The following is a 144,179-nucleotide window of genomic DNA, read 5'->3' as shown; positions in this document are numbered from 1 at the left end:
ATCAAAGTGACAGCCTTTCATGTTGCACTATATGCTGATTTTAATATTCTGTGTTGCTTGAAGTTGTGTAAGTAAACTGGCAACTCAACCTCTGTGATTGCTTTCAGAGTATAAGAAGTTAGACTCTCACCAAGCTAAAACAGCTGGTTACAAAACAAAATATAGTGTATTTTGTATTTGTGTAGGTGCAGCATTTCTGTACCATGTACCTTTTTATTTTATTTTTTCCTTAGGCATATTTTAAAATGTTCAACTGAAAAAACCAATTATTGTGCTTCAGAAATTCTACTTACTTGTGTTTTCTAATTAGTTGATAACACTGTATGTTGGTGGAAAGCCTGGTGCTATCTGTAGCATATATTAATGACTTTTAACATCTTCATTCTTTATAGTTAAGCTTTTATCTTGATTCTCACCAGTTTCTCTTTACTATTTTATGGTGTTCCTATTCCATGCTGCTCCATCATTAAGCTTACTTCCCTCATAGCTACTCTTTCTGTGTGCCATGTTGGTCTCCCTCCTCCTTTCTGTGAACTAAGTTCTTACGTTGCTTAAAGTGCTGGATTAATTTAAACTAGGATGTCAAATTTTCTCTCACCCTAATTTTCCAAATTTGTAAAGTTGGGATAAGTGATCCCACACCTGTTGTCATTGTGTATTAATACCAGTAGCAAACTCACATGCTGTTTAGCCAAAGCAGAACAACGGGGCGCGGGGGGCTCTTGATATACTCCAAGGTTTACAGCATAAAAACAAAATATGGGGGGGGGCTAAGGGGAGCAATTCCCACCAAACTGCCTAGTGAAAGCGAACTACGTTCAGTGTCACAGAATGAATGCAAAGTGCTGACAGGTGGGGAAGGTAGAGAAATGGAGAACTGGGGCAGCGGAAGAATTAAATGGATTATCCACATAGAAGGCATGTCCGGCTTGCTAGAACAGTGAACAGGAGTAGACTGCAAGTGCCACACTTCAATTCCTAAAGGAGTACTGAAGGTAGCAAGCAAGAGAGTAGAAAGATGAACTGCTATTGGTTTCTACATTGAGAAGAAAATACTGTTCTATTCTGAGACAGTACTTTGCTGATACTGCCATTTTGGGTTCACACTGCTTTTTCCTTTTTGAAGTTGTGTGTGTGTGTGTGTGTGTGTGTGTGTGTGTGTGTGTGTGTTTATTTCATAAAATTTAGATACCTCTTGACTGTAACCCCCCCCCCACTTCAAAACGTTTTACAAAAGAAACAACAGCAAGATCAAGGAAAAATCACAACCCTACTTTAAAACATCCCCAAAATACTAAAACAGATTAAAATGACACCAACTTTCTAAGCCTCTGGGTAGGCTTAAATTTTCTAGAAGTTGCCGCAGTGTGACAGGTTGAATTGTTACTAGCCAGAGCTTGTTGAATGCTTGAAGCTGGAAACAGCTTAGTGTGGGTAGAGGTCCTGGGTGTCTGAGGATCCTTGACTAGAGGTTCCAGGCCAGAAGTATATAGAAATGCTGTATTTTGATTACAGTGGTACCTCTTGGCTGCAAACGGGATCTGTTCTGGAGCCCGTTTGCATCCTGAAGACAACGCAATCCGCGTCTGCACGTGCGCTGGTCTTGATTCGCTGCTTCTGTGCATGCGCGTGACGTCATTTTGAGCGTCTGTGCATGCGCGAGCAGTGAAACCCAGAAGTAACACGTTCCGTTACTTCCGGGTCGCCGCAGAGCGCAACCCGAAAACGCTCAACCCAAAGCAACTTTAACCCGAGGTATGACTGTACTTGGTTTCTTTGTTTACATATGAAGTAACTGATTGATTAATATAGCAGTAGAATACCTCCCACTGTAATTGTATTTTATATCATGGTAGGTTGATGATACTGGCAGATTACTGTTACTGAACAGCAAGTGATTCTGGACCAGATTCTTATATTAAACTTTGTAAGCTAGTGTAAATGCACTCTAAAGGAAGCAAGCTGTGTTCCACCCAAGTAATTATTCCATATTTTTAGTAAAAGGTGGTTAGATTGTTACAAGGAATTAAGCATACAGCTTTGCCATAGTGTAAAGGCTAAGATTTTGATGCAAACTTGCTCTTGACCCTTCTTCCCCAATATTTGAAAACCTGGAATGTGTACAGATCCATAATTCTGAGAAATTCACTTCTATATGATCCCATGGATTTAGTGATACTCAAAAGGGGAGAAAAATAAGATTAATCTAGCCTGCAGTTGCTTCTCTGCGTAGCACATTCCCTGAGCCATGCTAAGTGTCATTAGCAGCAATGCAGAGGAGAGAGGTGGCGTTGAGAGCTGCAGCACAGGCTGACCTTCCTGAAATAATTACTTAGACAACGTGACAGTTAGGAAATCCTACATTCTTAAGGCTCAGAGTTGGTAAAATGGATACTGAAATTATGTGAGACATGACAGTCTTCCAGAATCCCCAAATCAGCCCCCTTTAATATATTCAATAATGGCATCACACTAGCATCCAGCCATAAATAAAGTCGGAGATGACGCTTTTTTGGATACTGCCTTTGCCAAAAACGCAGTGTGTTAGCATATAATATCTCTTTCCATTTAGATCAAAGAGAATTCTGCATATTCTGCTCTGTTTGTTCATAAATATCTTGTACCAGTCCCTACAAGAGACTAATGGCCTAATAGTGCCACAAGTAGTTTATATTTTTTTCCTGGCTAAGAGCACACACCTTAGTGTAACTTACTGCCTTGTCGCCATCTTTAAACCTGTCCAGAGTCATACCCTTTTTCGAATTTGTTCTTTACACATTTATGTGTCTGTGATTGTACTAGATTACATCTGTTCCTATCAAAGATGTTTTCATTCATCTATCAAAGCTTCCTTGAAGTACTTTTATCTGGCATACATTTTATGCTTGCTTAAAATCACAGATAGGTGTTCACATAATTGCTTCACATGACAATATTGATCAGATGGAGCAAATCCTTTTCTACATACTTAAATAATAGCCCACTTAAACAATAGCCCAAAGTGGTGTGCTTTGAGCTGTTGATGCAAGCCTTTTTTTCAAAAGAAGTAGTTTTTTCTTGAAATTGGCTTGAACCGGATATATACTACTCTACACATCATCCTTGGCTAAATTTGATGGTTAATGGTTATTTTATATAGGTTTATAAACCTTATAAGAAAACAGCAAAAATAGTTTTGGTGTAGCTCTATACAGCTTCAAAAGCAATTGTACCAATGTTTGCTTCTCACGTAATGATTCTGAAACTACCATATCTGCAAAGGCAATTCTTATAAACATTGCCTTTGCAGATGTGGTAGTTTCAGAATAAACTCTTATAAGCCACTCTTATAGTGGCTGAATTGATACATTAAGAGCAAAATGTAAAAGTTTTGTGTAGAATCTAAATGTTCATCTAGTAACATCTAGGAAGATATGCAAAATATTTCATTGATTGCTTTTTGTAATTGGCTAATACTGGAAATAAGTGAGCCAACATTTTTCCCAGGTGAATTCTGTAATGACACTGCTCATCTGACAGAAGAGCATGGTGTGGAAAGTTATTGAAAGGAAGCTCTTCTAAGAGGAAGAAAATGTAAGACGGGGAAGAAAATTGATTTGGTCAACCATATGACCTTATAGCAAACTAATAATCCACAGGCACTATTAATGACATTCCACTGCATTTTGGTTTAAAATTGGAAAAATAAAACTGCTAATTTTAGGCACAAATGTTTAGGTTTATCTTGGTATATGTATTGTATTTTTTTTTTTCCACAGAAACCTGCTAATATTTTAGTTATGGGTGAAGGTCCTGAGCGAGGAAGAGTAAAAATTGGTATGTTTATATCTTTGATAAGTCCCAGTGTAGCATTTAAGATAGAATGTTCTAAAGGTACAGCTAACCAGGTTAATACTTTCTGGATCACACATAAAACCCCATAAAATGAAAAGAGGTAAAATTTGTTAATGTTGGATGGAGAAAAGTGAAGGACTCCTTTGCCTCTAAAAATGTTACTTTACAATAGTACTGAATTATATAAATATCAATAATAAAACGAACATTAGTAACAGTTGTATAAAGTGCTATTGAGAGGGTAGATAGATTATTCAGGGATGGGAGACAAATTTTAAAAGCGTATAAGCATTGCTTGAAGGAAATTAAAACAGCATTTTTAATGGATAAGAAGAAGAAGAAGAGTTTGGATTTGATATCCCGCCTTTCACTCCCTTTAAGGAGTCTCAAAGCGGCTAACATTCTCCTTTCCCTTCCTCCCCCACAACAAACACTCTGTGAGGTGAGTGGGGCTGAGAGACTTCAAAGAAGTGTGACTGGCCCAAGGTCACCCAGCAGCTGCATGTGGAGGAGCGGAGACGCGAACCCGGTTCCCCAGATTATGAGACTACCGCTCTTAACCACTACACCACACTGGCTCTCACTGGATAAGATAACATTGGACAAATTTTTGTAGGGGGAGCTTCTTGTGACACAGATTCCATATTCTATAAAAATGCTCTTTAAAAAATAATTAAATGAAACTCTTAACGTAGCAGTAAAATTTGCATAATGGTATGATCCAGCATGTTGCGGAAGTATGTTGGTATCCTAAGGACGTAAGTGTTTGTACCAGCAGATGTTAAAGGTGTATATTTTCCTGTCCTCTGACTAATTATCTGAGACGGGGTGCCAACTTGAACAAAATAATGGGGAGGGGCAGGGAAGCCCAGCCCCACATAATCACATGACATGGCGCGCACACACCATTTGAATGACAATGCCCATCAACTTTGAGGGGCAGCTCCCTCAAATATTTTAGGGGAGGCAAAGGGACCTCAGCCCCTAGAATTTGGCTGCTGTGATCTGAGATGAATTGTTTTGTAATTGACACAGAATTCCATACATTCTTTTGATTGTTCGAGACTATTGATCAACTGCCAAAAGCAGGGGTTTTTTCTCATTGGTGGTCCTATATATGAAGTTCAAAAGGAATAGAATTAGACCAGTGTTGAGCACATGACTCTTTAAAAGGTTTGTGAACATACAAGAGTACTAACACTGGCAGACTGAGGTCCTTTTGTAAGCAAACCATGGCTATAATGTAGGTCAGCCTCCCAACATATTTGGCGTTAATTGAAGTGGTGCTTCTTGTGATGCGGACAGCTTTTCCCTTATTGGAAATGGACTACCTGCTACTTTTGCATGCAACAGCTGTGTACAACATTTCAAACTAATTGATTGCTCCCCAAAATGGTTACACTGCATGGATGGATGTGAAAGAGACCTCTCCAGTTCACTTAACCTATCCAGTGCCAAGAATGGCAAGATTGACTCGTAAAAGTATAATAAAGCTGAAGACACACTGCCTTATTTTGACAACAGAAGCAACAACAAAATTATGTTTGGACTTCCACTGTTTAAGCATTAAAACACACACACAACACACGTATTTGAATATAAACACTGTACTTCCCACTCACCCCTCTCTTCTGGAGCTATTGCGTTTTTTCCTCCAGCAGCTAAATGTTTCTTGCCTTCTAAGATAGAAAAAAGTTAAATTGTTTTCAATATCTAAAATGAAGCATAATACAGTTTTAAATAGGGCTGTGAATAGGCACACACGCTTGTTAGTAGGACAAAGGGAGATGAATTTATCTCTGGTGAAAATGAGATTTGGAACCTTGCTCCTTAAAAACACACAGGCTTCACAGTCTTAAAGCTGGCTCAGTTCTTTGTATGGTCTACAACTGCAACCTTGGATCATCAGGTCTGTTGGAATTTGTAAAATAATGAGCTGTATGTTCGCGCCTACACTCAAACTGTATGAAATAGTTTTTCTTACAGAAGTTAAATACTTCTCTGCTATTTGAGTATGGGTGCAAACAATCCAGGTTTCATTTGTAAATTCTTCCTGATAGGTGAAAAGTATTGAGGCACTAGAATATAGCAGGAATTGGGAATTCTTCCCATCTAAGCTTAAATGCAATTCAGCTACAATCGGTAACAGCCTCAAATATCAGTTTTCTGTGATAATAGAGATGGAAATGTACCAGCTGCCTTAGTTCCTAAGAGCTGAACTGTTTTTGTCAGGTTAATAAAGGACTGGCTTCTAAAAATGGGAAATCTTTCCAGCCTAGTATACACCTGCCTTGTTTTCCCATATATAAATCCTTGTGTGTTTTTCCGTTGGGCTGGACACCAGATTTCCCAAGTTTCTGAGGAATGATCAGCTTGATTCAGAACCTGCATGATCAAAAGTGTGTTAGCTATGATTTAATAATGCTTCATTTTCTGTACCATGCTTTAGAAACAAGCTTAAAGGGAACTTTTTAAAGTTAGACTGAGGATGTTTGCAGTGTGTGTCACATTTGAGCTCACTCATTTCTGAGTAAGCAGTCTGTGCGCTAAAATTTAAAGCATCTTCCCCCTCTTTTTACAGCTGACATGGGCTTTGCCCGACTATTTAATTCACCTTTGAAGCCTTTAGCTGATTTGGATCCAGTAGTTGTAACATTCTGGTATCGAGCTCCAGAATTACTGCTTGGAGCAAGGCATTATACCAAAGCTATTGGTAAGTAATGCACTGTATACCTGATTTTCCATATTTTAAATTCTAATTTTCCCTGGTGTGGTTTCCTTCCTTCTTGTTTACAAAGATGTCTACTCTTGAAATCTTAGAATTGGACAGAATCACAAGGGTCGCCTAGCCCAACCACCTGCAATGCATTTTGGCATTTGGAAAATATAGGAAAGCATTGTGATTCTAGTGTGGAAGAAAAGTGATTCACTGAACCTTACTTTTTAAGGCTGAGTCTTCTATCATGTTTGGTTGCCCAAACATGTGCATCACTCTTAAGTCTTAAGTACTTCAGGGCACTTAACTGGCAAAGACCACATTGAATTTACAGATGGTTTCACTAATTAGATAAGAAATGCCAGCAACGTTTAATTCTGAAGACTGATTTGCATTATTGAATAGTGTCAGGAATGTTTTGGCTTTGATCCAGACATGCACAAGCAGCATGATGCTCTCACAAGGTGCCTCCACAATTTTTTCTCAAGATTTCCCCCCACATAGCAGCACCCCTCCATATCCTTTACAATTCTGGAGGGATCATTCAGCTCTCACAAGTCTGCCTGCAAGCCTTTGATTTTAGTAGACTTGTACCCAGAGCTTGAAACAACCTGTTTGGTTTGGTTGAAATACTATTGAAAATACCTATTTTTTCAATGTGCTTTTGAGCACTTGCTTTTATCCAAGTCCTCGATACTAGAAGTAACTGTGCAAAAGCCCTCATTGACTGAATTAAAAATGTTGGTGAAGCACTTTATTTTGTCCTTTAACTTCAGCAAATGTTCAATTTTTAAATGCACGGGGTCAAAATCTCAAGGAATAAAGGGGAAATGGAATTGTCTGTAGAAAATGTACAAATAACTTAAACAGAGTTGCTTGCTTTGAGAGGCCATATGTAACCTCTACTGCTGGTCTTCAGACTATGCTTTCTCCTTTCAGAAAAGTCTATTTGATTTTTCCTTCCTCCTTTTTTGTAAAGATATTTGGGCTATAGGGTGTATATTTGCAGAGCTGCTAACATCTGAGCCAATATTCCACTGCCGACAAGAGGACATAAAAACTAGTAATCCATATCATCATGACCAGCTGGACAGAATATTCAATGTAATGGGATTTCCTGCAGGTACATATTCTATACATTCATTACTGATGTACTCCAGGCCATACATATCTCCAGTACCATTTTAATAGAACTGACATACTCTTTGTGCCATAATATTTACTGAAAAGCTAGTAGGCTTGAAAGAAGCTACAGTAGCCATTGAAAAATGTCAATATGCCTGATCTTTAGTGGGTGTGCATAGGTTTATGCATGGCCTGCAAAGAACACTGTGAAATTGACCCCCCCTTTTTATTTCTTGAAAATTCTTATTGTCTTGATAAAAAGAAACAAAATCTTGGGGGCTGATAGTGGTATTTACTGCAGGAGTCCTCAGACATTTTGGACTAGGCATATTTTAAAATATTTTGTGGGCTCACAAAATACGTTTTTCACAGAAGACAAACTGTGAAAGTCCCCACTCCCACCCCAAACTGACAAAAACGCAAAGCAGGCAGCTGCCCCTCCCCAAAAAACAAATAGGTGAAAGTTCACTTTTTAAAAATTAAACAATTGGGAGGGGAGGGGCAAAAGGGCCTTGGCAGGTAGGCTCTGGGATGCCCTTGTGAATCATGTTGGGGATTCAGACCTACTGTGCTAATTTCATTGTGCACTGCTTTGCCTACTTCCATAGCAAAATTTGGTCTATATTAAAAATAGTTGTCTCTTTGGTGACTCTGATCTAGTGTTGCTGAGGCGACTGAGAGAGGATATTTTGTCCACTCAAATTCATCTTCATCAATGGTGATCAGAAGGCAAAGTTTGGCATATAAAGAAGAGAGTGAATTATGGTTTTGAATGTGCAAGTGATGATGTCCTATTCCCTATGTAGAGAAAGATGAAAGAGTGCTATTAATATTCAATTCATAGATAAAGATTGGGAAGATATTAAAAAGATGCCTGAACATTCAACGTTAATGAAAGATTTCCGAAGAAACACGTAAGTTTTGCAAAGATCTAAGTAATTGTGATGATTTCTACTGCATCAGGGGTTCATACATTCAGGAACCAGGCTTCCTTGGCAATTGCCTCTTTCCTCTCTCTGGTGACCACCCCTTCCCCACAAAGATAGTTGCACCTCTGAGTTTTCTGAGAACAGCAGGGAACTTGGCTGAGAACGTGTATGTCATGTCACACTACAGGTTTGTATTGATAACCATGTTGTTTGTGAAAAAGCCCAGTGGAGGCCAGTAAGTTTGAAGGGATCTGTACTGGCCCTTCTTGGTTTAGTGGATTCTTATGTGTTCTGCATGGTTTTCTGAAGCTGTTTGAAACAAGCAATAACTGTTAATTTTCTCATTGTATAGATACATTTGAAGCTACATAGCACATATAAAATTAGCGTCTTGACTAAAGAGACAGTTTGTGGCATTAAAATCTATTGTTCTTTAAAGGATTGGCTTTTTATGTTTCGTAATATTATGTTTCAAGCATTATCAAACGCATAGCTACTAGAAGTATGTGCATCTAATATTGTACAAGAGGAATACTGGTTGCTAACCAAATCTGTAATAATGGGAAGTCATTTCCATGTGGCTGGTATTAAAAACAGTTTGTGGCCTCAGGCTACGTTTACAGTGCTGGCACCCTTTTGAATCACAGATGGACCAGACAATTCAGCACAACCAAGTTCATTAGCAAGCCCTATTGGTTTTATCCTGTCCTGCAGATTTGTACTTTCTAATCAATTTGATGCATTGTTGTGACTTACTGTTTTCTTTCAGGTATACCAACTGCAGCCTTATCAAATATATGGAAAAACATAAAGTTAAGCCAGATAGCAAAGCATTCCACTTGGTAAGACTTGGATAGTATCTAATTGTTCGCTTGTGAATTTTTGCACAGTGTCTGGAAGCATTAATTTGAATTGTTTAAATTGCTTTTCATTGCATCTCTTCACAAAAGCATTGGTTGTAAAGTTGAATTTCTGTGCCATTTCATATTTCATAGTAATTCATGTCCAGAGTAAAACCCTATGATCTAATTAATGGTTTACTACTCCCATGTGCTAGGCATTAAGTCAGTTTTTAACATTTCTGCAGCACATATGGTCGCAGTAGATTTCCTTCCTTTTTTAACATGTCCTGACAACCTGGTAATTTGCCTAGCTACTAGTTGTATCAACAGACTGCTGTGGTCAAGTGATAGCTAATGGTAGAATTCAACGTGGTGCTAAGGAGATTGCTTTGTTTTCCCAGTGAAACAATCTCCCCTCTCTCCCGTGCACACTGTTCTGGGGGTTCTCCTAACCCTCCAGCGCAGACTAGGGGGAGGCATGGGTGGCGCAGCGTGTGGAGATGGTTCCTGCTAGTGGAATGGTTTAGTTGACTCTGGTCCAATATTCCTTCCATTATCTTCCTTATTTACTGCATACCTCCCTACTATGGAAGAGAAATATGGGACTGGGGCTGCCACTGAGAAGGTTGTTCTTCTTGTTTGTATACTCAGTCTGTTCCTTATGTTGAGTTGTTTGAAGACTGGTATGCAAGGGTTTGCATTGATAGGTATGTGTAAGTAGCAAATTTATCATGTAATATGGGTAGCTTAAGGATATGGCCTTTCCTCACCCCAGAAGGCCATTTATCCTTGTATATGCTTCAGAATCCTGTTACATCCAACATGCTATCTTAACACCTATTGTAAAACAGCTGCAAGCCTTATTTTAGAGAGTACTCAAGTAGCCTAAAAAATAAGGACTTCTCAAAGTAGGCATGAAAGAACAAATCTAATGACTGAAATGATCTAAAGGGAGCACAAGGAGCTCCATTTTTACTGTTATTATTTTTGAAAAACCAACCCCTCTTCTTTTAGATGTATAAATCAACTGGAGTATTAGATGACCAGATTCAGTTAATATTTTGATGAAGAAAATTATTTTTCGCCTTTTAGCTGCTGGCCCTAAAGCCAGTGTTTTTCTTTAATCTGCCCAGATTTTTTAAATAAAAAACTAAGAACAAATCTCTAACACAGCCTGATCACTTGCAAGGTATTATTTTTTTATGACTATGCATAAATTTGGAAGAGGTAAATTTGCTAAAATACAAAGCAAGGATATCCTCTACCCCCCACAGCCTTAAACCCAGCAAGCCAAAACCATTTCACGATGTGCTTTTATCACATGGGCTAGGTTCACTACCAGAATACTTGGGAAGAATGTTAAGTATATTGGAAAGCGCAGTGAGAGCTTGTACTTATATAGTGTGATGGGCCTCTAACATTAACAACCTTGAATTGTTTGTACAGTACAGTAGAAATTAAACCTACTGCATTATAGATGTGATATGCTCTGTGGCCCATTTATGTGAGCAAGTAACTCTTGTAACTGCAGCTTTTCCATGGGTAGCATTTTATAGATCATATAAACCTAATTCTCAGATTATGGAAGCCTAGATTATTAGGAACCAGGTTATACTGAATCATATCATTGGTCCATCTAGATCAATATTCTTTCAGCAGCTTTTCAAGTTTTCAGATGGGGGTCTCTCCCAGCCGTGCCTGGAGATTCTGGAGATTGAACCTGGTACCTTCTGTACTCAAGAGTATAAGCTCTGCCACTGAGCTAATTAGACTTTATAAGCATATAAGGAAGCTTTGTATATTCACATTGTGGTGAAATATTTTCTTGATTGATTTGACAGCACTGAATGTCTTGTGTTTTTAACTATGCATAGCTACAGAAATTGCTTACTATGGACCCAATAAAGAGAATTACCTCAGAACAGGCTATGCAGGATCCTTATTTCTTAGAAGATCCACTTCCTACATCTGAGTAAGTGGTCAGTTTAATAGATACTATCTGTGCAGCTCTTTAAATGCTTTATTGCTTTCAGTGTCACGGCGTGACTTGGTGGGTGTAGAATGGAGGAATGTTCTGAAAATAACAAGTGAGATGCTCCTTCTTGATAAGTTATAAGAAATGGCTTTACTGTGCCATTTGCCATTTTGAAGTAATATTCCTATTAATCTTGTCCTGAGCCTTTGATCCCATTAGTCATAGCAATAATCCTGTTATTCACTGACAGGTTGATTATGCATGCTATAGATCTTCATAGTCAACTGCTAACTGCCTGCAGGTCCACTTGAAATTACAGATGGCATTCTATAATTAGTTTATATTTATTTGTAAACTTGGTGGGTGGACTATGGTGAAGATGGGGACCGCCTTCCAACTTCACAACCAAAGTCTGGATGTAGAGCATATTCACTTTCTTTGTTTTTAAATATAACGGCTTGCTTTTTAAACATCCGTATTCTCAATATGTAGACAAGACTTTAAAGTTCGTATTTGAAAGACATGACTATTTCTTTTGTGTCAAAGAATATTTCACTGGCAAATCGGTAAAAACTATTTCAACCTTAATTTGATGATTTATGCACCGAATTTGCTTTCTGATGTTTTACACATATGTATGTGCAATGAGTGCAGCGTTTCTGAAAATGAAATTCACAGGCACATACTGACTTTGGAACAAATTTAGTTTTCTTCCATCATATGATTTGTTTGGTGTAGCCTAAACTGCCCTTGGGAAATATCCCTTTCTTCTTTAAATCATAAATTGGTATCTCAACTTATTAGAAAAATCTTTAGATACTAATAGCTGCAGAGATCTGTATGCAAAACAATAGGTATAATTGCCCATCAGTTAAACTGTGCAAACACTGCCAAAAACATAACATTTTGCATTTTGCAAAAATTATTCTGTCCCTACTAATTATGGACAGGAAAGGAGGTAGAGTATGGAAGACACATCCATGACCCCTGATCTCACATTTTTAAAACAACAGGATGAATATGCACAGCATTCAGTCTTTGGTTGTGAAGACTAAAGGTAGCCTTTTTTTGTGTGTAGAAGCAGAATAAAATATGCAAAAACTGCAAATAACTGCAATTTCAATATCTTCTGTGATCTACTTGGTGGACCTCTACATCACTAATGACCTGATTTTTTAAAAAAATGCACAGATTTTTATAAAATCTTTCATGACTAATTCCTCTATTTGTTCCAGTTCAAAATGTGTACTGATTACATATTTTGGTCTCATTGCCCCAACTTGTTAGGCAAGGCAAAACACAGCCAGAGGGGTTATACATTCCAGTCCCATAGCAGAATATGAATACTTAACTGAAGAGCTTTAAAGAGGCTATCAGAAGTACTTGACCTACTTGAAAGGTATAAATAGGCTGCAGAACTTATTGTGTGTAAGTCAGTATACCCAATAAACTCTGTATACAATACCAAGTAAACAAGCACAGTGGTCTGAAGCTGTATGATGTATTCTGCATCAGAAGCTAAGGAGCTTATTGCTGGCCTTGTAAACTTCATAGGAGATCGCCTAGGACCATTTCTAAGCTGTTTTGAGCTCCTCAGAGGAAGAGTGGAGTATTAGTGTAATAACATAAATGTGCAACATAATAGCATGGTGTCCCTGGGCCTTTCTGAGGAATGTTTTATCTCTCTTTACCTCAACACTCCATGGGAGAGATTACTAGTAAACTGGATTTGAATGGGTGTTTAGTGAATTCAGTTTCACTGCTGGGAGTAAATCCACCCTAACACATACTGGTCTAAACTATTGCTTCTTCTATCACCCACAGTAGAACTCTGCAATATCAATTACTTCTGATACATATCTTATTCTTATTCTGATACATATCTTATTCTGCCATCTTTCTATCTCTTATCATCACCATACAAGTCCCACCCAAATTAATGGGGACCCTAGTAGCTATTCGAAATATTTGTTTAAAGTGTTTTTTGGTGGGTTGTTTTTTTAGCAAACCTGAACCCCTTTATACTCCGTTGTCATGTGGTATTCCATCTTTCCCCTACATTTTCTGGGTTGTTTTTTTAAATAAACCTTTAACTTGCATTTAACTTTCTAAGCTATCAGGAGTCTGATTTGCCCTGTTGAAATCAATAAGAAAGTGAAACTATCAAATGCCTGAGTTAACATTGATAGGGCAAACATACAACCCTGACTCTCTTATTTATAATACTCATTTTTTTTAATGGCTATTAGACTTTTGGGGTACATCCCTCTCCCCCCCCGGCACCAGTATTCACTTAGACAGTCACTAGGAGCCCAGTATTTCACTTAGACATTTTTTGGATTTTGTTTTTCTCTTCTGTTAATGAGCCCACTTTTTCACTTATGCATTTCTTCTGTTTCTCCTATAGGGCTTCCTTGATAGCCCACTGAGGAATTTAAGTTAATATGTGCTCCAATAGCTTTTCGGTTGGAATATGTTTTTGGAATGTGATACCAATAAGATTTCTACCACCCTTCATCAACAGATCTCAGGGGCAGTTCACAAGACGAAATTAATCATTATTTCCAGCTAGGACTTTTAAAGTGGTCCATTGGTCACAACAGCAGGCTGATACAGTAAAAAAAGAAAAGCATGAGAATTAAAACTTGAACATTCAAAGAAGATTGGCACAGCCCCTCTACAAAGATTATATGCAGATGTATGGGGGGTGAAATGGGCTACTGGTTTCTGATTGGCTTTTATTTGCTGTTCTTTTTTAATGTTGCACATGTTGCTACTGTTAATTTTAAACAGACCTGCAGATAGAGTATAAATCAAATGATAATGGCTTACATGGTCACAGGTAGGTGATCCATAACAGTTGTCCTTACGTTAGATATGCAGTCTCTTCACTGATTCCTTAGCAAAAAGTTCAACATGGAATTGGGAAACATGGAACTGAAGACAGCTTGCAATAACTTTAGCTTTATTTTCATGGGAAATATTACTTGAAAATAAAACTATGGTACAAAATAGGTTAGGGGGCAAGACATATGAGCAAGAAGAGATGAATCATCATAGAATTTAGTATTTCCAGTCTTGTATAGAAATGGGGCATAGCATTTTTCAGCTTGTCTTAGCCAGAAAAACGTGTTTGGGATGACTTGCTGATATATGGTAAAAACAGCTAGGAAACTGTGTCACTTGGCTTCTTAGTAAAATGGAGGCTTACAAGTCTATGCACAGGCAAACTTGTGCTTGGCCTGTAATATAGTACATTACAGTGGTACTCGGGTTAAGTACTTAATTCGTTCCGGAGGTCCATTCTTAACCTGAAGCACCACTTTAGCTAATGGGGTCTCCTGCTGCTGCCGCGCCGCCGGAGCACACTTTCTGTTCTCATCCTGAAGCAAAGTTCTTAATCTAGGGTACTATTTCTGGGTTAGCGGAGTCTGTAACCTGAAGCGTATGTAACCTGAAGTGAATGTAACCTGAGGTACCACTGTACTAAACTCTTCATTATAAGCAGTGTATTTAGTTGATAGCTGGAGATATTCTCTCTTACTGAAGAAACTGATAGCCTTTCAGAACAAACTGTCATACTTGGAACACTTCAAAGACTAAAGTCACTTCCTAAAAGACTAAAATCACAAATGGCAAGTGACACCTAAAACAGCTTGAACCAGGATGAAAACCATTTTATTACCATTATTAATTATGGGGCACACTTTTTTCTAGTAGGGATTTATGCTCTTTGCTTACACACACAAAATGATTGCTTCCTTTTGCTTTTGTGTTTGCAGTGTGTTTGCAGGTTGTCAAATCCCATACCCAAAACGAGAATTTTTAACTGAAGAAGAGCCTGATGATAAAGGAGACAAAGTAGGTATTTATTTGAAGGTTAAGATGAGAGAAATACATTTAGGAGGTGTATTTTGTTAATCAGGTTGGACAATTTTATAATTACCAAGTTGTTAAGGCAATCATATTTATGATAGGGTTAATGGATCTGATTTCAGGCATTTAAGTTACTGAGAGTACATGATTTATTATTCCATACTTTTACATATATGTCTCTGATTGTTGCTACTACTTTTATTGAACCATTTCCTGCCAAGGTAAGAATGGTAGCATAAAATAAATTAATAATATGAGATGAAGATTAATTAATTTGGATAGAAGTTAACATTAATTATGGGTCATTCCAACTCTATACATCAGACATGGCAAGAAGTTGAGAACTTCTGCAACATTTCAGTTTACATAAATAATATAGAAAAATAATAATATCAGTAATCAGATCTGATCCATGGCCTGTAGAATAATAAGGTTTAGAGCATTTTCATGGTACCTAATTTGAAGTCTTTTTATTATCTGCAACTCTAGAAAGTGATGATTCCAAGTTCCTTTCATGTTAACTTATTTTGAATAAGGCTATAATCCTAAAATGCATAGTTGAAAATATGGCAAATAATTTGGGATTACCTCTGAATAAATAGTTATGATAGGGCTGTATGGTATGTTTATATTTGATTTTAATTTGTTTGCATACTTAAGTGGAAATAGTAAAGTAATTATTATTAAGTAATTAGTGGCTTTGTGCCTGACTTAGCCTTACACAAGACTGGATGCTTCCTACCCATGAACTCCCTCTGAGCTGTATCTTACTTTTTTTTTTTAACAAATTGAGAAGAACCAGCAGCAGGGCAATAACCACACAAATGGAACTGGTCATCCAGGGAACCAAGACAACAGTCATACGCAAGGGCCTCCCTTGAAAAAAGTGAGAGTTGTTCCTCCTACCACTACCTCAGGTGGACTTATCATGACCTCAGATTATCAGGTATTTCTGTTTTCAGCTTTTAGTTTTGTTATGGTACTGCGAATCATTTATATTAGCTGTTATGTCCGTGGCTACTAAAAGTTGTATTTTTAAAATCTATTTGAATATATGTTTTAATTGTTAAACACAACTTATTCAAGTCAAAAGGCACCAGTGGAGACCTGCACAGTGTGTCATTGCTAACTAGTTCAGTTCATACATCATGCCACACTGTGGCATGAAGAACTTGAACTGTGGTTTGAGTTTCAAAACAGATAATGGACAACCCATGGTTTAGAGCTGTTGGTCTGGTTTCATTTCCCACCCTCTTAACAATTAGCTACATAAGTTGAATCCATGGTGCAACAACCTCTAGAGCTGTAGAAATAGCTGTCATAGTTGTCATTTCCATCATGTTAAACATGGCAGCATTTGACCAGCCACATATGTAAGATTCATTCTCTCTCTCTCTCTCTCTCTCTCTCTCTCTCTCTCTCCTCCAATGCGTTGCTCAGCGTTCCAATCCCCATGCTGCCTATCCAAACCCTGGACCAAGCACATCACAGCCACAGAGCAGCATGGGATATTCAACTACCTCCCAGCAGCCTCCACAGTACTCTCACCAGACGCACCGGTACTGAGCTGCACCTAAATAAAGTCAATGCACTGTTGCTAAGGCTGCAGGACTGGCCGTGCTGCTGTCTGCCTGGAACCTGGCGTTGGGCTACAAGAATGTACTGTAAACTATCACATTTTCAAAATGTCTGATAGCCAAGTTCCACTACTTTTCACAGGCTGGGAGTAGTGGCTCCCTCAGATTGTACCCATTATGGAATTAGACTTGAAAAGAAAGTACTAGCACAGTTTGTGTTGTGGATATGCTACTTCCATAGTTTACTTGACATGGTTCAGACTGACCAATGCATTGTTTTCAGTGACAGTCTGTAGCAGTTGAAGCTGTGAAATGTGCTAGGGGCAAGCATTTTTGTTGTTGTGAATTCTATTGATGTTAACAACGTTATCTGACCAATAGTACGCAAAATCTCTTTAACTGGTATTTGAAGCATACAGTATGTGTTAATGAGATGAAAGCAAACTAACCGTGGCTCCAATTGAGAATTTTTTTTATATACATTGACTTTTAGTGACTTTTTTGTGGGTTGATTCATTTTCCACATTGATCAATGTTTTATGACCAACAAATTTGCTAGAGAAAGATTTTTTTAAAGACACAAAAAATGAGCATTTTTCCAGCAGATTTACAAGCCTCCCAAAGATTAATTTTCAGCATATGTTTATTTTGTTCTCAAATCTATGACTTGACTGGTATTAAAGCTGCTATTTGATAGTAAATGAGTGTGTTACTGAGATAAACCTGTTTGGTTCAGCAACCAACTAAAATGATTGTCATAGACAGTGTTTTATTTTTCCTGTTGGTGTTAACTGATTTGTGAGCATGCTTGGAATTTTAAAAAAAGCATGAGTGACGTTCCCTGCAAACAAACAAGCAGTGCAGCATTCATTCAGATATTTTTGTCATGATTTTTTGAGAGCTGGCTTGATGTAGTGGATTTTAAATTTTAATTATTTTTAAATATGTTCGCACGTTGCTTTAGGGTCTCCCTTATTAAAGCAAAGGATTAAGGTGTTAGGAGAACCTTAGAATTTGAGGAAAAACTATACCATACAATGTACTGTATCAAACTATTTTACATGAATGACGCAGGTATTCTGAATTTTAAAAGAAATCAACATTGTTAAAAACAAGGTGTTACATAATAAAATTATTTTTCATAAATCTGCATATGATTTTGCTTGTGCTTTTGTCAGTTGATGCTAAGAAAATATACACTTGGCCTATACAGTGGTACCTCAGGTTAAGAACTTAATTCGTTCTGGAGGTCTGTTCTTAACCTGAAACTGTTCTTAACCTGAGGTACCACTTTAGCTAATGGGGCCTACCGCTGCCGCCGTGCCGCCACCGCACAATTTCTGTTCTCATCCTGAACTAAAGTTCTTAACCCGAGGTACTATTTCTGGGTTAGCGGAGTCTGTAACCTGAAGCATCTGTAGCCTAAAGTGTCTGTAACCCAAGGTAAAGGGTAAAGGGACCCCTGACCATTAGGTCCAGTCGTGGACGACTCTGGGGTTGAAGCACTCATCTCACTTTATTGGCCAAGGGAGCCGGTGTACAGCTTCCGGGTCATGTGGCCAGCATGACTAAGCCACTTCTGGTGAACCAGAGCAGCACACGGAAACGCTGTTTACCTTCCCGCTGGAGCAGTACCTATTTATCTACTTGCACTTTGACGTGCTTTCAAACTGCTAGGTTGGCACGAGCAGGGACCGAGCAATGGGAGGTCACCCCATAGTGGGGATTCGAACCGCCGACCTTCTGATCGGCAAGCCCTAGGCTCTGTGGTTTAGACCACAGCGCCACCCACGTCCCGAGGTACCACTGTATAATAAAAGCAGTTGAGGGCAAGAGCACCTCATTTAACATAACACAAGAAGCTGTCTTGTACAGGTTCAGACCAGTGGCCATTTAGTCCAGTGTTGTCTACCCTGAAAAGCAGGAGCTCTCCAAGGTCTCCAGCAAAGCTCTTCCACTGCAGTGCTATCTGTAACCCCTCACCTGTAAAAATGCTGCAGAACCCATTGTCTCTAGGGGAAATAATTCCTATTGATAATCTAAAGAGTTTCAACCTTTCCTTCAACTGTTTTTTTCCCCACTGGTTCCTTGGTTGCATATTTAAGGTAAGTATGGTTTAATATAGTATATATGCAGTAGTGCATGCCAGAACAGCCCAATCTCATGTTTGTGACCACTGCTTTCCTACCTCACCACTTCTTACAGGGATTATCTTCCTGCTCCAGTCAAAATACATTCCTCATCCTTTCTGAACTAGTCATGGGTTATCGATTGCCAACAGAAGTGATGGCCATGAAATAGAATTGTGTGGGCCTCCTTTACCTGTGTTACCAACACTTATCCATGCTCTGTGTGGGAAGAGGAATGAGTTGGCTACTGTTTCCTACCTACTTGTCTACATTACTGAAAGCCCCACCCAGGAACTGTGTAAAGAACAACATGCATTGGGCACTGTTTCTACCAGTCAACATTTCAACTGTGGAAGGCATTAACTGGGCTGTGGGTAGCAGGCCTTTTGTAAAAAAATAATGTGCAAGTGAAAGCTTTGGGGGTGGGGAATGTGCAGTTCCCAAAACATTTGTGCAGTTCAAATTTCAAATAATAAAAAATTTAGCTGATGTGGAAAGTGACAGCATGAGAAGTAAAGTGAGTAGCCAAGCCATCTTCAAGGTTATCCATTTCTCTTCCCCCTCCCAAAGACACTCTGCAGACACCACTGCTACACTCCATGGAACGTTCATCAGTGTTTCTGAGATCATGGGGGCTCCTTTCCTGACAAATCAGGAAGCAACGATGTCAGTGTTATGGCAAGGGTGGTAATGTCAGGAAATACCTAATATGGCATTCTTAACAGGGATTGCTGAACTGTGTTTGAGCATCTGGGCTTCCCCTCCCCTTTGTTCTTTATAAGGGATGGCTCCGTGGTAGAGCATCTGTCTTTCACATACAAGGTCTCAGGTTCAATCCCTGATATCTCAAGATAAGATTGGGAATGCCCCTGCCTGAGACCCTGGAGGACTGCTGCTGGTCAGAGTAGACAGCATTGAGCTTGATCGACCTAATGGTCAGGACTGTATATGGCAGCTTCCTATGTTGTTCATTTTTTAAATATTTATCCAAATAACATTTCATTGGAGTTCATGATATCTCTTGTTTGAAGCTTGAATATAACACCCACCTGCATTAGTGCTGTCAGATTCACAGTTGTGAAGATTTCCTGCAACTCTTAAGCTTGTAAGTGTGATGGAATGTGTGCAGATTATATATAGATACACAAAGATTCTCACACAGCTAGATCAACATACACAAAGATTGGTAAGACAGACACACAGTTACACAGCAGGAGAGAAAATGTAGAAGCATCCTGGATACATTACAAGTGAGTCTAATTTTTCCCTTTGGATTTGAAGAGACAAAAATCGGAACGTAATGCTTCTGATGTAAAAAAAGATATTTTAAAAACGATGCTTTTGAAAATATATGTGCATATTTAGGTATTTTCTCTCCACCAGCTGTAGGAAGAAATGCAATGAGAAAGAAGGGGACTCTGCCCTTGGGCTTCTCAGTCTTTAAAAGGCCGTGCATTTACTCTAATACTCTTTTTACTTGCATATGAAGGGATGCTATAAAACTCAGCTTGGGCTTTTAACTCTGAAATATCATGTCGAATATTTCTGCCGCTAATAAATATTTGACATAACTGCACTCCAGAGATGGTTGCTGCTGAGGGTGGGCCACTGTGTTCCCCTCTAACAGAAATGGGTAAATTGCTGCTTTAGAAATCCAGGCTCCTGATGTATGGTTTCTGTCATAAGCAAAATGCCTTTGGGTGATGTGCATTTAATAGAGAGAGGTTAATATGTTGGTGATTTATCTCATTGTGGTAAGATCATGCTTGGAAGTCGGTAATCCCAGGAGCTACATTTAAAAGCATTCAATAAAGAAGATTTAATAGAGCTGCTAGCACTAGTGAAGGGTTCAAGGATTTTAGAGGCAGCAATCTTTATATGAAAGGAAACGATAGGCCAATAAAAGAGTCAGGAGTCTTTTCCTATGGAAAGCCTATTGGCCTCTACAGTTTTAGTAGGGCAGCTGTTAAGACAGAATATCAATAGGTTATGAGTTACTTACACTGGCTTTTAAGGCCAATGGCTAAAGCTGACCTAGAAACATCCCTGTTCAGAGGCTGTATTTCTTGGGATGCCAAATGCTAGACACAACTAGGAAAGCCACCACACAACCTGCTTGTGAACTTCCAGGAGGCATGTGGTTGGCTGCTGTTGAAAATGTAATATTGGGTTAAATGGACCCTCATCTGATCCAACAAGAGAATTCTGAGCCTCCTTAGGCTTAGCTTTTGTGGCGCAAAACTTCCCCTGATCACATCAAAATGCATTAAGACACCTGAGCTTTCTGAATAAATCATACAAAATATTCCTACAGGGCTTCATTTAGTATGGGATTTACATCTCTTGCCTCTTCATGTTTAAAGATGAGATGATAAAATACTTGAAAGAAGGATTATATATCACTAGGCAAAGTCCCATTTTTTGGATAAGAGTGATTAGGGCTTAACTTCTTTTAAAAGGGTAAATCAAAAGTGGAGGGGGTGGTAAGGTAAATAGAAATAAAAGTACCCACTTCACTTTGAGAAGTAATGAAGAATCTGTAATCTGCATCTTCCAATATTAAGAAAGCTTTTGGAATTGTTTATTTAACTTACATAGATGTCTAGTGCATCCCTGATGGTGATTAAAACTCAAGGCAAAACTAACAACAAAAGCTGGAGACAGTTTAAAAAGCTGAAAAATGTGAAGAAGAAGAAGAAGAAGAAGAAGAAGAAGAAGAAGAAGAAGAAGAAGAAGAATGACAAAAAGAAACCAGTGATTTAGATTATGTACAGTAATTTCTCTCACCCTGCTCCTTTGCTTTACATGAAATATTTTGGGTAAAATACTTAAATTGGAACTTTGGGTATGCTGCAAACTAAGAATTTATTTTTAAAATTATAAACCACCTTTTGTTCAAAAATGGCAGAATATCCCTCCCTCCTACAGCAATTATGTTTCCCAAAGCGTTGGGGGGGGGGGCTGACATTGTGCCCTGTGCTGTGCCATGGACTTTTGGGGATGTGCCCTCTCTGCCCTCAGAGATCTCTAAATAGACCTGCTTTGGGAAAACTGGGGCTGGGGTAAAGAGAAATAGCATAATTCCTCATGAAAGATTGGGTAGGATGCCAGTACTTAATAATCACTTTAATTCCAGTCACTGGAAAAGGCATACATCCACATATATTTTAAAATTCCTCTCCCAAATAAATGTGATTGAAGTGCTCATGAAAATAATTCACTGTGATTAAAAGCTAGACCTCTCTGTTGAAACAAAAGATTCCCCACTTCTCCAGCCTCTTTTCTCTCCAGCTCTGGGTGTTTCTCCAGTCTGCTTGGTTTTATTTTGCAGGGTGGGAGAGAAATGGTTGTGCAGTTTTTGGACAAGTGAGACCACAGGACAATTGGGAACTTCAGGAGTCCCAGATTCTACTTGGAAATGTGAAGATCTCTGAATCACCTTGATTCACCTTGTAATCCACACAGCACATCCAGAACTGATGCGTATTCTTAACCATTACATCGGGGAGGGGGGACCTTTTTGGGTCCACAGGAGGAGGGATAACTGGTTTGTTTTTATTCTTATTTTTATTATGTATTTAGTGTTTTTTTCTATTGCAATTTTATGTTGTGAACTGCCCTAAGATCTATGGATGAAGGGCAGTATAAATAATAATAATAATAATAATAATAATAATAATAATAATAATAATAATAATAGATCTTTACCCAGCACTAACTTTGATGTTACATAATTTACAGGTAGATTGCCCCACCAGTCACAATCCCTTGCATGGGGCTCCCAAGCTTGCGAACCACAGTGCAAAGGGCATTGCAAGCCTCCCCACCATCTCCTTTCTCTCCACAATATCAGATGTCAAAAGGGGGGGAGAGGGAATTTATCACACCATTCTGCAAGCCTACTCACGCTTTGCCTTGCCGTTCCCTTCTTGCGCAAGGTGTGCTCCTACTGCCCATTGACATGGGGGGCAGGGTTACAAAGATGCCTTGCTCCAGCAAAGTAGCAAATGGAAGCCCACTTTAGGATCCCGAGGATTCTTTTGAAGACACGTCTTTAACCTGCCTCACACTAACATCATGCATGCCAGCAGGTGTAGGACAGGTGGGTGTGGTTCCCCCAAAATGGCCTAGTGAGCCAAGTTTTGCCCATAGACCAGACGTTCCCCACCCTGCATCACATCAAGCTATAGCAAATGAGGGGAAAGACAGGATGCAGGGCCAGTTCATCTGAGGGTCCACCCCAACTGGCCAGCAGAAGAACTGACAATGAAGAACTTGTTCCTGAGTCTGCTTATTTCCTCAGCTCCCCCAGTCCATTTTCCTTTTGTGTTGTGTCTTTTTATATCGTAAGCCGGAGGGCAGGGACTATCTTGTTTTAGTGAACTACAAGTCACTCTGAGAACTCTCTTTGACTGAAGGGTGAAAATTCTTTAAATAAATAAAAGATTGTAGGTGGGAACAGAGTCATGCTTCTCAAGCCTAAGCACATTGGATTTCATACATATACAGTACGACAAATGCAAACATTACACCCAACAAAGGTATCCGGCAGGGCAGGTGCATCCAGTAGGCGGGGTGCAAAGGCATAATCCTCAGCCATGTGTAGGGAGGAAATTAAAGCAAAAGAATCGCCCAGTCCAGGTCCTCCTCTCACATTTCCAGAGTAGCCCTACCACTCTGAACCAGAAGTGCAAAACATTTGAATACATTGCCTCACATTTCAATTTCAAGTTCACAAGGTGCATTTCTTTCCTAAATCCACTAGAGGGCAAATGTCAACGGTACTGTGCAGTACTTTAAGAACAGCAGGCTTTTAAACTACATTATATACACAGTGTTTTTCTGAAGAAATATCAGTTAAGCCAAATAGTATGTATATGGGATGGTCTCTAATGTCAGTCCTGGTCAGGGTAGTAGACCCATTAAAAATAATGGCTATGATTAAATTAGGTTGATTAAGTTCAATGGGTCTACTCTGATGAAGACATGGGATACTCCTAAGGAAGACAATTGGATTTCAGTTTTTTCTTTATGAAAGCAATAACTATTTTAATCAGCTGCTCTATATTAAATACTACTACTTTTGTGGGGTTATGTTAATAAAGAATTGATTAAAGAGCAAGCTTTTAAATCGTTCCACTCCCCTACAATTTGAAACCCCTTCCCTACCCCTGGAGGCAAACCTGGTGAGGTCTCTCCCTGGATGCTTTGCTCTTTTAAAACACTGTCAGGTTTTTTTTGAGTGGCAGGGCAGAGCCATATGTAGGTTCTGGGAGACCTAAGTCTTCATCAGAAAATGAGTTGCCCAGGGTCAGGTCTGGAGCCAACATGTATAAATCCCTATATTTATACCCTGGATCACCACCTCTGCCTTTCTTCCTTCAGTTTATTGGTTAGTTTTTCTAATAAGGCTGTTTCCCATACTATTTGATACCATTGGTCCATGCTTACTCTTTACAGGTCTCTCCTGGCTATGATGTTTCTGGCTGTTGAGAGTAGGTGGGTTATGATGTGAGTGGGCATTATTATTTTGGAATATGTTTAATAGGGCCAGTTCTGGGGTGACTTCTAATACTTGCTTAGTTATTTTGAATATTTCTTATACGATTGCTGTCCAGAAGAGTTGGATTTGGGGACATTCCCACAACATGTGGAGGTATGTGCCTGTGGAAGTGCATCCTCTCCAGCCAGGCCCCACTTTTTAAAGCAAAGCCCTTCGTTCCCACATCCTCCAGAATACACCCTAAGCCAACACAACTCTTATTTTCCATATGTATATTATTATTATTATTATTACTATTATTATCTCTTCCATTGCAACCTCTTTCTAGAGTGGCCATGCATCCTACTTTACAGAGCACAGTCCTCTACTTGAACAGAAGTTTTATCTAAGCCCAGTTTAAAGACAAAAAACTAAGAAGGGAGACAACAGGAGGGGCCTTAGAGTTGCCCATCAGCAGTGAGCATCTGGAAAGCCGACTGAGCAGCACACACATCACCTTGTCACTGTCTTCTCCACTATGGTGAGACTGCATTTCTGTTGAAACTGTAACAATTGGGATGGATTCAACCAAGTTGTTCTACTAACAGGACCCTATAAAGGGGCTTCTGCTAGTGCAACAAGACTTCCCCACCCTCTCCCCATGTACATGCCCCATATTGGCTCTTTGGGTGTCAGGGAGAACCTCCAGAACAGTACACGGGGGGCGGGGGGAGGTTGCTTCATTGGGCAAGGAGAAATGCTTGCACTGAATGAAAGCCTGTTCTAATGCAACACTGAATTCCTTCATGTTTCTAAACATGCATGCATGCATACAAATAAGCTTATGCAAAGTTTGTGCAAATCTGCACTCTCCTTTGCATTTTTATTGGAGGAAGGTAATGAACTTTCCTATCTCTCCGGGATCAGGTTTAAGGTGCTGGTTTTAACCTTTAAAGTCCTATAAAGGTAAAGGTAAAGGTACCCCTGCCCATACGGGCCAGTCTTGCCAGACTCTAGGGTTGTGCGCTCATCTCACTCTATAGGCCGGGAGCCAGCGCTGTCCGCAGACACTTCCGGGTCACGTGGCCAGCGTGACAAGCTGCATCTGGCGAGCCAGCGCAACACACGGAACGCCATTTACCTTCCCGCTAGTAAGCAGTCCCTATTTATCTACTTGCACCCGGGGGTGCTTTCGAACTGCTAGGTTGGCAGGCGCTGGGACTGAGCGACGGGAGCACACCCTGCCGCGGGGATTCAAAAGTCCTATACGGCCAATAATAATAATAATAATAATAATAATAATAATTTATTATTTGTACCCCGCCCATCTGGGCGGCTTCCATAGAAACCAAAAATACACTAAAATATCACACATTAAAAACTTCCCTGAACAGGGCTGCCTTAAGATGTCTTCTGAATGTCAGGTAGTTGTTTATCGCTTTGACATCTGATGGGAGGGCGTTCCACAGGGCGGGCGCCACTACCGAGAAGGCCCTCTGCCTGGTTCCCTGTAGCTTTGCTTCTCACAATGAGGGAACCGCCAGAAGCCCCTCGGCGCTGGACCTCAGCGTCCGGGCAGAACGATGGGGGTGGAGACGCTCCTTCAGGTATACTGGGCCGAGGCCGTTTAAGGCTTTAAAGGTCAACACCAGCACTTTGAATTGTGCTCGGAAACGTACTGGGAGCCAATGTAGATCTTTCAAGACCAGTGTTATGTGGTCTTGGCGGCCTCCCCCAGTCACCAGTCTAGCTGCCGCATTCTGGATTAGTTGTAGTTTCCGAGTCACCTTCAAAGGTATCCCCATGTGGAACGCATTGCAGTAGTCCAAGCGGGAGATAACTAGAGCATGCACCACTCTGGTGAGACAGTCCGCGGGCAGGTAGGGTCTCAGCCTGCGTACCAGGTGGAGTTGGTAGACAGCTGCACTGGATACAGAATTGACCTGCGCCTCCATGGACAGCTGTGAGTCCAAAATGACTCCCAGGCTGCACACCTGGTCCTTCAGGGGCACAGTTACCCTATTCAGGACCAGGGAGTCCTCCACACCTTGTACCTACGGGACCGCCCCGCCTCTCCTGATATGTCCCATGGAGGACCTTGCGGTCTTCAAATAAAAACATTTTGGCGATCCCTGGCCACAGGGAGGTTAGGCTGGCCTCAACCAGAGCCAGGGCTTTTTCGGCCGTGGCCCTGATCTGGTGGAACGCTCTGTCACAAGAGACTAGGGCCCTGCGGGACTTGACATCTTTATGCAGGGCCTGCAAGACAGCTGTTCCACCAGGCCTTTGGCCAAGCCACAGTCTGACCCCCTCCTTCTGTAATCCTCATAGAACTCTAGCCCAATGGTTGCCATTAATTTGATTCTGAATTGATTTTAGAATGAATTGATTTTAGAATGTATTTCAATTAATTGACTGTGATTTTATGTAAACTGTGCTATTTTTACTGTTGTTTGCCTCTCTGAGCCCGGCTTTGGCTAGGGAGGGCGGGATATAAATAAAATTATTATTATTATTATTATTATTACCCTTTTCCCCATTATTTTTTGTCTCTCCTGCTGCTGAAGAAGGAGGGCCAAACTAGACAGGAGTGCATCTTCGTACTTAACCTTTAGGGCTTTAAAAATGGAAATAGCAGTCACTGGGGAAGGGGGATAATAGGAGATTTCCTCCCAAATGCGAATAATAGCTTCAAAGGAACATTTTTTTGCTGCCCTGCAGCAGGGCAGGGAAGGCATTAAATCCCCCCTCAAGGCCTGCTGCGATCCTGATTATGATTACAAACACCCAACAGCTGCTACTCCTGTCTAGATTGGCCCTTAGGTTGTAAGCTCCTTAGGTTAGGGGCCTAATATAATCAACTGTTTTATATTAAGAACTGCTGTTTCTATTACTACTTTAAAGTGAACATTCTATACCATTTTATGACCACCGCTTAGAGGTTTGTTTGTTTGTTTGTTTGTTTGTTTGTTTGTTTGTTTGTTTAATTGACTGAGTGGTATATAAATGTTGCTAAATAAATAATCATTTGAAACAAACCTTGTTAAGCAAACAGATTTTGGGGGCTGCTTCTTTAAAGCACTGTGTACCTTGATTACAGAAATATGCTCTGTACAGGATGTTTGAAGATGCATTGAAACTGCAACTCAGTCACTGGCCAAGTCTAGTACATAGATCAGTTGGTTAGAGCATGGTGCTTAGAATGCCTAGTTTGCAGGTTCAATTCCCATATGGGACAGCTGCATATTCCTGAATTGCAAGGGGTTAGACTAGATGATCCTCAGGGTCCCTTCTCAACTCTACAATTCTATGTTGCCTTAGAGCAGGCTGAGTGGCCACTTGGCAAAGGAGTGAGTACCTGAAAGTCAAAGGCATCAAGAAGCTTACAAGTAAATGGCTCCTTGGGTGTACGGGATCCTTCAATAGCAGCACTGAGTGCTTACTGCTGGTCCTGGGTGGAGTCTGAGACACCAGACCATAACAACCCCTTGTTGAGGTCTGGTAGGTGCTGGAACAACACTGGGCTTTCACCTCCCAGACCATGGCAACCTGACTTAGTGGCTTTGCTGTATCCATCTATCTCTTGACTGGCCTGTGCTGCTGACCGCTAGATCTCTACTCCACAACTTTCCCTTTGGACTATGCTCAATTTTGACCATAGTGTCACCTAGATTCTGCCTTTTGGATTCCCCTTGCTCCTGATTTGTGTTATTGCTTTTTGGAGTTGACCTGCAGTTGACCTTGTTGCGTGGACTAGCCCCAACCAATGCTCAAGAACCAAAACATAACCTGGAGCAGGAAAGCCATCAGTTTTGCTTTATACCTACCAATTGATGACTTTCCACGTTATTTTCCCTATGTTCTGCCTACATAAAACACAACTGCATTACCAATTTTCTTGCAACATTCATGGAGAAGAATGGAAGGAAAATCAATGGATTTAAGAACCAAAGTAGACCAAAATGTCAATGGCTCCTTTGAGGGAAGAAAATAAGCCAGGCAGGAAGCTGTAGTGTGCAGTTGTTATTAAGATAGATTTTTAAACTGAAATTTTGGTCTTATCCTACTTGATGTTTCAGTGAACTTTCTGTTCCCTTCTTGCTTCATTTTGAGCACTACATAAACACTGACAGATGGAGGCTGTCGAAAGAGTAGAGAGATCTGAGGAGTGAGGAAACTGCTAAGAAGCTGAAGAGATGGAAACAAAAGCGGTCTGTGTGTGTCCTGATTTGGCTTCAGGGAATTAACAGCTGATCCTTCACTGAATCCAAGAGCTCTGGCTGTACATACACATACACACACTCTCTTTCTCTCTTTGTGAGAAAGTGGGAGAAATTTAGACTTTAGGACCCAATCATTGCTTGCTTAGTGCCAGGAAATACTTCACACAGAAAGCAGTTAATCTGAGGCCATATTGTGCCTGTACATAAATTAATAACTAACAAGCAGTTCATAGTATATATGGATCACTGGAGAAAGGGTTCGACTATCCTCCATTGCTGCACCCCCAGCCCAAACTGGCAGCCCTTTCTTTAAAGGGGCAGCTGCCTCCAAAAGAAGAAAACAAAATATCCATCTTGTTAAGCCAAGAGTCTCTGATTACTGTTGCATCTAGGGTTGCAATATAAGATAATGCAAAACAAGAAGAAAAAAGAACAACTAAGGCTACTTCATTCTCAACAATTTCCCCACACAAGTATCTCTTCCATGAAAGGAAAAGCACACACATGAGATGACCACAGAGGCACAGGTGTATCATATGGTGTGCAGAACCTTTGGCCCTCAATTTCAGCAGTAATAAATCCCCCCTCCAATTTATTAAGTGTTATGCATTCATTTGTATACTGTCCCGTCAACAAAAGCCTACTTCTTACGCATAAATCCCCTAGGTGTAGGATGGAAGTTTATCAAGCATTCTGCATCCTTAGGAGTTATGTCTTTCTGTGTGCACCCAAAAGTGGCTCAGGTAGCACCTTATTAAAGCCAATTGGAGCATATCCAGGTAAGGCTGGGAGAGAGTGCAGTCTGAAATCCTGCAGAGCCTATGACAGTTAGTGTAGCCAGTACTGAGCTAGATTGACCAAGTGTCCGACTCAGTATAAAGCAGCTTTCCTCTAATGTTCCTATATCTGGCTGCTTGAGGCAGAGCAGCAAAGGTCCCCCTGGCTCTCCTCCAAATCAAGGTGCAGAGAACACAGTAGAGCCAATTGGGTTATTTAGCACCTGAGACAGACAATCCCATAAGCACTTCTCCCCTTCCCCAGCAATAAATTAAATAATTGACAATTTCCTGCCATTTCATGACACCCAAAGTCAGGTGCCTCAGGCAGCTGCTTCACTCTGCCTAATGGTATGGCTGGCCTGTTCTCCAGTTTCACTCACTGCTCTGTAGATTAGACACTATTAGCTGAGCCAGAGATTAATGTCTCTAAAGAACACTCAATTAATCCGAGTGACAAGCAGGCACTTGTAGGGCTAGAACCTGAAGAATAATACCGTAATAAATATTATGCATGTTTACATATTGGTAGTTCGCACTTTGATTGAAACCAATGCTAAATGTTATTTTTAAATGGTGGCAAAAAAAGAATGAAAAATATGTAAGTTGAAATTCCCCCAAATGCCCACAATCTTCATGTTTAATGCCTAGGAATTTGAAACGTTACAACCCTTTGCACAGCTGCTTTTTAGGATCTCTCTCTCTCTCTCTCTCTCTCTCTCTCTCTCTCAATAACTGCCCTAGAGATCCCTGGCATGTTACTGTAGGTTTCCACTTCTCGTGGAATGCTGCGAGATTTTGTATGACAAAGTGGAGATGCATAGTTTCTTTGTAATATTTTTATTTTATTTACAGATGCAGGACTTGTGGCAAACAAGCAGGCTCCTAAAAAATAGGCAGGAGATCTGCTAGGTGGACATCAGATTTCCAGAGTGTAATCTTCAATCAACTCACAGCTTTCTATTCCCCACTTCTTTCCCTCCAAGTTGAAATGGCAAAACAAGCATTAAGCTATTTACCTGCCCATCCCTTTAGCTCTGAAGGGTGTCAGCTTCCCAAACTCTGATGGATATTGCATCCCAAAAGAGAGAGGTGTCCCAGGTCATTAATGACTATGTAGAGGTGAACAACATCTAGGCACACCTTTGGACTGATGTCTTTTTCTTGGGTCTTTGGCTTTGCCATATCTGGTCTAGAACCCACTCACCACCCTTAGGTCCAGCATGCAATTGCTCTTACTGGCTTTTGTGTACAGCCACACAGTTCAATGAATGGTCAAATCAAAGGTTGCATGTAGCCAGTTGTAGTTCTGCAGCACTCTACTGGATGAGCATCACTCCGACTTGCTTCAAATTTTGTAGCAGGTGATGACCTCAAACGCACAAAGTTTATTTTACTTGACACCACTTATTTGACCATTCTGAGGCAACTGTGGCTTGCAATTTAAGACAAAGTGGCTGACAGAACAATTAATAAAATTCCTCCCTTAACCTTCTTGTCTAAAGCATTAATACTTTTAATCTTGGAAAGCTCTCTAAAGGATGAGCTGCCAGGAAACAAGTGGAGCTACAATGCCATTTGCACAAATTGCAGAGTTCTAAAAGACTATGCTTGACAGTAAAATTGCAGATTGTCTACCACTTCCCTTCTGCAGCTGTGAGCCATTCACTATTTAAATGTACACGGCCAGAGAAAGGATGAGAAATACAAGCAGGTAATTGCAAGAAGGTACAAAGGTGGGGCTGTGCATATGCTGTACCGCTTGTCTTTCTTCATATAATACAAATTGTACCTATGCAATTGCAGATGGTGAACAAGATCCAGCAAGTGGCTATAAGTGTGGTGGGATTTTTGACATTTCCTCTTTGAATGATAGATCCATAAACACATCAAAAAATGCTTAGGGAACTTCGCATGAGAGGCTCACATTTGAGAAATATCACTGACATGTACAGAACTACTTGTGTGGCTCTTCAGCTAGAGAGATACTTCATAATTAATAGACTATATATTACAAAGTAATAATGGCACTTAGAATTATAATAGGTCTTAGGATAATCAAAGGAAGAAGGTACTTAAAAGATAATCAAGTCCAACTCCCATAATAGGAATACTCCTCAGACATAAGTGATTCCTGATTATGCTCCTTTCAGTGATGCTTTAAACATTATTATTATTATCTTAAGGCATAGCAATCATTTCCATGGAGAAAATCTGAATTGAGGGTAATATGCAAAGTGTGGTATTTTGTGGGTTTTGTGTGTATGTTCCTAGACTGATTGTCTTGATAATGTATTAGTTATCAAGCTACGGATCAATCCAATTGTAGTGAGGAGGGGCATATCCATAGTGAAAGAATTGTCATATCCAAGCTCTGCTTGGCTTGTACTGGCCAGCCAGAAGCTGGAGGAAGACAGAATCTACTTTGATAATTCTAGTGTCCTCATGTTTCTTTCTTTTTCCATTTCCATTCTAGGAGCATGCTGGGGGAAGAAGGAGCTTTGGATCCTGTGGATTCATCCAAGTCTTCCGTTGAACTTTCCCTGGCATGCTCCCTTTTCCTCCTATGTGTTGTCAGAGCACCAACTGCAGGGTGGGGTGGTTGCAATCCTGTACCCACTTATCTGCAAGCAAGCAAGCCCCACTGAGCTCAGAGGGACTTACTTTTGAATAGAAAAGCACAGGCCTGCACAGTCCAGTCTTTACAGGATGAAAAATGCTTGTTCACATACTTCAAGTTACATCAAAGCCTCAATCCATGACAGGAAGATTTTGCTTTCGAAAAGGCTGAGCTCTGTGCAAAATATTTAGTTTCATTCATTCAGTGCTCATATATCACTCTCAAGGTCCCCCCCCCCCACAAGCTGCAAGATAAGCTCCTTTTAACTACATCTTTTCACAATAGCCTTTTCAAAGGGCATGACAACTATGTACAATATAATGAGCTTTGGCTGCTAAACCTCCGCCGTAAATAATGATGCATGCTATAAAATCTGACCCTCGTGTCATGCAAGAGGGCATGTGTTTCCAAGGGCTGGGTTAGGAAAATATGTGGCTGATAAAGCAATATTTATTACAAATGCAGATGGTCAGCTGAATGTGGAATGGTTTGAAAAATAATTCAGTTAGTTTATTTTTCAGAACTTTTTCTTGCCTTCACTGTACCTTCAATTGGAACTGATAAATACCAGCCAGTATTTGAACCAGCCAGACTTCTTCCAGTATAGAGTCCATCCACAACCGCCATTCTCTGTCCCTGCCCAACAGACACTCAACATTCTGGGGCCACAGAGCATGCTCAGTCACCAGTGGGTTGGTTGGGGTGGGGTCCTTTAATATTTTCCCAAAATATACATCTACTTCTGCAAACTTTAGTGTCCCCCACAAGCATGCTGATGTTTTTCAGTGGTTCTGTTTGGGCTCCAATTCTATCAGCACCCACCAGCTGAGTTTACTATTAGAGGAAATAATTATTAGTCAAGTATTGTCATTTACATCGTGTTTTATAGCAGGTTCCTGCCTGGCTTAAGGAGCTTATTGAATAATGACTAAACCAATCCTTATGTTAAGTAGCAAGCAGCACCTAAGAAACTCAGAAGAGTGGCAAAATGTGAGGAATCTACCATTTCACCTTAACTCCCTCTGCTATAATAGCGTGATTTATTTATTTACAAGAATCTTTATAAACCATCAATTCACAAAAAACTATCAGGGTAAAATAATTACAGCATCATCAAACTTTAAAATCTTAAAAATAGAATCGAGAACAAATGGCCAAAACTGAATCAAAGTAATTCTTTTAAAATTTGCTTGATGATAAAATATAAGGATTTGAGGTGCCTGTCTGCATTCAATAAACACAATGATGGGGATGCATTTATATTTACAGTTTTTGTTACAGAATTTGTGGAAGAATGATATACATTCAATAGCTATTTTTCTGGAGAGTTGTTCATTTATAATAGATCCAAGTGGTGTTGAAAAAACATTTCTTTTAACCCGGGGATAGAAAATGAACATGCCTGATTTTAAGGCTTATGCTTAAGCAGGAAAGCTTGTGATTAGTTTGCTGCATTTGCATTAGGTGAGCCACTCACAAGAGAACAATTGTTCCTCCAAATTTTAGAAGATGGCAAAGAAACAATGCCACTATTTCTGCTGTCTGTTCTATGCTACCTAGGTAATAAAGTGGTACTCTCCATGGTGCTGAATAGATGCTTGTACTACTATTGAATGATCACTTGCTTGATAAATGAATGGAATGCACTTTAATCAAACACACAATTACATAGTAAAGCCTTGGTCTGTTTTCAAGCCCCACAAGTAATTAGCCTTACTGCCATTGAAGTATTGATTTCTCAAAGGTCACCACAAATTAAAGGGATACATATAATATTGTTGTTCTCTCTTGGTTATATGTAAATAAGGATATCTGCTAATGGGTTAATCACACAGAATTTGCAACAAAGCTTAGACAAAAGGATATATTCTATTGACCATAGGTGTTCACCACAGTAACAAAACACAATTTGGGGGTGATCACCATTAAAACCATTAATTACCAATGGTAATTCTGCTGCTGACTTCAATGGGGATATTTCATACTAATGGCTAGCCTCTGAAGCCTTGTTGAAATAAATTGACTGGAGGGCAGTAATTTCAAGTAATTTATCTGATCCAGAAAAGATGGTACAAGAAATGCCTTGATTTAGTAATGTTCCACAGTGACCATTATCAGTATTCCTGATGCTACTCCAATAATCTTTTATCACACACCCGTAAAAATGCTGAAGCAATTTGCATATTTCTACTAAACAGGGGGGGGGGGGGGAATCTGAGATTTACATGGTGGATGAAGTCATATCACACAATACTTTAAGCTTGTTTGTATTTTAATTATCATTTACTGCAAAGCTTTCCAAACTTTTAATGTGGGTGACATTTTTTAGACATGCAGATTTGACGACACCGTAATTCAGTTTTACTAGCAAACTGGAGGTTAAACTAACCCCTTTCCAGCCCTGGGAGGAACACAGGGAGCATTCATGCAACACACCTACAGCAGTCGACACACTAATACGTCACAACATACAGAGTTTGGAAAGCTCTGATTTACTGCATATTTTCTCAATCTCTTGAGTGTAGGAAAACTGGATGTGAATGACAAGGAACTGGATGTTGCTATTGCTTTAGTGCTCTTTCAGCAACTCAGTCAGCCAGGCCTTTTGTATAATAAAGTACCAGTCTGGATGGAGAGTGGGTTTGACCTAATAAATTGGTTTTTGTTCCTTAATCTGTTAAATGTGTGTACATTAGTCACTAAGAGAATGTAGATAGTAACACCATGTATCCACGGTGGCAAAACGTGTTAAATGTTCTCTTGCAAACACCTGCTATGTTGTGTACTTGCAATGCCAACAGTTTTAATTTGGTCTGAATTCAAACCGTATTCCAACAGCACGGCTGCCTCTGACAAGGCAAAGTGCACGTGCATGCTCTGAATTGTTAGCTACTTATATGGTTTGGGTCATTTCTAACTGAACACAAGAAATTCCTGGAAAATTGAATGGGTCTCTGGTGTGAACTAGAAGGGTACCCCTGCATATCATGCAGAGCTGTACCAACACAGTTTGCCTTCAGTTAACATTGGCCATTGATTCATATTTATTTAATAAGATTCCAAGAGTGCCTAGGGAATATCTCTTCACACAATACTGTGTAAACTCATCAATGCACAACAACAAATTCCACCAAAGTCTTGAATACTTATAGCTACAACATTATGCAAAGTGCTATGTGTGTAAGTATTCAGCAAATTGTGTGATTCCATCCTAACATGCTGCCTGTTGGTGTCCTGTACATGATTGGTCCCTAGTTTTGCTTCTACCACATCCCTGTACTATGAAATGCCTTTGTGCCATGCCACATCCAATAATGTTGATTGTTATCAGCCTAATAGTACCAACCAATGACGGTGCAACCAGATATCCAGTTCTTGATACAACAATTATTGTTTTGCCCTATTCTACTATTTTCTAGATGTGTGTTGTCAGGACATTAGGCTATGAACCTAAACACCCAAGAGGAATTCACCTAATGAGTCCTGTCAGCACAAGTCCTGCATGAGAGCTTTCACTTGTACAATGGGTTTTTCTCACCCCACCCCTGGGGCCCCCTAAAATTTGCTTTGGATGCGTTGGGGGAACCCCCCAGAACACTGTACTGGGGGGATCATTCTGTCTGACGAGCTTCAATGCTTGTGCTGACAGGACTTTCACTGTAGTGTGACACTGAATTCCACCCCTGCATTTCTATTTACATAAGTAGGGCATGATGCCCATTAAATTTGTTTCAGAGTGAGACATTAGGTATATAAAAATTCAGTACACTATGGGGAAAAACCCACATTGATAGTTACACACACAAACACGCACACACAAACACACTGTATACTGTATTTTATTATTGTTAGCAGCTTTGGGAGCCTAGTGCAGAGGATATAAATAAATAATGATGAAATGCTTTTATTCATCCCACTAAGAACTATACAACATGCAAGAGTGTAAGTTCCCATCACAATAGACAATGTAAACATTGCAAGGTAAGAATAAATGAGTAGCATGTAGACACATTTGATGGCTAAAGATAATTTTCTGAAATTACTGAAAGGGAAGAAAATGTTTTTAGTAAGCCAGGTATTTTTCTGTTACTTGTCTCCTCCAAGTTCTAAGCAGACCCAGCCCTTCTAGAATGTTTTTATTCCCCTCATGGGACATCAAATCTATGCTCCAAAACTATATATCATAAAGTAAATTGAAACAGAATTATTTTGTTTTCTAGGATATTGCCTGACGTACAGATGATGTTGTTGATGACGATAATGATAATCTGGTTTAAAAGTTAAAATTAAACAATGTGCCTTTACCCCTTCAAAGCGTTGTTCTCTGCCTGCTATTTGTGTTGCAGTTACTTTCCTTTTCAGTTTTAACAGCTACATTGTCTTATTTTTTTCTCAAATAAGGGGCTTTCTTTGCCAAAAATGTCTACCTCTACCAGTTTAGCACAATTGCAATTATTTTATCAACTAAAGAAAAGATCTGCTACCTAAGACTTGACTTACATTTCTATAGCTTATTTTTCACAGTTATTCCGTTTTCTATTCTGCAAACAAGGAAGCCGTGTAGAGAGGTTTGTCTATATGTGCCAGCCGGTCACAACTTTCTTTGACTGTGTTGTGTTTCTGGAGCGCTCTAGAAAAAACAAACATGACATGTTGTTACGTAGACCATCAGCACAAATTATGTTCACATTTTCATTAGAATTCTTGCAAGCTCTGGATTCATGTCTGGCTGCATATGTGACATAACTTGAATAGATATAGACATATTTGGGTAATTGGTTTGAATTGCATTGTATATTGATTTGCTTCATCTTAGATATTGCCTTTCAAATTGCTGAACAGAAAAAATGAATAATATGCAGGCCTGTGTAGAAGGGAGCAGCTGGGTACACTTGCTGCGGGCCTCAGAGAGTTAAGCTGGCCAGGGACCTACTGGACTTACACTGTCATGCCAAGAACAAGACTCCATGCCTTGGACAAGCTCTGCTCAGGCCAGAGAATATGCATCACTGGAACTATTACAGCATTTCCCTTAGGTGATTCAAGAGTTTGCCCTTAAATAAATGTATGTTTTTTGTATACTGAAATGTTACAAAAATAATTATTCATCTTCATGCAGACCTGATTGCCCCTGAGTATTGAATATATGAGCCTAAGGATATGTATTTTAATAAAGGGAACATATCCTAATATTTGTATCAACACATGGCCGGTTCATATAGGTATCTGGCAGAATGGCCTTTACTGGAATATCCTACTGCCGGTGCCATTTTGAATGATTCTGCTTTCCCAAACTGCCTGCATGTAAAACCAAAACAAGTCAAATTAATCCTGAATAAGATACTGGGACCGTGCTCCTGTTCCAGCTGTCTTTCACCCCACCCCCAGCCATCTACCACCAGCTGATCTGTGGAAAGTATTATGACTTGCTCTCTCTCTCTCTCTCTCTCTGAATGTACATTGATGCTACTTATAAGCTACTTTGGGGAAATTTTGTATTCTGAAAGGCAGAATATAAATAATTGTAACACATAAATAACTTTTGTCTTCTGTCTGATGTGTGCAAAGGCCTGTGATCTTTATCTGCAGCCTAAAGCGGTGCAGTCTGGGGAATGCCTGTCTTGATTCTAAGGAATGCATTGGCTCTTAATGACCATGCAATGTGACTGCAATGTAGTGTTGTGTGACATTGTGCTCACAAGTGTTCGAAATAATAGAGCAGCATATTTTTTGATTTACCCCTGCTTTAAGGAGATCATACAAATACCAAGGTCATACCAAATCAGTTAGCTCTTTGGGTAAATTAACTTCACATTTTCTATTAGTACGTATTCACAGGGCTCATACCCCCCACCCCCAAATTCTGATTATAAATTAGTTGGTTATAACCTATGGGTAGCTCAGTTGAAGAGCATGAGACTCTTAATCTTAGGGTCATGAGTTCAAGCCCCACGTTGGGTGAAAAAATTCCAGCACTGAATTGCAGGGAGTTGGACTAGATGACACTATTGGTCCCTTCCGACTATACATTTCTATGATACTGTCAGCACCACCTTCTGAAACCTACCCTTGAACTATCAAAAAGTGATGCTTTCAACCCTAGCCCGTGAAAGGTATATCATAGCTCAGTAGTCTTCAACTGTTTCAGAACCCACCATTATGCCAAGCATGCACTGGGACACCCATTGCTTAATTTTTGCCATCTATTTGTATGATGGTAGTGCAGCTGTTGCAACCTACCTCAGATCAGGCCATGACCTTGTATTGGGTCCCAACCCACCAATGCCATAGCTGATGGTATTGAAAGTTGCTGAAACATTATCACACTTCCCTTCCCTTTCTCCCAATCTAGGTGAGCCACCAGGATGACCAAGACAATAGGTGTCACATCCTCTTGCCAGAAGCCAGACTGAACTGGCTCCAGATACTCAGCTTCACTCAGCAGTCTGAAACATTATTTCTGCTCTTTCCAGAAACCACTTTCTTACTAGCCACATTGCATGGCATATTATTGACCAGAATATAAATTATTCTTTAGGGGTTGTTGTTTTTTAAGAAAAATTAAAAAGGTAGATGAAAATGGTCTATGATGCTATGGAATAGCATAATTGGAAAACATTTATTTCATTAAGCTAGGTTAGGCAAGATACTGCCAACTACATAGTGATCTTTTACTATCTAAAAAGATCAAATAAAAAGTATATTTCAATTGTGATTATAAAATTATTTTGACCAGTTACTTTCTGCATACTGGGGAAAAATAGAATTGCCACAATGTCAAGTAAGTACATGCCATATTTAAAATATATTTTATTTCTCTGCTTTCTTCCTGCAAAAGACATGGCTGACAACTATATGCTTGGGCAGCTGCCTTACTCTGTCAAGGGACAAATTATCAATAACTGAGCATTGTGCTAAACAAAGTGAACATTTTAAGCATTGTGATGTTTCGTGTGTTCACCCTGTCATTGTTGACAGATTCTATTGATTTTTTCTTGGGACCTTTGTATTGATTCTTCTTTTTAAAAAATTAACACACCTAGGAAAAAATATTGAACTGGAATGTCTCACATACAACTCATCCAATATGAAAATGAAATGCACACAGCAAACTAGAATAATACCACCGTGTCTACCTTAGTAATGATACTGGAAGTAACACATCAGTTACATATCATTTGATATTATGTATTTTATATTATCCCCTCCATTCAATCATCTCATTCAAGGCATGTAGACATTTTTGAAGAGTCTAGAAGGAAAAGTATTTTTTTCACAAGCTGATTCAGCACTAATCTCACCTTATCCACATCAGTGTTCCCTTAATAATCATTGTGATACACTGATTCTGATGGGAGCTGTAAATAACATATTTACTCAAATGTAACGTGCACCTTTTTTGGCCAAATTACCGTACATCACAAAAATTAGGGTGAGCGTTACATTTGATGGTGCATTAGATTTGTGTAAATATGGTAATTTATTCTATTTTAACACCAGGTAACTCTGTAACTGTTCTGATGATCCAGAAAAAATATATTTTTATATATTTTTATATATTTTTGAATGCAAGATAAAGTAACCAAGCTCTGCTTAAGTCAGAGGCGTATGCATTAGTAAGCATATAAAGAACTGGGGCACAAATAAGTATAGAGTTCTGGCTTTGATAGCCAACAAATCTGCCAAGCTGCTTACTTTTAATCAGGCATGACAGAGGCCTTAATACCTTTTATTGTAGTCATTCTGCTACCTGTCCATCTCCATCTCTATACCCTTCCCACCTGCCTTCTCTCTCACAAATCCCCAGTCCTTTGCCCTTTTACTAAGGTTTACAGTGATTAACTGATGGGCCGTGCATACTGCCATCCACAACATTTATCCATTTGTGGCTGTTTGTGGGTTATTTGATTTTAAGAGAACTTAAATCACCATTACTATTAATATTATTATTTGATATATTTATTTAAACATTCTAAACTGTTAAAATTCAACTAGCTGCTGATTTCCACACCTGCCCAAACCTCACTCACAAGATGTCTGACTTCCTTTCTTTGTAAAGGAGCCTGAAAAGTACTAAACAAAAGCCTTTGTTAACAGGCCTGGCTGTAAAGGACAAAAAAAGAAGAAAGCAACCAAGGAAAGAGAGCTTTGACCACATTATTCAGGCACTGTTAGCTTTCACAATGCATGCATGATAGGGGCCTCCCTCGACTATTCTCTCCTTCTCTAACCAACATATCACTGCCTCAGATACTCAAAGCCTGGCGTCCTGCTAGCTGCAACAATGCAAACACCCATGACAGCAGTGCAAAATTAAAACCCTCGCTAAACCCTTTGGTGCTCCAGTATGGTGCTTTTACATTTTATAGATGTGGAGAAAAAAGGAACATTCTGATCCTGAACATGGTTTACTGGGAAACAAATACAAATGATTTGAAGGGGAATCACTTCAGGTCGCCTTACCCCAATGAGGATAGTATGGAGTTGGAAAAGGTTCAAAAAAGGGCAACCAGAATGATCATAGGGATGGAGCAACTCTCCTATGAGGAGTTGGGGCATTTAGCTTAGGAATGATGGGTAAGAGGGGACATGGTAGAAATGTATGCAATTATGCATGACATGGAGAAAGTGGATAGAGAAAAGATTTTCTCCCTCTCTCATAACACTAGAACTCATGAACATATAATGAAACGGAATGTTGAAGGATTCAGGACAGATGAAAGAAAATGCTTATTCACACAGTGCTTAGTTAAACTGTGGAATTTGCTCCCACAGGAAGTAGTGCTGGTTACTACCTTGGATGGCTTTAAAAGAGGATTAGACAAATTATGAGGTAAAGTCTATCAGCGGTTACTAGCCATGATGGCTATCAGAGGCTGTATGCTTCTGAACACCAGTTGTCGGAAACTGTAGAAGGGGAGGGTGCTTTTTTGCCACTCTAAGAACAGGATGTTGAACTAGAGGGTTGGATTCTCTGTTGACTGCAATGAATGTAATGGTAGATGAGCAGAGAAGATGCCTTAAACTTTGAGGAGGCAGTCTAAGGCATTCATAAGGCTGAGGCAGATATTTCAACTGGTGCCCCTCATAGCAATAAAAACAAACCGATTCTATATTTGCCTTGCCTATTCACTGTATCCAGGGGAAAAAAATGTGTTTCCTGGAGTGAGGTGCTTCATTCTGTTTAAGGTTCTATAAATGGTATTGCATATTCTTTGGATTTTTAAAATTGGATTTGCCAGCTATGTGCATGGTAAGCTGTTGTTTTATAGTCCTTAGGTTGTGTTTTTGTTTTGATAACATACTGGGGATTTTTAGTCTGTTCATTGCAGCAATGAAGTGAAGCTACAGGGAACCAGGCAGAGGACCTTCTCGGTAGTGGCGCCCGCCTTTGGAACGCCCTCTCTTCAGATGACAAGGAAATAAACAACTATCTGACTTTTAGAAGACGTCTGAAGGCAGCCCTGTTCAGGAAAGTTTTTAATGTTTGATGTTTTAGTTATTAATATTCTGTTGGGAGCTGCCCAGAGTGGGTGGGGAATATTATTATTATTATTATTTATTATTATTATTATTATTACTACAATTCTACGGTTACTGAAGTGATTTTTGAAATATTACGTGACATATAGACGCTTTAAAATTAAACAAATAAACCACACCCCAGCAGGGAGGCTACTACTGTTGTCCCCCCCCCAAGCAGGAGAATCTCTCCTGCAAACATCCCCCAGCCCTGTTTGAGATGCTGGCCTTCATGGTCTAATCCCCTGACCCCGTTTAGACACAGGTACTGTATTTGACTTCACCTAATTCTAAAGGGCTGCTGCGTTTGAGGCCTTCGTGGCTTGTTCGACTGACTTCTCTCCCCCGGGGTCCTGCCCTGAGGGCGCTCCTGACGGTCCTGAGTGAATAACGGAGGCTGGTGGGATTCGTGAGGAGAAGAGTCCTACAGGTTGTGTGTGTGTGAGGAAGACAAAACTTTAGCGGTCGGGGCGAAGCGATAATGTGCGGAAGGAAAGGAAGCGAAGCTTGTGAGAAGTCGGGATGGGTGAGGGCCCTGGGGAAGCCAATTCGGATCAGCTGCCAGAACCGTAAAGCGAAGAGGAAATCGGATAACGCAAACGCCGTTCGTGTGTGTGTGTTTAAAGTAATCCCTGAGGCAGAAAGCAGCCCTTCTCTTTTCTGCCCCGCTCACTGGCTACTGAGAATGCCGATCACTTCTGTTGCTCGGATACAAATCCTCCCTCCCTCCCGCCCTCGCTTTCTGCCCGCCTCCATCCTTAGCCTAGATAGGACCGGGTGGGCGGGGACTAGTCCTCGACACGCTCGAGGGCGCCGAGGGGGAGGGGATTGAATGGCTCCCGAGCTGAGCCCGCTGCCTGGCCGCCGTTGCCGCCTGTGGGGAGTAGACTGGGAGCCCCGCGCCCGCTTGCTGTAGTCGAGCCAGATGGAATGTGGCGCGCGCGCGAGGTATGCCGCGGGGGCGAGGATTAGAACGCGAGAGAGGAAGCGCGCGCCCACCCAAAAGCCCTTATTTTGAGAAGAAGCGCCCGTTGGCGATGCGGTTGAGGGGAAATCGTAGGGAAGAGAGGAAAGGCGGCTGGGTGGGGGTGGGGGGCGGGAGAAGTGGTTTTAATTCGAAGCGTGTTGCTCCATGGCTTGGGAGCGGAGGCGGCCCGGCGTCTTCCCCCGCCCACCTTCCTTATCCATCTCATAATCCCGAAGAGTTTTGCGACTGGGGAGGTTTAAAGCGAAATGGTCACTTAAATGGTGCGGGCTTCGCGCCCGGAGAGTGAGCGAGAGAGCGCCTTCATAATCCCCCGAGGCCCCCTTCACACGCCCCGCCTCGCGTGGGTTTAGCGCCACTCGGAGCCCCTTCATGCGGTGTGAGGGGGACGAGGCTCGCCGACCCGGGTCAGACTGACATGAGCGGTATCTGTTTCTTGCGGCCAGCGAGTTGTGTCGCCTTGTCTTTCGGGACGGCTGCCCGCTTGATATATACGGCGTAACTCTCGGAAAGAGTTGAGACTCTCGTTCTCCCGCTCCCCTCCTTCCCAGACAAAGTGCGGGGAGGGGAGAGAGGGAGAGGCTGCGCCCCACCCCCCTCCCCTCACCCCATATACCCATACATTAAGTCGCCCACGGGGAATTCGTGACCCGCTTTGCTGGCTGCTTTCTCCATTGTGGAACAGGCGGTTGTTTAAAGGGAGAGATTTGCATCATTCTTCAGGCTGTCTTCCTCCCACTCCAGATCGAAGTTCCTTTATTTTGCTTTAAACCGGGCAAAGGGCTCGACCGCTCCATCTGGCTTAAGTGTGCAAATCTCTAGCCCTGAAAGCAGGTAAACCCACAATCGTTAAGATATTTAGTGTTGCTTTCTGTGGGTTTGTCTTTTCTTCTTTTAATACAACCAACCTCTAAAGAAATTTACTTAGGGTTTTGGTTTGTGTGAGATTAGGATCCTAGATAACGTTTTTAATTTTGTAAGAAATAGTTTGTCTGTGTGTGTTTATTGACTCGGGGTGTGTGTGTGTGTGTGAGAGAGAGAGAGAGATCCCCTAAGCTTTGAAATCTAGGTCCCCCTTTAGCTCCCTAAGAAGACTACAAATAATTATGTTTTTAAAACTACCCTGTTCTTCCTTTTGTTGAGTGAGTGAGGGGTTGGTGTTTTTAGTTGCCTATTTTGCCTTTGTGCTGAGAAAATGGAGCAAGTGAAAGTTAGCTAGTGGTGAAGCAAAAAGTGAAGAAAAGTGTTCTCTAAAACTGTCAAAGTATGCAGAATGTTAAGATAACTTGCTATATCAGGATAAGATCCTGATTCACTAGAGAACAAATTTGTTTATGATATTGGATGTACTATTAAAAACAGACCTATTTAGCAGGCACAAAGCATTCTGGGTCAATTCAGACATGATGCCAAACTATGGTTAGGTAAACTTAATTGGTTAAGCATGTCTGAATACAATCATGGTTTGTCAGCTGTTTGCCAGCCACCTTCAGAAACCATGGTTTGGAGTGGTTCACCAAGATCTGTGCTAATGGATGTTTGATGCAATGTCTGAATTCAAAAACCATTATGACGATTGCTCTATTTCCTAAGGCTGCTGAACCATAGAGATGGTAGTGAGTTTATGAAGCTATGATGGTGAGTGCTGGGTAGATGGACAGTGAAAGTAAGACAGTAGCTTTCAGCCATGGTTTGCTTTCTAACCTGGGTAGTGCAAAACATGTTTGGTCATCATGTTTGAACCGAGCCAGTGGATTATTTTTTTGGCAGTGTTGGATCACTGGGACTTTAACACTCAATATCTGTATTGCCTTCTCTACAATCATTTCAAACACCCAAAGCCAAGGCAATGGTTTACTATGGGGTACGTGCAAATCTACCAAAAGTAGATGCACCCTTCTACGATTAAAAAATGGCAAACAACTTTTAACACCTTTAATAGTTAACATATTAATACCTTGTATGCTCTCTCCTGTGCTCATCTGTTGCAGTTAGACTCCCGATGGGATGTGTACATTTGATGCTGAAGTACTCAGAAACATAAGAAAAATAAATGCTAAGTGTATGTGCTTGCCCATTAGTATAAAAAACAGTATGTTGTAGCTGTTGGTGACATCAATAGTAGACAGCACAGATTGATGGTAGAGCTAATGCATGAGCACTGTAGATGGATGAGTGCATCTCCCAAGGCACTGTAACAGATATGCCAACATGATCTGTGGCTGCTTTGACATACTGAGACATTTCCTTTCAGCAGATTTTACTGTCCTCCTCATGTGTGCTCAAAGAAAAGTAGTTTGAAGTTGGTTAGTCAGCATTTTAGGAAGCTTGAGGAAAACCATACACAAAGCTATGGAGTAAGGAAGGTATTGATACTTCTGATTTTTCCCCAAGTCAGGAAAATGTCATAGAGATGCTGCCTTCCATTTGATTAATAGATCCGTGTGAATAGATGCCTTGGCTATTAGGTGGAGCCTTCTTTTGGGGAACATTGTGACCTACTCTCAGATAGAACCTAGAGCATTAATTCTAAATACAGTAGTAAAATTGGGGAGCAAATAGTAAAAGTTATTTTTTACTTGCTATGATTAGGAATAATCCTTTGTTAATCATTATGCATTCTTGGCTGTCTCCTGCCTCAGAAAAAATACTTTGGCAATTCCACCTGCCACTGAATGCAATGTGTTTTGGCTAGGCACAATTTTGGCTTTACGCTGTATCCTGGAACGTAACCACGGCCTAAGTTGAGAGTCGCCTGTACTACATTTTTCAAATTATTTGAACAAAGGTAGGGAATCATAAAGGCTGTTATCAGTGTTATATGTTCTTGGTTTGTTTAACAAACCCTGATTCAAGAGATCTTAATTCTTTGGCTGTGGTAGTAAGAAGGTAAAATATGCAGAATATCATAGAAACTAGTTTCTATACTGTGATGTCAGCTTTGTTAGACTGTTGCCTTATGCTAAGTAAACCAGCTTTTGTTTAAGGCTGCAGTTCTAAACCCATTTACCAGGGAGTAATTCCCATTGAACTGAATGGGTTTTACTTCTGTGGAGATATATATAGGCATGCAGTATAATAAATGTGCACCACTTGTCTTAAGGTCAGTGACACAAGCTATCTGGAAAGTTTTAAATTGGAATACAGTCATACCTCGGGTTACAGACGCTTCAGGTTGCGGTATTTTTAGTTATGGACCACCAAAACCCGGAAGTACCGGAACGGGTTACGGTACTTCCGGGTTTTGGCGGTCGCACATGTGCAGAAGCACTAAATCGCACTTTGCGCGTGTGCAGAAGCGCCGAATCGCAACCTGCGTGTGCACAGACACGCCGCTGCAGGTTGCGAACGTGCATCCCACGTGGATCACATTCGCAACCCGAGCGTCCACTGTATGTAGTCAACAAAACTAAAAAAGTATGTTTTATTAATCTTGTGTTTATCTGAAAAGTTTTTGTTACTGTAAAAAACAACAACTGAAATATCCCATTAGGGGGAAAGTTAGGGGAAAGAGTGTGGATGAAATATAATATTCAAAGTGTTATTAGAATACTAGTAAATATATTTATATGCCAACTGAATAGAATGTACTTTTTACATTGGGGTCACTGATGTTGTGCCCTCAAGGTGTTCTGAGCTACAACTCCCTTCAGCCCCAGCCAGCTATACCAATTGTCAGGGATGCTGGAAGTTGGAGTCCAAAACATTTGGAAGTCTCTATGTTGGCTCCCTCTGCTTTACATTACAGTGGTGCCTCGGGTTAAGTACTTAATTCGTTCCAGAGGTCCGTACTTAACCTGAAACTGTTCTTAACCTGAGGCACCACTTTAGCTAATGGGGCCTCCTGCTGCTGCCGCGCTGCTGGAGCACAATTTCTGTTCTCATCCTGAAGCAAAGTTCTTAACTTGAAGCACTATTTCTGGGTTAGCAGAGTCTGTAACCTGAAGCGTATGTAACCTGAAGCGTATGTAACCTGAGGTACCACTGTATATGTATATATATACATATATATATATATATATATATATATATATATATATATGTATGTATATGTATATCTATATGCGTGCGTGTATATATATATGTGTGTGTGTGTGTGTGTTTGTGTGTGTGTGTATTAACAGTATGATCCTGCATCACTCCTCCAAGCTCAGTGGAATTTGGTCCCTAGTAAGTGTGCTTAATTCTTCAGCCTCAGAAAGTGGTCAACACTGTCAGCATACTAATTTTAGCATGCCTAAAGAGCTTTATGCATAAATATATGTGCTTCCTAGGAATAGTCACCTGAACAAAAAGAGTTTGGCTTTAGATCTGTCTGGCATTTTATCTATTCCTGTTGTTCAGTTCAACTTGTATTGTGTTCCTGCTTTAACTACATTAATGGTTTATTGTTATGTGAATGAGTCTCTGGCTTGTGCCCTCCCCCTTCCTTAGATGCAGCTGTGCGAAGGAGATCAGAAGCTTTTCCTTCTGTTCTCAGTTAACAGCATTTTAGTATTAGTTATAAACTTGGAGAAACTGTGATTAATTTTAACTATGGAAGCAAGTTCAGGAACTATGATTTGAACTTGGTTTGTTTTAGTAAGCCACAGTAGTAGCATCAGCTTGTTCAAGTTCAGATAATCATCTCTCCCCCATGCCTGATGTTATTGTTTTTTTAAAACCCATTAATGTGTAGTTAAGCTGTTAGAAGAATCACAAAGCTTTTCCTATGGCCACCTAATACGACATCTTTGAAAGAATGCGAGCAGTCATCAGTGGCAAGGGTAATTGTTTTAACTTTTGTCTGCTTAGATACCCAACCCTGCTTGAGAACAGATTTGGATGGCAGGTTCAGCAGCACTGATAGTGTGAACACAAAGTGGAATATGAAATAGCAAAAGGAATATGTTTCAGGGCATGGTCAGAGTGCATGCAAAGCAATAACAGTACTAAAGCAAAACAGTTTTGGTCCTTATCAGTGCTTTAAGTGCACATTCCAGCCAGGCAAAAATACTTAAGGAGTGTATGAAGCAGGGGTGGGGCCTAGGAAGAGGATGTGGCTGAGGAGAGGGTGGGGCCTGAGGAGAATCCAGCAGGCCAGATAATGAGGACTGTATCACCTAAGGTTGCTTTTTTTTAAGGAAACCATCAAAATTGTTGAGATTTTTTTGAGCTGTCTCAGTTGCTTTTCCCATCACATTTTCATACATTTTTACATCCGAAAACCAGGACATGTCAGGAATTTTCCTGACGTATGGTGAGCCTAGTATCACCACATTTGGCCCCCAGGCCTGAGGTTCCCACCACTTCTGTACATGCTTGCCTGGGATTAAGTCCCACTGAATTTAGTGAAATTACTTCTGAATAGATTACACTGTTTCTCTGCATTATAGTCCACAAAATGTTGTGCCATAAGAATTTTTTTTAAGTCTTATGGTTCTTTGTTGCAACAAAAGCAAGCATACATAGGTACTCCACTGAAAATTGATTTGCCTTACCTGCCTTGGCTTATGTTTTTAGGATTTTGGCAACATCTGTTTCAGTGAGTGGTAATTAAACAGGTGTTGGAATACTTTTTTATGATGCTGAATTTTTAAAAATTTATTTATTTATTTATATTTTTATACCTCTTTCCCACCTTTTTCTGCAATGAGCTCATCTAATCTCCCCTTTCTCATCTAATCCCCCACAACAACCCTGTGAGGTAATTTGGGCTGGGAGGCAGTGGCTGGCCTGAGGTCACCCAGTGTGCTTCATGGCTGAGGGGGGATTTAAACCATGATCTCTCAGGTCCTAGTATAATAATACCTTTATTGTCAATGTACGACCTGTGTACAATGAAATTCAACAGATTGAATTCCCTTCTCTTGTATACATGGACATCTCTTTCAACTTTCCAGAGGTGTTGGAATACTTTTTGAAGCCTTTATAGATTTCATATCTCAGTGGATATGAATTAAAATAATGGAGCTAGTCATAATAATAAATTATTTGTTATGTTAAATTGATTGGTCCCCATTTATTTCGGTGGAAAGAGAGCCACAGTTCTCAATCATTCTCTTCTCACCCTTTAAAATATATCCAGTATAACCTCATATTGTTTCTATATTCATGAAGTATGATAGGAATGTGAGGCAGAGTATTCTTTGTGTCTTTTTTTTTCTTTTTCAGTATTGTGACCCTAAAGTTCTGTGTGCATTGTTGGTAGTAGATAAATAATCATAATAATTAAACATACAGCTTCTATTCATTTGTGGGACAGTCTCTATTCAAAGTCCTTATGGTTCTCGTGCTTGGTTCTTTTCCATAATTAACTGAAAGAACTTGGACAAAATGCCCATACTGCTGAATAGCCTTTGTGCATATTTGGCTACATGCTAGCTTCACAATTTGTCTTAAGCATGGCCTGCATACAAATAGATCCTTTTGAATACTGCCTTCTGTATTTATTGGGAAGTTCTGCTTTGTGGAAGTGTGAAGTGACACTACACTTTTGAAATACTCTACCAATAACAGTAGAAAATATCACTGACTTTAGGAACCCACAGACTTAACAAATGTACTCTGATATAAAAAAATAGTGCTACAGTACAGTTACCAGATTTTTTCAATGAATCCGGGGACACTTTTCAACTTCAATAGATTTTGCATGGGGACTGATCTGTAAATCCAGGGACTGTCCCCGGGAAACCTTATACTACAGTGCTCATAGTTTTGCTTCCCTTAAACTGGCAGTTTTTCTTTACAACTGATGCATAAAACCTGTAAATATCTACACAGTGGTCTGATACCTCATTAATAATGGCTTATGATATGTGCATGGTTGTTGCTTCTTAATCAGTCTAGAACTGACAATCATTTAGTTCTATATTGTTGATTAACATCAAACATTAAATACTGTGCTATAGCAGCGAAAGTGAAAAATGTGTATGTAAAAGTACTTTATTACACTTTAGTCACTTTTGTAACTCTCTCCCCACAGATTTGTGTCTTGAGCTGTGGTGGCAATCATGGCTAACATTTCTCCGTAACAGTGGCGTAGCGTGGGTTGTCAGCACCCGGGGCAAGGCAAGTAATTTGCGCCCCCTAACCCGTGGATTTGCGCCCCCTAACCCTAACCCCCAGATGTTGCGCCTGGTGCGGCCGGCCCCCCCTGCACCCCCCACGCTACGCCACTGCTCCGTAACCTTGATAATATTGATTAATCTTGCATCCTTATATTGCTCTTAACTGAGTTAACACTTATGGACCTTCATCCATAATGGAAATCTTTGAAAAGATTGAGTTGCAAAACATTTTGCCCTGAAAAATGCTTATGCATTAGCTTTGAAACCTGGTCTTTGGAGTTAGGCTAAAACGAATACTAGCGGTGAAGACCAAACAAATGAATGAATAATATCTAATATTTAGTAAATAAGAGATTGTGACTTCTATTAATAAGCTAGCAAATCATTCTTTTTTTAAAAAAAAACCTCTTAAAAAGTTTTAAGGTGTAAAGTAGATTTTATATTTGATGCTTAAAATATTTAAAAAATGATATATCCAGTTTCTTTGCAGGCAGTTGAGCAAGGAGGACACAGAATACAAATAATATGTTCAACAATGTTCAATTTCTTTGTTGAGTCATGTGCATAGTTTCTACTCTTCAGTTTTACAGTAGTTTATGGTAGCATGTAAGTAACAAAGAGAGGCACCTCTGTTAAAAAAGAGAGATTTGTTTCCAATTGTTCCTTAGTAGTGGGGGAGAGGGAAATCTGAGCATGTTTACTATGCAGTCCTGCTACTTTCTTTCAGGAACCAAAATGTACCTTCTCTCTCCTCTGAGAGTAGATTGTATTGATTCTGCATCAGGATGTGTAGTTTCAATGCATTAGTGGCTGAGTTGTCTGTTGTCTGCTCTCTTTTTGATTGTGGTTTCCCCCCCCCACCCCATTTATTTTGCCCTTTCAAGCCACCTTCTCCCATACAAAAAGCAGTTATGCACCAACAGGACCTCCCTTTCGTTATGGACTGTTTGAAAGATCTTTAGTTTCTTAAGTTGCATTTTTTTAAAAAAAGAATTGTTTCTTCTTTGTATGAATTTATGTGGTCTTGAACTGAAAAGAATTCAAAACATTACTGTTACATGTATACATTCCATTTGACATCAGCCAGCAATATACATACTTCATGCAACAGCAAATTATTGTTCTTGGAGCAAAGTTCAGTGTGCATTTTCTTTTAAAAACAGTGGTTTTTGGGAGCATCTATATTGTCTGCCAAAACCATTGCATTTTTGTCATGTGGAAAATTTTCTCTTCAAAACATGTTGCAGCCAAGTGTTAAGTGTTTTGCAAGCACAACTTGAATTTAGAAACAGAATATAGCCCTTGTCTATCTTCTAGAGAGAATAAATCAAACCATGAAGCATTTTGTTGCTGTGTCAGGGGATCCAGGAACAGTGACCTTTGTATTTGGAGCTGTAGATGCTCAGAATTCCCATTGTCAGCATCTTTGACTGGAAAGCGATAAAAGGCTTATGATATCCAAATAGAATACAAATACCAGAAGACTAAACTTCTGTCCATACTTTGCCAATGGACCAGTAACACTGTTCTTTGGGGTTCTTTGCAGTTGCACGTATGGATTTGAGCCTTTGTTGACCAAAGGCTAGCCTTTCTGGAATTGTTCTAGAACTTAGCTGATTTCCTCTCCTTGTTGGTGAACTTTGTTGCTAATTTCGTGAATTAAGCCAGCACCTTCTTGCTCAGACCATGTCATAAGGATTGCAGTTAAGAACTCCCTACTCTGACATTTCTCTGCCACTGGCCGTGATGGATGCAGGGACTGGGATGTGTTATCTGTCTTCCTTCCATATATAGAAGGATGGAATGTATTGTGCCCTCCGTTCTTTATAGTTGTAAGCAAATGCTGCCAGACAGTTATTGCCTGTTGTTAATAATCAGTTATAATATTGATTATTTTAAGGCATTTTTTGTTAATAACAAAAACCTCCAGAGGACATGCTATGCTTATGTAATGACCTCTCCACACCAACTTTTTGTAGCCTCTCACCACAATTACTACCAAGCTGTCCTTTCAGTCCAGTTTTTGTTGCTCTGTGGTTTTTTCCCTTGTCTCTGCACCTGCTACAATATTTATTGTTTCATGCCAGCTGAGAACCACATTCCTTTATGATTAAGCAACTACATTTTTGCTTTTGTTGCTTTCTTCTTAATCTCTGGCATTTTTATCTACTTGGCCTCTAAGTTGATGATCTTTCTGAACTTTTCATATATATATGAAGAACAGTTCTGGATCAGACTGAACATCCATCTTGTGAAACATCCTGTTTCCCACATTGTCCAAACGGATGCCTATGGGAAGCTGGGATGTTTAAGGTGTAAGTTAAGTATCAACAAAATCACTATCAAAATAGTTTTATGCTATTGAAATGCCCAATAAAATAAGAATAAAAATAAATATGAACATTTAATGTGATGAAACACACTGCGGACCACCTGAATGAAACTTGCAGGGTGGTCTATGGTTAAAGTTGAGAACCCCTGAAATAGGCTATTGTCACTAGAGCATTAGTGGATAATTTAGTTAAAATTGTGCATATTTTCCTTAATTATTTCATGCTTGTGAAACTAGGATAGATGAATATGTCAGTTTCAGAGTCTTTCAGTTTGTGTTTCATTTTTCCAATCTTAAGTTTGGTTATCCACTTTTTCACATCAGTTTTTGAATTTTGGGAGGGAAAGTTTTCATGAAAATTCATTAGCATTTTAGGGCAAAATATGCCTAATATACTCAATTTTGTATGTATTTTTGCAGAGTAAACACATTTTTGTGGAGCAGTTTGCCATGATATGCATTTTTGTGTTCTTTTCACCAATATATGCATTTCTATGCATGCGTTACCCTAGTATATGCATTTTTGCATACATTACTTGGTTGGAGACCAGCATTGCAAAATTTAAAGGATGGCTGTAGTTTGCCTTTAAACATGAACTGAATAGAATTTCTTCTCCCATCCCTGTGTGCAGCCACTGGAGATAGAGCATTACTCCATCGTGTTAGGAATATAGGAACCAGCCTAAGATCTCAATGCTGTATGCTCCCACTTGTGTCTTAACTTGTGATCAAGGGAAACGTTTGTGCTGACTTTAACTGCAGTTATCTTTGCTTATCTTTGCTGGAAGAAATATCAACAACCTCAGATATGCAGATGACACAACCTTGATGGCAGAAAGTGAGGAGGAATTAAAGAACCTTTTATTGAGGGTGAAAGAGGAGAGCGCAAAATATGGTCTGAAGCTCAACATCAAAAAAACGAAGATCATGGCCACTGGTCCCATCACCTCCTGGCAAATAGAAGGGGAAGAAATGGAGGCAGTGAGAGATTTTACTTTCTTGGGCTCCATGATCACTGCAGGTGGTGACAGCAGCCACGAAATTAAGAGACGTCTGCTTCTTGGGAGGAAAGCAATAACAAACATAGACAGCATCTTAAAAAGTAGAGACATCACCTTGCCAACAAAGGTCCGTATAGTAAAAGCTATGGTTTTCCCAGTAGTGATGTATGGAAGTGAGAGCTGGACCATAAAGAAGGCTGATCGCCAAAGAATTGATGCTTTTGAATTATGGTGCTGGAGGAGACTCTTGAGAGTCCCATGAACTGCAAGAAGATCAAACCTATCCATTCTTAAGGAAATCAGCCCTGAGTGCTCACTGGAAGGACAGATTGTGAAGCTGAGGCTCCAATACTTTGGCCACCTCATGAGAAGAGAAGACTCCCTGGAAAAGACCCTGATGTTGGGAAAGATGGAGGGCACAAGGAGAAGGGGACGACAGAGGACGAGATGGTTGGATAGTGTCTTCGAAGCTACAAACATGAGTCTGACCAAACTGCGGGAGGCAGTGGAAGACAGGAGTGCCTGGCGTGCTCTGGTCCATGGGGTCACGAAGAGTCGGACACGACTAAACGACTAAACAACAACAACAACAATCTTTTGATTCTCCTTAACCCAAGGTTTAAAATATATTAGAAGGTTATTGTTTATTATTTTTGGTTGTTGTTTTTTTAAAAAAGGCTTCACTCCCATTCAGAGGCAGCACCTGCACTGTCAAAATGTGTCAGGGCCAGGATTGAGTTGAATGGTAACTTAGTGGGTGACAGAATTCCACTGGTGATGAGTTGTTCTTCATATGGGACGGCATATGTCTGCTTACTTGCATTGTCAGCAGCAGTATCCTACTGTTAATAGAACTTTGTCTTCAAAGGTTATTAGGTTTAACATGACTGTTTGTATTTGAACAGCATTTTCAAACTCCCTTCAGGCACCAAATGTAGTAAGTGCACTGCAGGAGTCATAACTATCTGTTTTGTTTTTCAGGGCTTTTAATAGTGGCATAAAGTTTGAATGTTCAGGGAAAACCTGTTTAACATTATAAATATGATTTGCAGTACTTTGCAGTTTCCATAAGTGACTCAGAAGGTAAAATATGGGTATTCTATGTTACTTTGATGATTTAATGCAAGTCGAGGTATGTTTTAATTCAACAGCTTATAATATTCAGGAGTTCTGGTTGGTAGTCCATTCTGTCTTTGGACAGAGTTCATGGATGGTATAGTATCTTAGTTTCATACCTATAGGCAACTCTTCATGATACAGAATGTGTGAGGAAAGTTCTAGATTTATGTACTCAGTCTGAAGTACTTTAATAATGGCTCAGTTCACATGACTTTCTAAGCCAAACCTTGGCTTGATGACAGTACATGAATGTGTGGGTTCCTGGAGGTCCTCCTGGACGATTTTGTGGAGATAAGAATGGAGGTCACAGTCCCTTTGCTCCTTTCTGGTCGCTTTACTTCTATAGTTTTCTTATCAGGTACAGTGGTACCTCAGGTTACATACGCTTCAGTTACATATGCTTCAGGTTACAGACTCTGCTAACCCAGAAATAGTGCTTCAGGTTAAGAACTTTGCTTCAGGATGAGAACAGAAATCGTGCTCCGGCAGCAGCAGCAGGAGGCCCCATTAGCTAAAGTGGTGCTTCAGGTTAAGAACAGTTTCAGGTTAAGTACGGACCTCCGGAATGAATTAAGTACTTAACCCGAGGTACCACTGTATTGTTTTAGTTATCTTTAGTTTTATTATTTCTGTTCAGTGTTGCTAGAAAAGCTGTTGTATTCAAGTTCTAAGGAATGGGGTGGGTGCAGGGGGATAGTGCATATGTTTCATTTGCTTGGTTGCTGATGTGGACACACACAAATTCTCATTTCTATTAAGCAACATGAGTACCATAATGAAACACTGATTACAGTTGTACAGCTCTTGTTTACAGTTTGTCATTATTTTCGTCGGGGAAAAAGAGAAATGATTGTTTTGTTCCCCATTCCTCCTCCATGTTTTTAAGGGTCTGTTACTTATTTACTCTGTTGCCTGTCAAGCTTGGGCAAGAGCAGTGATTATTTGCTATTCCAAGTGATTTTTCTGGGAAGATGGGGTACTCATTCTTTTTCAATTAGGCCAATTACAGGTTTCGTATCTTATTATTTAGATTTGTTGCACATAATGAAAAATTGGTGTAGTAGTCTTTCAGAACTGAAGAGAAAATAGCATTGAGAGGTCTGTTATTTTCTAGAACAGTAAGTGAATGTTAACAAATGCTGAATATCAACAAGATTTATGGTTTTGTCAGGATGACAAACTATTCTGAGCATGTTTGACTTGAAAAGTGCAACTTCTCTGTCAACCCAGTATCTCTTTTCCATCCCACTCCTGCAAAAGTAGCCGACTGAACTACAGTTTGATTTGAAAGTTTGACTTTGGTACCATCATTTGCGAAAAAGAGGTCTGTACAACATTTTGTTGCAGTCTGAAGATCTATATACTTGGTCCCCACTCATGGTCCAAAAGCATGTGACACACTAAGCTTTGTGCTGGCTGGGAGCCTGTTTAGAAGCCCCACATACACCACCATAGATTCTGTGAAAGAAACGAAACACACACACACTCCATTATAAAGGAACCTAAGCAAACCAGGGATGAGAGCAACGAAACTGACTACACATAGACTGTTTGGAACAAGACCCTAGTAATTTCCATCGACAGCCACTTGTGCCACATCTCATAATATTTCCAAGGCTCCCTCATTCCACAGATGAATTTTGGGTTGGTAGGGTTGTAGTGGGATGGGGATAGGAAAGCCCTAATCCATGAATAGAACAAATTATTATTTTGGCTACATCCCAGTATTTCATACTGATGACCTTGAAATGAGTAAGATTGGTACACTTAGTTTGGCATCTCTATCAGAAATGCACTGCTTTGGGGTTTTCATCAGCTGTACGTCATAATCATCACAATTATAACAAATAAAGGCTTGACATATCTCGCTTTGCATGTCATGAGTATCTCATATATTAGTTTCACCTTTTAAGTTGAATTACTGAAATAAATGAACTTTTCCACGATATTCTAATTTTTCGAGTTTCACCTGTAAGTGTTTCTTGTTGAAACCAATGGTACATAAGTGACTGACAGGATTGTCCCAATTTATTTTATATAGAATTCACAACAACTTGTGAAGGAGTTATTTATGCAATCTGGGTAACTAACATTTATTCCAAAGATCATTTAAGAGTTTCAAGTGGCATAGGATATATTCTGCCTGTCTGCCGTTTCCATCATATGCATTGAGAGCCATCTGGAAGATAAATACATGCAGATGAGCAGCCCTTACAGTTAAGAACTGGATTAACTTGTTAGCACCTTTTGTTAATTCTGTAATCTGATCACGTAAGAGAACAACAATACAAAACTATGTTTGTATATTGAGGCTGGGCAGTTGAATAGTTAGCTACCTGCATATTCAAGATTCCATATAGGAGGGGAGGGAAATTGTAAAATGATAAAATACTGTTTTATTTTCTCTACTAACTTTCCTTTGCAGTCAGGCTATGTCCAAATGATTCAATAGAGGGGATTTCCCCCCTCAATTTGTAGCTAGTTTAAAGCTACTTTGGTATTATTTTATTTCATCCAGGTGGCCATGCCAGTTGGGGCTAATGGGAGTTGTAGTTCAAAACATATGGAGGGCATTAGGTTGGGGAAAAGTAGGATAGTTAAGACTACTGGTTCTCTGTGAAAATAAATACACATGCCCTCGTTATTCAGTGTTTAGCTCTACAGCTGAAAGCTGAGATGAACTATATATGTGAATTATTTGTACATTCTTCCTTCGAAGGAGAGAGGATAGCACAGAAAGGTTGTGTGCACATTTGTTGCACATTATGTTGCAGGCATGCTGGGGGCATAGTAACCTTTTCTACTGTACACAGGCTGTAGAGAGGACCTGCCCCAGTGACTGTGAACTAGCTTTATATGCAAAGCTGACTGGTAAAATTGTTTCATTATATAGGGAGTAGGTATTTAAGAACCGTTGTTCAAATCCTGGCTGAATCTGACACTAGCAGATGCTCATCTTGATCCTATGCTTGTTACAAAGATAAATTCCACTTGAAATCAAAGGAACTTTGTAATGTGTTTACATTATATCTGGTTGGCATCTGTCAGTTTCAGGAGATAATGGAAGAGTGTGCCTTCAGGGGTAAATTCAAACCATTGGAGAGTTACAGTACCTGCTGTGACTGTAGAGACATGATTTGTTGCAGCTGGAGCAGATGAAGGTGTCTGGTTGTGCTGATGCAAGTGTACCATAGTGTTTCTTCTTTCTGCACTCCTTCCAGCGGTCATTCCTTCTCTGGTCACTGTTGTGGATACTTGACCTGACTGATTGTCTCCAGATGTTGTGGTGGTCTTGCAAGGGATTTCTACATGGCAGGGTTAATGTTGTCAGCCTTCATGTCATGTTTGCAGATGCCATTATAATGCAGATTTGGTCTGCCAACTGGCCTAGTACCTGCAGCGAGCTCCCTGTAGAGTATATCCTTGGTGATTCTGCCATCTTCCATTCTGTGGACATGACCAAGCCAGCATAGACATTGCTGGGACAGGAGGGCGAACATGCTGGGACTGTGGGTACATTATATCTGGATAATGTGTACATTATAGTCTACCTAAGGAATTCATTTAAGAACAGCACTACTGGATCCGACCAAAGGTATTCATATCCCAACTTTCCTACATAAGGAGATAAAACAATTAAAACATCTTAAACAATTCCAATATAGATGCAGACTTAAAAGATCTTTCCTTAAAAGTCTTGTTGGAAAAGGGAAGTCTTCTATAGGCACCAAAAAGACAATAGACAAAGGCTGTCTAATACCAAACAGAAGAGAATTTCAAAAGCATTCAATCTAGTCCCACTTCTGTTTTCCACAGTGACCAGCCAGATGCTTCTGGGAAGCCCGCTAGCAGGGCTTATAAAAGCAGTAGTTCTGCCTTGTTACTAACTCCCAGCAACTGACTCTAAACCTGGAGGTCCTGTTTAGGTATGACAAAATCCATTGGCTTTTGTTCTAACACTTTCTGCTGTTGCTTTCTTAATAAATGAAAGGTAAATAATACATTGAGAAAGAAGTAGGACAACTCCTGAACATGTCCTATCCAATACTTAATTTACAAAACATATTTAAAAATATTTAGGGACTTATTTGCTATGAGAATCTTTGTTTCTAGTCTAATATTTATCTTCAGAGGGATGATAGTGGTTTATATTTGTCTTGGGATTTCTCCTGAGAATTTTAGTGATATGCAGCAATCCCAAACACCTAGGTGGTGGTTATGTTATATTGAGCAGAGGCATCCATTCCGCCTGTCAAATGGGCTGGACACCAGCAGAACTCAGTGAAAGACCTTGAAACAAGGCCTTGTGGGGCAGGACTGAGCCAGCCCTTTTTCTTCCCTGCCTAGTAATAGTATTCAAACACCATGAGTATTCAAGCCATGCTGTATTATTCTCAGACTGCAGTGACAGCTGCTGCCTTTTATAAAAAAAGTTTTGGGGAGTATTGTGGTGGGGTGAGACTAATGTTTTATTCTTTTATTTTGGCAGACATTGAATCATGCCGTTAGTCAAAAGGAACATTGAACCTCGACACCTCTGCAGAGGAGCTCTGCCCGAGGGAATTACTAGTGAATTAGAATGTGTAACCAATAGTACTCTTGCTGCTATCATACGCCAGCTAAGCAGCCTAAGTAAGTAATTGGATGGCTTTTAAAATATATTTTTTCTTTTTAAGGGACACTTGAAGAGTATACACAGTTTCGAAGCTGGCTTAAATGGCATGATGGCTTTGGGTTTAGCAGTCTCAGCACCTTTGCATGTGAATAATCAAAATAAGTAAAATCAATGCCTTGCCACCTTGACTTCATATCCTGTATGGCCTTGTGTCCAGTGTTTCCCTCTTTCTTTTACCTTCCTTTGTGCCAGTGTGGTGTAGTGGTTAAGAGCGGTAGACTCGTAATCTGATGAACTAGGGAGTGTAGAGCAGTCTTTTATGGATTTTTAAAGCTTTGGCCGTGTGGATCCACCCCCTCTTCCCAAATGCTTGTTTCCCTTTGGGTATCTAAAGATTTGGAACCAGCACTGGCCCAACCACTAGGCAAAGAGAAGCCTTTAATTCATCACAAATGCCATATGTAGCATATGGAATTACATTTATAATATTCATTTACTGAGGGTAGCAGCCGCCTGTTCCTCCTGGGCCATTCCTCTCTGTGGGGTATCACAGACCTGTAATATACCCCCTAAACTATTCTGCTGCTTTCAGGTGCACTGCAAGGGGAGGACACTAGCTTGTTGCCAGTGCTGAAGTAAGATTCAATGGGGAAATGCTAACTTGTCCTTTATCACAGGCAGCAAAAGTTGTTGGGCTGGCCCTGCTTATACCTGCTCTGACAGTGTGTAGCATTCCTGTGTGTAGGATTGTGTCTGAAAAGAGCAGTTTTCAGTCACATTGGATAAATGTGGGAATTCTGTGCTTGTCAACTTGCATAAAGCACCAGAAGCATAGTGAAAACTCTCTGAAGAAACTTTGTACTGTTTCTGTGTGCAAATACATGTGCATAGTGTGTGTCATGGTGATTACAACACCTGGGGAGATGTTGTCTTCTTTCTCTATAGGCAAACATGCTGAAGACATATTTGGTGAGTTGTTTAATGAGGCCAACAACTTCTACATCAGGGCAAATTCCCTTCAAGACAGAATTGACCGCCTTGCTGTCAAAGTCACCCAGCTGGATTCAACTGTGGAAGAAGGTAGGTAATTGTATTTGAGCATTGAGCCAGAAGTGATATTGACAAGAGCACAGTAATTAATTGCACAGCAATCACTACTTTTTCCTTTGGAGTTGGTACTGAGTGATATTTCATCTTGGTTGTTGTTTTTTTAAGGTAGCAGCTTTGGGAGGGGGGAATCTGTGGCAGTTTGCAGGAAAAAAGGGGAGGAAGAGGAAAATATTTTAGAACTACTTAATATTTGCCACTAGAAGCCCATACCCTTATCTCTCTCTGCAGGAGTCCTACTTTTAATTGGATCTATTGCTTGGGTATATTTCATGTATTATTAATTTGCAGTAGATAGATGAACATGAGCAATGCCCATCTCAAACCTCTTATTCCAGAAGAGTAATAGATACATATCACCACTGTAGGATAAACTGTTGTCCAAGAAAACTGATCTTTTGGTATTTTATAACCAGATTGTTAGAACACAGGATGCAGTCTACAGTGCTGTGTGCTGATACAGCCCATTGATTTTATTGGGCCTAGGTTACATCTCAAGATTCAGTGGCTGCGTCATGGAGATAAATTGTGTATCAGTATCAATTGCTAGCGTCTCCATGGTCAGAGGCAGCATGCCTCTGAATGCCAGTTGCTGGAAACCGCAGAAGGGGAGAGTACTCTCGTGCTCAGGTCCTGCTTGTGGGTTTCATACAAGCATTTGGTTGGCTGCTGTGAGAACAGGATGCTGGACAAGATGGGCCATTGGCCTGATCCAGCAGACTCTTCTTAAGCTTGTCATGTAGAGCCACTTTCATAACTTATTTCTGTGTGTTGGCTCTTTGTATGTCGGAGGGAATGGGATTCCACCACTGACTTCCACACAAAGAGCTCAAGGAGTGCTTACACATGGAGGTTGGAGCCAAGGCCAATAGGGCATGGTAGTGATTGATGAGTGTGGGGCCACCAGCATAATACTACTCCCTCCTCGCATAAAAAGAATGTGCTGAGGATGAGATATGAAAGGGGTTATAGTAGCAGCACTACTAGCTATGTAACAAAGCACAAATTTATGACCATAATTGTAGCTAGTTTATGACTACATTATATTTTGAGAAGGACTGTAGCTCAGTGGTAGAGCATCAGCTTTGCATGCAGGTCTCAAGTTCAATCCTCAGCATGTCTAGGTAGGTCTGAAAGTGACACCTGGCTAAATTCCCGGAGAACCGCTGTCAGTCAGTATAGAAAATACTAAGCTTGAGGACCAATGGTCCGACTTGGTATAAGGCAACTTCCTATGTTCCTGTTTGCATCACTGTCTTCAGTCTTAATGGAACATCTGAAGTTCTAATACTTCACTGAATACAGAATGACTGCTTATATCTTTGCTTGCTTGTGTATACTTACAAAAGGAATGCTTAGTTGTGTTCATTGAGGATGCCATTCTAGACAACTGAAGACATTTACAGGAGCAGAAGTTTTGTCATTTTTCTAGGACGGCAGTTACAGAAGCTACATATTCCCTTTGGCTTGTTGGCAGAAGCTGCATAGAAATGAAATTTAGTAGCCTCACTTTCACATTCTGCTTCTGAAAATTGATTCATAGTCAATATAACCCTTTAAAAAGCTTAAATAATAGATTGCATAATTTGTAAATCTAGTGTTGAATACACATTCTAATCAAATATGCAGAAGTATAATGCATTTATTTAAAGCTGGTTTCATTGATATATTTTGTAATTAAAAGCAGATGTGTGTTGCCTTTTAAGCCAGGTAGCATATCATGTTACAATATAGGTCCCCAAATGTGGTGTCCATGGGGTCCCTAAGTGACACCTTCCAGGGTTTCTGCCCCTCCCAAATTTGTAAAAGAATTGAGGGGTTTTTTTGGGAGAGGTTGCCTATTTTGTGGACAGTGTTGCATTGCTTTTTTGTCTCCTTTTTGGAGTGGCATAGGTATGTTGCCTGCTTTATTTTCAGCTGGGTTAGGAGCTGTTCTGAACAAGACCAGTTTTTCTGTGAAAAGGGTATTTTGTGGCCCAAAACAGTTTTTATATTTCCAAATCTGCTCCAAAAGTTTGATGTCAGGTTGGTGTTATAACAACAACTTACAGTTGAGGTCAACGGTACTTATGTCCTATGGATACACAATTTGAATTGGTTTCTATGATAAATAAAATACAACTGTTTGCAACCAAATAATCCAAAACACTAGTTGTGCAGCTCAAATGCATTTTGCAATATGTATTTATATCCGTTAGGGAAGCAACTGTGAAATTAAGGGTTTCTGCTTGGCTTTCTCCTCACTTGTATGGATGCTAGGCAAAGGTCACTTACTTGAAGACTAATTTTTCAGAACTTAGTTCGAAAACAAGAGCAGGTTGTCACTGGGCAGATCAGTTTTTCTTCATGATATGCAATGCACCTGTTTATGCTGTTTAACATAGCACTTAATGTGCATACTAAGTTACTCTATATATAACCTGTTATGTCATACATAATCTTGTGGATTTGGGGGACAAATATTTTTACTTACACAATCTTGTTGGGGAAATATTACCATGTCTGACTTGTTAAGAATCTTGCACCCACAAATTGTGTGAAGGGCATGTTTTGTATTCTATATAGGAACGAGAATTTAATCAGTTTTGCTCCTCACTTCTTCCTCTTATCAAATGTGTTCAATATTTTGATTTGCTTTACTCCTGGATATTGTGGTTAGCATTTTCTCAATTTAGTTCTGTCTACTAATTTTGTTGTTTTTATCAACAGTGTCATTACAGGATATCAACATGAAAAAAGCATTCAAAAGTTCTACAGTACAAGACCAGCAAGTGGTTTCAAAGAACAGCATCCCCAATCCTGTAGCTGATATTTATAATCGGAGTGACAAACCACCTCCGTTGAATATCCTTACTTCATATAGGTACAGTAACTAGAAATGAATAAATAGGCCTGCACAAGTAATGATGTAATCAATACTAGATTCAAGCTACTGAATATTGCCCAGTTAGCTTTTCTTTGGAGTCTGATATAGACAACAGCCCTGAGGCATAGCTCAGTTGGTAGAGCATGAGATGCTTAATCGCAGGGTTCTGGGTTCAGCCCCACATTGGGCGATAGATTCCTGCATTGCAGAGGGTTGGACTAGATGATCCTTGTGGTCCCTTTCAACTCTTCTATGAGTCTAAGGCTCCATATCAGTAACCCAAAGATAGTTCAGTTGACTTCTATAAGGCTGCCTAAGAAAGTCAGAAAGAGTCAATTTAGCCCACAGTATGCTGACAGGCAGCATATCTTCAAGTTAAAGTATCTCTCTAGTGTTTGAGAGTTTTTTTAAAAAACAAAAAATATTTTTACGTGCAAAGATGCTGAGCTAAGGCACCTCTCAGAGTAAATATGCTAGAATCTCAAAATCTGTCTACGTGGGGCATGGTTTAGCTTGCTGATTTGAACACAATATACTTCTGAGTTTTAAATAATTGTTTGAACATTGCTTCTTGTCATTTTCAACTTACCTCAAACACCCATTCATACTGGGTTTTCCCGATTGATACCTTGGCACAAACAGATGCAGTTTGCACCAGGCCCTGAGTGAAGTGGCCACTTAGGGGTTTGTTGCAGGAAAGCCAGCTTCTCATTAAAGTGTAGGTCTACTTCCTATGTTTTATCCTATGTAGGTTTACTTCCTAAACAGTTTTATCCAAACAAATGTAATAAGTATTGGGCCTATTCTTAAGTAGGCACCTCATTGTATCATTTGAGTCAGCAGAACCTGGGTGCTTATTCATGACAGTTCAGTTGGCAAAGTAGCTGGCTTGCTACTTGAAACAAGCAGAACTGTTCCATTTCTTTGGGAGGTAGGTCTTCTGTCTGGAAATGGCATCCTATGCAGTACATTGGCACCATTGGAGCCTTTCCCACTAGGTTATCTGCAGAGTCATGAGTACGCTAGAATACTTGCTTGGGTCTCTAAGTATGCTTTAAACAATAATCCTCCTGTTTTCTCAACATCTGTTCATTTTGTTCACAGAGATGATAAAAAGGATGGGCTGAAGTTCTATACTGATCCCTCTTATTTCTTTGACCTATGGAAAGAAAAAATGTTACAAGATACAGAAGACAAACGAAAAGAGAAGAGACGCCAAAAGGTAAACAGGGACATTTTAAAATGTATGCACGTGGTTTACCAGCCATATTTTGGAATAAAAATGGTTCATTGTTTAAATGTTTTTCTTGACATACATATGACTGGAAAACTCGCAAGATTATTTCATACTTTTATATTTCAATCTTAAATGTGTGTCTTAATTTCTTCTCTTAAAAAATTCTAGCAAAAATAGCCTACTAGTTTCAGAAAACATATTTTTGAAAAATAGATTATATGATTATAAACTTATTTCATAAAGTTCTTTGAGCTTTTGATGGTTTTCTTTAGTTTGTTTCCACTCTAAAATGCAAATTGACTTTATTCTTCTTATTCTGAGAATATGTCCATCTGCTTTTTATGGGTGAGTCTGAATAAAGAATCACCTAAGGTATGTCATGGAAGAGTATATAATGGAGCAGTTTTAGGAATGATGTTCATTGCTGTCAGTGTGAGTACATACAAATTAAATCCCTGAAGAATGTCACTAAGCAATAAATTAGCTATTTTTAAATAGAAAATGTACTGGCATTTCTGTGTGTCTATGGTCATACTGGAACTCCCAGACCACCTGTCTGACCTAGGCAATGTACAAAAGTAAATAAGAACATCACTAAGAGAAGAAGGCTTTTTTGTTTACTACTCCTTCTGAAATAAAGCAAAGCACCACATTCTGTGACCAGGAGACTTGGATGATTATTTGCTTGGTGAGGGAAAGCTTGCTGATTTGGTGAGGATATGTGAAGTGGGGATGGGAGGGCAATATAACATGTGTGCTAACAAGGTTGAGTTTTTCTGTATGTAAAATGCCCATTTTTAGTTTGACTTTGCCTAAGAATGTTGAGGTTTTAATTCCAATGAAATGGTTACTGTAGCATACTTTATCCTCCTTCTGTGAACAGATGGTCTTAAATGGGCTTGCCTGTTGCTGTTATCACTAACCTCGGCTGTCTTCCCATCTGCATAAAATATGATGACTGTAATTTAAGAGTTTGCAACAGAATAAATGTTTGAGTTATAAGCAAAAGCACTGCAAAAAGCTCCCTCCAAACACTAAAAAAAACAGGCAGAATGTATTGGTCACTGGTATCAAAGATTGCTAGGAGACCCAGGACAATTAAATCATCCTTCCCCAGTCTTCATCTAGCTTAGGTCATTGACAAGGTGACCAAGGCAGTTTTGTATCTGAAATCAGCCTAGAAAACGGGTATATCAGGAATAGATAGCCTTTGCTGTCCTAGGTGCCTACAACTATACAGGAAGAGAAAAGGTGAAGAGACATGCTTTATGCTTCTTAGTAACTGTGTGATTAAAGAATATATTTTTATGATTTCATTTCAATTTTTCTTTCATAATTGAAAATCAATTAATCTAACCGTTCTCCCCAAATGCATTTACAGTCGCACTTTGGAAGTCAAACAGAATCCGTTCCGGAAGTCCAGTCGACTTCCAAAACATTTGGAAACCAAAGCGCGGCTTCTGATTAGCTGCAGGAAGCTCCTGCAGCCAATCAGAAGCCGTGGAAGCCCCGTCAGACGTTCGGCTTCCAAAAGAACGTTCGAAAACCGGAACACTCACTTCTGGGTTTCGATCATTCGGGAGCTGATTTGTTTGGGAGCCAAGGCATTTGAAACCCAAGGTACGACTGTATTTTTATCATTGATTTTAATATACTCTAATGAGTCGTTTGTGTTGTGATCCATTATCCTTCCATGTGCATGAAACCTATTTGGTATTTGTTTGGCAGGACAGTATAAGTACTGAGCTTTTTCCATTTGCAAGGATGAATACCATGCAGCTCTCTGCTGTAAGGTAACTGCTTAAAAGAGGAAATCAGTTGATTTCAGAAAAGGTACATGTGGTGTTGAAGGGAAGCCAAGTTTATTCCAGTGCCAGAAAAAACACACCAACTCTTGTTTGTAGGTGTATCTTCACATACCCCTGGACTCTGATAGGAAAATATTTCCATGCCACTTGCTGTGATGCACTGTGAACCTTTTTATTTGCTTGTCTGAACACAAAGATTACAGTAGTTCTGTAGAACTACAATTTAGCATGGTATTGTTTAAAGCAAGCTTTGCAAACCATACAATTTTACAATTGTGAAGAAACACTAATATGTAAATTTAATGTTTGTGTTTGCTATGTATATATTACTGCACAGCTGATACCTTGTCAGATGGATAATCTATGAGCTCTTTAGAATATGGCTTCACTATAATTTGCTTGGCTCACCTATATATCTACTTATTTTCATTCTCTTAACAGCATTTAACTTGCTCTTTCCTTCCTTGTCTCTTCCTTTCGCATGCCTTGCTTTCTTGTTCTGTAACATTAGGAGCAAAAGCGTATAGATGGCACAACTCGTGAGGTGAAAAAGGTTAGAAAAGCAAGGAACAGGCGCCAGGAATGGAATATGATGGCATATGATAAAGAGCTTAGACCAGACAACAGGTTGTCTCAAAGTATATACCATGGAGCATCATCCGAGGGATCTCTGTCCCCTGATACTAGGTCTGTTTACAACAAACCTTTTTGTTGTATTATACATTCAGATATGCATAGTATCCTTATATTCTTAATAAGCTTAACTGTAGAATTGCAATGAAACATTCAATTAATGTTACAACAGGCATTTTCAAAATTATTTGAAAGGCCAGTGTGACAACCACATTGCACGTATGTTTGTGTTTCTGTTCTATATTGCCATATTGTACTGCTATAGGCAACTTAGTTCATGGATTTTTTTTCAATTTAATGATTTTACTGATTTTAAGAAAAACATATTCTAAACTTTAGTGTAGTACTTAGAAAGCAATGGTTCTTTGCATGCAAAGCAATATACTGGCTTCATATTAGTAGATTTTGCTAATTGAATAAAGTTCACTATTCATACAGTTGGTATTCAGAGAGGAGCTGCAGAACCAGAAGCAATATTTTTAAAAATGGTTTAGAACAGAAACATATCCCCAGTGTGTACAACGGTATTTACCACCGGTATTCTCTCTCTGTGTTGTACTTCTTTGTGCTAAGTGGGAGGTCTGTGTTCAAGCAAAGTGGAACATTCAAGTTGATTGGCCAAGTGGTCTCTAGAGACATTTTTGTTTTCATATTTGTTCTCCAAATTAATTTAATTGGAAGGAAGGAACAACCCACAGCAAATAATGCAGACTTCCTAACAACATTTCACAATTCCACTAACATCTATAATGGCTTGTTTATGTCATCTTGTAGTTATTTTTAAAGTCCAGGCTGTTAAAGCAAAAGAGGATTGCAAGAAGAGCCCAGAAGCTGACTTCCATAGAAAGCCATGTTTTAAAGAGAATTACTTCTGTATAATATTTCTATGATGCTATTCAGGATGTTTTGTCTGCACTAGGAAAATATTCTTCTTTCATGCTACATAACTTCTTTCCTGAGCAAAACTGTTCTCCAACTTAATAGAGAGGAAAGCATTTCTGTGATTCCCAGTCACTTGTTGAAATTCTACTCCTCTTGAACCATGGGAATCATATTCTTGTCAACTCTGTTAACTGGATTAATTCACTTACTCCAGTCATTTTGTTTCCTTGACTGACATGTACTTTTTTTTTACTCCTTTTTTTGTAGCATGAAAAATTGCCTTGTGAATGAATTGTAATAGGAGTATTGTAAACGCAAGTGTTACATTCAAAACAAGCCTACACAAATGCGCTTCTTGTTATAATTTTGATGCACTGCTTAAATATGCATAAAAAATGATAAGCAAACATAGCAATTTTATGTAACTATTGGAATTTGAAATTCTGATGTTTCCGAATTGGCAAGTCCTATTTACAATGCATTTATGCTATGCCCATTGTGATTCAGAAAGAGAGACACAAGCTGAATCCAAGCCGGCACCAGCAAATTAATGTGAGGAAAGTAAGGACAAGAAGAGAAGAGTGGGAGAGAAGGAAAATGGGCATTGAGTTCATAAGTGATACAAAGAAACAAGAGCAGACAGGAAGCACAAAAGAGGCCAAGATGCCCAAAGGGTTTGTCTTTTTGTTTTACTCAAACCTCTGGTGCTTTGTTGCTTGCCTAGCTTCCTGTCTGAAAAAGATGATGAGCATCTATTTTACTGATACCTTTTTAAACCAAATTACTATATGACACAATTTGTCTTTACTAATGCAGCTTTTTGCAGCTCAGGCATGCAAATAAATTGTCTGTTGGCCCTAACTGATAAGCTCTACAGAGTTAGTATCTTTATAAGTTCTGTGTTCCACTAATAGTTCTTTTTTCTCTGCCTCTTTAATCCAGTTGTAATTATTTGCAAAAAAAAAAAAAAAAAACAACTTATAAAATATTAAGGTCTTGGAGTTGGTTTGTTTTTGATAAATGAAAATATTCTCTTGGTCTCAGCTTCTAGTTTTGCTTTCATCTTTTGCTTTTCTTGGTAATAGTACTTCTCTATCACTTCTCATAGAACTAATATCACCTTGTATGTGAGAGAATGCATACCCTGCAAGTTTACGGTTTCTGTGTATTAGGAAAATCGATGAATTTGAAAATTCAGATTTTGTAAATATAAGCTGCACTTTGTGGCTGTAGAAAGTTCTTTGCAAAGACAGTGAAACTATTACGGTACATTTCCTCCTAATTTCTGTATTTTCTCCACTTGTATTTTAGATCTCATGCCTCAGATGTTACCAGCTATTCATATCCTGCTACTCCAAATCATTCCCTCCATCAGCAGCCAATGATGCCTTCATATGGAGCAGGAGATGGAGCTCAGTACATGCTTGCAAACCAGGGCCTTGAGCATGAATTTAGGCCACCTTCTACAACAGTGCGGCATGCTACCTTAAACAGACCTCAACAACCACCTCCACCCCCACCCCAAGCCGTAGATGGATCCCTAGGGACTGTGTCATTGGTACCAGCTGATTATGGGTAAAAAATTCCTTTCGTTATTTATTTAAAATGTGTTTACCTTGCTTTTCAGCTGAAAGGCTCCCAAAGCAGCTTACATGAGATCAGTTAACAAGACAGTCCCTGTCCTCCGGCTTACAATCAGCAACGACGTGGGGGGAAGGGATGGGACACATAGACAAAAAGAGTGGAAGTAAGAGGTCTTAAGTATGGTTAATGTTCAGTGGGGGATATACTTGAGCTGTATTGTTGTATGATTAGGTTGCTACAGTACTTGAGGCTCACATGCTTAGAGAAAATACTCCAGCAAACTAGGTAAGGACCCTTTACTGCTTCCCAGTGCTATATTTAAACCAAGGTAAAAATGGATGTGGGAAAACTTGATGTTGATGTTGAAACAGAGAGATGTGTGCTATGTGTGTTGTGTGTTTAGTAAGAGGCAACTGGAAAAGTTTGAGTTGCCAGAAAAAGTGAAGAAAATCAATGCAATGTAACCCAGTATTTATTATGCAATCATATTCATTACCAAATGAAGCATATGCTACTGGGTGCACACTGCAAATCTGCTAGCTCATATGCCAGTTAACAAATATTGTGTTCTATTTTATATATAGGATGCTTGCAGCTCAGATGGTGGATTATTACAATCCTTCAGGACCCCCGCCGCCTCCCCCTCCACCCATCATTCCTTCTGCACAGACCGCTTTTGTTAGTCCTCTCCAAATCCCTGTGCTACCTTCCCATCCTGGACTAGTGACTGGATCTATATATTCTGCTGCTCTTCATCCTCCTTCTACTGGGCTTGTTGTTACAGCTCCCCCTCCTCCAGGCCCGCCTCCTCCCCCTCCAGGCCCTCCTGCTGCAGGATCCTCTCTCTCATCCTCTCCGATGCATGCGCCTGCACTGGCTGAAGCAAAGCGGCATGAGCCCACACAGTCACCCATCAGTGATGCTCGAAGTGATCTTCTGGCTGCTATTCGGATGGGTAAGGGTACATTAAGAATGGTCAGGCTTAAACAGACCAGTGTTTGGGTTTTCCATAACTTTGCATAAGCCGTGCTTTTAATTTATAAGTACAGTCATACCTCGGGTTGAAGCAGCTTCAGGATGAATATTTTCGGGTTGCGCTCTGCGGCAACCTGGAAGTAACAGAACACGTTACTTCCGGGTTTCGCTGCATGTGCAGACGCTCAAAATGACGTCACGCACATGTGCGGAAGCGGCGAAATGCGACCCACAGATGCTCAGTCACGTGTTATGTTCGCTTCAGGATGCGAACAGGGCTCCAGAACGGATCCCGTTCGCATCCCGAGGTACCACTGTAAAGTGTTGCATCTTGAAAGCTAAGTAATGGCATTCAAATTCTTGCTGTTGGGTCCAATGCCTTCTATTCTCCTGATATACAGTAATCTGCCACAATGAAGTATTTGATTTTGTTCTTGGGCAAACAGATGGAGACACACTTACATGCATCTATACAATATATGTCTTGTGTTCATGTGTATATAAATACCTATAGGGGAAAAAATAGTTGGTTCCCTACCAGGGAAGAATGGCAGATTCAGTTGATAGATTATGCCAAATTGGCAAAAATGACCAGAAGAATCAGAAACCAGGAAGACCAAAATTTCAATAAGGAATGGGGAAAATACATAATTTACCTTAAAAACCATTGTAAACAACTAAAATCATTAGTAGGATTGGAATAACACTTGTAATTCAGTGTTGAATTTTGGATATAATAGAGATGGAAAAGATTTGGATTAATGGAAAAGATGCAGGAGGAAAAGGTTAATAAAAAGACCCACAAAGGGGAGGAGGGAAATTCAGGAGCTTCTTTGGAATCCTCTTTTTATGTTGGTGGTTGGATAATTGATTGTAAAATTTTAAAACCTGAAAACTAAATAAAAAAACAGCAGATCAAAGTAAATTAATAGCCTCTGGTAACATGAGAGGTATTTGAATTGCCTCCTTTTCTCTTGGGGAATAATGACTGTTTTACATGATAGATGAAGTTGTCATTTCTATTGAAAAGTACAGAGGCCTGTGGAAAAGCCAAAACAATCACCAAGAGCATATTAACTCTTGGAATTCCTTATTTCTGTGAATTCTCATTGTGTTTTAAACCCTAAGGTATTTTTGTTAATTTTTAAGTCCTGTGTACTGTACTTGTAAGCTTACTCTTGCTTTAAAAAGAAAAAAAACTTTACCTATGAAAATAACAGTGTGATAATTTGTCTCATTGCTTTCTTCAGGAATCCAGTTGAAAAAAGTACAAGAGCAGCGTGAACAAGAAGCTAAGCGTGAACCTGTTGGAAATGATGTGGCCACAATTCTTTCCAGACGCATTGCTGTGGAGTACAGCGATTCAGAAGATGATTCAGAATGTGATGAAAATGACTGGTCAGACTGAAAACTGGAGAACCAAAGCATTCTATTAATTTCTTAAGGAAATTGTTCATGTTGTGTAGGCACTGATATATGTTGAAACAGGTTAATTAAATTGATGGTATTCAGGATGCTGTCAGTAAGTTTGGTGATGATCTAGAACTCTTTTATTTTCAGTATTTACTGCATAATACTGTATACAAGTGCCACTGAATGTAGCAAATCATGTTCTGCCCCAAGAGAAGGCAGTGTTTGTTCTTGGCCAGGAGTACATGTAAGTTATTTAGATTGTTTGAATATTAACACCAATTTCCCCAGGTACTTGGAAATCTTTCAAAGCAGGTGCTTGATCTTGGAGCACAACATGACAGAACAATGTCCTCCACCATAAAATGTCACTAATTTGCATTTTTGGTCTAGCTTCATGGAGAATACGTATAAAACTGGTAGCAGTTAAATGTTTCTTGTTTATTTTTAAGTCTTACTCTGTCCGTCCCATATATTGTGAGTTTATTTTTAGCATCATAGCTACACTTTAAAATAATCAGGGGTTGGAGCCATACTGACATTGTTAGTGAATAATTGGGTGACATTAGCTTAAGTGCTGAATTACCTCCCCTTATTTATCTGTTTGTTTGTTTGTTTGTTTAGTTTTCGTAATCAGTTTTAGAAAATAATATAGTTTGTAACAGGCATATTCAAGCATATGCTTAAATGGATCCTAAAATGGAAATCATACTTCTCTTAGGAGTCGTTGAGCTCAAAAGGTAAGGTTTGTTGAGAACCATGTTCAAGCTGTGTCTGGCTCATGGGTGACCGGACAAATTCTTTATAGTTACAGCACCTAAATAAATTTCACCTCAAGTTGATAAAAATAATTTTGTTACCTCTCATATGGTTTACAGTGCTGCATTTATTACATGTGGATAGACATGTAATGCCTTTGTCAGCTTAAGAGTGCAGTTGTGTCCTATTTATTTTTGTATGTCCCTTTTTCAAAAAAGTGGCAGTTGTAATCTACATTTTCAATCTTATATAATATTTCATTTTTAAAGGCTGTTTTCATGTTTTCTTTCAGTTGCTCTTAGTTATTCACAATTCAGTACTGTATTGAAACTAATTTCCTTTCTTGGCTATGATTCAGGATCTTGTTATGCTTGATTATGTTTCATAGAATTGAAGTTTAGAAGCAGTCAGTGCTGGCTTTGGCTTTTGTTTGTGGGGATTTTTCGAGGGTGGGGGGTGGGGTGAGACCAGGCAAGTTGCCATGAATGGTCCATGTATTTAAAGGTGCCTGCAGTTGCCTAGAGGGGAAAAGCAAGGTGAGCAGAGGTTGTTCCTCTTCCTCTTTGCTCCTGTCACTATATGCTTGCTTAGGAGACAGATGACTAGGTAGCAATAGCAAAGTGTAGGAGTAGTGGAGGTCTGGGGTTGTCAGCCCTCTGTTGGAGTGTGGGCTTCAGCAGTGCTAGTCCCTGATTCCAGCCCTAGAAACAATGCATTGAAAGCTGTTGCTGCACAATTAGATTTGTGTTAAGTTTGGTGGGCGGGGGTTGATAGATCACTTCTAAATAAGTGAGAAAAATGGAGTAATTCACATCCAATAAGCTTAAGTAGTTTTGCTTTGGGACATGAAGCAGTGTCCTTCATCCACAATCTCTTTGAACTCCGGTTTCTTCCATTCCTTAGCCCTATCAAATGAAAGAGAAGACAAATAGTCTCTGAGATGAAGAGAACTGCTGTGTGATGGCTGTTGTTGTTAAATAGGACTCTGGAATAGAGAGTTGTCACCACCAGTCCAAGAAAATGTAAACTTGGCCCAAGCAAGCTTATTTTATTCTCTTCTTTCCCCACCTATTCTACCTTGACTTAAAAAACAGTCTTACAAATTGTAACAACATTATAAAGTAGCTGTTGTTAAAACTTTTATATATGATATAAAATCTCTTTTCTGTACAGCAACCACTCAGTAGGAACACAGAATATAAGTTGTTGGTCCCCCCCCCAAATAAGAACTATGGTAATATTTCACTACAGCACTCCTCCAGATCCACCAGGGCAAGCATTTTGTCTTGCCAGGTGGAATGATCCCCCCTTTCCCTCCCTTTGTGCTGATCCAGGGGTTCTCCTGACCCAAGTCAATTTCAGGGGCATGTGAAGAGAGGAAGGGGGAGAACCCCATTATAAAAGTGGAAGTCCCACCCTATAAAACGGTATCTGTATTTAGTGTCCCTATTGAGAGCACAGCATTCATTGTTAACAATCATGGACCTTATATCAGTACCAAGACTGTTTCCTGAAATTTGTAAGGAATAAAGTGACCCTTAACAGGTATAGAGTGCCTTTCCCTTAATACTAAATAAGTATAGAAAATCACCTCACTCGGGTCTTTGAAGGGTTTCCAGAGAGACTTGAGCACTAGCATGATTCATGAAGGGCCAGGGATCCATAAGCTGATCTGACTCTCTTCAAAACATTCAGTGTGGCATTGAACTTATACCTACAAGAAACATTAAACTACTTGGTTTTTAAAAGAAGAGAACACGTTTTCAGTTAAAATGCACAGAACCTACTCTTTGTGCATTGGTTTTTCATTTCCTTTACTCATGGATATCACAATAACAGTATAGTCGTACCTTGTTTTGCAACTGGGATCGGTTCCGGAGCCCCATCCGCTAGCCGAAAAGGACGCAGGGCAAAACGCTGCATCTGTGCATGTGCAATATAGCGCTTCTGCACATGCGCGAGCGGCAAACCTGGAAGTAACCCGTTCCAGTAATTCCGGGTTTTCCATGGACGTTCTCTGGAACGGATGCTAGACTAGGCGGATGTTTGCGGATGTATTACTGTATTTGGCATTTAATACACATGCAAACGTGTACATTGCCTGCAGAGGGATAACGTAATTGGGAAATATGAAAAATGGAGACTGATGGACTGAAGTCGCACATGACTTCCCATCTCACACATTGAGGGAGGGCCATTCACTCACCATATAGCAATCCATGCGAATTGGACAAAATATGCAAGTAGTATAGGAGGGTGTTTAAAAAGGTAGCTCTGGATTATAAGTAAGCAAGCCACATGGAGGAGGGAAAAGTTGCTTAGGAAGTGTGGCTTATGGCTTGACTTTGAGCGCTGCAACCCCCGAGTCATTTGTGACTGGACTTAACTGTCAGGGGTCCTTTACCTTTACTCTGGAAGAAATTCCTTCCTAATGCAAAATATATTTTTCAACCTTAATTCTGAAGTATAAGGAAATCCTCCTGAAATAACTTTACAGCAAAAGACAGAAATATAAATCCTGAAATCAAATTGTGGTAAAACTAATCTCTGATATGAGAAGATATTATGTGTGCATATATTGAAATATACTCATATAATAAATAATGGCTGGGACAAATTCACTGATACTGTAGAATGTCAGGGTAGTGTGAGCGCTGGTTATGGAGCAGGGAGTCCTGCAATTGTCTATTTGTCCATGAAGCTCATTGGGGGATCTTGAAAATCAATTCCACATGTCCAGTTGCAAGGTTTTTAATGAAACACTCAAGGAAAACCTAAAATACTTTAAAATATAGTTTCTTGATCTAGAAAATTAAAATACACCCCAAAATTATGCATGTGGGGCAGAACCATGGCATACACCTAAGCAAATCTAATGCACAATTTAACTACATGGCTTCCACCAAAGAATCTTGGGAACTGTAGTTTGTTAAGAGTGTTGGGAATTGTAGCTATGTGAGGGGAAATTTTGGATTCTTTGGGGAAGGTGTGTGCTTTAAGTGTATGGTGTGGATCTGCCCATGGTTACGAATTTCTTTTGGGCAAACCAAAACATTAAAATGAGTTATTTGTGTTGGTGATTTTAAAATACATTCACAGGCCAGTACAGTACCATGCCACTCCTTGCCACACTGTTATTTGCAATGCAGAAAGGCACAACAAATGTTCGGTAAAAGACCTCTTTGTACTTCATGCACTCGTGAGATGGAGGTTCTTTTCTGTTAAAGCTTATGCCATCATAAAAGTTTTGAAAAGGTGCCACAGGACTCTTGGGCTCTGTGTGCTTCCTGCAACAGACCAACAAGCTACTGCTCTAGAACAGCTCTCTTAAAAAGCTGATTACACTGGTGTTTACTTGCCAAGCAGGCACTCAGCTGTGGGTAGGAGATGATGACAAAGAGCATGCAAAAGTAACTTTTTTCATCTTAACTGCAGTGCTCAGACGAGTGAAAAAGCACCTTAACCCTGCGTGCTGTGGAAAGCAAAATACCGGAAAGGGAGAGCAGCACCTTATGCTGATCTGTACATAGCTCATTTTTCTTTCTCCTCTTCTTTCAGAGGCACTGCTAAAGAGCTCATGAGCACTAAGCCGCCTTTGCAGTGCCAGTACCTTTGGATTTAGAGTCCAGTGACTGTGCCTCCTCCAGTCCAAAAAACTGCGCAGTCTCTTTGGCTAGCCCTCCTTCTCTTACCACTAAATGGGGTCATTGTTTGTTGCACGTCAGGCAAGCCTTGACGTTACAATAACTGCTCTTGGCTCCAAAGTTCACAAAGCCAAGATCTACCGGTATCTACCTTTCCCCCCAACAAGTTGTTCTTATGTTTGAAACGAGCATTTCTGAAACAAAATGACCAAATAAAAGTCTACCACCTTGTGCATTTTGTACCTTTAATAGTAAGGGACAGCATAATGGCAAACACTACTTTTCCTTAATAGATTCCCATTAAGAGTCTGAAGATATATTGAGTAGCACCTAACAAAGCACAATCTCCAACTCCTTTATGAAGACCCCAAGGTCACTCAACACCTTCTAGACTTTGCCTTAAAATGTGAGGAAAGCTGCATTTGACTTTGCATGTGGAATTGAGACATCATGGACTATACAGAAAAGGATCTGAACCTTCATTACTGTTGAGGGTGATCCCACATCTGCATAGTAATGAATTCTGCTATATTCTCTGAATGCTATAGAACTAACCTCTAGGAAACCAAAGGGGTTCATCTGATCTGTGTTCCTAGTCTGTGTACAGTACTGAGAACAACTTGGCCGTGGCTAATGGTTGCTTCTGCTTCTGGGGATATTAGTGAAGTTGTCACATGATGCATTTATTGCATGATGATGTCGTTCTTCATCATTCATGATGTGAGAATATGGTTCTATATGTTCATTTGGTTGAACAAATGTAGAGTTGCAAGGCAAGTCTTACTGCATGTTTTCTCTACACCCCACCCTGAATAAATGTCAGGATGTTCAAACGGCTTTCTGGAAATGTTTTTTGTTTGTTTTTAAATGTTGGAAGTAAAACATCAGTTTCTTCCATTGTAAGAAATGAATATATTTTAGAAGCACAGAAACTGAATCACAGAATATTTGTATTTTGAATTTATTCTAAGCTACTAAATAAGTTGTAGTCACGAAGATTTCATAGTTAGATGACCACCTTTTTTCTTCTAAACTTGAAGTATTTTCTCATCTGCTTTCAGTATTTTATCAATAAAAATGTAAATTAAGATTACTGAGCTAAATTTATACTTTAGGTAATTTTGTTTGTTTATTTTTTCCTGGGTTATGTAAAAGTAATAGTTATGAATAAAGCTCACATTTCAACTTTTGTCTTCACATTCTAAAAGTTTTTCTTCAATTTCAATAGATTCTAGTTAACAGGAGCACTATTATGTAGTACTGAACTATTATGTAATTATTAAGATATTGTTAATACTGGCTGGTTTCACTGTTTATTCTTCATTTCCCTAGACATTTTTGTGTAGACAACACTTCATAATTACTATGTCTGCCTGACATTGCACTTCGAATTTGTAACCCAAACAGCATGATACAGTTATAATTAACGCCTTATTTCAGTGGGCAATAGTTTAGCCACATTGCCTAATTCTTCTTCTGAAATAAATGTGGCATGCAGGCGCTTCGCTGAATTCTGCCCATTCCTTGTGCAGTCTCGTTACAAATGTCAGAAGAAGGAAAACATTCAGTATGTTGGGGATACCATCAATGGTAGTTAATAACACTGGTAGTAATGGTAGTAAAAAAACACAGGAAGTTAATAGTAAATTAATTACGGTATACTGTGATACATTGCTTGAACAACTTGGCCACTCCAGTCTATAGAAAAGAATTGCACAACATCCATCAGTGTACACTGTACACCAAACATTTTCCTTTTCCTTGGGTAGCCCTTGGTTGTGCATATCACTTGTTGATAAGAGTGCTTTAAACGTGGCAGTAAAAACTTGTTTTACAATGGTGTCTACATAGGGATTACAGTGTTTAATTAGGCTCCGTTGTGTGCAGAAGGCATTAGGAATTCCTGTGGAAAGATATTGACCTCTGGTGGTCACTTGTGGTAATTGAGACTTTGAAAATTATTAAAGTGCTTTCCTTCCTATATCTTGCACCTCCTCCCACAACAAGGAAATGAAAAAAGCAATCACATTATATAATGCCTACAGCTAAGCCCTAATTAATGACAGTTGAAAATGTATTTGACAAAGAGAGAAACACATCTAGATAATTTGTTCCCTATGGGGAAAAGATCGAAATTGCAATTTTCTTGCACAGCCTTCCCAGCTTTGTACTCTCCTAGCCCAGATTCATGTCTTTGTTCTCATTCAAGCCTACAGTTTATTGGCTATTAATGCTGATCTGTGAAGCAAAAGGACAAAATCATCCTGTCTTTGTTCTCAGAGCTGCCTTTCATTTCTGAGTGAAAATAACTTATTTACGCTTGGCGTATTGGAGGAACAAAATTAGTTCATCTATCCTGTTTTCTGGCTGCTGAAACAGAATGCTAGTTTGGGTGCCACTTAGCCTGATAAATTAGGGCTGTTCCTAAATCTTAGGCTCTAAACATGAGTTCAGAATTCTGGATTCAATCTGGTGAGACTGGCATGATAAAAATTTCTTCCCAAATGTCACCCTTTAAAAATCCTGTTTCCCCTGGTTGCTGCTTCTCCCCAAATTAATTTAAAAATAATGATCCATAATACATATAGAACAGAAAGTAAATGTGAAACAAGAATCATTATTCCTGAATTATTCACATGGGTGACCACCCAGTCAGTGATTGTTAACTGAAGGTTGCCCCTACTTCTGATGTAAAGACATCATATGTATGTAAAGACATACAAATTATCATAATCCGAACCAATCCAATTCACCGATAAGACGATGTAACTGAGCACAACTGAGAGTAAAGGTGAATGCTAGCTGCTTAAATGAGTAAATTAACATTACAAGGAGTGCTGGGGGGGCAATTTAAAAAGGAGGTGAGTTTTTGTGCTGTTCACTTAAAAACTGAACAGCCAGGCAAACACAATCAAGGATGGTGAAAAACAGGGCTGGGGAGAATGTCAAGAATCCAATAGAAAGGCTAAATGATGGACACATTTAGACCAGAGGTTCCCCATCCCTGATATTATATGAAGTTCTGCATGCATGGGAGTCAGTTTTTCTCTCTCATCAAAGCATCAAAGGACACTAGGAACGTGCATTATACTGAATTAGACCATTGGCCCATCTTGCTCAGTACTGCCTGTATCAACTGGCAGCAGCTTCTAGGGTTTTTGGCAGCCATACCTGAAGATGCTGGGGGTTGAACCCAGGGACCTTTTGATGTGCAAATTATGTGCTCTTCTACTGAGCCATAAGCTATTGCTGGTGGTCATGACAACTGTTCAACCCCATTGCGCATTCTGCCAACCTCCAGAAATATCCTTTATGGAACTAAATTGGGTTCCTTTGATCTGCAAAACAATTGGGCAGCTGGATGCGGGGATGCTGAGTTTCATCTGGTTTTGGCCCACTGTAGCCTGTTGCACCGCCATGGAGCAAATACACCAAAGTAGACCTGATCCCGTGTGCAAGTTGCTCTTTCTATAAATGGCTTTGTACACTATGGCCCCTTATGTTGGGATATGAGTACTACGCAGCTGCGATCAAGCAGTTGGATGTTTACATCACACGATGGAACTAACCGTGGGACAGGATGTTCCAGGGATTTCTCAGAGGTTTGTTCTCTGTGTAATATGAGACCTTCCTGTTGCTTGTGTGAAGGAAGTTTGACGCAGTTGCTCGGAGGAGACTGAGCGAGCAGACATGTTTTTTGTACAGTTGTACAGTCAGAAATAAAGTAGAGATGAAATAGACTTTCTGACTGTTTTTTCTTTCTCCTGCTGCGATGCAAAGGGGAAGGTGGCGTGCACCTTTCATCAGGGAGGTGTCGCCTATCAAGATCTCCCTGGTCTGCCAGGATGCCAGCCAGGGTAGGTCACCGGAGACAAGCCCCGACAAGCCTGGGAACAGGAGCCAGCCTTTCCCGAGGGGGCCAGTTTCCAACAAGTCATAATGGAGTCATAATGTGCAGAATGATGCTTCTTTTCATGTTCGTTTGCCTCTAGCTGTGCAGCTGCAGTCGTACATTCTATCAGGGACATCTTTCCCTCTGTGAAAACACTTTCAATAGTAGCAAAGCCCCACCTCCACTTTAGCTGTCTTTTTATAGCAGTTTGCTTTGATGCAGGGGCGGAGGTGGTGATTTGCTGCTGAAATAAAACACTTCCATCATAGTAAGTGCCATCCCACAAGGCCCTGTCGCAACATGAAACACAGTTAAAACTGAGTCGGCCACCCACGGTATTCCTTCCCATTTTACACTGATTCACAGCTGGAAGAATGGAACTGATGATGTGCCTTTAGAAGGATGAGCTTGTTATGGAACAGAATTTATCGGATGATACTAAACGTGGAAGGCTTCATACAATGGGATGACGTACAAGGACTTTTGAAAGAACTTTTTAAAAAGCTCATTTGCAATAAAACATCACAGGAAGTGGAAGGGCCATAGCTCAGTAGTAGAGCCTCTGCCTTGCAAGCAGAAGGGCCTGGAGAGCTGCTGCCAGTCAGTGTAGACAATATTGAGATAGGGCTCAGTATCGTGTAGCTTCCTATGTTCCTAAGCAGTGCAATAGTGAGGGTAAGAAAGGTAGAGGTGCTCTTAATCAAAATCTGTGAGCCCCTTTGTATCTCTCCTCCTCCTCCTCCTCCTCCTCCTGTCCTGTGTTGCCGTTTTCAAACAGCAGACACAGCTAGCAGTAAGGCAGGCCAGCCCCCTCTGTAATTCAAGCACTAGTAGGGATTTTGTTTTGTTCCTTTCTGCTGAGACTCCCAGGTCCTAGCCCAGCACTCTAACCACTACACTACATACGCCATCCACCTTATGTCATGGACTGGCTGGATGCAGAGGGATTCACCAGCTGGGGAACCCCCAGGGGAAGAAGGCTCAGAGCCAGGGGATTGGTGGTGGGACGGCAATGAGTGGTCAGAGGGAGAAGAGAGGGAAGACTGGGAGGAGGAGGTGTTGGAAGCTGAAGAGGCAACAGGGTTTAGTGAGCAGGAAGAGGCTCCAGCAGAGAGCAGTGCAGACTCAGAGGCAGGAGAGGAGGAGGGCCAGGAGACAGAGATGTTGAAGAAGCCAGGGGATCTCCCTGCTGTGACCAGCTCCCCTACCCCAGGTTTTCCAGAATTTGCAGAGAAATGAAGAGGGTGGAACAATAAGAGTCAAGACAACAACACCTTAGGTTTTTGGGGAAGAAACCAGGGGAGGAGCCTTAGAGAGTGGTAGGAAGGTCAGGACATTCAGTCCTGGCAATTGCCTCATTGGGGCAAGACCTACTGGGAAGAGCTGCTGTGACCACTAGGATTGAGCTGTTTTGTTTCTTTGAATAAAGAGTTAACTTCACAGACATTTGGTGCTCTACTGTTTTATTGCAGGCCTACGCCTGTCTCCAGCTCTTGACACTTTATAGCCCAGCACCCTCCATAGAAATAAAACAGCTAGGCATTCCCAGTGATGGTTCAGCAATTACAGTTTTGATAATGCTATGCTTGACCATCTGTACCTGGGTAGATGTTGAGAGAGTGAACTTGCAACAGGGAAGAAATGAAGGAAAGATGCCCACGATGCGTCTCAAAGCTGTGGGGCAGAACAGTTGGCTGGGAAACACTGCAATCATTCAAAACATACTCAACTTTTGTGTGTGCTACTCATTCCCATCTTGCAACAGTGCGCAGCATCATGGAATTCCACAAAGGAATGTAGCTGTCATGGTTGCAAACAGAGCATTCCTAACAGAATAATGTGGCTGAAGGATGGTGTGTTGAAAACATCTGTTCTAAGAGGCATGGGGAATTTGTGGCCCTCCAGAAGTTGCTGGACTTCAACTCCTGCCAGACCCAGCCAACATGGCCAATGGTTAGGAAGGGTGGGAGTTGTAGTCTAACACCATCTGGACTCCCCCATCTCTGTAGTAGAAGATGTTGAGATTTCCATTCCACCTTAAGGAGCAGACGTGTGGAACTGTTGCGTGTCACATGTCTGTTTACATTCCAGCACAGCTTGCTGGGAACGTCCATTGTGTATAGCTTTTGCTTTTCCTGTTCTGAGAAGACGAGAGAGACGACATGTTTCTTTGTCCTGATTTATGATTAATAAATCTGTAGTTGTAGTATGCTTCTACAAGCCTCACGCCTATTCTGTGTGTGCAGTTCACTCTGCTGATAGTGTGCCTTGGCTTTGAAGTCCGGTTGCTGATTTACTTCAGGGTAGAGGCCGATGGTCTTCACAGAGGGATGGCTGGAAGGAAACAGCCCAGCTGGGGCTAGCCAGCTGGCCTGCCAGCCCTCTGCATGTCAACAGAAGACTGGTAACATCAAGGGAGTGGCTAGGTGACTTGCACTGGGTGTGTACCATCTTTGACTTGGCCTTTGGGTGCTATTTTACTTCAGAGGACATCAGCGGGTACCCACCTGATTTATGCTACTCTAAATTGTGACTCCTAGGAGAACAGGAAGAAGCTCCTTTTTGTCTGACTGCATTTGCTGGACGAACGTGCGCCTACTATCTCAGTGTCAGCTACAGGTTTTTTTGGGGGGGGGCGTTGAGCAAGGCACTCACAATAAGCTTCCTTCCTAGTGACTCCACCTCCTCACTGCCTTTACTACTGCCATCTGCTGCTGCTCCTCTGCTGCCCAGAAGAATATTGACAGAACATAACTCCCTGCGATATATGGATCAACAAGACATTTAAAAAAAGAAAGGGGTCTTGCTCGTTCCTTGCAGAAGGAACACCGTATGAAGAAACAAGATGCAGTGCTGTGATTCTCAAGACGATTACTGCTTAGCAAAGTATCAACAGTAAGGGATCTATCTAAAGATATATATTTGCAGCTTCTGCTGACACATCGCCTCTGAATCTGACTCGCTGAATGTCAGCTACGGTGACTCACATGGGATACAAACAGCAGAGCTTTGCACACGGAGAATAAGAAAGCAAGAGGGTACAAGTCATCTCTTGTTTGAACATCTACCTTCCCCATCCCATTCCCCCTTCTTTAACACCCAACCAAAGGAAGATTCCAATGAGACAAGTATCAGATAACGTTCATTCTATATTGACAAGGAATCTGTATTTCTGTGTCGCAGCACTACTTATTGGAACTCCCTGCCTATTGATATTAAGCAGGCGTTTTCACTGTAGTGCTTTCATCACCTGCTAAAACCCCTTTTCTTTCAGCAAGCCACCTAATCAGGCAGGCAATTTTAACATGTAATTTTATTATGAGCCTGTGTCTGATGCTCTCAGAGTTATGTTGCGACTTGTAGGAAGGAGTTAGTGCATATGAATACACGTCCATTGATAAGGAAGGGAATTGTGAATTGGATTGGCAGTTACCACCCCTCTCCCTAACTCACGCCCTGGACAAAGTTGCAAGGTCACAACTCTTACTTTGTAGGGGATGGCCGAATGATCTCTCATGTATTTGTGTCCTTTTTATTGCACGTTTATCCCAATTTGTGCTCATTATGCCATTGGGGCAGTTATACACAATTGTGTTTTCACTACCATTTGAACTGCAAACAATGCAGGACAGTTGTGCTACTTTCACTTGCAATGGACGCATGCCATGGAGTTTCCTGCTAAAATCCTGTAACTTTTCATACTACAAACCTGGGGTGTTTCGTTGTTGTCGTCGTCCCACTTTTGTTGTGTTTTACCACAAGAATGCCCCTCCAAATGGTAATCATATGGTAACATGAGGGAAGCATCGAAGAACAATTAAGAACATGGAATGATGTGTGGATTGTCTACCACTAATGCACTCTTTTTGTGTCAATGACAAGTTGCAATATGCACCGCAACCACCACCATGCCAAGTCTAGAGCAGCCCATCACTGTAAAATGAAAAAGTTAATAAAACTAAGGCTGAGATTCAATGTAGCATCAGCAGGGACTCTGCTTGCGCAACAAGGCTCCTCCTTCCTCTGTTTCCCCTGCACTCCCAATTTACTCTGAAGGTTTAGGACTTTTCCTTAGAAGACACTCTGGAGTAGATGTGTGGGCACAGAGGGCTGGAGGGCAAGGAAGCCCCATTATGCAAGCAGACTGTCACAAATGGATCTCACCCTATGCTTTTATAAAGGGGCTAGGTTAGGATAAGTGTACCTTCTGGGTTTTGTAACCATACACTGACTTGCAGAATTTCCTAAACAAAGGGGCTTTTAATGTTTGCCACCCTGAATCCCAACAGGGGAAAAGGTGCAGTATGAATAAATGATGATGATGATGTTATTAGATAATCACGTCCTATTGTTAAGTTACAGCCTTTCAGCCAAGAGAATTACACAAAGACAGCTTCCCACTTCCATCCTATCCTGACCTAATTTTTTAGACTCTCCAATTATTTCTTTTATGAAAAATACAGCCCTTATTATAACTAAAACATAATTAAGAAGCACCTGTTATGAACTACTGAAATCCTTTACAAGAGGTTCACTGTGCAACCCTATGTGCTTGCTCAGAAGTAAATTATACTCTCTAAGGACATAGCTTCCTCAATTTATAAAGTTCTAATAACACTAGAATATGGCAATCTATTGTACACAAAAATGCCATGGGAAATGGACCTCGATGTGCAAATACCAAATGGAAAATAGATGGCTTTGTGGTCTGGGAGATGGTTGAAATCGGTTTCTGCAAAAATAAGGGAAGCCTCATTAAAACTTCTGCATAGGTGGCATTATACACCAGTGAAGCTATCCCAAATACGTACAGAAGTCAATCCCAGTTGTCAGAGGGGATGCACAGTCAAAGGTCCATATGTGGTGGTGCTGTGACATCACCAAACCCTTCTGGAGTACTGTCTTCAAAGACATAAGCTTGATATACAAGAAAACAATTGAAATGTCCCCCTGCACTAGCACTACTTGGGCTTAGGATTCCGTCTGCTCATTATTATCCTAAAGATGACCTCTTAGCCTTCCTATTGACTGCTGTCCATATGGAGATAGCCAGATGTTGGAAAACTGGTGTTGGGCTGAACATTGATCCTTGGCATAACAGAGCATGGTCAATTGCTTTGGCTGAGAAACTAACATGCCAGGTGAGAGTGGCAAAGGGCAAACACAATCCATATTCCTTTTATAACATATGGCAAATGTTTATTGAATGCAGGAAGGAATCCAACCAGTGCTCATGTGGTGTGATCTCTTTAAATGAAACTTTAACACATCACATGTGTTTTATCGGGACAAGTTATTTGCTGCTTACTGTTGTAACAGTTGTTTTCTCAAAATTTATCTTCTGTACCATGCAAATAAATAAAAACAATATTTAAAAATAAAAAAGAAGTAAATTCTACTCAGTAGAATGAATAGTTCCAAAGCACTGAGAAGTTAACTTGTCCTCCCAATTATGTGAAAACCAGTTTTCTGTTGCAAAATGAGGAATGATATAGACTGCTAGGCTGCCAATCCAACCCTAAGCACATTTGCTTAGGTATATTTGGTCTTACTTCCAAATACGTGTACATAAGCTTGCATTTCACCTTGTTTTGCAAAACACCTTAAGACATATTCCTCACTGTGCTTTGTTTATATAATCCAATATGAATTTTATTATGAAAACACAAACATCTTATATAAACCTCCTGTAAGAAGCAGCACAGCGACAGTTCTAAAATGCATGTAGTCATTTTAAGGGGAAGCGTCTAGTTACATATTAATGCTATTCATACCTTTTTCTGTGAAAACCATAAAAATAACTTCCTACCTCAGAAAAACAGAATTTGAGACTAAAATGAAAATTTCACTGCAGCCCTGTGCAATGAAAGAGATGTGTACAGTAAATAAAAAGCATCACAGTGCAATCCTGTTCATGTCTATTCAATGGAACTTGCTCCCAGTTAGCTTTGTAGAGGAATGCAGCTACATAATTGTTTTCCCTGGGGTGCTACAAGCAATCTTGGTAATACCACCCACACTCTCATTTCAACTCAATCCTTCTTGTCCAAATACTAATCTTTGTGCTGCTGATCTATACACATATCTGCACCCCCTCTTCTAAGAATGATGGGCTGCTTACAATTCTGTCTGCTGCTGAACTCAGGCACACACCAGAGATTATGCCGTGTGAAAAGTGAGGTGGCAATCTTGACAGGATTCCATTAAATCAAGATTACGCAGTGTCAGAAACGCTCCCCCCCCAAAAAAACCCCCACCAGTATTAGTAGAAGAGATTAGTAAGGTGTTCATAGTGAACTAACAGACTGATGCCATTTTTTTTAAAATCAGCTGAGTCGCCAACCCCAAAGAGCAGCCAGTTTCCAGACACAGAGGAAGAAACAGCTGAATCAGAAGGGACAGTGGTACCAGCTGAGCAGAAGTTGAACCCAGACCCAGGACACAACACCAAGCCTGGTTAGGACCCTCTCAGCCTTGGTCTTCTGAAGTCCAAGACCCCTGGGATCCCCAGCAACAGCACACCCTGAGAAACTGACCCCATTTACACCAGGGGCCTCACATTATCAAGTGGCTGCTGATCGACACAGACCATGCTCATGGCAGGAGATGGCCAAAAACAACTGAATGCTAAACTCCAGGCTGGAAAGCTACCCTGGTCTGACTCTCCACTCTTCAGGAAGTGGGCAGAACCTGGGAGGTTTGGCCAAGAGGAATTCTTGCCAGCGCAAGATGACATCTAGGAGCTGTCCAAGGTGCTGATTATCTATCGTGCTCCCTAGACTCCTGCTCATGTCAGGACAGAGAGCACAGTACAGTACAGAAGTGAGAATGGTCAGGGAGCACTGCAATATTTTAGACAACACAAGTTAAAGGAAGCAGCATTGATTTAACAAGCACTTTTCTTTGAAGACACCAGGAAGTGGGGTGCAAATCAAGGAAATGGATGCAAGGACCCAGCTCCTGAGGGCAGTGGCAGATTGCATGAAAATGACCTGAAGTACAATAGCCTAAGAATTGTGATGGCCAGGAGTCAAAGACCTGAATATGTGGGGGCTTCCTGCATCTATTATGGGAAAAGAATAATGAGGACAGTGCCTTGTTTATTTGTTTAAAGTATCGTTGCCTTTTCCTTTGTAAAAAAATCATTTAAAAATCTCAACATAGTTTAATAAAAAATGGGAGGGGGGAGAGAAATTGAGATTGAAAAGCAATTCAATACTGCTGAGAAGGCATGTCTGTGGATGTGACCTTGACCGGTTTTCATGTCATCAGCTGCTTTTAATAATCAGAATTCACCTGGGTTGTTTATAGCACATCACACGCTTGGCTGTGTTGACTGCCTCTTGACTGTGTTGCTCTCTTGGTTGCTAGTATTTTATTTATTCATTTGATTTCTTACCTGCCCTGCACTGGAAGTCCCCAGCGCTGGTTGGAGCAATATATTATACAATGATAAAAAAAAGGATCAAACCGTTACAACTGCAAAACAAGTAAAATAGTTCTAGACAGATCAGAACAGAAGAAATTCAACACAAGGGGTGAATCCCACAAAATTAAATGCTTCAACAATCACAGACCAGTTAACGACAAAATTGCTCTTTATTGTAAACTCTTATTGTGAACCCTCTATGAAGGGTGGAATGCAAATAAACAACTTTAAATATGTAATAACACTTAAATGTATACGAGCTGTTTCATTCAGGATTTGTTTTCATGCCCTGAATTCCCCCAACCCCTACAAGTGGGCAGAAACATTGCCTGCTTGGGCTGCCTGAGGTGTCGTTTTGGTCCTCCATTACTGCTCTACTTCTTGTTCATAACATACCTTCATTTTTTTCACACCTTTGTAGGTCAGAGTACTTGGTATACAAGGGCTGATCAGACCCATTTTTCTTTCTTTCAAATGTTTCAGACAATTGGTCCATCCAGCTCAGTATTGTCAACACTGACTACCAGCAGCCATCCCAGGATTCAGATAGAGGACATTCCTTGGAGATACCAAAGATAGAACCTTCTGCACACACAGCAGATGCTCTACCACTGAGCTATGATCTTTCCCCAAGGCTGAGGCCATGACACCTCTTTGTACAATATGAATGCTTCAACATGTATTTTCAATATGCATTTAACGCAAATTCTGAGAGACTGGTCTGTTACTTGCATTCATTCTGCCTTGTGTGTCCCCAGTACATGATGTATGTTGCGTGATGACATAGGACAGGGCCAGGGCCAGATTTACCGTATTTTTCATCCCATAGGACGCTCTGTCCCATAGGACGCACCTAGTTTTTTTGGGGGGGAAATAAAGGAATTTCCCCCCCTTTATTTCCCCCCAAAACCAGGTCGGGGAAACCAAACCAGGTCAGGGAACAGCGGTATGGCGGCGCTCCGCCTCCCCGCTGTCCCCCGAGCTTCTGGGGCTGGCCGATGTCTGCCCGAAGCGCGGGGCGCTCTGCTTTAGCGCGCCGGGCGGCAGGCTGCTATCCACAGCCTAGGGAGCCCTGCGGGAACTCCTACATACACCAACTCCAGAACCTACATACTCCAGAACCTACATACACCAACAGTGTTTTGTTTTGTATAGGCTCCTATGATGTAAGTAATGGGCCCACCTGCTAGCCTGCTCCCTAAAATATCACTGGTTTGCTCTTTTCTATATATATGGTGCCTACATTCTGCATGGACTGGTTGCATGGCAACATGTAGCATGCAGCTGCAGACTGCAATGCAGCACAGTTGAGTGTAGGTCAAGCTGTTGTACCTGTTATCTAATATTAAAAAATGCTTGTAGACTGATGATCAGGCAGCATAGACTAAGGGTATGAGTCTTATGCCTACTGATTGGTTCCATGTAATACATAATTTATTTATTTTGATCCCATTGTGGCTTTAGATACCTATTAGGTCCATAAATTACCATATAGCATATATTCAACACAAAAAAGCAACAATTTGTTGTTGACAAAGGACAGCTGGACATATAAAGGGCCCCATTACCTTCAGTAGCTTAGGGCCTCATCAAACCTAAATCTGGCTCTGAACAGGGCTTTCTCTATGGTGGCCCCAAAGTTCCAGAACTCCCTCCCTAGAGATGCTTGCTTCACTCCTTTCTCATTGGCTTTTAGTCAAGGTGTCTAGATGGTCAAGGTTCCTCTCTTCCAGGAGGCTTTTGGACTGCCCCAATTTCCTCCCACCCCCTCACCCTGTAGTTCTGCTGCATTGACTAGTTTTATTGAGTATTTGAAAGAAGTGGTATGCTTTTAGAAACGATTCCACGTTGCTTTTTGATACGTTTTATTAGCTGCCTCGGAGACTTTTAATCAGAAAGCAAGCTATAAATATTTCAAGAAATCAATCCCTCTTGTAAACCTGACGGCGTTTCTTTCGCTTGCGGAATGCTTTTTAACATTTTCACGGTAAGCCACTTTGCGAGGGCTCTCCTCTCTGCAGGGCAGAGATATGTTCTGTCAACCTTATGTCAACCGGTTGTGCCAATAGTCAAGCACACTGGCAGCTATTTGCTGGCCACTTCTCTAAAACATGAGGGGGGCTAGAAAGCAGCCCAAAGGAAACAGCAACAGAAAAGAGGGTCAAGTGAAAAGAAACTCGCATATATAAATACAGTACTTTAAAAATCAAGATGTGACTCATGCTTTTGAACATCTGGGGATACACAGTGCTGCAAAAGCTCTTAGTCACTCTCAACAGGCTGAAAGACTCAGCTGGTAAGAAAAAGGAGTTTCTCCTTTTTTAACCTGCTGAGACTTTGTATTTAAAACGAGTGCTATACATACAGTGCAGAGTTATGGATGCACAGCTCACATCGTGCTAGCTCATGATCCTTGGGCTCAAATCTCTTCCCCCCCAAAGACTCCCACATGCATCTTTTAATGTGAATTGCGACTGATATGCAAAAATTCAATGTCAGTAAGCCCCTCTCATGGCATTGCTCCATCTCTTTTTCACAGCAAGCACATTTCTGATTTGCATTTAGAGATCTATGTGCAGTCGGCAGTGGTGCTGGATGTACTCATGTGTCTAACTTACATCCAGGAGCTGTTTGCAACCCACACAGGCACTAGAACTGGCCTACAGAAAACAAACCCTAGTGCACAGGTCTACAGAATCTCTTCTCCTTGGATTCAAACAATCTTCTTTGCATATATTACAAAATACACTTGATAATCTTCATGTAACTTGGAGGGATGGATGGATATACACGGACGCGTGAAAACTTCCATGGTTGTCTTAATAGGATAGCATGTTGTACCAATTCATTGACAATCACTTTCTTTCTTTTTTTAAAAAAAGAGTTCTAAGAATTGCTGCTTTTGGCCCCAGAGGAAATGGCACATTTGTCCACTACATTTGTACAAATTGTGTCTAGGTAGCATATGTAAAACAGTACTAATAGTACTACTAATAATAAATTGCTGCAGTTTCCCAGTTTGTGATGTTTGGTGGGACTGAATAAGAGCACGTTACATCCAAACCAGGGTTTAGTGTTACATTCAAACAGAGTCATGTTTTGAAAGAAAGGGATAGTAAAAGGAAAGAACCAATTATTATCTAATTTATAGAAGCTTTCCTCTCTGGTCAGCTGAGAGGGATTCTTACTTGTCCTAGGCAAGGAGGCAGGTACACAAGTTTGCACACTGAACACATCAGACTCCTGGGCATGTTAGAGAAAGACAGAGAGAACAAGAAGTGGTTTTGGCAACATTTGAACAAGATTCTTTCTTTGTTTTACTAGGGCAATACAATCAAAATAAACTGACTTTTTCATTTTAGCAAACAAGCCTAACACGTAGTTGTCATACATTGTATACACTTTGTATAAAAACCAAGAGCATTCATTCTAGAACACATTAGGAGATGCCTCCTTATTAATAGTGGGAACCTGGAGACAATCAGAATTGCCTTAATATACAAATGTAGACAAAGAAACGCATTATAGTATTTCGAGATGTAAATTGTTGCTCAGATCTACCCATCTGATGAGTCTGGAAGAAACAGTGGTGTTCAATACACCAGTCTTGATAAGTCCTTGTAGTTTTACAAATTAAAACTTTAAACAAGATAGTTTACATTTGGCATAAAAACTAAGTTATTGCAATTGAAACCCCTACGGCCTCAGACAAAACGAGACCTATGCACACACATGAAATTCTGTTCTGTGTTTCGCTTACAAATTGTTAAAAACCACAGAAATGTGCCACAAAAGCCACAGTCGTCAAAATAGCCACATGATAAGACAGGGAGCATGGACCGATTCAAACACGTTTCACTGAGGAGGTACAGCTTGGACAAAGTGTTTGTACCATCTCAACTTTCCACTGAGTTGTTCTGTTGACAGTTCTCCCTGCGAAAACAGCGCCACAAGTGAGAAAGTTTAGCACCCCAGACAGGAGGCTAGGCTAGAAAGCTCCCCACCCGAAAAACAAGGCAATAGTTCCTACCACACAAGAAGTTTGTGCTACAACAAACCCATAAGATTGAATCAGCCCTTTGATTAGTAAGATACAGTGTCAGCAATATGGAATATTCTTCCATCAATATATATCATACAGTGCTTTTTTAAAATATAACTTTCAATATTTCTTTTTTCACAACGGATTTATACAGAGAGACGTCACTGAAACAATAAGGTATATCGCTTTGACATTCAGAAGATGTGTAAACTCCTGTCAATGCATAGCAACCACACTCTCGGGGAGACATTCTGGGTCCAAGGTCAGAGGCTTTTGCTCCCCGTTATATTGCACCCCACCCCTGCAAGCAGTTCCATTCCCTTCTTCTCTCCCCAACCATTCCTGGGTTTTGAGGCAGCTCTTCTCCTTGGTCGCTCAGAATGCTTGCCAGCTTTTCCCTGACAGAGGTTCGGTGCTTCGAATTGCTCTGCAACAGGCAGAAATCCATCAGGAGCTGCTTTGTCTGGCAGCGGGATGCAATAATGGGAGAGGTGGATTTTGTCAAATTTCTGCGTGCCGCTGTTAAAGAAGGGGCAGCCAACATGGTGCCCTTCAGATGTTCTGAATTCCAGCTGCCATCAGCCTCCATCAACATGACCAGTGGTCAAGGAGGATGGGAATTGGAGGTCACAACATCCAGAGGGAACCACATTGGCTGCCTCTTTATTAAAGGCACAGAGTCTCAATTAGAATAAAAGAGAAAAGAGGCTCTCATTCGAGTTCCGTAGAGCTGCTCAGATATTCCCCTTCCTAGCCAGAAAACCCAGATTTGCTCCCCTCTGATGGCTTGGGAAATAGGGCAGAGATGTCTATGGCTGGGCCTCTCATGGATTCATACCCTAAGACTCTCCCCTCCTTGGCTCAGAAAGCAATACAAATGCCTACATTTCATTAAAACAGGCCAAGCTGCCAGTAAAGCAGTAGTGGGCAACCTGTGGCCCTCCAGAAGCTATTGGACTACAGCTCCCATCATCGCTAACCATTGGTCATGCTGGTTGGGGTTGACAGATGTTGAAGCCCACCATCTGCAAGACCACAGACTGAAAACCACTGCATTCTTAAGTCCACGTGAAAATACTGCTTAATTATTATTATTTTTACTTTTTATAGATTTTTTTATAATCCAAAATTTACAATACCCTTTCTGGCATGAACATCCCCCTCATAAATGTTTCCAAGTGCAGAAAACAACAACACGTTGTCTTGCATTACAGCCCATCACTTAACTATTCATTACGATAACCTCCATCTTTCACACTAGAACTAATATCCTGAAATGAAATGGAATTATATGTGTACAGATTTGTGCTTCAAAACGGGGGGGGGGGGGAGTCACTAGAAAATGTGTAAATGTTTCATGCGTATTTCATTATTCGGAATGACAATCTGAGCTCATGCACTCAAACATGAAAATGTCGGATTTCAGAACTGGAGGCCAGAACAGAACAAAGTGTGTCTCATGTAAAACACATACAAATGTCAGTGACAAATCTTACCAAGCTGTCCTGGGTTGAGATTAATGCTGAATTTAAAGCATGTTGTTTCATTGTTCTTGCAGCCTTGAAGATGGATTTTTTTTAAAAAAATTACCAGCCCCAATATTTTTTCCACCAGCCTATCCGCCTGCCCTTGTGTATTTTAAGCATCACAGTAGTGGGTTGGGCAATCTATATGATCAGAAGCAATCATTACTCACCACATGTGAGTGGGCAAGTGGCTAACTGCAAGGCTGGCTGAAAAAAAATAATCTGTTGTAAAAACAGAGTATTCTGTGCTTTATTGCTGTATAACAGTCTTAGTTATTGCAAATCAGCTGTCTAGGGTACATAATCATAAACACAAGCACTAATGGAGCTATTGAAGATTCCTGTTGGATTTGCAGCCTGGTTAACATTAATGGAAACTGAGTTAATGATTCTTGCCCATTCTTCAGTTCACACATAAGGTAAGCCAAACCATGGGTTGGCACAACTGCAAAGGTTCTTGAGAGACTCTCTGCACTCTTCCCCTTGTTCTCGTCCTGCTGCACTGCTTTGAGCTAAGCTATACTTTGGCTTAGTGTGCTATCCACATATGGGATCATGGTTTGCTCTCCCAAGACAAACCACAAGCTGTAAACCCCCCAAAAAGAAATATTAGTTAAAACCGGTGCTTTTCCCCCCAGAGGGTACTCAAGGGTACACAGTACCGGCACCTCTGTTGTTGTTAAAAAGTGTGGCGCTTACTGCAACAACTTCATGGTGAGTACCGGCACCTATTTTTCTAGGGGGGGGAAATGCACTGATTAAAACCAATGGTTTGCCTGAAGCAGGACAAACCTCAACTCCAGGGTTCAGATGACATGCTAAGCCAAACCATGGCTTAGCTCTTGGCAGTGCAGCAGGAGGAGGACCTGAAGAGGAGCACAACAGCTACCATCTCTTCTCTGGGAACCTGCACACTTACACTAACCCATGGTTTAGCTTACTCTTATATGTGAACTGGGTTGAAGAACAAAAGGGATGGGGGTTTTTCTTAATACTAAAAAAAGGGGGGAGCAGCATAACTGTTCTCAGTTGTGTAAACAACTGGGGAAAAGACTAATTTTTTGCTCATTTAGAGATTTATGGGAAACGGTGTAACTTCTGAGGTCACATTTTAGGCAAAACTTCTCTGCACGGCTTCCCTTGATAGAACAGGAACCAAACACATGCATCTGATGTGGATATACATTGGCATGTCCTTCCTCCAACACCAAGATCTGGAAGGAAGTCATCCTATGTAGGCATCCACATGAAACTGTGGTGATGAAATCTCAGCACCGCTGCAGGCCACTGTGTACACCCCAGTCTGGTATCTCAAGCCACTAGTTCCTGTAGTAGATGACTATCTCTTGACCACAGTCCACCTCATGTGTAACTCTCATTGAATGTCATTTGCTTGTGTCCTAAAATGCAAGTCTGTAGATCTGTATCTCTAAAATACATCAGAAACAATAAAGAGAGAGAGATGAATTCACAACCTATTTACTCTGGACTAGTCTTATTAAGACGTGGGTGGTGCTGTGAGTTAAACCACTGAGCCTAGGGCTTGCTGATCAGAAGGTCGGCAGTTCAAATCCCCGGTGAGCTCCTGTTTCTTGGTCCCAGCTTTTGCCAACCTAGCAGTTCGAAAGCATGCCAAAGTGCAAGTAGATAAATAGGTACCGCCCTGGCGGGAAGGTAAACGGCGTTTCCATGAGCTGCTCTGGTTCACCAGAAGCAGCTTAGTTATGCTGGCCACATGACCCGGAAGCTGTACACCAGCTCCCTTGGCCAGTAAAGCGAGATGAGCGCCACAACCCCAGAGCTGTCCGTGACTGGACCTAACAGTCAGGGGTCCCTTTACCTTTACCTATTCTTATTAAAGTTAATGAAATTGTTTCCCAAGTAAGTTGGGTTGTGGACTTGCTTGCTCCTGAACAGGAACTCTATGTGTACCTTGTCTTACATTTTGGTGCAAGTGGGTTCTTGCAAGTGGTGCACATGGGCATCTTTCTCTCACAGGGAGAAATCAGATCTACATCTAACATCCCCTTTCAACTGATACGGTGAAGCCTGGGAGAAATAGTTGGATCTAAGGGAATTAGTTCCCCATCCCCAACAAGAGCAGAATATAAGCAACACTCAAAAGTTGGCAAAGAGGTGATTTAGCTTTTAGGCATGATCCTGAAACTGCACAACATGGTTTATTTGGGTCAACAGGGTTTTCCTTTCCTTTTCTCCCTTTCTTTAAAAAAGGTCAATACTCCCTGTGGCTCGAGTGTGAATCTGTTATGTACAATGCAATGAAAGCAGCAAAGCCATGTAACACAACGCTAAATGAACGTCCATACTCTCTCTTAATCAAACATCGCTCGGAGATCTCGCCCGTGCCGAAAGGTTGGAAGGAATGCAGCCGCAGCAAATGAGCCAAAGTGCCTTTTGGATTTCTTGGTTTCGGAAAGCATATATTACAGGGTTGATGATGGAATTGTACGTGGCCGGGAGGAGAGTCGCGTAGGTGTATATTGAAGGATAGGTGTAGTCGGCTATTAAAGAATAGAGTGTGAAAGGCATCCAGCAAGCGGCAAAGGTCCCCAGGATAATGGCTAAGGTGGACACTCCTTTTCGGGTCGTCACATAGTGGGAAGTGGCCAGGAAGTGGTGCTGCAAGGCGATCTGATGGGCATGGCGCATCACGATTTTGCAGATCTGAATGTACAGCTGGAGCATGAGAGCAAACATGAGCAAGAAAGAGACAGAAAGGATGGCCGCGTTATTTTTAGTGAGCGGCCGGATCACACTGCAGGTGGACTCATCTTTCAGGCAGTTCCAGCCCATTACAGGTAGCAGCCCGATACAAATGGAAGCTCCCCAGAGCAGAACCAGCATGATATAGGTGAAAGTGACAGTCCTCTCCGAATTGTAAGTCAAAGCATAATAGAGGGAGAGGTAACGGTCAACCGTGATAGCCAGCAAGCTGCAGACAGAGGCAGAGAAAGAGGCAACGATCAGTCCAACCGTGACCAGCTTGGTAGATTCCGACTGGAGAAGGTAGGCAAAGATAAAATTGAAGATCAATCCAATCCCTGCCAAGAGATCAGCCAAGGCCAGGCTTCCTATCAGGAGGAACATAGGGGCACGGAGACTAGGATTATGGAAGATAATAAGGACCACCACGGCATTTTCACAGGAGATAAGGGTTCCTGAAGTACACAAGACAATATCCCAGGGGTTTACTATGAACTCTGGCTCTGGGTCACTGGCAGGAATCAGGGAGGTGACTGCAGCCGTGACATTCTCTGCCGGACTGGCTTCTAAGTGATCCGGAGGCAGCCACGTTAAATTAACCGTTGGGTCTTCGTTCATATTTAAACCCGTCCTCTTCAACGAAAAGACAATTTTTTCATTTTATTGCTCAGATAAACAGCACTTTTAAAGGAGCATGCAAAAAATAAAAATAAAAAATAGCCCCCTCCCTCCCCCACCTGCCGTAAAACAGCCTAAATCTACCGGGCAGGCACCCATTACATAAACATGACTGTACAAAATGTGGGTGGTGAGAGGAAACACAATGGATTTGAAACAGGATTTCAAAGGAAAATGAAAGGGAGGCAAACGAGATCAGAGCAACACTTGCCCCCACCTGCTCCTTCATATCAAAATAATTAAGGACAATTGCATGTATCGGAGCTATAGGGTCCTGCCCTCGATAATAAAATGCGATACGACAGCTAGAACTGTTGGAGATAAGGATTTTAAAAGCACACGCACGTAGACGACACCCAAGTTTTATTTAAAGACCGAAAAGCAGCATGGTGCTCGAAGCATAAAAAATCCACATCCACCATTTCGGAGCAATTAGTTAATCTGTAACCTTGCAAACAGGCATGAGAGCTTATTACCAGACAGCCCTGAAATATAATCGATTTAACAGAAGAAAAGAAGTCTCGCAAGTCCCAATACAGTGGGGAGGGCAGCCTATCAGCACCCAGGGCTTAAATAGATCTTGGAGGCACTGATGCTGCAAAACCTTGGCAGCGGGGGAAACCGGAGTGAGGAGGGGGGCAGGTAAACATAAAGGGGGGGGGAAAGGAAAATGTCATGCAGGGTGACGGGGGCGGCTATCGGCATAACCTCCCCACCCGGGCAGACGCATGGAGGAGATGGATGGCACACAGACACACAGATAGATATATGATCACAACACAGTCAGGAGAGCGAGACGAGCCCTCTTGCGCGGTGGTCACCTTGGCTTCTCCTCTGGAAGAAGAGGAGGAGGAGGATCCCCGCTTCCTTTCTATGCAGCTAGACTTGCTGCCGCCGCCGCCGCCGCCGCCGCCGCCGCTTCATGCATGCTCATTGTTTGCGCGGCGCAGGCGAGTAGAAGACAGGCTGGCAGGCAGGCAAGGAGGGAGGCAGGCAGCCGTCGCCGCGCCAGCTCCAGGCTCGGGGCTTTGCAGAGAGAAGGAGCGCAGGTGGGAAGCGCCCCCCACTCCGTGCACGCGGCCGCCTGGCGCATCTAGGGGCGGGGAGCGGAGGAGGAGGAGGAGGGGGCGCGAGCACGCGCGGGAAAGGAGAAGGCGCGCCTCTCTCTCTCCCGCCGAGCGGGGCACCACGTGAGCCGCGTGGCGGAAAAGGCCGGCTGGCGGCTCCGCAGAGGCGGCGCGTTGGTAGACACCTGCTGCTCTCTAGTGCGCAAGCGCCGTCTTTGGGCGCTTTGGACCCGGCCGACGTTCCTCCTGCCTCGATTCCCTAGTCCGCTCCGGCCACATTTTATGTTCTGCTTTTATATCCCGCTTTTTCTGCAACGGCTTAGGGCCCCGAGTGGGGATTGGAACCCGCGTCTCCCAGGTCTTCGTCCAGCGTTCTAACCAGTACACCACACTGGCTCTCCCTGCCACCTCCCTTCTCACCGCTGCTTCTAAGAGCACTCCCTGCTGCTCTTGCTTCAGACCCGCATCCCTCTGCCTGGAGAAATTGTTGTCGTTTAGTCGTGTCCGACTCTTCGTGACCCCATGGACCAGAGCACGCCAGGCACTCCTGTCTTCCACTATCATAAATGGGTTCCTGTCAACAGATGTATCAGATATCCCCGGGAAAGGGTAAATCTGGATTAATTTGGGTGGGTGGAGAGAAACGTATGGCATTTTCATGCCAACGGTGTTATGTGGATGCTGCAAAAAACTTTCATGTGTGAGGAGCACTGATCCCACAATAAAAACATGTCTGGTCCTCTGTACCAGTTTTTCTCTCCTTTCAGTTCATCTCCCAGCTGAAGGCTGAATTCTATCAAAGCAGCCAGCAACGCAACAATGCACATGTAGAGTGGTATGCAACTAGGGTGTTCCATCAGCACAAGGATTCACTCTTGTGCAGTGGAGCTTCTTTCCCTCCCCTCTGCCCTGTGCACCTCCTAAATATGTTCTGGGGTTTCCCTCAACCCTCTGAAGCAGATTTGGGGAGGGCATGAGGTGAGCAGGGGGAGAAGAGAAAAGAATTTCCATTATGCAAGGGCAGATATTTGCATTCACAAAATAAGTTCCTTAGGCCTACATTGCATACAACCCATAACTTCCTACACAGAGATAATCTCTGAAAAAGGGGAAGAATAATTTACAGCCTTGTCACTTCTGATGTGCAACATATATGGGCTTTTTTGGCCAGGCATGGGAAAAAAGGGAAGGGGCTTTGAAGCAATGACATAGTATGAATTGACAAGGCAGAGGCCATAGATTTTTGGTTTCAGTTCTCTGATATTTCATGAATCTACCACCACCCAGATTACCCTGCATAGCCTGTGGGCAGACTGTATTTGAGATGAAAACATTTCTGTGGAGGATGGCGTCACAGTAAAAGCTGCCTCAGGTCAGGCTCTGGACGGTAAAACACTTGAAGCTTATAATCTGCAGGTCATTACATTTGCAGGTCGTTACAAAATCCAGTTAATGCCCATATGCTATTTGCTTTCTGGACCTCCGTACCAAATCACTGTAGAGGTTAATTAGTGGACTTAATAAGTGTATTCTCTCAAAATTAGCAAAATGTCATGTGCTGCAGATCTATGGTACTTCCACTCTGTTGGGTGCAATCAAAGGGATGTAGACTGTTGGGTTAAGGTATGGCAGGCTTGGGTTCAAATTCTTGTTCAGCTATGGAACTGTGTGTGTGTGTGCATGTGTGTACACATATATACACACACAGGGCTGCCAACTTGAATAAAATATTGAAGGGACCCGAGTAAGCCCCACCCTGCATAATTGATCACATGATGCAGCACATGCACACCATTTGAATGGCAATACCCATCAACTTTGGGAGGGGACAGCCCCTCCAAATATTATACGGGGGGCAAAGGAGTTGCCCTACGCACACACATATACACAATGTCACCAATGGACTATTCCTGTATTGTAAAATCCATTTGTGCCAGTCATTTCAAATGCATTTATTTAACCAAGCATCCTGGTAACATTTCCACGAAATCTATCCATTGCAATCAAACTTCCCTGTGAAGTTCTTGTGATTTTAACATGGTGAATGTATCGCTTTGGTGGTGGTGGTGGGGAGTCCAAGAATTCATCCGATTACATAGCAATGAACCCTGTGCCTTTTATTCTGGTGGCTACATGCGTCTGTTCTATACGCTGTTGTATATCACTTGTTTAGTTGGCTGAAAATCGCCCGTCGGGGAAATCAAAGCAGCTATAAAAAGCTTGCCTGGAGGATTTTAAATATAGTAAAGAAAAAAGAAGAAGAAAAAGGACTCGTTTCTCTGGCAAGGGCTGAACTACAGAGTCCCACTCTCAGCGGAACAAAAGCAATCGGAAATGGCAGTCATGGGAAATCTTCAGCGAAGCGGCAGTCTGCATTAATTTAAAATGTGCACGCCCGCCCAGGAGTGACATATGGATTTTGTGCCTTGCAGTGCGATGAAGCTTGTGACACCTGTTTCATAAGCACACACCAGCCCGCTTTTTATTTTATTCTCTCTATAAACTGAAGGTAAGAGCGCTGCACCAATCTGACACCAAAAAATTGTGCGGAAAAGTCACCGCTAAATGCTTGCTTTGGTTATTTGCAGACTAATTCTAAGAACTCAGCACTTTTGGTTAGAATTCCTTTTATGGTCTCTTTTTCAACCAACACCTCTAATTTGAAGTTGGAATGCACACTGTATTGAGTTTGCACACCCATATTGGGCGATATTAGCATGTTTAATAGCACAATTTGCCACTAAACCTCTTTGTGTCCCTAATTATCCAACACATGTGAAGATCACACACATGGAGGCATGATTCCCCCCACCAGAACCTTAATCCAGAGCCATTTTGCATTTAAGGATGATATGGAAGAGTACTATAATTGCATACATTCCTTGGGGGGATTAGCAAGAGCCATTGATTCCCAATTTGGATTCAGATTGGAAAATTTAATCTGTGTGCAGAGTGGAAATGGTGGCCAGGGAGCAAAAATAGCTTTGCGGCTTGAAACACCAAATGCAATGTTTGCAGAAGAATAAGATGCTCAAGTACAAATTTATGCAAGCTGCCCTAACCCACATTTCCTGGACCGCCGATTTATGCTTAACTATGAAAGAGACTGAGACAGACAGGTGAATAATATTACTGTCACTGTATAAGGGGCGAGGAGTGGTGCTGAAGATTTGGCAGGCTGAAATGGAGCTGCACAAGCCCTGAGGGGATGCTTAGGTGCAAATGACACAGGTTTGGACATGATGGCAGGAAGATAGGGAGATTTAGAGAATAGGGGAGGTGGAAGGAAAGCATGGAACAATAATCACCTGTTCCAAGGAGAAGATGAGTGTGCTCCTTGACTCTCACTATAACACTACAGTTTGGTGCTCAGTCTACGGGGCTTCATGGAGTGGCTGGCCATGAATTCTTGGGCATTTTGCTATTTGATGACCAGACACCTCATGAGGTCAAGAAATATACAGTGGTGTAGGGGACTCTCCCGCTCTCTTCCCCTCCTTTCCTTCTTTCCTTCTCTTTTTCTTTTCTGTCTTCTTTCCCCCTTTCTTTTTCCTTCCCTTTCCTGCTTCTACACGATCCTCCATATCATACACCCTAGCTTAGTGTTGATGATTATTATTGCTATTCGTTTTATTCCAACGCACTTCTCTTTACTAATTTCCTTTGTGTGTCTTTTGTATACGGTGTGATGGGCACAGTTCTCCAAATGGTGGGAGAATAATTCTGTGAATCCACCCTAATAATTTTTAGCTTCCCTCCTTGGATGTTGCAGTGCAGGTGTCAATTGGCCAAGGGCTATGAGAACAATGTCAGTACTCTTTTTTTTAATAAATATTTTTTTATTAAATTTTCTGTTTTTCAATTTAAAATACTCATTTTTACATCCTTAAGATATCAGTGACTTCCTTTCTTCTCTTTCCATGGTTCATTTTACATATCATAAATCCCTGCATATTTTACAAAAACTATACCATTCAGTATTCCATTATTACATCCATCAAAACTTATTTACACTGTTGAAGTTATCTTAATGCTGCCAGCATCCTCAGCTGTACACAGCTGTACAGTTATATTCAATAAACGTTTTCCAATCTTCTCTAAATGTATGTTCTTCTTCTTCTCTTATTTTATTTGTTGTCTGCAAGCTGCGCATATTCTGTCAATTTAAGTTGCTATTCTTCTTTGGTTGGGACCTCGCTCGTTTTCCATTTAACAATGTCAGGACTCTTTTCTAGACTGCTCTATAACTGGCTTTGGTATAGCCTACACTGAAGACAAGAAACAGTGCTGTGAATAGTCATCATTTGGAGGGAGTGGGGACAAGTATACAGTGCAAACACACTGATGATACCATCTTTAATGGGCTACGTGAGTTTTCCTTGTGAGTTTGTCCTCTTCAGCATTGTATGTCAGAGTGTATGTGTATCTCTGAGCTGTCTACCTTAATTTCCTCAGTTGTCTCTTCCATCTTTGTCTCTCAGAGGAATACAGAAGGTGACAGGAGGGTGTGCTCCTGCTCTTGCAGTATGTAAGTGGGTGGATGCACTGCTCGGAGCATGGCAGAGTGTTCCGTGGCATATCAGTCGCCGTGACTATTTTTGTTTTACTGCTACAAGAAAACGAATGTTTATGACATGTTCTTCATGAAGGAAAGCCCTGAAGGGCATGATCACAGTCAAACCTTTATTATGCAGACCTTGGTTATATAAATCAGCGCTGGAATAATTCTGGAGGAAAGTTCTCAAATATATTCTCTCCTAACAGGAATATACTTGCAAACAATAACATACATATTCTCAGAGATTCTACCCCATTCTAACATTAGGAGAGCATTCTAACATTAGGAGAGCAAGGTGAAGCAAGGTGTAAGAATGTTTAATTCTGCAAGTGCTAACTTAGGGTGTCATCTGAACCTGGGTTCATGGTTTTGCTCTCTCAAAACTAACCATGAGTTTTATTCAAGAATTGTCCTGTGGTTTATGTCTCATGGTTTTGTCCTGCAGAGCTAAACTAGATTCAGATGACACATTAAGCAAGATCATGGCTAAACACAGCTTGGTGCAGCAACAGAATAACCAGGGAGGAGCAAAGCAGCCACAATCTCATCTTGCGGAGCCCACGTTCACTATAAACCATGGTTTGGCTTAACATGATGTGGAAACTAGGTCAGTTATTAACAGGTGAAGCTATGGGGATGCGGAAGAGTGTCAACACCCGCTGGTCTGTTGTCTGTTATGCAGCTTTTCCAGGCAGAGTCTGGACCTGGACAGTTGGCCAACTCCATTGGGGGGTCTTTTCCATCAGAACCCGCTCACCTTTGATGCAGTTCAATAAAAGCTTTTACTTTTACTTTCAGAGGTATTTTGATGGCACACCAGCAGAGAAGGGCTTCTGTCCCCATATCCACCATGTGGGCCTCTCCTAGAAGGCATCTGGTTGGCCATTATGGAGAGTAGGGTGTTTGATTCAATGGCCCTAATTTAGTCTCTCTTATTACATCCTTATGCCCCTTTGGCTGTTCCTAGAGTGTAGCCTAGACATTAGGTCTGCAGGAGCTCCCCCAGCAACGGAAGATGTGGTCACAGTCCCCATGACAACAGCTGTTTGCATCGCTGTGTTCTATTGAATCATGTGGAGACTTGGGACAGGTTGGTATCAGCGGTGGGGGTGGGTAATGAACAGCAGAAAGCATGCAAGAAGGAGTCAAAGGCAGAGAGGGAGAGGTGGAAAAGCACCCCCTGTTGCAGGCTGGGAAGCAGGGCAGAGATGTGCCTCTAAATCCACAAATCTACATTGGCGGGGACGACTTGCCGGAACCTTTCCCTGTCGGTATTCTCCAAATTGACTTTGGAGGATACTCACTTTTAAATTTATGAAAAAAGGAAGGTTTAAAGTTTGGACATTTTCACCTGCCAATATGGTGCTAGCCACCTTTAAAACAAACAAACAAACAAACAAACAAACAAACAAACAAACCGATAGCCTTTCCAAAGTAATCAGATGAGCAGCTCATTGTAAATACAGAAAATATGTTATTATGATTAACAGTTATGTTTGCTATAAGCTTGTAGGTCTTTCCCATTCTTGGTATGAATATATTGAAGATGGTCATGGAAGGGCAGCCAAAATGATCATGGGACTGGAACAACTCTCTTATGAGGAAAGGTTGTAACTTTTTAGTTTTGAAAAAAATGGAGTAAAGGGAGGCATGATAGAATTGTATGGTATTACGCATGATGTGGAGTATTGGACAGAAACTTTATCCTTCATAATACTTGAACTTGGGGCTATCCAATGAAGCTTGAATGGTGGGAGTTTCAGGATGAACAAAAGGCAGTACTTCTTCACACAAAACACAGTTAAATGCTGCAATTTGCTGCCGCAAGGTGTAGTCATGGCCATCAGCTTGGTTGGCTTTGAAAAAGGTTTAGACCAGGGGTTGTCAGCCTGGTCCCTAGCGCTCACTAGTGGGCGTTTCAGGATTCTAGGTGGGCGGTAGGGGGTTCTACGGCACAAGCTGAATCCTCCTTCCATTGAGCACTGGTGGGCGGTAAGGAAATTTTACCATCAAGAAAGATGCATTAGTGGGTGGTAGGTATAAAAAGGTTGACTGCCCCTGGTTTAGACAAATCCAGGAGGACAAGGCTATCGGTCGGTACCTGTCCGTGGAGGGTATATTTTGCCTCCACTGTTGAAGGCAGTAATGCGTCTGCAAACCAGTTGATGGAAATTGCAGGTGGGGAGAGCACTCAGCTCCTGTTTTTGGCTTCTCATTGGTATATGATTGACCACTTTGAGCACATGATGTTGCACTAAGATAGCCTTTTGGTCTGATGCAGCAGGACTCTTTTTACTAACAAAAACAACAATGTAAGCTAAATCTATCTAGCACCTGACGACACATCAGAATACCATACCCTCCAACATGTCCAGGCCCAAAACCAGGCCGCATGGCTTCTGAGCAAGTCACATGACCTGCTTGAGATTGCAGCCCCACCAAAAGTGCTTTTTTCAGGACTGTGCGCTTCCATGAGAGCCCAGCACCCAAAAACACACATTTGGGGGTGCTGTGTGAGATTATGGCCTTGAAAAAAGGACTTTTGGGGTGTGAGGTTGCAGCATCCAAAATGGCTGCTGGCTCTCACATGAAAAAATGGGATGTCCTGGTTTTCCCAGGACAGTTGTGGAGTATGGAATACTTTTTTTTGTAAGTAGACTTATATATTACTTTTTCAAAACCTTCCTTCTTATATAAACTCTCCCCTTTCTTTCCTTTCTCTCACCCAAGGAAGGCCCTCAGAAACCTGAGATCTTGGGGCCGCTTGTCCTGAGGGCTGAAGATGGCCCTCTGAAAGCAAAGTCTCAGGCCAAAATCCTAGACGTCCCCAAGACATCTAGTTGCCGAAATCTACCACCTGGCTGGAAACATAATTGTGATTCCTAGAAGGAACACAGTTTCCAGAGCTGGTTGCTCTGGCAACACATACCTTTGAAATGGGATTAGAGGACGGAGGATTGGATCAACATGCTTGGCCAGGTGCAAGATAACCAACAATTTAAGAGGTAAGAACTGCATCTGTTGTCCTTTGTCCCAATATCTGTGCTCATTGGTGTTGGGGTGAAATGTCATGTTTGCATTAAATCAAACTTACTTACAACTTACCTTTCCTCTGCTCTGTCCAGACATGGTCTACAATTTAAAGCTCTGTGTCTGAGCAGACCCCCATTTTATTTTATTTTTTGCTCCAGAGCTTTCCTTGCAAAAAACCCTCCACTCTTTAAAGCTCAACTGGCGCAAATGGTAATCCTCATAAAATCCGAATTGACGTTTGCTCAGATTAAGCTTTCAAGAGTGGGTTTTGGAAGGGAAATCTGGGGGCAGAATAAAAATGCTCAGACACAGAGTGCACACCTCTGCCGGGAAATAGCAGAGGGAAAGGTAAGCATGGATAAGTCGTTTGTGGTCTCAGATTTCACTGTGCATTAGTTAGCCAGCTTATTTATTTCTATATGCTGCAAAGCTGCGGGAAACTATTTGATTTAGTAGATCTGCCAGCATGAAAGTTTCCGCCATAAAGCACTGCCACTGCTAAGGGGGGGGGGGGGAGGCGGAGGAAATGCAGCAATTCATCTCAGAAACAGCCTGTTGTTTTAAACCAGTGTAAAACAGATACCTGTTTTAGTGCAGATCTGCCTAGAAGAATATCAGAGCTGGGCACAGAGACAGGAGTGATTTTGCCAATGCTTTTAACACACTCTCCCCACCCCCTGTCTCTCCCTAGGCATACATCAGAACGTAGAGGCACAGTCCCAGGCAAGTTGTAAAGTATTTGTGCTCTGATCAGTGCTGACAACAGAATTTGGGTGGGGGGTGGCGGTTTGGGGCATGGTAACCTCTGTGCTACCCTTTATCCCAGGAGAGCTAGTACTTTGGCTACTCTGTGTAAAGTGGAAACACCAGTGTTGTTTTTAGCACAGTGGATCCTCAGCTGGCCTTGGGGCTTTGGCAAATCCTCAGCCTTGCCACCCTCTGAGGCTCGTTCTGGCTCTGATGCTTTAGAACGGGGGTCAAGAACCTGTGGTTTTTCAGATGTTCTTGGGCGACAACTTCTGTCATGACTGACCGTTGGCCATGCTGGTAGGGGCAGGTGGGAGTTGTCATCCAGCCGCATCTGGAGTTCTGCAGGTTCCCCATCCTTGCTTTTGGAACATTTACTGAATCCTAGCCTACTTTAAGGCAAGTCTCGTTGGCCTCACCACCACCATTTCCATTTTCCATTGCTGCCTGGGGTGTTTTTTAAGAGAAGGAGAAAGGTGGAGGCAGAGATAGAAATTTGACAGGGCTTCGTAGAACAAAGCCAGGGTTGTGTGTGACGAGGATTCTGGCCTGCCTTATTTCTACCATCGCAGACAGTGGAAATTTAACTTGCTGGATTGATGGGCACTATTTAAATGGGCACTATTTATCCACACTTCCTTGTGTCTTGCTGCTTTCTCCCAGGGAAAACTGCTCTTTAGTGCTCAGTTGGACCAAACAGCAATTTCGGTTTTCTCCAGATTGACATTTGCTCCTATATATCACTAAAGGATGGGTTTACTCTGGAAAAGCGGCCAGGCAAGGGGAAAACCACTCAGACCCATGCCTCAAAAGCACAGGTCAAGTGGAAAACCGCTTGGACCCAGGTATTCAAGGCGCAGGACAAATGTGGGCAAGCCCTGACTCTTGAAGGAGAAGGGGTGCGTTATCTAATGAAGAGAGATGGTGACGTTGCCTCAGGCACTGGGAATGACAAACCACCAAGATATTTCTTTTAATATTCTCTCTGACTTTAATATTCTCTCTTACTGTGTTTTGGTAAAATTGCAGGCAGACAAAGATGTTGGACGGTGGGTGAAAGACCCTGTGTGAGAGGCAGGGAAGGGAGGGTCTCCCAGGGTGAGAGGCAGGGGAAGGAAAGAGATACTGCAAGGCGAGAGATGGGAGGGTGCATCCTTCTCCGTATGGGATAAAAATTAGGATATACTGGTGAGATAGTATTTCTCTCTCTCCCTCTCCCTCCCTCCCTCCCTCCCTCCCCCCTCCCCCCTCCCTCCCTCCCTCCCTCCCTCTTTCTCTCTCTTATTTTTTTGTTTAGATTAGTTTGTTGTTTTATTGTATTGTGAAAAGTCTTAATAAAACTTTATATATAAAAGGCCCACTAACACAAATACATGTAAATATATTTAAATACTTCTCTTCAGTCTTAAGTCCTAGGCTAGAAGAGCTGGCTAAATGCAAAACCGTACATCCACGTTATAAAGCAGACAGGTGAGGAATAAAGTGACCAGATTTCAGACAAATAAAAATCCACCCCGGATTGATGGATTTGTTTACAATGACCGAATTAACTCAGTATGCACATATACGAGAAAGGGAACGGCATGCTAAAGCTGGACAACCAATTTTATTATGTTGCAACACAGTTTCAGAGCAAGATTCGCTGTCCTTTAGATCTTTGTGTTTTTTATGCCACCCTTCAATGATTTCTCCAGGGTGGTTTACCAGAAGGAATGAAGGAATTAAAATGTAAGTGCAATACTAACTATAAACTAAAAACCACAAAAAGCAGCATAATACAGCAGGAGGAAAAATGCACCTAAAAAGCTCAGGAGAATCAAAGCCTGGCAGGGCAATAAGTCTGGTGATTGTGGTTTCCCCCAGTACGAAACAGTCCTGTGATCTCACCATTGTAGGGCCATAGCTGGCGGTATCCAAATCCACACCTAGAATGTGTGCATTACAGTCCAGGGTTCTTGTGCAGGAGCTGGGGAGGCTAGAGCAGTGATGGGAGCTGCATACCCTCCAACATTTTTCTGATGAAATTTGATTTTGGTCAGGACTGCATCAGGGGAGAATACCGTTGATTCCCCCTCCCTCCTTGCCTGCAGTGATCTTACAATTATCAGCCCTTCCAGAGGCTGCTATTGCCTGTTACCTTACCTGTATTATAAAACGCATGCGCAGTAAATGCAAACAATCATTTCAAGGCTGCTTGGGACTAGATGCATACCCTCCAACATTTCTTTGATGAAAATAGGGATGTCCCATTCCATAATGATCATTTTACTATTTATACCCTACACATCTTACTGGGTTGCCCCAGCCACTTTGGGCAGCTTCCAACATATATAAAAAACATAATAGAACATTAAACATTAAAAAAACCCTTCCCTATACTGTACAGGATTGCCTTCAGGGGTCAGATGGCTCCATACCCTCCAATATTTCTCCAGTGAAAATAGGGACACCTTAAGGAAAATGGGACATTCTGGGATCAAATCAGAAACCAAGACGGCTTCTGTCAACAACCTTGTCCAGATTTTCACATTTGGGAGTATTGTAACCCTACACTTGGAGGGTCTGGAGTTGGGCCCTAAGATGCAATAACTAAACAATGTTATCTGTCCTTTATCTGTACCGACTGTACAAAAGTCAACAAGAATTCAGTAATTGCAGCCAAAGAAAGCAAATAACATGTAAATAACATTTGTACAAAACTGAACTGCAGGCTCTGCCTTACAGCTATTCAAAGCCCCCAGCCTCAAAATGCAATTGCATCCTGAAAATTGCAGGCACGCAACTGCAAAATGCAGTGACACCATTTGTCAAGGAACACAAGTCTCTTGAGACATTTCCTCCTAGACTTTGATCTTCTTGCAGAGATAGGAGCTGCAACTGCATGATTTCTTCCTCGGCCACTAAAGAGCTGGTGTGTGTAGGAGGAGACCCAGAGCGCTAGATCAAATCTTAATGTGGGCCTTACCTGTGCTGTAGGTTGGGGAGATTCCGCACCACTGATCTACTTCTTTTAAAAGGAGTGGGGGAGCATTTATGTTGCAGGCATTGCAAAACCATGTGGCAAGCTGTTCCACAGGCTGTGTATGAACTATTTCCTTTAATATGCCTTATGTTTCCTGCCATCAATTTTATTAGATGTCTGAGAGATTTTTTAAAAAAATATTATCTCATGCGTTGCTGCTGTTTTCCTTTTGTTGGCAACCCAGACCCACCGCTGAATGGTTCGTGACAGAGGCAGCTCTGAGGGCGCAGGCATCACCCAGGCTGAAGGAGCTGGCACGGCCTCGGCCTTGCCCAGCTGGCTGGGAATTCCATCGTTCCCCTTATTCTGTGGTATGTAAGTCCTTCACTAGCCTGCCTCCTTTTCAGCCCATGTGGCTTGATTGCCCCAATGCTTCCCTGCGGTTGAGATTCCACACGATGATGTAGCTGCTCCATGTTGGCTTGCTGCTTACAGACATTTGTGGCAGCCTAATACCCTGTTGCTGTAACATTCGAATGAAGCTTCTCTCCCCTCTCTATAGCAGGGGTTGGGAATCTCCAGACCATGAACCAGATTTGGCCCATGAGGCTGTTCCTCAAAAACCACACCCACTTGCCCCACACCTAGCATGGCCAACAAATAGTGAACCTTGCTGGGCATAATTTTTGGAAAGCTGCTGCAAGGGGAATTTGATTTGCTGTTCCTTTGTGCCACCTGCCACCCTCTCTTTGCTTGTGTGCAGTCCTGGCGCACAGATGTAGAGCATCCATGGAATACGACATCCTTCTCTCTTGTCTTCAGGTGACTCAGGCAGCAAAGAATGCTGTAGCCTCAGAGAGACTACTTGCTCTAGCCAAGCCAAGGCCACAAGCCACAGAAGCAAACAGTAAGCCTATCCTTTTCTTGGTTACCATTCTGTGACAGGTTGAGGGGTTATGCTTTTCCTTGCTATCAACTCCACTCATTCATTCATTCATTCATTCATTCATTCATTCATTCATTGAATTTCTCTATTGCATTTATATCCTACCTTTTTCTCCAAGGAGCTCAGGATGGCATATCTGGTTCTCTCCCATGTCAATCACTCCCCACAACAACCTTGTGAGGTAGGGCCAAGAGGAAGCAACTGGCCCAAGGTCACCCAGTGAGCTTCATGACTGAGTGAGGATTTGAACCCTGGTCTGCCATGTCCTTGTCTGACACTCTAACCATAACACCACATTGGCTTTCTTGTCCATTACCAACTTTTTTACAAAAGTCCCCTACTCCTTCCCCCCCCCAAAAAAAATTGTTTAGAGTGCACCAAAACATCATGCTTTGTTCAACTGCTTGGGGAGTTTCTTGGCTCTTTTGCCAAGGACTCCTCTGTTGAGCCAAGATTTAGGAAAGAATCAAACTGAGGAAGGACCTCCCCATTTGCGTGGACAAGTGGAGTCCCCCCAACCCCAGGCGACTCCCGAGTGGAATAATGACTCAAGACAACGTGCTATGGGATTAAAATTGGCCACAACTTTATTACGTTTCAGATGTAGGGAGACCTTGGCTCAGGCATTGGGCGTTTATCCTTCCCAGTCCCCAGCTGGGGATCTGGGGGACATCAGGGTTATCCAGAATGTGTGGGGATTGGGCTGACTCTGGAGAACATATGTTCAAGCAGAGAGCTTGCCCCCCATTTTGCCACCGTCACAGGGGAGAGCAATGACAGCCTCTCTGCGTATGGCCAATGCTTCCCCTCAAGACCCCTTTAACGGGGAACTCTGGGATCACCGCTGCAAGGGGGGCGTGGGTCACCGCTTCACGCCCTCCCCCCCATTTAGGGAAGATAGACTAAAGGATTCTGCCCAAGGCCTGAAACCGCCAAAGTTGTGGTGTTTTGCTACGGGGAAGGCAAAACCTGCCAATGCAGGAAAATTCCTTTCCGGCCCTTCAACAGTGACCATGACGTAGCAGCGCCCACGTACCTGTGGAGGAGAGGTTAACCTGCAAAAGATGGCTTAACTGAGGGAGGGCAGGGTGGGAAAAGCTCTGGAGCCAACTGATTCCCAGGTAAGATCCACCCTCCTTTGTGCGGGCAGTCCCTCCCCCTACCTGGCAATGCCTCCCCAGGCGGGATTGGACAATTGGCTGAAGTAGGTGGAGATCTCCAGGTATCCAGCCTGGGGAGGGCGAAGCCAACCCGTACTGCCAGGAGCCGCATGGGATCCAGGGGGTTGTGCGCAACCATGCAAAAGGCACCCCCCCACTTGATGTGGGGAGCGGTCATTGCTTTCCCAGAGCTCAGAAGACACAGAACTTTACAAATCATTGTGGAAAATCCTTAGGACACCAGGGTTACATTGACAGCTGTGCAGGCAGAAAGTGGAGAAGGTTTTATAAGATGCTCCAGAGCAGGCCCTTTTTGAAACCAATGAAACTTAAAAGACATTTGTTATTAATTTTAGTAGTAGTAGTAATAGGAAGAGGGAAGGCAACAATCTCTCTTTGGCCACACCATACATTGAAAGCACTCTGATACCACTTTAAGCAGTCATCATGGCTTCCCCTAAAGAATCCTGGGAGCTGTAGTTCATTAAGGATCCCAAGAGTCATTAGGATATCCCTAGCCCCCTAACAGGGTGGCGCTGTGGGTTAAACCACAGAGCCTAGGACTTGCCGATCAGAAGGACAGCAGTTCAAATCCCCACGACGGGGTGAGCTCCCGTTCCTCAGTCCCTGCTCCTGCCAACCTAGCAGTTCAAAAGCACATCAAAGTGCAAGTAGATAAATAGGTACCGCTCCAGCGGGAAGGTAAACGGTGTTTCCGTGCGCTGCTCTGGTTCGCCAGAAGCAGCTTAGTCGTGCTGGCCACATGACCCGGAAGCTGCACGCCGGCTCCCTCGGCCAATAAAGCGAGATGAGCGCCGCAACCCCAGAGTCAGCCACGACTAGACCTAATGGTCAGGGGTCCCTTTACCTTTAGCCCCCTAACAGAGCTACATTTCCCAGAGTTCCCTGTGAAGATGGACTGATTTGTAATTCACTCTGTTGATTGTAACTCTGTGAGGGAAATAGGGGTCTCCTAACAGATCTCACCCCAGCACAATCCAGGGAAGCTGTAGCAAGGTTGGTATTGGGAGGGGGTCTCCATGGCTCTGCCCCACCAGCTTGGCTGCTGCTGCCTAAGGTGAGACATGACAGAGCCAGCCTGCTCTTGGCACTATAATGCAGATGAGATAGCTCAAGTCCTCTCAAAAGGCTGAAAATCTGAGTTTTGCTGATTGTGACCTCACTGCATCTTCAGGAATGTGTTGCTGCCCCTGAATTAAACCCCAACCTAACGCTTCTGGTTTGCTCTTGCAGCAAAATCTGGAAAGTAAATCCAAGGAGTGGTTGTTGAATTTGTGAAGCCTGGCAGACTCTCTGAACTTCAGATCTACATCTTAGGCGGTGGCAAACCTTACCAAGTTTCTGAGCTTGCTCTTCAGTATTTACCTGGTCCTCACATTCTTGAAATCAGCCATCCTGGGAGAGTAAAGGCAAAGTGGACATTACTCAGCCTTGACATTGACCAACTTGAGGACGTGATTAAAGTATCTTGCACCCATCAAATCTGTAAACTGGGAATGATGTTTCATCAGTTTGGGAGGCTCCAGTCTATTGCTTGGTTGAGTAAAATTTTGGGCCCACTATTACCCTAGGTTGGGGGGGGAGGGCCTAGCTCTTATCACAACTTGGAGAAGTTCCTATGTCTTGCAGGGTCAACTTTATTTGTTTATCTGTTTAATGCTTTGTAAACCACTTCCCCGCTAATGTTTTTCAAGTGGTGCACAACAGAAATATATATTTAAAAACATGAGTGATATTCAGCTAAGTTTTACTCAGAGTAAACTCATTGAAATGAATGGACCTAACTTAATCTTGTTTATTAATTTCAGTGGGTCTCCTCTGACTAAAACTTAGTTGCATATCATCCATCTATCTATCTGAAAAACTGTAGAGATCTAAAAACATGGATCTTTGTAAGCATCACATTGCAAAAATTCCACATAGTGTGCTGTTATCATTTTGTGGGTGCCTGGACCCCCCCATCTAATTCCTGGGTGCCACACACTGGATTTAGCATGTTAAAATACAAACCAGGAGCTAGCCTGGTAATGACCCTCTAAAGATGAGTCGTTAGGGGCACAAAGGGAATGGCTCTGTGCCAGAGAGCAAGTGGGAGAGGCCCTTCCCTCAACTCATAATTAATTAGAAAGACAAAAGCCTTTGCAGTAGCATTTTTTTTTAGAGCTGGAAGGAGAGGAATTGTATTTGGGATTGTAGTCGGGAATGATGTGGGCTGGAGGAAAAACAGTTGTGTCAGCAAGCTAGAGTTAAAATGCAGCAAGCTAAAGAGGAGGATCAGAGCCATGCTTGATCTCTTTCTGAATCCAAGGCTGCAGCAAGGGGAGAAACACGACCCTCTCAAAGTGTTCATGCCTCAAACCCCTCCAGCGCAGGCTCAGGTTGTATATATGTGCAAATAAACCATATATCCTAAAGACACCACATTCTCCGCTGTGCCTTATTTCCAAGAGGAAACAGGAACCCTGAGTAAGTGCCTGGAACCCCTGGAATCTCACACCTCTTAGAGAATGGGGTGGTGTGTGACTATATATATATATAAAATCTGAGTCGCTCTCCTTTAAAAGCTAGGCTTTCAATTGCTGCATCAAAGCAAAAATGTCAGGTGCTTGTCAGAGTGTGAAAGGAAACGGATTCTAACTTTGCCTTTAATTGAGGTGTCTTGGGGTGAGGGAGTTGCTCTCCTCTACTTCTAACACCAGCCATGTGGTGTCGCCAATGCTGTCTTGATAATTAACTATGGTGTGTGTGTGTGTGTGTTTATGCTAACCTTTTAAACTGGGGGTTTAACTCTGTGACATAGGGGTCTTTATAAAAACATTACTGAGCTCCATTTGTCATTAATGTTTATGTTTGGAGTTTGGTCCTTCCTATTATAAAGATGACTCAGGTTACACTCAGAAGCCACTTGGGACTTTTATTTCTATTTATATAGTAGTGATGATTCCTCTGTTTGCATCTATAGGCATAAATTGGTACATGCAAATCTTATGCAAATCCTGACCCTCCTTTCTTCAGGCGATGCCTTTCCCCCTTTTAGGCAAATTTAAGTGGTCTGTGGAAACTCGGTTGTAATAGCAACACGCCACCCCCCTTCCCTCTTTATTTTATTGGATGGATGCAGACAATGAACAAGAAAGAGCTTTTGGATGAGAAAACAACCACAGATGGCACTTCTGCAGGAAACTATCTTGTGGGGCGAGGAGCCTCTCCAACATTTACAACTTGTTCCTTTGTATGCTGCTAGTTCTGCTGCGAAGCAGCTGGCCAATGTCCTGAGGAAGAAAAAACAACTCCCTCTATCAATGGCAGGTTTTAGGCTAGAATGGAAGGAGTTGGCTCCAATGGAACTTTGCCTTTGAGATGGGATGGTGCCAGGAGTGCTGTACAATTAAAGGAGGAAAGAATCACACCCCCCCACCCCCTGCTTCTCCTGAGAGTTACAGACACAGAGATAAGGGAGGGATGGTGCAGAGTAGATGATTCAGAGATGGGGGAGAACCAGGCTTCAGAAAGACAATCTGCTAAATAATCTGTCACTCAAGCATTCAAACTGAATAAAATTTCCTCTTGTTTTAGACAGTTCCAACACAAAGAATAGCATTCTAGAGTAAGATGAACTTTCCGTTACCTTCTTGCCATTTTTTTTGAAATATTTTTTATTTGTTTTTACAAGTATATATTTATAACAATACAGTGGTACTTCGGGTTACATACGCTTCAAATTACAGACTCCGCTAACCCAGAAATAGTATCTTGGGTTAAGAACTTTGCTTCAGGATGAGAACAGAAATTGCGCTGCGGCAGCGTGGCGGCAGCAGGAGGCCCCATTAGCTAAAGTGGTGCTTCAGGTTAAGAACAGTTTCAGGTTAAGAACAGACCTCGGGAACGAATTAAGTACGTAACCAGAGGTACCACTGTACATCCATTCACACCCACATTTACAGATTCCTCCGAATCTCTGGACTTCCCACCTCCCCTCCATGGGTCCTATATTTAAACCTTTTCTGTTGCATCTTTTCCAATAATCTATATTTTATATAACTCCATTGTCTCCATAGTACCTGCTACATTATGAGTGTTATTGCAATCCTGCTAATGTTTTCATCGGCTCACAGTGGTCTCCAAGATAAATTACAAATTTTCCCCATTCTTTGTTGAAGTTTTGGTCTTCTTGGTTCCTGAGCTTTCCATTCAGTTTTGCCATTTCAGCATAGTCCAACAGTTTAATTTGCCATTCTTCTATGGTAGGGACTTGATCTTCTTTCCATCTCTGGGCTAGTAGATCCATGTGGCAGTCGTCACATACATAAAAAGTCTTTTCTGCTCCCTTGGAATATCAGCACCTATAATTCCTAATAAAAAAGTCTCTGGTTTTTTTTTTACAAAAGTTAATTTGAACATTTTTTCATCACATTATATATGATTTTATTATTACCTTACAAGACCACCACATATGATAAAAGGTGCCTTCTTTTTCTTTACATTTCTTCTTGCCATCTCTTGATGAAGCTGGGTGGGCTCATAATGGTTTTTAAACCACCCGTGCCTTAAGGTGCACTCAGATGTCAATGACATCTGTAACTGTGTTAGCAGGCATTGCACAATGTGAGCAGCTTTGGGTCCCTCTAGACTGGTGGTAGGCAAACTAAGGCCCAGGGACTAAATCTGGCCCGTGGATGGTCTGGGAATCAGCAGAATTCGTTCATTTCCCCCCAAAAATATAGTCTGGCCCACCACATGGTCTGAGGGACGGTGGACTGGCCCACGGATGAAAAAGGTTGCTGTTCCCTGCTCTAGACATCTTTTTTCCCCATTTTGTGTTCCTGATACTTTGTGCTCATGATGCTTTTCTGGGCGGTCAAACACGACCCTGCTTCCACTACAGTTTGCGCCTGCAAAGTTTTGGGGTGGTCAGATGGCTTCCTTTCCAATCAGTGCACATCCCAGAACTGAAACGCTGTAACCACAAATGTTCTGGGTTATTTTTGCTCTGCTTCTGTTGTTCCATAGCCCCTCCAGACAGCAATAACGTGTGGTAGCATTGGGGACCAAACTGAGTCTGACCAAACTGCGGGAGGCAGTAGAAGACAGGAGTGCCTGGCGTGCTCTGGTCCATGGGGTCACGAAGAGTCGGACACGACTAAACGACTAAACAACAAGCATTGGGGAAACATCGCAGAACAAATAAGAGAGCAGAACAAATCCGGCACCGGTACACTGGCATTGTGTCAAGAACATGTTGCAGAATACAGTTGCAGTAAAAGACCAGTATGGAGGGACCCTTATTTATTTACTTCATAAAATTTATACACCGCTTGATGTTTTGTTTTTTAAAAAAGCCTCAAAATGGTTTACAAAAAGATAAAAGAATAAAATCAAGAAAAATGTGCAGACCTTAGGTGGAAATACACACACACACTCCTGTCTGCCTATAGATATACAAATGATATATACAGTCATATTTTTCCAGGGGGTACTCAATGGTACGCAGTACCAGCACCTCTTTTTGTTTTTGTTTAAAAGTGTGGCACTTACTGTAACAACTTCATGGTGAGTACCAGCACCTATTTTTCTAGGGAAAGAAGCACTAGATATATGTCTGTCTGTCTGTCTGTCTATTTCCACAGTGTAGACATTTCCTTTTTTGAGAGTTGATAGTGCACTTGCAGTTCCTTTGGATGCAGGGGGACATATCTCTTCCAAGTTATGCAGTGCAGTTTGCACTGTAATTGGAGGCAGCACAGGACCTATAATGAAGTTTCATGATTATGGTGATCATTTGGTAGGGTGATTAACTAGAAGAGATGGAGGAGAACTGAGTTTCAGGCATGCCATCTGCTAAACAAACCGTCACCCCAACATTCAAACTGGATAGAATTTTGGTTCGCTTCGGAAAATTTAGATGTACGGTAAATGATGTAGGCATCCTCTGAAAAATGTCAATGTTGCAAAGGTATGAATTATCCAGGAAGTTCATTTAAAATATTTTAAGACTGCTTTTCTGGGCAAATGCCCATCCAAAACAGCTTATAATCAAAAGCAGAAAAAGTGGAAAAGAGCAACAATACATTTCAAAACATACAACTGCCACTCAACAATCCACACAATCTTTGCCATGCCCCACCCCTCTTTAAACAGAGTTGAAAATAATATCACTTTGTCAGACTACTCTCCAGCTAATAAATATTATGTCTGGAAGTCCAGAAAAAATGTTGGCCTTGGTAGGTCCTCCCTCCCCTTTTTAAGAAGAAAGTTTTGGTTGCAATCTTATACATGTTTACCTGGGAGTAAGTGCCACTGAAAATAGTACACATGTCTGAGTAGATAGACATAAAACTCCCCTGCAACATTTTGTTGTTGTTGTTGTTCTTTTCAGTGGAGAAGTGAAGCAAGACTTCTCCTTCTGCACAAGTGCTCCAGCACTGGGGAGCATTTATGTTTTATTAATCTCTTTGAACATTATGCACTGCTTCGCCACCCCACATCAGAACCAGAGCACACTTCACCCCTCCTGTGGCTTTTCTCCATTTCCTCCTCTCCATTACATTTGAATACTTATGATCAGTGCTTTTTTCTTAAAAAAAAAATAGGGGTACTCCCATTATCCTACTCATATTGAAACACTGCCCCACAAGGAGGCTAAACTTAGATTCACAAAATGTTTAGGAGTATGCATACCCCAGAAAAAAAGCACTGCTTTTAATGCTATTTCTGCAGGATTGGGGCTTGCGTAATAATACAGCTATATGGTTTCTTTTGGAAACCATTGAGGTGGTGGCAGTTATCGTCAAATGCCCAGTGGCGGAGCTTCATGCTCCAGCACCGGGGTGGGTGGGGGTGGGGGGTGGAGAGCAGGTGGGGGCGGGGCTGGTGCGAGTCCCAGGGGCGGGGTGCACCACCTGCAGGGGCGTGGCACCCAGCACGGGCGAGGGGGCAGCCGCGATGGCACCCCACTGCGCTGCTGGGTGCGGTGCGCTCCCCCCGAACTCCTCTTCCTCTGCCAGTGCAAATGCCTATACTGTTTACTGCAAAAATAGGCTTTTGAGCCATTTACAAATATAAAACAAATTCCATAAGCATTAAAACATGCATATCCATAATTAAAATATGCAATAATGCACTCGCATCAAGACAACGCTGTAATTAAAACAGGAGCCTCAGGTTGAGAGATCAAAGTGTGCCTTCAAAAGCTGGCAGAATAGCAATAAAGATGACATCTCTCATGTTTCAGTAAGGAATACATTCCGTAACACTGATGCCAGCAGTGAAAAGGCTTGTTTCTGGGATCACCACAAGCTGATATAGACAAGATTAAGGATGCTCTCGGTTAACACAATTGTGATGGAGGAGGCAGTCTCCCAGGTATGCAGAGGACAAGTCATTGAGATTTTTCTATGTCTTCCATTTGCATTGTGTTCTATGATCGCGCTTCATTATCAAGTTAGCAGCAGCCCTTCCCTGCTCCTTGCTATGAATGTTGGAGTAGGGATCTTATGGCCTTCATGCTAATTTACCATTCACTGCAGATTAATCATTTAATAAAGTCATGTTTCATTCTTCATTTGCCATCAATCATGCTCACAGAGCTCAATGCATATTTAGACAAACTCATTTGCTCCATTGTCATCAGCCTCCTACAGCTGGGTCCCTGCATTTACCCAACAATTATGAATATGTATGAGACCATTAATTAATGTCCACCTATTGAACTAGAAAGTCAAGTGAGCTGTCAAATAATTATCGCCAAGTGAGGGATGACATGTTAAAGATGCACTCATTTCTTTGACTCTAGGCATATTGCCAATGGATTCAGGAGCAGCTATAATGACTCATTCATTCCTTCACTCTGACCTGCGACCCCCCTTGAAACCTAACAGACCCATTTAGAAAAATGCCTCGTATTCTCCAGGTAGCCTTTGTTCATGGAGATCCACAGGGCTTTTTCGTGACTTTTCAGATTATTAATTATGACAAAGAGGTTGAATAAAGCTGCAATCCTTTGCCAAATGTCAATAAGGCAAGAAAATAATGGAGGTTTTGGAACGATAACTGGAGCTGATAAACAGGCACACAGACTCCCGCCTAGAAGGCTTTCCAAATAATGTTTATTCATGAATTAGAGTGCTCTTAATTCAGAAAAGCTGCCATTATTATTTTATGCATTGAGATTTTTTGTTTGCTCTGCAGTATTGATTTTTGTTTTGTTGAATAGGCGAGGGGCCATGGCTCAGCAGCTAGAGAGTATGCTTCTAGTGTAGTTAGCCCTGGATTTCTTTATAGGTCATGCCTGTGCCTCAGTTCTACTGTTGGCCTGAGGTGGGCTCTGACTGAGACGATGCACCAGTCAGTCCCACTCAAGGGGAAGCCCTCAGCACCCACCATTTTTGCATTGATGTGGCCTGAAATTGTGGCTCTTCCCTCACCTTCAGAATCTGATTCCACTGCTTTGATTCCTCTTCTGCTCCACGACCTTGCAGCCTGCAAAATAGACTATAGATGTTTTAAATACGGCAAGCATCTCTCTCATAGGGATGGAGCCACTGCAGACTTTTTCAAGGCTTCAGATGAGCCAAACTCAGCTGGGAACTGTCCAGGGTCCTGATTTGCCTCAGACCTGAGCTGGAAGCCAGTGTGCTGTTTGCTCCCACTTTCCCCAGCCCCAGAAGTATCTCTGGTTAAAAGGTGACATTTCTGGGGAAGAGCTTCTCTCAGAGAACTGGGGAGCAGTGAAAACAGGCAGTGTGAGCACTCCTGTCTTGCCCGAGAGCCCCAGAGACAGGAGGAGAGCCAGAATCCTCTGAATGCCACTTGCTGGGAACAGAGGAAAGACTACTTCATGCAGCCCATAGTGAAACCGTGTTATTTGATGCAATAAGAAGTGGTGACAGTCACCACCTGGGATGCTTTTCAAAGGGATTGAACAAATTCATGGAAGATAAGACTATCAGTGGATACTAGTCATTATGACAATATGTCACCTTCAGGATCAGAGGCCTCTGAATATCAGTTTCTGGGGAACAACAGCTAGAGAGGGCATCATGTCTTCATGTCTTACATCTGGGCTTTCCCTCCAATAGTTAGTTGGCCACAGTGGGGAAAAAGAATGCTGGTCTAGATAGGTTTTTGATTGTTATGTCAAGAGGTCAAGGAGGAGGGGCTTCTGTAGCTCTTTCTTTGGCGGGACATGAGTGCAACAGCACCTTGCCCACCTGTAATTCCAGCAACTAGCATGCAGAAGCATTTTGCCTCTGACAGTGGAGGTAGAACATAACCACCATAGCTAGTAGCCATGATAGTCTTGTCCTCCGTGAATTTGTCTAATTCTGTTTTAAAGCCATCCAAGTTGGTGGCTATCGTTGCCTCCCCTGGGAGTGAGTTCCATAGTTTAACTGTGTGCTGCATCAAGAAGTATTTTCTTTTATCTGTCCTGAATTTTTCAACATGCATCTTCATCAGATGTCCATGCATTGTAGTGTTACGAGAAAGGAACACAACAAGGGGCCCAAAGCGCTCCATGTGCACCTTCTTACCAAAGTTAGTACAGTGGTACCTCGAGTTACAGATGCTTCAGGTTACAGATGCTTCAGGTTACAGACTCCACTAACCCAGAAATAGTACCTCGGGTTAAGAACTTTGCTTCAGGATGAGAACAGAAATCGCGCAGCGGCAGCGGCAGGAGGCCCCATTAGCTAAAGTGGTACCTCAGGTTAAGAACAGTTTCAGGTTAAGAACAGACCTCCGGAACGAATTAAGTTCTTAACCCAAAGTACCACTGTACTGAGTGGACCAGTATAAGTTTGTGCACTTGTGGTTAGTGCAATCTTCCTCAGCCTGGTGTTCAAACATTTCAGACTACAACTCCCATCAGTTCCAGACAACATGGCTAGTGATCAGGGATGGTGGGAGTTTTAATCCAAAATGCCTGGAAGGTCCAAGGTTAGGGAGGGTTAGGTTAGAAGATTGGACTAGGGTCTCGAGAAGGCAGTAGTTCTTCAGTCTCAATTGACATGCTGTTACCTGACTCACTCCCAAGAGACGCACACATTCAAACATCCTTTGCTCTCCCAGTCACCAACCTATTTTAACCAAGCGCCCAGGAAGGGAGACAGCTTGTCAAAGCTGTATCAAATTTTCATAGCTGACAAGTTCTATTTCCAGACTCAACATTCTTCTTTGGGGGAAGAGAGAGCAGGGGAAGAAGGAAACGGTAAGATGATACCTTATTGTGAAAATAAACAACTATCCGCACAAGGCTGCATGTCTACCAGGGCTGGCTTGACTGGGTGGGTGGTGGGTATAAATTGTTTTTACATCCAATTTGCACCTCAGTCATTTGATCCAAGAACAGAGTCCAAAATAGTAACTGGACAGACGGGCAGAACTCCGGGGATTCGATCTTGCAGTCATTGCTCAGGCACAATTGTCACAGGCAGGCAACCTTTTATGAAGAGTAAGTGATATCCACAGACAACGAACCCATCAGCACCTGCTATGACAACATTAAAACAAAACAGAACACTGCACAGCCACGGTGGGGAAAAATATTATTTACTTAGCACTAAGGCGTTTTTTATTTGCATCTTTTGTTTCAAACATAAGGAAAGCCCTGCTGCGTGAGACCAAGGGTCTGCCTGCTTCAGCATCCTGTCTCTGCAGGTGACCCACCAGATCCCTATGGGAAGCCAGCAAGCAGGATATAAACACAAGAAGACTCACCTTTTGAAAAGCCCTGTGAAGCCAACCCTTACAATTCCTTATTTACTTTGGCCACAGGCCCGAGAAATGTCACGTAACCCGTAAGAAACAAAGAGTCTCCAAAAATTGAATAGTACCACTTTGTACAGTCACACCTTTGGAAGTTTTTTTGCATCTAAAGGTAAAGGTAAAGGGATCCCATTAGGTCCAGTCATGGCCGACTCTGGGGTTGCGGCGCTCATCTTCCTTTATTGGCCGAGGGAGCCGGCGTACAGCTTCCAGGTCATGTGGCCAGCATGACTAAGCTGCTTCTGGCGAATCAGAGCAGCGCATGGAAACGCCGTTTACCTTCCCGCCGGAGCAGTACCTATTTATCTACTTGCACTTTGACGTGGTTTCAAACTGCGAGGTTGGCAGGAGCAGGGACTGAGCAACGGGAGCTCACCCCGTCGCAGGGATTTGAACCGCCGACCTTCTGATCGGCAAGTCCTAGGCTCTGTGGTTTAACCCACAGCGCCACCCACGTCCCTTTTTTTTTGCATCTGGTCTTTAATAATTACCAGACTTTTTCCTGGTAAGAGAAAATCTGCATTAACAAGCAGGGAAGTTTTGGAGGCATACAACTCACGCATGATGCTGTGCAGATTCCACCAACACCAAGACTGCCCCCCACCCCTCCCAAAAAGAGTGCCTGGGACACTGCAAATATGCTGTAAATGGTTGGAAGTGCCCCTGCTTCAGAGTAGATATGCGCAGGATTGTGCTCTAAATATTGTAGCCCTAAAAACAGTAAAAGTTTTTTTAAAATGGCATTTAAAAATAATAATCAAGAAGTTAAATAACGTTCTGTTTGTATGCTTTGCTTTACATATTTTAAATGCGTTCATAAGGAATCAATAATTTAGGCAGTCACCTTTGCTGTACTGTTTTTGGTGGCTGCTAAAACCCTTTTTGTTTAGACAAGCCAGCCCAGATATGTAAAGCTGACTTGTATTTTAATACGTGATATTATTTTATAATGCATATTTTAACTGATGAGTTCATTTATATTTTGTAAAAATGTAAGTTTTTAACTCTCCCTTTTATCAATAATTTTAATGTGTCTCTTATTTTATGAATTTTGCTCAGAGGTTTTTACTATTAAGCAGTATACAAATTCCTTTAAATAAAAATAAAATAAATAATGGATCAGGAGCCAGACAGTTTGTATCATTGAAATTTAATTTCTTTTGTCTCCCCTTGTCCTTTCCAAAGCTTTTAACAAGAAGTTCTCTATCTTGGGTGACATTGCCAGAATAAATTATAAGTTGGCTATAGATTTGGAGGGAATCCTGGAATGCTGCATAAAGTCTTAAAATTAATTTTCTCGGAGCTGTAGAGAGGCCCATTAGATTTATATTGATCACAAGCTCGCTGGGTGATTTCCAAAATACATATATCTTCTTCCCTTCACTCCCTGCCAAGGGTTATGGAGCAGCAATTAACGCTCTTCGCCTTAATGTGAAATTGGATTTAAATAGCCAGCGTGGTCTTCTGCCCTGAGAATGACAATTAATTATATGGCTCAGCAATACATAATTTGCCGGGATATCTGCAATTTATGGCTTCACAGACATAACTCTTGCAGAGTGTCAATATTAAGAAGACAGTTTGGATGATAAACAGAGGACGCTTAATATAATCTAACCCACAGAAATCTATCGCATACTAAATGATTTCCCCCCCTCTCGCCCACAGCAGAAAGGATTTCTGCCGTTATTCTTTTAGCATGCCTGTGGGAAAATGTAATGAGTCTGGGAATCTGATTAATATACCCTTCGTTCTGAAAGGTAGGCAAAGAAATCATTATGCTGGAAGTTGGTAACAACGGCACCTCTGACCACACATTAAATTGTGTAGAGAGGCCCTTCTGGTTAGGATGGTGCTGTGCAGGGCCGTAGTGTGTGTGTTCGGGGTGCTGCCAGGGCGATTGCCCCGGGCACATTTTCCTGGGGGATGCGCTGCTCAGGCCACCCAGCCTCACAAAGTGGTTTGGGAAGGGTGGCGTGAGAAGGACCTAACAGCCATGTGCCCTTTGATCCTAGCCCCTTGAGGGCGAGGCTGGAATTGAAGGGCGCATAGTATCCTTCTCACACTCCTCTCCCCGAGCTGCTTTGTGTGGGGCCCTGCACCGCTTTGTGTAGCTCGGAGCTGTATAGTCCAAATCTGGTTTAAAGACAGAGGTCCCTAAGCGGGAGGAGCAGGAGTTTTGGAGTCACAGCTGGACCTCAGACAAGCCACCTGCTCACAGTGAGAGGTCCTGTATTTCTATTTAAATTATAGTCATTCTTTCTAAATTTCCACCAATGTCTGTAAATTAGCATTTGCAAATTCCATGCCAATCTCTGGGTTGTATCCAATACTGCTGTTTTGTTGAGATGACAGATGTTTTGCCTGCCCCATGGGACATTCCCCTACTCTCTTATCTCCTGCAGCCCTCCAGACACCCTCAAAATCTTCTCCAGAGGGTTGGAGGACTCTCTGGAGCAGATTTGGGGGAGGAGAGGAGAGGAAAGGAGAGGCCCTGCTGTCCATGGTTTTCTTTTCACCCTCTTTTTTTGGTGATGTTTAAGTGGTCCGTAGGTGTGGGTGTGTAGAACTGTCAGAGGCCAAGCTTGCCAAACCCATTCCTTTGTCTAGGTAATGGCTTTGACTGACCAGTTAAGCCCCATCATTAGCATAACCAAATGAGTTGCTCTGTGCCATAGTACACCTGTGTGCTCCCCTCTGCCATCTAGCTGCTAGGTAGGAGAACAATAGCCTGAATTTGGGGAGTGAGCTGAGCTGGAAGCTGGAGACACAGAGACATGCTTGCTGTGTGCTGGATCCAAAGCTGCGACTATTGGGGAAGCAAGATCTTTTGGTGTGTTGATGCAAGGAACCCCTCCCAGGCAGAGGTTGCATATACAGTATATGTAACTAAAACCATATATCCTAACGATATATGGTTTCTGCTGTTCTTCATTCCAAGGAGACTGAACCCTCAGGAAGCAGTGGAACCTCTGGAATCTTTCTGCTGCAACTGGGGTGGAGTGTACCAATATATTAGGCAACACTGCATAGGGAAATATGCACAATTTACACTAAAGTGACGAATCTTAAACTTTTTCACAAAGCGATGTCGAAATGTGGAGAAGTGAACTGAAGACATGAAAAATGGGAAGCCGCAAGAAAATTGTCACTGTCACATTCAGCGCCCGTCCCTAGTTGTAAGGCACCTTTTCTGAGTGAAAAGAAACGAACACACGGGGGGGGGCTGCAATTCATTTCCCCCCTCCCCGAACATGAATTTTTGTAACATCTGGAAGGAGCAGGTGCAATTCCTGAATGTAATGCTCTCTCTGGCTGAAAGTGAAAAAAAAGGAAGGAGAGAGCAATATTTTAGCTCCCTTCCTGCATTCGGAAGAATGAAATATTCTGCTGTGCAGAGTCAGCCATCCAATTTAGGACTAAATCACTACTTTGCAAAGGCCAATGAAGTAATAAAAGATATTCAATACCAATTTTTCATCCAGTTGGCTGAAATACCTAGCTACTCAGAGAGAAACTGCTGAATATGTCCATAAATTATGTTCATTTGGAGTCAGATAGATATTTTCGCACTCCCTTGCAAGAGACAAGGCATGGGGACTGCGGTTTCATTTCAGAAGGTTTTTTCCCTGGCATGTTATCTCCAGCCCAGCTCAGTTTTAAGGCAATATAATTTCTAATTAGAATTAAGAGGGAGGCAGTGATGTGGCCATTCTTGGAGGAAAAATCCCACCCTTTGTGCCCATTACTGCCCAATCACCAGCACACTTTTCTTGGGCAAGGTGGAGGCATGTTGAATTTCTGAAAGGGAAGCAATCTGTTTCACATTAATGCTCCTATCCAAAAACCTATTTTCTTTCATGTAGTCTATTGATTTTGATGGAGTTCATTCTTCAGACTGCCATTTCGCAACTGATTATTCAATTATGGGGAGGGTGAGCTACTTGTCCAGTAGGACATTAGTTGTCCCTTCCCCTATGCTGTCAGAGGAGCTACTGCTTTGCAGAGGATAGTTTTCTATTAGGTGGAATCTGCCTACTGAAGTCTGATGTCAACCATCAGAAGGGAGAGCAGGAAGGGGCTTGAAGTGACCTATCAACAGTAAGCACCTAAGCAGACAGCCAACAGAACATGTCACAGTCTCCCCCTCTATTTAAATTATAGCAGTTTTTCCCGCTTCGAAATTTGTATACAGTCATACCCCAAGTTTGCTGCCGCTCTAGGTTATGTGTTTTCGTGTTGTGTCTTGCGGCAACCCGGAAATACCGGAACGGGTTACTTCCGGATTTCGCCGCTCGTGCATGCGCAGAAGCACTGTCATGCAGCGCGCAGACGCGGCGCTTCGGTTTGCGTCAGTTCCGTGTTACGGACGGGCCTCCGAAGCGGATGCCGTCTGTAACACGAGGTTCCACTGTACATACAAATAAATTCACAAATGCAAATTTTATGCAAATTTGGGCTCTCTTTTTGACCTCTTTCCAGTGATGCATTTCCTCTTTTTCAGCAGTGCCCAAGTCAGTACAGTCGTACCATGGAAGTTGAATGGAGTCCGTTCTGGAAGTCCGTTCCACTTCCAAAATGTTTGGAAACCAAAGTGTGGCTTTTGATTGGCTGCAGGAAGCTCCTGCAGTCAATGGGAAGCTGCGGAAGCCCCGTCGGACCTTCAGCTTCCAAAAATAGTTCACAAACTGGAACACTCACTTCTGGGTTTGCGGCATTTGGGAGCCAAAACATGTGAGAACCTAAGCTGTTTCAAAACCAAGGTATGATTGTATATGTAAGGTTCCATTCAGTGGTGGAGGAAGGGGGCTGCGGTCCGTCCTGGGTGTCATCACTGGGTTTTTTTTTTGACAAAATGAGTTTTTTTTAAAAAAATTGGGCTCACGAAACTTTTTAGGAGTGACATGGTGTCTTAGGCACCTGCAGGTTCCACGCTGCCTAAAACGGCAGTGTGGGACTTGTGCATGCCTACTGTCTCTCCCTCAGCCGCCCTATAGCTTAGGGGGAGGCCGAGGAGAGGCTCCAAGTGTCGGAGTGGCTTGTCCCACCCCCACATGTGGATCACCCCGCCCCCATGGGCAGATTGCCCCACCCCCATGGGTGGCTCGCCCTGCCCCCGGCTGCAGGACACCCCCCCCCCACTCCAGGCATTTGAGTGGCTAGCTACGACACTGGTTCCATTCAGATGTTGTTTCCTGCAACAGTGACAGAAATCAAGCTGCAATTGCAGATAAACTTACCTAGGAGCAAATGGGAATACAAAAATCTGCAATTGGGCTAGCTTATGTGTTTGCTCATCTATTGCAGAAAGGCCATCTTCACACACTAACTATAGCTATCGCTATAAAACATATAATCTTTCTATCATCTATCCAACTGTATAGATATAGGCTCTTTGCATGTGTGCACTTCTTTATGATAATGAATCTGCAGCCCCCCCCCAGTCTTTTTTTGTATCCTGGCAGACTGAAGACATGGAGACATCTGTGCCTGAAGAATATTTGCAAATGAGAAAGAACTGGTGAGTTGTTGTACTTTCCCCAAATGCTTCTCTATTTTTTTCCCTATTATTAGAAGTCTGTCATCTTCAATGAGCTGCCTCTTCACTATTTTTATTCAGAGCTGTCAGAATGTCCCCATTGTGTTTGATAGTTTCAGTTTCCTCTTTTTGGTACTTGATTTCTGTGTACTAACAACTGAATTATCCTTTATGTTTGTGGTGGGGTCCTCCCACATCTTCCTTTTTTGCTATTCTATTGAGAGCAGTCCTGTTCTGTACCTCTCCTTCTTGTGCTTGGTTTCAATGGTATAGTTAGGTCATTTGAGACCCTGGACTTAATCATAATGTGTATTACTTTAGTTGTGAAGCACAAAATCATCATCCCATCCTTTACAACTGCTTCTACATTCCTGATGCATTAGGAGCAAAATAACAAGAAACAGTTTGCCAAGCCTGACTCAAATAAATACATTGATGCTCTGAGCATGTGCAGGTCTCACATGTTAAGTTCACGCAAAATCATAACACCATCATTGTTACCGGAACAAAACAGGGGTTGCATCTGAGGCCCTGATGCTAAACACTTATTGGGAATAAACACTTACTTGGGAATAAGCATCACTGTATTGTAGAAAAGCCGAAAGTGCCAAAAAAAGTAAAAAGAGAATATAAAATAAGCATCCACAACCATGTATACAACTGGTCAGCCACACCCTGACCACAACTCTCTTCTCTTTCTCTCTCTCACACAAAGAATTTGAACAAAAGTATGCTAGGGTGATGGGACGTGGGTGGTGCTGTGGGTTAAACCACAGAGCCTAGGACTTGCCGATCAGAAGGTCGGCGGTTTGAATCCCCACGACGGGGTGAGCTCCTGTTGCTCAGTCCCTGCTCCTGCCAACCTAGCAGTTCGAAAACACGTCAAAGTTCAAGTAGATAAATAGGTACTGCTCCAGCAGGAAGGTAAACAGCGTTTCCGTGCGCTGCTCTGGTTCTCCAGAAGCAGCTTAGTCATGCTGGCCACATGACCTGGAAGCTGTCCGCGGACAAACGCTGGCTCCCTCGGTCAATAAAGCGAGATGAGCGCTGCAACCCCAGAGTTGGTCACAACTGGACCTAATGGTCAGGGGTCCCTTTACCTTTACCTTATGCTAGGGTGACCAGCGTGCCAGACAAATATCATGCTTTTTTTCTTTTTAATATAGTTACAAGGTTGATGGATCAGGGGAATGCTGTGAATGTGATATATCTTGATTCCAGTAAGACTTTTGACAAAGTCTCCCATGATATTCTTGTGGAGAACCTGGAAAAATGTGGACTGGACAATATAACTGTTAAGTGGATTTGTAGCTGGTTGACTGACTGAACCCAAAGAGCGCTCACTCATTAGCCTGGAAAAACATGACAAGTGGGATGCTGCAGCATTCTGTCCTGTGCCCATTGTTGTTCAGGAACTTTATAAATGAATTGGATGAAGGAATTGAGGGGATGCTCATCAGATTTTCAGATGTCACAAAACTGGAAGGGGTAGCTAATGCTGCAGAAGAGAAGAGTCTGGATTCAACATGACGTTAGCAGATTGGAGAACTGATCCCAAACTAACAAAATGAATTCCAATAGGGACAATTGTAAGGTTCTACAGTTAGGCAGGAATAACCAGCTGCACAAATATAAGATGGGGTTCTATCAATGTCTATAAATTAGCACGTGCAAATTTCATGCCAATCTCTGGATTGCATAGAATCGTCCCATTCAACTCAGTATTGTCCACATCGAGGGCTTGTCCGCACTTCTCCCTGTCCTAGAATCCTAAAATCGTAGAATTGTAGAGTTGGAAGGGACCCTGAGGATCATCTAGTCCTACCCCCTGCAATGCAGGAATATACAGCTGCCCCATATGGGAATTGAACCTGCAACCTGTGTTGTCAGCACCACACTCTAACCGAGCTATCCAGGCCCTCCAGCCTATGTGTAAATAGCTGCACAGGGTGGATAGATCTGAAATGTTTCCAGTGAGCTATTCTTTTCTTCCCCACACCCTAAAACCTTATCCTTACAAGACCTCTTTAAACTGACTGCTGTGGACTTGATGTGCATTTGTGACTGCTCGCAGCAGACAGTGCCCTCCCCGTTGCACTCAGATCTCTGTGGTCCATCAGCGTTTCGGGAGAATTTGAGGAAAGCCTGCTGTTCTGCTCTCCAGGGAGGAAGAAGTGAAGGTTGAATGCTCTCTCATCTCCATAATTAATATTAATCACCCATAGCCATGAGAATCTGCTCCTACCTCAAGGTTAGAGAGGAAAAGGAGAAGCTGGTTGCAGTGCACTTAATGTATTCTGCTTAGTTATTTCCCTTCTGAATCCCTTCTGAATCATCCCAAAGAGATGAACGATAAAATGGCTGCAATAAAAACCTATCTGAATGCAATTTCCAGTCCAATGCAGATACAAGCTGGGGTAAAAATATCCATTAAAAAGGCTCGTTGGAAATGGAAGATCATGGAAAAGGAAGATCTTTGACATGTTCCAAGAGAGGATAGAGGCAGCGCCTGCCTGATATGTAATGGGAAGGAGTTCCAATAGTTAGATGTCACACACACTAAAGGCCTGGTGTCTAATGGTTGGAGATGCAATCCGATTTTACTCTCTGAATCGGATCTTTTTGGATGTGTGGGAAATCCGAAGAGAGATTTTGCTTAACTGAGCTTCAGTTCAGTGGGTAAGATGAAATTTTTGCAAGGCACAGCTGTGGAACAACGAGTAAATCTCTCAGACCTGGTGGAATTAAACAGCGCACAACATGATCAAAATGTGAGTCAAGTGTAGATGAGCCCTTAATCACTCCACAGGTGCCAGGCAAGCCCCCAGGGAAACAGATATATTAAAATCTGCCTGCCTGCTTTTCAGGAACTGGTGCCAGTTATTGACATTATGTTGGAGAATACGGTTAATGTGTGCACTCTGCAATAACTCTGATCTGTCCCCAGTGTATGCAGTGTTGGCAGCTATATGCCAGCAGCTGGGAACATATGGTAATTGCTGCTCATATATACATATTAGGCCCAAACCTCCTGCTTGGCTTTGCCATGCCTTGCTCTGATATGCCAAGCTTTGTGCCACTCTTACCCAGCAGCAAAAGCCACAACATAAATCAGCCATAATTGTGCACAATATTTTAGCTTAGGGAAGTGATTCATTATGACCTAGAAGCAGTACGGGAACACCATCTGTCTGCTGGTTCAGGTTGTGATGGAATATAAGGGGAGTTCTCCAGAGACTCATTCAGCAACTGGGAAGATGCCTGTAATTTCATATTCTGGTTTCCTTTGCTACTGATCCACCTGATTGCATCAGTGATGCTGTCCTCCAACCCTATGAACAGGAGTAAAGGTGCATCTAGGCTATCACTATTTTATGGGTAAGAGTCAAGCATATACCTGAAATTGAGGTTTGAGCAATTAATGTACACTGTCACCCTAACACAACAAATCCACTTAAAACAACAGATTTGGGTGGTGGGGAAATGAACTTGCAAGTGTGGGGTGAACAAATGATTGACAGGGTTCGAGCCCCACATTGGGGGAAAGATTCCTGCATTGCAGGGGGTTGGGCTAGATGACGCTTGTGACCCCTTCCAGCTCTGATTCTGTGATTCTATATAGACACCCCCACAAGCAAATCAGAACAAATACTTGATAAAGACCCGACCTAGTCTCACATCTGCGTAAGTTTTGAGCAAGCAAATCAGCATGAACACTGGTGATGTTCCTTCCTGGACTGAATGGAGGATAGAAAGGGATGAATGAACAACCTGTTGCTCCACTCATTTGTACTTCTGGCCCTTCCCAGCACTGGCATGTGGCCCCTAGAAGGTTACCCAGTTGGGAATATGACCCTCAGACTGAAAAAAGGTTTTCTCCACCCCTGGATTAAATTATATTCAATGTCCCTCCATAAATCTCTGCTCTTCTTTTTAACAGATGAAACCAGTTTAAAAGGGAAGGGCAACTCTACTTTGGGGTGCTTCTCAGGCCATGGCAGACAGTGTTGGCTCCAGGCTTTGGGGCACTCTTGAGCACAGAGCAGGGCCTCAGATACTGAGCCAAAAATCTGGGCAGGTTTCTTCCTATTGAGTTGCTTTTAAAGATACAGGAGCTCAGATAAAAACATAAGAAGAGCCCGCTGGATTAGACCAGTGGTCTGTCTAGTACAACATCCTGTTCTCACCATGGCCAACTACATGCCTATGGAAAGCCCCCAAGCAGTGGCTGAACATAACTGCACTCTCCGCTCTGGCCATTTCCAGCAACTAGAAGCATGTTGCCTCTAACAGTGGAGACAGAATATAGCCATCAAGGTTAGTAGTCATTGATAGTGTTGTGAGTTTGTGGGTGCTGTTGTTGTTGTTGTTTAGTCATTTAGTCGTGTCCGACTCTTCGTGACCCCCTGGACCAGAGCACGCCAGGCACTTCTGTCTTCCACTGCCTCCCACAGTTTAGTCAAACTCATGCTGGTAGCTTCGAGAACACTATCCAACCATCTCGTCCTCTGTCGTCTCCTTCTCCTTGTGCCCTCCATCTTTCCCAACATCAGGGTCTTTTCCAGGGAGTCTTCTCTTCTCATGAGGTGGCCAAGGTATTGGAGCCTCAGCTTCACGATCTGTCCTTCCAGTGAGCACTCAGGGCTGATTTCCTCAAGAATGGAGAGGTTTGATCTTCTTGCAGTCCATGGGACTCTCATGGGACTCTTGTGGGTGCTAGATACCCTAAATGTGGGTGCTAGATACCCTAAATTCCTAGACTCTTGTGGGTGCTAGATACCCTAAATTCCTAGATTCAGTAAATGTAAGAATTTCATCAATGCTTGGAGTGTTAAAACTGGATTCCAGTCACTGGATTTGGCAAGTATTAAAATATAAGCCAGACCAGCTTCCTGTGTCAGGAAATCACCTAGGAGACGAGCCATTGAGAAAGATAAAGAGAAGGTAATGAGCCATTAGGAAAGCAAAAGAGAGTGGTGTCTGTGCCAGATGGCAAATGGGAGAGGGCCCTCTCTCAACTCCAGAGTTTAGTTTGGAAGACAAAGCAGAGTTTAGAAGTAGAGTTTCAGATTTGGCTATGAGGTGACCTAGCGGGGAAAGGTTGCAGCCTGTAAAAGTCGGCAAGTTGCAGAGAATTAGAGCCATGGTTGGCGCCTGCAGCAATGGGAGAAGCAAGACCTTCCTGGAGTGTCAACCCCTCCATCATAGTCTCAGGTTGCATATATGTGTAAATAAGTCATATATCATAAAGACACTGCAGTCTCCACTGCGCCTCATTCCCCAAAGGAAACACGGACCCTGGTCAAGCGCACATGGAACCCCTGGAATCTCACATTGCTTGGAGATTGGGGTGGCATGCAACACTAGCCTTTCCCTACATGAACTTGTCTAATCATCTTCTGAATTGTGGAGATGGCAATGGTACCCAGCAGTTGCTTATCCAGGGTTGGGCAACCCTGAAGTTGTTGGACTGCGCCACCCATGACCCCTGGCCACTGGCCATGCTGGCCATGCTGACTAGGACTGATGGGAATTGGGAGCCCATCAACATCCGGAAGGCCACAGATTGCCCACCTCTGGCTTATACGTTTGCTGTAGTCACCTTTAATAAATGTATGTGCTGTGCTATGTTCTAGCTACTGGTACAAGTTATGGAATTGTATCCTGTGTAGCAATAAGTGAGTGATGCAGCTGCTCTCTTCTGATTCCATTTGAACAAGGAAGTCATTTGGAAGCAATGACACACAGAACACAAACCACAGACGAAAGACTTCTATATTGAGGCAACTTCCACGCCAGGAAGATGCCCTCGTAATGTGGCTAATGGGACTTTTGAACAGATCTGGCTCCAGCAGTACGGTTCATAAGGCATGTGTCTGTTGTACTCAAAACTGCACGTAGTTGAATTTCGTGTTCCTTCTTATTGGTGTAAGAGCTTATTTCCCTTATTAAAGCAATCTGTCCTTGGTGATTACCTACCTTAAGGGCGTATGATAATGATGCCCATTTTTATTATGAAACATGGAACAAGTTCACAGATCTACCTAATCTCGTATGTGCCTGAGTCTCTCCTGCGTTGCTTGGAGGGTTTGAAGAGCTACTCCAGTATAGTCAGCAGAATGTTGGACTGGGACTGGTGAGTCACCAATAACTTACTGTAATAAGTTTGGTTTTAGGAACATAAGAAGACCCCTGGTGGGTCAGGCCAGGGGGCCAGCCACTCAAGCCAACCAGCCACAAATGGGACCTGAGCACAACAGTGTTGTCCCTATGGGATGTGACATCAATATAGTAGTCAAATACAACATTTCCTGTTTGCCCAGAGTGGACACACAGGGGAATGTTGCTCCAGCCAGGAGGACTTCCTGTCACACCTGGTCTGGAGCATCCTCCGCCTGCATGTGACCATGTAGTTGGGTGTGACCCTGGCTGACCCTATAAAGGGGCTAGTCATGCAGCCATCTTCCTCTTGACCCTTTTTCTTTTGACCCCTCTTGATGCTTTTGCTGTGTGCTGGCTCTCAGCTAGCAGCACATGGACTCATGCCTCACAGCGAATGAACCCACACTTTTCTCTGTAACTACAAGCTAAAGTCTGCCTTCAGGATCACTGTGGACTGAATGTGAGTAAACCCTTATCATTACATTAAAATAAGATTATTGTGTCATTGTTGTTTTTAAGAGGGAACTAATGGGATTTACCAGGAACAATCCAATCTGGACAAGCCAGACTGGATTGCTTAACTCAAGTGATTCTCATGAATCCAATAAACTAGCTTCCTGTTATGTACATAGGAATGTGCTCTGCTACGAGCTCACTAGCGTGAGTGAGGAAGGATAATATTAATCAATATATCCTATTATCCTCAACATTCCCACAGTTCCCACCGGCAATTCCCATCAACGTGTATTCAGGCACAGATTGCCTCTGCCAGTGGAGGCAGAAAATAGCTATTGTAGCTACCAGCCGCTTACGCCTTAACACCCATGAATTGCTCTTTCTGAGTCAGCTAAGTTGGTGGCTGTGATGGCTGCTGGTGGGAATTAATTCCACAGATCAATCATTCCATAGTTTGTTCCAATTAGTTTCTGGGCCCAATTCAAAGTGCTGGTGTTGACTTATAAAGCCTTACACGACTCAAGACCTCAATCCTTTAAGGATTGCTTCTTCCCATATGAACCGGCCCCTACGCATGTCATCTGAGGCCCTTCTGTGGGATGTAATCCACTGGGAGCAGTCAAGTACAACATTCCTTGTTTTGCTAGAGTGGACATGCAAGGGAATGTTTGGTCCAGCCAGTCGAAACTTCCTGTTCCTCCTGGGCTGGAGCATCCTTCCTTGCATGTGGCTAGTAGGTGGGCGTGTCCTTTCCAGACCTGGTAAAAGGACAAGTCACGCTGCTACCTTCCTCTTTTTGACCTTCCTGTTTGTCCTGTCTGCTTCCTGCATCACCTGGACTGGACTGCTGGCTGCCACAGCAGTTTCTCAGCATCTCCCATATGGGGTAAACCTGTTTGTACATGTTTGTAACTTTAAGCCTCAAGCCTGCCTTCAGGGATCACACTGTGCTCTGCCTGATCGTGAGTAAAACTACTTTTTGTTACTTATGAATAAGACTGTGGTGTCTTTATTATTTTAGGAGGGAATCGAAAGGGGTCTTCCCAGGAATATTAGAACATATCTCAATCTGGACAAGCCAGACTGAATTGCTTATTGTCTTAGGAAACTCACACGAGTTTGCAACCAGCTTTCTGCTGTGTATGAAGGGGAATGCACTCTGCTAAGTGAAGAAACTTGCTAGCGCAAGTTAGGAAGGATATTAATAAACAATATATCCTCTCCTGCCACCCTCAACATTCCCACATCTTCTCTACGTCCCCCGTCCCAAAGAGGTTCGGAGGGTGGCAACAAGAGAACAGGCCTTTTCTGTGATGGCTCCTGAATGCTCCCTGACACCAGAGCTTTTTTCCTGGGGGTACTCAAGGGTGTGCGGTACCAACACCCTTTTTTATAGAAGAAAAGCACCGCTTTGAAATGTGGCACTTACTGTAACTACTTCATGGTGAATACCAGCAGCACCGTTTTTTCTAAAAGAAAAGCACTGCCTGGCACCATCATTACATGTCTTTAAGCTTCAGTCAGAAACATTCCTCTTTACCCAGGCCTATGGCTATTAAATACCTGGTAATCTATAGCCTTTAAAAATGGCGGGGAGGAGACTGTTATTATGATGACTATTTTATTATTAGACGGTCTCAGTGCTTTTTTTCTTTAAAAATGTTTAGGGGTACTCTCATTTTCCTACTCATATTGAAATACTCAATGAGGCCAAACTTAGATTCACAAAATGTTTAGGGGTATGCGTACCCCTTTGTCCTTGTCCATGGAGTTTTCTTGGCAAGGATACTGGAGTGGCTTGCCGGTTCCTCCTCCAGGTGGATCACGTTTGGTCAAAACTCTCCACTATGACCTGTTCATCTTGTGTGCCCTGCTCGGCGTAGTTCATAGCTTCTCTGAGTTCTTCAAGCCCCTTCGCCACGGCAAGGCAGTGATCCATGAAGGGGTCTGAAGCTCAACATCAAAAAAACGAAGATCATGGCCACTGGTCCCATCACCTCCTGGCAAATAGAAGGGGAAGAAATGGAGGCAGTGAGAGATTTTACTTTCTTGGGCTCCATGATCACTGCAGATGGTGACAGCAGCCACGAAATTAAAAGACGCCTGCTTCTTGGGAGAAGGGCAATGACAGGCCTAGACAGCATCTTGAGAAGTAGAGACGTCACCTTGCCAACAAAGGTCCGTATAGTTAAAGCCATGGTTTTCCCAGTAGTGATGTATGGAAGTGAGAGCTGGACCATAAAGAAGGCTGATCGCCGAAGAATTGATGCTTTTGAATTATGGTGCTGGAGAAGACTCTTGAGAGTCCCATGGACTGCAAGAAGATCAAATGCATCCATTCTTAATGAAATCAGCCCTGAGTGCTCACTGGAAGGACAGATCGTGAAGCTGAGGCTCCAGTACTTTGGCCACCTCATGAGAAGAGAAGACTCCCTGGAGAAGACACTGATGCTGGGAAAGATGGAGGGCACAAGGAGAAGGGGGCGACAGAGGATGAGATGGTTGGATAGTGTTTTCGAGGTTACCAGCATGAGTTTGACTAAACTGCGGGAGGTAGTGGAGGACAGAGGTGCCTGGCGTGCTCTGGTCCATGGGGTCACGAAGAGTCGGACACGACTAAACGACTAAACAACAACAAAATGCGTACCCCTGCGTACCCCCCCCCCCCCGAAAAAAGCACTAGACTGTCTGTCAGTATGCTTTTTATTATGTTTTTATCATCCATGTTCTGTAATGTGCTTTTAGTGTTGCACATCACCCTAGGATCTTTTGAGCAAGGGTGGCATTTAATTAAAACAAACAAACAACAACAACAATGTCACAGATCCATTAATAGTTCCATAGTTTTAACCAAGAAACTGCTATGATCAGACTCTCCATCCCCCTAGCCCAGCATCTTCTGCTTCTGGAGTGTACAGTTCTGGGTTCAGGCTTCTACAGCTCTTTTCCTTCTTAACCTTCTTCCATTCTCTGTGTTTTCTAGGTTGCCTGTATGCTACATGGGGTGAGTGGAAGAAATAGGTCACTTGAATAATGTCTCCCATTAGCGACTCCTTTACGTGTGATGAATATTGTTGACACACTAAGATGTGCCCTGGCTTGTTGATTACAGAGCCAGCCTGACCTACTAGCAGACAGGAAGTCTTTAGGCAGAGAAGCAGAATTACAGCAGCACAGCAGGCCAAATGCTGCACAGGCTATTCTGCCAGGAAGAGAACTGCTGCTACCTCTAGCCGTGATGATATTCTTGATAATGCATCAGATGCTCCAATAAAAGTCACTTCCCAGGAAGAAGCAAATTGCGTTATGGAGTATGCTGGCCGTGCAGGATGAGGAGTTGAAAAGAAGCTCCCATCGGCGTTTATAGGAGGGGAAAGGACTTCAATTGCACAAAATCTGCAGTTCTGCTGTGTGCTTGATTCCCTCCACCAAATACTGACAGTCTGGACCCCACTTGAGATCCTTGCTATCTCTTTTGGTGACCAGTTTTTAAGTGCATAGACTCTCTCTCATCAAAAGATGGCAGTATTGGTACATATCAGTCAAATCGCCACCCCAGTACATTTTGGTCCAAAGTGCAGGATCTGAAACACGTAATTCTTAAGGGATCAGTGCTACTAAAACAAGAGAGATGGAGTTATACTGGGTGATGATAGAGATAGGAATATGAAGTGCTCCCTTTACCCTCCGATTCTTGTGCCTGCTATGAGATGGTTTTCCCTGTTTCCTAGTGATGTTTCAGGATTGTCAGCACTGGCTCTGCGGGGTTTCAGGCAGGATTCCTTACCAGCTGTGCCAAGAATTTAACCTTACATATACAAGGGATGCGGGTGGCGCTGTGGGTTAAACCACAGAGCCTAGGGCTTGCTGATCAGAAGGTCGGCGGTTCGAATCCCCACGACGGGGTGAGTTCCCATTGCTCAGTCCCTGCTCCTGCCAACCTAGCAGTTCAAAAGCACGTCAAAGTGCAAGTAGATAAATAGGTACCACTTCAGCAGGAAGGTAAATGGCATTTCCATGCGCTGCTCTGGTTCACCAGAAGCGGCTTTGTCATGCTGGCCACATGACCTGGAAGCTGTCCACGGACAAACGCTGGCCAGAAGCTGTACGCCGGCTCCCTCAGCCAATAAAGCGAGATGAGCGCCGCAACCCCAGAGTCGGTCACGACTGGACCTAATCGTCAGGGGTCCCTTTACCTTTTTATACAAGCTATGCAGTCTGCCACTGAACTACAGCCATTGCCCACGCAACCAGAGCACTAAGTCTGTATTGCAAACACTTATTTGTTCAATATAGAGCAATGCTTAGATTACTTCAGGTCCTGCTTTTATAAATATCATCAGGTGCTATTTACACAGCACAATTCTCAAATCCATTTGTTGACAAATGGCCTTTTGAGCAACACACTATCAATCTATATTCTTAGGTTTGATCATAGCCATTCATTGCTGTTGCCATTGTTGTAATTTATCTGACATTTTTAGCCCTGCCCACCATAGTTTTTAGTAAACATACAGAATAGATGCAGTGGCCATAGCCCTGTGGAAGGAGAATGTATGCATTCCACACAGAAGGTTCTAAATTCAGTCCTTGGCATCTCCATCCAGCTAAAATGACAGAGCCATCTGCCAATGAGAATGGGTGGTTCTAGATTACTGGTACATTGTGGGTCAGTGACCTGACTGGATAGAAGGCAGCGTATACACACACACACACACACACACACACACACACACACACACATTTTCAAGATAAAATACAATGAGAATCAAGCTTGTCACAGAACAAGAATATTAAAAAAAAAACCAAGAAAGCAAGAGAAAAAAGAGAGAGAAAAACACATGTAAAGCCCTTTACCATATTTACATAACATTTATCCTGTCATTTATCCACAAACGTAGAGGTGGACTCTCCCATCTCCCACCTGGGAGCCTACTTCTTCTCCCCCTGGAAGACCCTTTCTACTCTGCCTTTTATGCAGGGACACCCCCCCCACCCGACTGTCCCCTTCCTGTTTGTGTCCTCTTCAGCACAAGGTAAAGGATTTCTCTTTTCCCCACCCAAAGCATTTATAAATGTTTCCAATACAAATTAGTAAAAGTACAAAGAGAAAACACTGGAGGCAGCTTCAACTGCATGCGCCATTTTGTAAATGTAGCAACCACAATAAATCTATACAGGTGCAAGGTGGAGCGTGGCAATGTTAATTGTTTGTTGCAGCAGGCCAGGGAATTTGAAGATGTGCCCAGCCTGGAACTTGCATGCATTCCCAGTGCTGAAGACGCTGCCTTTATCCATAGCACAAATGTTTGCTCTGAGAAGTAAGTATTAATGAGGCTGTATTGACACAAGTAGACGTTGAACTAATTTCATATACTGGGACGTTTACAGCCACATCAGTTAATTTGTCATTTTACTGGGCCTCTTAAGTGAGCTGTAAGGCTAATCTAAATGTAAGTAACTTTACAGGGTTGACTACCCACTTTACAAGCTTGTTCTACACAGAAGTGTCAAATTAGGGCTATATCAATAGATAAAGGGGAAGAAAATAGAGCCATTGATGGCCTGGTCTTTCACAGCTGATATCTTTATACAGTGCTATAAAAGCCAATTACTCTTAATTTAAAGAGGGGGGAACTGTTGACATCGCCATCAGATTGTACTCTTTAGGAAACTATTAAAGCCAAGCCTAATTTGAGGGAATCCTGTAAACATCTCATTGAAGCATCATAAAAACCAGAAAAACTTCACAAAAGCATGTTGGCGTATTGACACTTGCAGATAATCTGGGTTATTAGTTTTAAGATGCCTGGGGCTTTCTGCAAAAGGCTATATTCAGTCATTTGCATAAAGCCACTGAATAAATTATTCCAGTTCCTCATTGGAAGAAAAGAAATAAGGCAGATGGGATATGCTTGCGGAACAGGAGAGGCAAGCAGTGAGAGCTAGCCTTTCGCTAGCTCTGGCTTGCTTTGCACAAATGTACAGCCTGGAAACTTTAAAATACCCACTACTTGGCCCAGTTACTGATATTGCTATTGCGTTCTTGTGTGTCTTTCATTTTTAATTCAACTGAAAACAGCCTGATCTTATTCCTCCACTTCAAAATATGTCTATTTAATTTTAATAACAACAAAGAGGTTACAGAAAAAAGAGAAATGAATCTTCATATTTAGATGTTTGTGTAAAGTAAGTGTGCAGCTTGCAAGCATTTAACTTGTGCGCATTCAGTTTTATGCACATGGCAAAAACAAACAAAACAAAACATAAAAGGGGGCAAAAAGGAGGCAGGGTTCTGGGAAAAATGACTTTGGCAACCCCGCTTACCATTGAACCCAATGGGTTTTGAACCTACACGCAATTTTGGCTTTAGTCACGATTCCCAGTAAGTTGTGGGTTAACTGCATTCTAATACTTTTTTTGGTACTATATTAGCCACATTTTTGCACCCAGCATGACATATACAGTAAATTAAAATAATACAGACATTAAAAATCAGATAAAAACAGCAAAGCACAAAAACTATGAGGCTCACCCAACTGTATATTTAAAAGAATCGAGATCTACATACCCTCCAACATTTCTACAATGAAAATAGGGATATTCTACCATACCCTCCAACATTTCTCCAACAAAAATAGGGGTGTCGTAAGGAAAAGCAGGAAATTCCAGGATCAAATTAGAAACTGGGATGGCTTCTGTAAATCCAAGACTGTCCCTGGAAAATAGGGACACTTGGAGGGTCTGGACCTACCCACCCCTCTGAAAAAATGAGCATAACAAAGGCCACTAATATGTAGTTAAACCGTAAGCCTGGGTAAATAAGAATGTTTCTACCTGGACCCTAAAAACAGACAGTGATGGTGCCAGGCATGCTTCCCTGGGAGCTGCATTCCACAAACGGTGCCACCACTGAAAAGGCCTGTTCTTATGTTGCCTCAAAGAGGACGCATGAAGGAGGCCCTCAGATGATGAACGCAATGTCCATGTTGGTTGATGTGAGGAGAGTCCTGAACACATAAGGCTTTATAGATCAAAACCAGAAACTAATTGGTTTTAAAAATGGAATTCAAGTCAAAAACGACAAGAATCGCTTCAGAATATACATGGGGGAACCATGGAATGAGAGCTAACAAGATCAGGTTTGGTTAACCATGACCACCCCATCCCTGAAGCCTGCTGTCAGCCTTCTGGAGGCAGAGAGATGCAAGATTCTGTATCAACCTTTGCCAGCTTGGTGCTGGGGCTGATGGGACTTGTAGTCCAACAACAGAACAGAACAGAACAATATGCTGATGACAACGTAGTGTGCACACACTCAGAGGATGACCTCCAAACCGTCCTAAATATCTTTCCAGAAGCTTATGAAAAGCTTGGCCTATCACTCAACATCCAAAAATCCAAAGTGCTGCACCAACAAGTACAAAATAACCCCTCTGCAGCACCACAAATCTAACTCAATGGTGTAAAGTTGGAAAATGTTGATCACTTCTCCTACCTAGGCAGTTACCTTTCCACAAGGGCCAACGTTGATGCCGAAATCCAGCATCGCCTGAGCTCTGCGAGTGCAATTTTCTCACGATTGAAGTGCAGAGTGTTTGAGGACCAGGACATTTGCAGGGAAACCATAATGCTTGTTTACAAAGCTATTGTACTACCGACCCTACTGTATGCTTGTGAAACATGGACCACTTATAAGCGCCATCTCCAACTCCTTGAAAGATTCTATCAATGGTGTCTCCGAAAAATTTTACACATCACTTGGGAAGACAGGCGAACTAATATCAGTGTACTGGAAGAAGCAAAGATCACCAGTGTTGAAGCAATGATTCTCCAACATCAACTTCATTGAACTGGTCATGTTGTGCGGATGCCTGATGATCGTCTTCCAAAGCAACTACTCTATTCCAAACTTTAAAATGGAAAACGTAATGCTGGTGGTCAACAAAAGAGGTTTAAAGACTGTCTCAAGGCAAATCTAAAAAAAAGTAGTATAATCACTGACAACTGGGAAACACTGGCCTGCGAGCTCTCCAGTTGGAGAACAGCCTTTACCAAAGGTGTCATGGGCTTTGAAGACACTCGAACTCAGGACACAAGGGAGAAACATGCTAAGAGGAAGGCACGCTTGGCAAATCCATACTGTGATCAATTCCCAGCAACCTATGTTCCCACTGTGGAAGGACGTGTGGATCCAGAATTGGCCTCCACAGTCACTTACGGACTCACTGTTAAAACCATGTTTATGGAAGACAATCTTACTTGGCTATGAGTGATTGCCAAAGAAGAAGTCCAACAACATCTGGAAGGCACCGGTTGACAAAGGCTGCTCTATATGCTTTCTATGGTAGAAATGCCAGATTGGAAGGGACCTCAAGGATCATCTAGCCCAACCCCCTGCCCCTTCACTCTGACAACACCCCTGCTAGGTGGCTATTTAGAATAGACTGAAACAGCCCTGTAAGAGAATGGTACCATCACACTTGAATTGTTTGCAGGATCGTTTAAAATACAGTGGTACCTCGGGTTAAGAACTTAATTCGTTCTGGAGATCTGTTCTTAACCTGAAACTGTTCTTAACCTGAAGCACCACTTTAGCTAATGGGGCCTCCTGCTGCCGCCGCACCACCAGAGCACGATTTCTGTTCTCATCCTGAAGCAAAGTTCTTAACCCGAGGTACTAGTTCTGGGTTAGTGGAGTCTGTAACCTGAAGAGTATGTAACCTGAAGCGTCTGTAACCTGAGGTACCACTGTAAGGATATATCTTGAAACATGCTGTGGAAAGAACACAGACCTAGCAGACTTGGGTTTAGTTAATATATTCCAAGCAAAGCTGTGTGACCAAATCTGCGATAAGACAGATGACCTTGAGTGAGTTAGTCAACCTGGTTATCTGAAAGCCATCTACTTAAAAAAAAATCCCTCTTATCAACAAAGCGGAGGATTATAGTATCACCTTACAGGTAGAGGACACAACCTATGTCCTCTGGCACATCTAACATGTGTGACCATAATGATAGCCTAGGCATGTCACTCCGTTTGGGGGCCCATGATCCCTAGATGCTTTTAGAGGTCAGAAAGCTTTATGTGGGACAATCCTCCTAAATTTTCCGATGGGGTGGTGTGGGAAGAGACAGGGCCGGTGCATTATGATTCAGTTAGCTTCCAGTGCAATCCTAACCATGGTCTACTCAGAAGTAAGCCCTATTGAATTCAAGTGGGACTTACTCCTAGGTAAATGGGGTTAGGACTGCAAGCTTTTTTTAGCTACACTGCTAGAGCAATGCAGAACAGCATGCTTACTTGTGTCTTCAGTTTGATTTTTTGATTTTATTTTAAGTGTGTTTCCGTACCTTTTTTTCATGAGCCTATCTTTGCATGCAAATATAAGGAATGTGGAGAGAAATGGATGTTCCTGCTGTGCCTAAGTCTCTGGGTCACAGCAGGTTTTACAGGAAATGACCGTGACCTTGGAAATCGTTGCTGTAGCAGCCAGATGGCTTCTTCACCCAGTTCGCTGCTGATCTCTGTCTCAGTTTCTCCATTCTGTTATCAGGCAGAACAGAAGGTACACTGGGGTGGGTGGATTTGAGAGGGAGCGGAAACAATGCAAGTCAGCCCATATAACATTTAATGGGGAGGTGCATGCAGATGATCACGTGAAAACACTCTGGGATCTGCAGTTTGCTAAGGTGCATGCTTCCTGTTTCCATAAAATGTGCCACACCTTCAGATATAAAAGGAAAGCTGTGGTATAACTGCATGCTGTGAGATTTGTCTTTCCCAGTGCACTCAGCTGTTTTTCAGCAGGTGACTCTTGCACCTTAAGCAGGGAGACCTTTGGCTGAGAGAAGGAAAGAGTGAGAGTTCTCATGAGTCAGGGAAAGATGTCAAGCAAAGCCTTTGCTTCCAACTGACTATATTCAGGCTCTGGGTACGGATGGGGGAGAAACTCGATTCAGTTTGCATTCAAATGCAAACCTACAAATTTTGCACATTCCAAAACAACATGTGGACCAAAAGCACAGACCATCCTCCGAAATTTGCATTTCTCCAAATTCTGCAGTGCACCTGCTCAGCCAAGTAATGGGTACGAAAAGGCATAATATACTGGGGGCAAATTGTCCACAAAAACACATGTTACTGAAAATGACATGTGGAAATGCATCATTATATTAGGGAGAATTTGTCTGCAAAAATATTTGGCAAGACTGCATACGATCAGGTATATTAGATATTCACACTAAAATGCTTATTGATTTACATGAGGAAATATTCTGGGGGGGGTGGCAAACTGACGTGAAAATGTAAAGAAGTGAACTTAAGAGATGGAAAATGGGGGGGGGGGGAATGGAGAGAAACCGAAATGGATGGATTCACCCATCCATACATCAGGGTACACTCAAACATAACCCACATTAACAGAAGCCTGTTCAGTACAGTGTTGACTCCATGGGAGAGAATGTGCTTTGTGTGCAAAGGGTTCCATGTTCAGTCTTTAGCATCTGCAGGTAGGGCTCTGAAAGGATTCATTTTGCCTGAGTCTTTGGAGACTCTGGAGAGCTGGTCTCACTTGGTATAAGAGAATGTTCTGTGTTGCTCTGTTTATTTTTTCATAGAAAATCCAGTAAGTTAATAAACCAGTGGTGACCAGTAGGACAGAAGGCCAGGAGGCCAACACTAGGTGGAGCCAGACAGGCTGATTCACCCCCTGGACTAGTTTTAAGACAGGTGGGGGCAGGCTCAGTTTGCTACTGAAATACAGTAGAGCCTGTTGTTGTTGTTCAGTCATTTAGTCGTGTCTGACTCTTCGTGACCGCATGGACCAGAGCACGCCAGG

The 144,179-nt window shown here is 41.9% G+C and overlaps 4 protein-coding genes and 2 long non-coding RNA genes across 18 annotated transcripts in view; 3 read left to right on the top strand and 3 right to left on the bottom strand.

The window, feature by feature from the left end:
• CDK8 (cyclin dependent kinase 8) overlaps positions 1-18,026 on the top strand; it is a gene marked incomplete at its 5' end in the record, with an annotated part of 40,026 nt that extends 22,000 nt beyond the window's left edge. For 2 of the 4 annotated variants that reach the window (XM_083609208.1, XM_083609206.1), the window contains 9 exons: positions 3,759-3,816; positions 6,416-6,547; positions 7,530-7,673; positions 8,520-8,589; positions 9,374-9,446; positions 11,321-11,418; positions 15,204-15,282; positions 16,091-16,243; positions 16,738-18,026. In XM_083609208.1, coding sequence (XP_083465334.1) covers positions 3,759-3,816; positions 6,416-6,547; positions 7,530-7,673; positions 8,520-8,589; positions 9,374-9,446; positions 11,321-11,418; positions 15,204-15,282; positions 16,091-16,243; positions 16,738-16,863 — 933 coding nt within the window. In that variant the 3' untranslated portion in view covers positions 16,864-18,026. The remainder of the gene's footprint in view (positions 1-3,758; positions 3,817-6,415; positions 6,548-7,529; positions 7,674-8,519; positions 8,590-9,373; positions 9,447-11,320; positions 11,419-15,203; positions 15,283-16,090; positions 16,244-16,737) is intronic. The other 2 variants (XM_083609207.1, XM_083609209.1) reach the window with 2 other exon arrangements.
• A 24,359-nt stretch (positions 18,027-42,385) lies between these two features.
• Positions 42,386-76,822, top strand: WASF3 (WASP family member 3). 4 transcript variants are annotated; one of them, XM_083609199.1, is made up of 9 exons: positions 42,386-42,574; positions 58,602-58,744; positions 59,673-59,807; positions 62,544-62,697; positions 63,805-63,922; positions 66,257-66,432; positions 68,572-68,835; positions 69,429-69,799; positions 71,070-76,822. In XM_083609199.1, the coding sequence occupies exons 2-9, from the start codon at positions 58,612-58,614 to the stop codon at positions 71,225-71,227; spliced, it is 1,509 nt and encodes a 502-aa protein (XP_083465325.1). In that variant the 5' UTR covers positions 42,386-42,574; positions 58,602-58,611; the 3' UTR covers positions 71,228-76,822. The 4 variants fall into 4 exon arrangements, with proteins under 4 accessions (XP_083465325.1, XP_083465327.1, XP_083465324.1 ...); XM_083609201.1 differs by lacking the exon at positions 66,257-66,432 and adding an exon at positions 67,768-67,934 and having other exon boundaries at positions 42,422-42,574; XM_083609198.1 differs by lacking the exon at positions 42,386-42,574 and adding an exon at positions 42,602-43,445.
• Positions 76,823-89,831: 13,009 nt separating this feature from the next.
• LOC310760622 lies at positions 89,832-94,091 on the bottom strand. The gene is made up of 2 exons (XR_014547073.1): positions 92,044-94,091; positions 89,832-91,927 (listed from the first exon to the last, which is right to left on the bottom strand). It is a non-coding gene; the product is annotated as an uncharacterized lncRNA (long non-coding RNA).
• A 190-nt stretch (positions 94,092-94,281) lies between these two features.
• GPR12 (G protein-coupled receptor 12) lies at positions 94,282-97,130 on the bottom strand. Its single transcript, XM_083611886.1, has 2 exons — positions 96,745-97,130; positions 94,282-95,876 (listed from the first exon to the last, which is right to left on the bottom strand). The coding sequence occupies exon 2, from the start codon at positions 95,861-95,863 to the stop codon at positions 94,859-94,861; it is 1,005 nt and encodes a 334-aa protein (XP_083468012.1). The 5' UTR covers positions 95,864-95,876; positions 96,745-97,130; the 3' UTR covers positions 94,282-94,858.
• Positions 97,131-101,332: 4,202 nt separating this feature from the next.
• LOC310760606 lies at positions 101,333-102,524 on the bottom strand. The gene is made up of 2 exons (XR_014547053.1): positions 102,306-102,524; positions 101,333-101,599 (listed from the first exon to the last, which is right to left on the bottom strand). It is a non-coding gene; the product is annotated as an uncharacterized lncRNA (long non-coding RNA).
• A 5-nt stretch (positions 102,525-102,529) lies between these two features.
• On the top strand, positions 102,530-111,899 carry LOC310760579 (uncharacterized protein). 7 transcript variants are annotated; one of them, XR_014547017.1, is made up of 8 exons: positions 102,530-102,638; positions 104,279-104,553; positions 105,273-105,308; positions 106,362-106,516; positions 106,732-106,798; positions 108,535-108,661; positions 109,113-109,197; positions 111,651-111,899. XR_014547017.1 is itself a non-coding variant. In XM_083609347.1 (5 exons), the coding sequence occupies exons 1-5, from the start codon at positions 104,149-104,151 to the stop codon at positions 111,665-111,667; spliced, it is 345 nt and encodes a 114-aa protein (XP_083465473.1). In that variant the 5' UTR covers positions 104,134-104,148; the 3' UTR covers positions 111,668-111,899. The 7 variants fall into 7 exon arrangements, 1 of the variants encoding a protein (XP_083465473.1); XR_014547018.1 differs by lacking the exon at positions 102,530-102,638 and adding an exon at positions 102,688-102,819; XR_014547019.1 differs by lacking the exon at positions 102,530-102,638 and adding an exon at positions 103,021-103,155.
• The last annotated feature ends 32,280 nt before the right edge of the window (positions 111,900-144,179 follow it).

Source organism: Podarcis filfolensis (assembly GCF_964270895.1).
Source record: "Podarcis filfolensis genome assembly, chromosome: 4".
Taxonomy (NCBI): domain Eukaryota; kingdom Metazoa; phylum Chordata; class Lepidosauria; order Squamata; family Lacertidae; genus Podarcis; species Podarcis filfolensis.
The sequence above is the reverse complement of the archived record's forward strand: the minus strand, read 5'-3'. Positions and strand labels throughout refer to the sequence as shown.

Coding starts and splice junctions, on each gene's coding strand:
- WASF3 (XM_083609199.1), top strand. CDS start 58,612: ATGCCGTTAGTCAAAAGGAACATTGAACCTCGACACCTCTGCAGAGGA. Junction 66,433..68,571: donor TCTCTGTCCCCTGATACTAG/GTCTGTTTACAA, acceptor CTTGTATTTTAG/ATCTCATGCCTCAGATGTTA. Junction 69,800..71,069: donor TCTGGCTGCTATTCGGATGG/GTAAGGGTACAT, acceptor TGCTTTCTTCAG/GAATCCAGTTGAAAAAAGTA.
- GPR12 (XM_083611886.1), bottom strand. CDS start 95,863: ATGAACGAAGACCCAACGGTTAATTTAACGTGGCTGCCTCCGGATCAC.
- LOC310760579 (XM_083609347.1), top strand. CDS start 104,149: ATGTCCTGGTTTTCCCAGGACAGTTGTGGAGTATGGAATACTTTTTTT. Junction 104,198..106,731: donor AGTATGGAATACTTTTTTTT/GTAAGTAGACTT, acceptor ACTTCTCTTCAG/TCTTAAGTCCTAGGCTAGAA. Junction 106,799..108,534: donor CCACGTTATAAAGCAGACAG/GTGAGGAATAAA, acceptor TTGGCAACCCAG/ACCCACCGCTGAATGGTTCG.